General features: G+C 36.3%; 1 protein-coding gene across 1 annotated transcript; it reads left to right on the forward strand.

Moving 5' to 3' along the window:
* The first annotated feature begins 19,526 nt into the window (after positions 1-19,526).
* On the forward strand, positions 19,527-109,678 carry PCDH17 (protocadherin 17). Its single transcript, XM_059839115.1, has 6 exons — positions 19,527-20,049; positions 21,323-24,828; positions 48,706-48,764; positions 48,924-49,096; positions 97,000-97,074; positions 105,098-109,678. Exons 2-6 carry the CDS (start codon positions 22,201-22,203, stop codon positions 105,778-105,780), a joined length of 3,618 nt encoding a protein of 1,205 aa, XP_059695098.1. The 5' UTR covers positions 19,527-20,049; positions 21,323-22,200; the 3' UTR covers positions 105,781-109,678.
* The last annotated feature ends 34,501 nt before the right edge of the window (positions 109,679-144,179 follow it).

A 144,179-nucleotide genomic window follows, 5' to 3' on the forward strand; every position in this document is an offset into this window, starting at 1 on the left:
ATCCCAGGCCTATCACCCAATACACCCCTAGAGTGCAGAGCAAGGATAGCGTCTAATTCTGCAACACTGCAGCAGCAATCAAGGGCTGCAGTATTAATTTGTAAAACTACTGCTCTCATAAAAAGGCTGCCCAGAGTCCTAAAGTGCCTAAAGAAAGATTAACTCCATGGCTACAGAAATTGCTTGAGACACAAATTAGACAAAGCTTAATATTTGAACTTATATGCAGACCAGGGGCTTTTTGTTGCTTTGTTTGCTACCTTGTTTGTGTTTTCAAGTTTAGTTCTGCCAACAGCAGTTACAGCATTGATTTCATAGAGGGAGTTTGAAACCATTGATTTCATATGGGCATTATGTGATCTCATAGGAGCAATGAGGAAAAAGTATTCTATGCAGAAATGTTTATTCATTGGTATTCATCTCTTAAAGCTTTCTGTACTCTGTGATAATATGACCTTTGTATTTTCGATTGATCACCAGACTTGCATTCAATATAATACTTTATTTAAATTATAATGTATTAAGGCAAATAAGTATACCATAAGTTAACTTTCATTCCATTTTTTTCTTAACTTATACTAAAGGGTTTAGATTTGGAAAAAAAAAAAAAAAACTGAAATATGTCCTTGAAAACTTGTAACTAGATCTTTATAAATATTACAAAAACAATAATTTTGCATCAGTATGGTGAACAAGTAGCAAAGTGCCTGAAGAATATAAATTGAATGTTCTCTAGAAGAATTGGTAAAGGTTAAAATTCATCACTTTAACTGATAGGCTTTCTTTGGGAAATAACTGATGCAGTGAATACAAAATGCTATGATAATTTTGTGGTTTTCCTCTGTGTTTTTTTTCCCCTTGAAAAATAATGTCTCTTCAATAATAGAGCACACATTTTTTCATTCATTCTATAGCTAAAATTTCCAACAGTGCTTGTCTTCATACACAACTTATAGTTTTTTTTCACTTTAAATGGAATCTTTTTATCTGAATGGAGTGAATTCTTCTGTCCAGGAAAGGAGAGGTTGCACTCCTACAGGAAATACACAGTGATTTAGATCATTTTAGGAAAAAATTTAACCTAGATGTGGTATGAAGACTGGTTGCTAAATACCACATTTACTACCACAGTTTCCATAGTGATTTTCTGACTGTAGCAGGCTGGAGGCTAAACTAGAAAAATAGGCATAAATACAATTTATGGTAGAAATAACAACAGTATTTAGGAGCATCTGTTTGTCCCAGGCACTGCACCAATGCCAGTAACAGATAACTTTTCAGAGTCCTGCCATCTACTAAGTGAAGCAGAAAGGCATTGCTATCTTTCCATAGTTAGGAAAATGAGTTACAAAGAAATGGAAAGATGTTTCTTTCACAGTCATACAGGAAGACTGTCACAGAAATTAACTCTGGTCTGTTGAGTTTCAGACCAGGTTATAAACTAGACTTCAATTTTCAATTGAGTAAATTTACCCCATTTAACTATTACTCAAACTTCAGATTAACCTCCTGTGATGATGGCCAGAAGGAGCAAACTTGCATGTAAATCCAGTATCAATTTGTGGAGATTAGCTAGTTCAAAGTAATATTATTTCTTTCTATCATGTCAACACTTCTGCCCACAAAAGAGTCTCAGTGCACAGGGCTTTTTAAAATTGGGGTCCGAAAATGACTTTTAATTGCTTTGTCAGTTTAAAACTTCTGAGTATGATTAGACTGTGGCAAAACAGGGACACACAAGTCCAGTGCTGGCAATCAGACTATCACTGGTTCAAATATTTCCAAACTTTCTCTGTGAGATAATAATTGCCCACTATTAGTTTCAGGCAAGCTGTCATCTCCAGGAACAAGCTCTGTTAGACAGACCCTGCAGCTCGGCACTGAGCACCATTTCAGTAGGCTAAGAAAAGAGCTATAGTAACATGCACTCAAGCCCATGTTCAGAAACTGCACTGTGCCACTACAGGTTAATTCACCTTTCTTAATTCACCTTTCTTAATTCACCTTCAAACAGAAAAATCTTTCTAAAAGTTCACCACAAAAGGCACAGTGACTTAGTACGTGTTTGTGTGAAGTTCACCCCTAATCTTTACATGAGCTTAGAATTATTCCTATTCCTTTTATATCTCTCTTTTTCCCCCCCTTCTCTTTCTGCAAACTGTTCAGATAAGGATTTTCTTTGTCATTGTTCCCACTCTACTCTGTATAAGTGGAGTGTATGAAAAAGCCAAAATCACAAAAGGACTCACAAATACTGATGCCACCATTGGACTTGAATTTAAAGTTATCTCACAAGGACACTGCTAACATTTATCTTCCTCTCTGTAGGCCAACAAATTAAAATATTACTTGAAGTCTCAGATCAGCTTCTGCAAGAGCATTTCATTTTGACTGATGTCCTCTATTAATATCAGTGATGCTAGTTAGCTTTAAGACACCCCAAAGGGTAGTCAGCTAGTTAAAACTCCACATGAACCTCATGCCAGCTGTTTAGCCCCTTGAAAGTTTTGCTGAGCATTGACAGAAGACCTTATCAATCATCACACCTAAGTGCCTTCAGACTGTCCCTTCTAAGGGAAGTCAGCTGAAGTACCATCTGCTATTTCGCTTTCAAAACTCATTGGTCTCCTCTAAGCCAGCCGCTTCACCTTTGAAATTACATTTCTTTTTCAGGAGAGTGATGGGCTGATGAAGAAAACGTTTTGTTTTAATAATCAGCAGTTTCTCTGATGTGACATAATTTTTGCAGTGCTCAGGGCCTTTTACAAATCAAAAGGAATCCAACTAAAACAGTAATTAATGTCAAATGACTAGTCACATACGGTCGTATTTAATTAAAAAGTTCTAATCTTTGATTAAAACTCCTCACACGTTCTTGTGACTGCAAACTGTTGTCTAAAAAGAGAAAGTAATTGGGTACATAATCTATTGTGTCTTCTAACTGACACCTGCTAATTGTCTCAGCAGCAAATGGCAATGATTTCATTTAGGAAGTCAAAAAGTTTATCTTACATGTTCAACAGATTTCTTTTTCTGTATTATAGTCCTTTACTGCATTAGAAAGATATCTTCCTGAGTGATCTTTATCCCTCTAAGAATTTTCTGCTCTCTAGCAGCATGATTTCCTATAGTAAATTCAAAAGATATTATTTACTGGACCATTCTTTTGATGTGCAATTAATGTTTTAAATGCTATGAATCTCATTTTTTTCCTAAATATTGATTTATCTGAACAGTGGATGCTGCAAACAGGTTTTTATACTCATAGTTTACAGGGAGAAAACCAGGAGGAGTAACTCTCAGAAATTATCTCCACAGGAATTCAGGAATTCAGAATTTCAGCTGGTGGAAATTGGCAGCTATAGCCACATTCAGCACTGTATTGAAGGACCTTGCCCCTTTCCTCATCCTCTTGAGGTCTTAGCTTCAGTACCAACAGTACAAAGAATACTGTTAAGGCAGAAGTGCCTCAGAGGAAAGAATATTCTTTATCAGCTTCTTCTCTTTTTTGCTTTTATTCATCAGTGAAGAGTCTGTGATTTAGCAAAAATTATAATCACTATTATGTTTGTGTTTACTGCTGAGGTGCTCTTTCTTTCCAGGCTTAAGGTTGATCTGCTAGCTATATTTTTTTTCTTTCTGTCTTCTATGGCATGATCATTTGTTGTCTGCAGTTTTTCTGAGCTAGAATTGTGACACTATAAATATATCAGAGTGAAACTACCAACAAGTATTTTGTCTGCTTTATGTCTTATTTTACCAATATATTAAAAAGCCCTTTGGCATGTTGAATGAAGCATTCTCAGGGAAGAATGCCGTCACTGTCTTTTGACAGCATATGTTTCAAAGCCACATGTAATCCGCAGAGCCAGCTGGTAGGTGAAGTGTGTCTGCAAATATATTTTGGTTCTGATGGCTTCAGACACTGGTGAGCTGTGACATCTCCAGTCAAAACTACCGACTTAGGCACTTTAGTTTTCAACCTTCTTGCAACTCCAAACACGTCTGGACCCACCCTAATATCAGACACTGGGATGCTGCTACTACAAAAGGACCATTGCTACCCAAGTGGTGGTTGTATAGGAGTCCATGTGGAGTGGTCTGATGGCATCTCCTAATTGAGTTGAGTTCTACAGAGAATTTTAAGTCTTCTGAATAGTATCTATTCTTTTTCATCTATAAAGTTACAAAGAAAGGAAAGAACTGCTTTCACTGCTGTACAGACAGAGAAACTGGAGCACAGCAAACAGAAAACACCTATCCAAGATCACAGGCCTAATCAATAGTAGATTCAGCAAAATAAACTTGCATCACCTGATTTCCATATTCCTTCCTACAGTAAAAATAGAAAAATAGCTGTCTATCAATACATATGAATGTATAGAGACAGATAACAATATGGGTGATCTAGAAATCTTTGTGACTTTTTCTACAGTAAGTTGGCTGCAGCATGTCAATAGCATAGTACATAAACACAGCAGGAACATTGAGTACATTTTTTTTTTTACATATTCAACTTTCAAATATCTGAATTTGGGGTCCTTGGCCAAATCATCTTTTCTGACTTATCTACAGTATCTTTAGTTATTCATCTTCTGTTCCCGCCTGCTTCATTACTTCATTTTCTCACCTGCTGTGACCTCTTAGCCGCTGTAACCCTCTTCCCTCTAATCGCTCCTCCAGTCCACTCCAAACACTGCAGCCAAGGTTATCTTTCTTGTTCACAACTTTGATCATGTCAAGTCCTCTCAGTCCCTCAGGTGGCTTTCTGTCTCATTACTCTACAAGGTCAAACTTCTCTTCAATTTTGAGGCTTTGCAAGAATCTGCCTTACTCCACAAGTGGACTGAGTTGTTACCCCTTCCTGGCTCTGATACAGTCCTGCTTACTGTGTGTATCCATATCTCATGCATGACTTCCTTTTTCTATTCCCGAAACTGTTTACAGTGCCTAAAATATCCTCTCTGCTCTAACCTGCCAACCAACTTAACACTCCTCTTTCATGTTTCTTTGTGCAAGCTGTGTAAATTTGTTTATGAGTGCTTTGGAGCAAGAGGCTTGTTTTTGAAAATATGAGGTATTTGTGAAGTTGCAGGTATAACAATGAAGTTGACAAAATAATTATGAAATTTACTTCATTGACTTGCATCACACTGTAAATAAATATAAAAAGTAGCCTTTAAATATATTCATACTAATTAAACAACAAAATGTCTCCAATTCTCTTTTTCTCCAGATTTATAGTGCAGCAAAGGAAAGGAATAGTGGTTACTATGTGTGAGTCAGATATAATTGACAAATTTGATTCCCTTATCAGATTGCCTTTCTTTTGAAGACTGACCACAACCGGCTGGTATGTATTTAAATCACAGCCTGGACTTTATGGTGGAGTAAACTTTTGATTCTCATTAAGATGTGACGCCTGAAAAATTATGAGCTCTGTAACTTTCTCACAACATTCTTGAGCCATCATTAGTTTTGAAATAAATATGCTGCCTTTCAACAAAACAGCTCCTACTGAAAAAAAACAGGTACACCTAAATCTGTAAAGCACAAAAAAAAAAAAAAAAAAAAAAAAAAGAATAAAGTGGATCATGGAAAGAAATCATAGGCAAGGCATATAACAATTAAAAATGCTGGGCAAAAGCTTATGGTATCAGTTTGATTTCTCCTCTCCTTAAAAAAAAAAAAGCCACAGACACAACAGAACCTTTTATTCCTAGGAGTTTCCTCAGGCAAGGGGCATTTCAGCTTGTTTATCACACAAATCTTCCCCATAATTCAGCTATTAAGCAACAAGATTCTATAATCTATTGTCAGTTAAATTAATGTTTGTAAATCTTTACTGTAGATGGTATTGTAATAGCCGAAGCATCTAAGGGTAACTGCTATCAGTTTTATTGATAGAAGCAATGGGAAATTGAAAGAAAAACTTGCAGCAGCAAATCAGTAACTCCTTCTGAAGCAAATGCAGTGTATGTGATAAATTTCTTTTAGTTTAGCTATGAAATGAACTAACAAAAAAAAAAACAACAAACCAAACCCTGCCCACACAAGATTTGAATCTTCATATGTAATTAACTTGATTAATTAAAAGTATGCTTCTTTAAAAGTAATGTGTAGACAAATGAGAAAAAAAAATCTGTATCTGATGCTACCAAATGTGAGAAAACAATCCCCCTTTCCGATTTACCAAAGTAATTTGAACGGCAAAAGAGATAAAAATGTGTCATTATAAAGTGATATAGGAATTAATCTGATTGAGAGCTCAACATACAACACTGGTCACTAGCTGCTTAAACTCAGACATGCTTTCACATTTGTGACACATACTCCACACATCTGGAGACACATGCCAACTTCATCTATTTGCTCTAACAGTGTTGGTAGAAGTTTTTTTATAATTTTTTCTTTGAAATACACCAACAGTGCTAGAAATATTGACACCTATAATGAAAACATGTTTTTAAATTCAACCACACCTGTTAATGTCAGGTGTAATTGCACTGGTTTTAGTAAAAATGTATCAGAGACTCTACTCCCACTTTGTGGTGCTAGTGAGTTAGTGTTGATAATGACCAAATCTAAATATTTTGATTGCAAGTACTGTGTTTGAAAAAGGAAATTAAAAATTCAAATTTTACCGAAACAGACTTATCTTTTCTTTTTCAGTATATCTCTGAACCAAACTGAAGCATAATTTCAGTGTGGCAGCCAAGTATATTTACATACTTAATTTTAAGTAATTTACATTACCTTTTATTAGGATAATTTTTTACTGGCTGGTATGGTAGAAATCTTATAAATTAGTAACCCAAAACTAAAATCATTGTCGTGCTCACCTATACTAAGATTTAAACAATCACCTCTATTTTGAGTACCACAGGGTGTACTTTTGCTGTCTCCATAGTGAATAGCAAAATTCTATAGGCAGGCAGGCAGGCAGGCAGGAAGGAAGGAAGGAAGGAAGGAAGGAAGGAAGGAAGGAAGGAAGGAAGGAAGGAAGGAAGGGTCTTGTTTAGGATATGACAATAGTCAAGCACTGTTGTTTAGCCCATGGGTCTCAGTTTCCTTGTTACTGTGGAACACAGCAGCTTTCCATTTAACATTCCAATTTTCTCCCTGTGTGATTTTCAGTGATGTGACATTTAGAAAGGATGACAAAATCTCAATACTTGTTTATTCCATAGGTCAATATTCCAAATAGTTTTCTTGATGCATTAGAAATGTTAGCTGCATTACTGTTAATATTGACACCTGATATTTACATCACAGAAGTAAAAAAGGTCATGTTTTTATCATCTCTTTCTTCCTAATTAATTGCATAAATATGTTTAAGACTGGAAAATACCCGTTAAACCCAATGAGAATTTGTTCTGTTCAGAAGGGTAAGTGCTAGGCCTTGGTTATACTATAGCCAACTATGAAAAGATTTAATAATTTTAAATTAATGCCATTTATGCACAACAGTAAGTCCCCCAATATATTGGTATTTGCCTAACTCTTTATATTAACCACCTTTGTTCCCTTTATGTGATAAGGTGTGAACGCTAAATATTGTCATTTTTCTTTTTTGGTCCACTGACTGGAAGGATGACATGTATTGGAATCCACCAGAGAGCATCCACAGCTTCAACTCTAAATGAACATATTGAAAAAGAATAATGTCTCCAAACAGAATAAAAAGATTAATATTCAAGTTTACTTTAGTTACTTAGCAAAAGCCCTACACTTTGAGTATGTGGGCATTTAGTGATGTATTGTTTAGAGCCGCCAGGTGCAATTTTGTATTGTATCTTATTTTAAACTCTTTGAGCTAGACAGCATAGACAATAATTCAATCTCTTTGAGGTTTTTCAAAATCCTCCTGTGAATTTTTAACATTTTTCTTTCATGCATTTACTTTATGATAAGTTGCTTTTCAGAGGTTTGGGTCCAATTCTTTCAGGACGGTAGCCAGTTGTTTGAGAAAGTTGATGTTTACTACAGGACAATTAAAAAATGGCCCCTGATCGTGAATTCTTTCTCATAAAGTCTGTAAACCAAAGAACATGCTACATGAAATGCTTTAGAAAAGTCACAAGCAAAACCTTAGAATTCTCCTCACTCACTCGTTAAAAAAACCCAACCAAAAACCCCTGAAAGAAGTTATGATTAAAAGTTCATTAACTGATTGCTTTTCTTTAGAAATTCAATTGCATGGGGACTTCTATGATTTTTGAATCATATGAGCCAAATTATATCAGGATTTTCACACAGGTGAAGGCTGAAATCTGGTTATGCTTTGATGAACTTTTAGTAGGAAAATGCAATAAGCAGCTACTTGGTCTGCAAGAGCAGGATCAGGACTACAATCATAATTACCATAGAGATAATTTATGTCAGCTGAAGAAGTGAATACTATTCTAACATGACTACAGCCTTTAAAAATCAGAGACAATGATCAGGAACACCACATTAGAGAAGAAAACAGCAAAGCAATTGAAAATTAATTTCTTCAATAGTTTTCTATACGAATATGCACTGTAATAGGAGTTCAATAATGTCTGAATTAAGACATTTTTGTGACCTAATACATTTCATACAGTTTGACATGTCATATTAGCAATTATTTTATCTTTCTTGTGGTCGTATGTGATGTTCACCAACACACAGGTTTTTTGATAGACATTCATCACTGTAGGTTGAGGACATCTAATACTAGTGCACCAAGAACTACAAATTAATCTACTTTAATTTTGTTCTGACACTCTTACTTGAAAGAGAAGTGTGTGACCTGCTTCATCTTTATAAATTAAAATTGCCTACATACAAATTTTGCATATATTTTCATTAAAGCAAGCTAAATAAAGAAAAAAGCCTTGCAACTGAAGCAGAAACTTGCTGAGGTGTCAAATGGTCATTGTTTCTCATGAGATTTCATTCCACTGCATCGAGTCAATCCACCAAAGATGTGAGTCCCTCTTCAGATAAGCTGAATTTATGTCAGACTGTTCTAATGAGACAAAACCCAAAAACTGTCAACCAGTCGTCACAAAGGACTCAGTTTTTTTGATCCCCTGAGTCATTAAGCACCTTGAAATAAGGGTGAGATGTTGAACTTGGTTGGTGAGCTCTGAGAGAGGCTTTGTGCCCTCACATGTCAGGTGGCAGCGAGCATTATGCATGCCCTGTAGTACCTTGGCAGACTGAGTTTCCAGGCAATGAGGGTGTGTTTACAGCATTACACAAACAAGGATAAAAGTGATCCTGATCATCATTCACCATAACCCAATGGTGTGTTCTTGTGCCTTAGAGATGCTTACATGAGCTTAGTTTGTCTTTTCAAATACCTTTTTAATTAAAAAAGCAAATTTTACTTCTTCAGTAAAGATTTAAAGAACAATCCTTCAAAAAGCATTTCATTTTGGTTTGATACGAGTTACTGCATGTTAAACAGGAAATACCTATTAAGAAATACAGAGTAAAACAAGGATAAAAAACCTAATTATAAAGTCCCTACATCTAAATAAATGTATTTAAAATAACTATGCTGTTTTAGTAGCATAACTGACTCATTAGCTCTAAATTAAATGCCTGTAGTGTAAAACAAATCTTACCTTAAAACATTACCTCTCCCAATATAGTATACTCTCCTTTATGCACCACAGTGGACACGCTTAGTGAAACAGGCAAATGGCAGAAGTTAGCCCTTTAAATATTTAATGCCTCTGCACATTGAATAAAACTGTCTGCAACATATATTTTGTAGTGATTTATTTGCAATTCAGATGGTATTTCTAGATGTATGTAGAACCGTTAAGTCTGCTAACAATTTTAGAAATTATAATAAAACAGAAAATTGTAGCAATTCATTTATGTTAATTTACTGACACTAAATTCCTCAGGGCAGCAGCCATGAATACACTTTCTTATATAAAACTAAACCTGTTTTGGTACCTAACACATCAACATTAATGACAGAGACACTACCCAAGATTTATATTTACATAGATTTCTTTGGTTGTCTTACTTTATTTTTTGCATAATTTATCCAATATATGCATTTTTTTAAAGAATAAAAAATTGTTTTAGGTACTCATCATTAAGATGCCTTAAAGGACCAAATTTCCAGGACATGGACATGAAACAAATTTTAAAAAATCAAGCCTTTTTAATATATCTTTATTAAAGATAGAAAAATTCACTAAGCGTTTTTAGTGGTCTTAAGGACACGGTATTTCATATTTTAATTTTAGGACCTGTTTTTGTTTTTGCAGCAGGTTTTAGGATTTTTTAAATGTTAATTTTGCACCTTGGTTATTACATTCTGTTCTGACTTTTTTATAGCACTGGCTTCTGACTAATCACTTATGACAAGACTGTAAGACAACAGTTTGCCTGCAGAAAGGAGGATGTATAGCAGAACCATCCCAGGAGCAAACAGAGAAGGGAATTATGACTTTTAGAAACATTATTTCCTCTCTCGCTTACCCCTGGCTCTAAGGGGGGCACAAACCCCTACTGCTTTGTGCTGGCAGCCAACTGTCAGTTCAGCTTATCTCAGATGGCCAATGTGTTGAGGGGATGAAGCCAAAGTCCTGCATGGCCTTGAGCACCAGCTGCCAATGCCCCATCAGGACAGGGACCAGTGGCCCCTCACAGGCTGCTGTCATCACTCTCCAGCTTTTGCTGTGACCTGAAGTCACACTAGCCCATGCCAGGAAGCAAGCCCTCAAGTCTCCCTTATTTTCCTGCACAGTGGGGATAAGAGTATTTGACAATCCTATTTGGTGATTATGCCTCTGAAAACAATATAGAAACCTCAATTTGGTAGTCAAACAAGGCAAAATAGTAATCTCCTACCCTGTTACCCAGTTGTAGATATACTGGACACATCGGACAAGAACCTCATTTTGCAATTCCTGAGAGCAAATTCCTCATAGGTGGGCCCCTCCCTAGATTCTCTCTTGCCATTAAGAGATGAAAGGGACCTGCATACAAATAAATGGCTTGTGTTGCACCTACAGACATGTCAAACTTTGAAAACCTCATGCTCTAGACAGCCTTGCCTTGCTGCTAATTGGTATGTTTTTCTTTAAAAAGTGAAGATTCTAACCTTTCACTTGACAGATATGCGGGCAAAATGCCACACAACATTTTGAAAGCTTATCTATAGTCTGCTGTTTACAAGTCTTGTTTATGTTGGAGCTCACACAGGAGTATACAAATGAAAAGGGTTAGTAGGAACAAAACTGGATGGTTGGTTTCAATAGACGCGTAAGCTGGCAAAGAAACCTTTCTTTGCAAAGAAACCTTTGCATTGAAACCAACAATCCAGTTTTGTTCCTACTACAAAAAGTCTAAAGATGTTGTTCCCTTTTAAAAGGCGTACAAATGTAACACTTGACTCAACACATTTCTTTTTATTATCATAATTTATTCTTAGTTGTGTCCCTGAGCTTTTGGGATAGGGTGCAAAGACAGTTTCATTACTTGTTTTGGGTTCTTTGTTTTTACTTTAGGTTTTGGGTTTTTTCTTCTAATCTTCTGAAATTGCAGCTAGGAGAGAGTAAATAGGATTCCATCTCTCTGAGAGATTTAGCAACAGAATTGTTTACTGAGTTGCAATCAGTCATGTTTAAAGTAGAGCTACTAACTGCATAACTAAATAAGGGAATACTCTGGAAACAAAAGGGTTGCATAACAGGTAAATTTAGCTTGTAGAATCTTTAGTGTCCAATGTATAAGAAATTTCATACACCCTTAGGACAGTTTGAAATTTTGTCAGGCAGTGCAAAATACTAGCTTAGAAAAACTAAAATTAAAAAAAAAAAATGGAAATAACTAATTACCAGAAATCTGGCTTAATTCCTTTGTTGTTGCTATTGTTGTTGTTACTAGTTTTGTTTCCAGTATGAACTTTATCTCCTGCAAATTGATATACACAGGCTACTTGGCACTTAGAGTTCAGGCTTACTCTCATCAGGGAACTGGAACTTGATTTCCAGCTGCACTTGGAATTCAAAAGTTTTAAAGTTTTATCTTCATCCCACCTGGTGAATTTCTGTGGATCAGGATTACCAAGTACTTTAACTGTGAATTATTCTGGCGTCTTCCTCAATCTTCTGCTTTCTACCAATACTGGAAGGTGGCAGCATCAGCTCTGAAGACACTGGTCTTCCTTCACATGAAAATTTTTTATGCTCACATGTCTGACTGATGTTACAGTTTTCAATCTCTAAGCAGTGCTTTGTGAGGAAAAAGTGATGCATTGAACTTTACCACACTTCCTTGGCTACAGCCAGTAAACATTAGCTCCTAAGACATTGTAGTACTGAAATACGAGAAAAGAGATTCAGTGACAAGCTGTATTGAAATTTCAGTGAATTCCAATGTATTAATTACTATTAATAGTATTAATATAATATAATGGTATTCTTACAGACCTTCCTACACAAGAAGCATGAGAAATATCCAGTCGCTTTCTTAGATGCTGTTGGGTCAGTAATTTTGTCTGAGATATTGTTCTTTTTAATGAAGAGAAGGAAAATATTTGTTCCATACCAAATCTCACCGAGAATAACCTTAAAGGTAGGATATCTTTATTAGAGTTCCAGCACATGACTTTGCTCTTAAACAGCTCTCATGAAATATATTTATCAAGAATTTTAGGGTCTTTTATTTATCAAGAATTTAAGGTTAGGATCTCCATTTTCTTTGATTTCCCTGATCTTTCATGTAATCAGATATGTCTAGAAATGTTACTTTGACTACAAAGGCCTAGTGACAGAACAAGGGGGAATGGTGTTAAAACGAAAGAGGGTAGGTTCAGATTAGGTATTAGGAAAAAAATCTTTACTGTAAGGGTTAGGGGAACTGGTACAGGTGGCTCAGAGAACTTGCTGATCCCAATTCATGAAAGCAGTCAAGGCCTGGCTGGATGGGATTTTGAGCAACCTGATCTACTGAAAGGTGTCTGTGCCCATGGAAGGGGTGTTGGAACTACATAATTTTAAGGTCCCTTCCAGCCCAAATCATTCTGTGATTCTATGATTTTGGCTTCTCCAGCTTTGTCCTCTATCAGCACTTCTGTCTGTATAAAATAAATCATTTAGCCAGATCTTTGAGTTTGATCTGCTTCTACCTTTTCCTTAAAGCTAGCACTATCAGCACTCCCAAGAAAGTTTTAAATCTCAAAGATAAGATTCTACCCAAAGCAAAGCTTGATAAAACATCCAAAGTTAAACAGAATATAAAATGTGCAGATGAACATCCACTGGCTCATGCTGATATAAGATGCCAGGTCTTCTTGTCCATGCATGGTCCCAGTCTGGCAGCTCTGCAGGTTTGCAGATTATGCACAGTCCACTCCCCAAGCGAATTTTTTCATTCTTTCCCTTCTGAGACTTATATAGTAGTTCTGTTCCCTGCTTTTCTCACCATTTATTGGAGTTTCTGCTCACTCTTGATTTTGTTTTCTTTCCCCCATCCTCCTTCTCCTTTTTTTATCCTGCATTAAATTTCTTTATTTGACACAAAATTTCTTTATATTCCCACAATATTTCCAGAATGCAGCCTAAGCCGAAGGGGAACAAGACAACAAAAACTTGTCCTGTCCTGCCACATAATCTTTAAAAGACATAGGAGACATTATCATTAGCAATAACCGAAATCAAATTAATTCCATCTACTAAACCAAGTATTAATAAAATTTAATTAAGTTTATAAATGTCTAAACAAATATTTAAATCATTATATTAATGACAGGTCTGTGTGTTCTAATCTCTAACAAACTTGTCACAAAGAATTCACAAAACAGATTTTCATCAGTGAAGTACTTCATTATTCAGTGAAGTAAATCATATTATTCATCTCTATATGGTTTGATGTAATTTACTGTGCAAACAAAAATTGTCAGGTTTGAGAAATATCCATACAATATTTACTTCAGAAAAGTTTTAAAATGCTTTGGAGAATATCCTTTATTTGAAAACACATATATTTCCTTTGCTTTTTCACAAGATCTAGGGTCAGTATTTACAGTATATTCCTATCTCACTGGTACTGGCAGTCATACCAAGTCATATGATAACATACCAAGTCATACGATCATATCACTATGCCATGTTCTAACTCCAGCACTGGCATCATGTTATAATCAAATGGCTGAAGTGCTTTATTTTAAATTATTTTTGTTCTTTTAAGGAGGCTATGTAAGTCAAAACACCAGCCCCTTGACCATTATCTGAGTGTCTCTGTCTCTTCATCATTCTGCCCAGCAGCTCTGTGAGCTACTGAACAATTTCAATCAAATTTGCAAAATGGTTTAAAGGTGGTTTTAGTTTAAATTTCATTTCAGCGAGTGGGTGTGTATGCAATATAAATTGATTCCCTGAGAGAAGTTAAGGTAGCTGTTGTACCTTTCCAGGCAGCTGCTGCCTAGCCCAGCAGCATATCCCTCTCAGCCAGCCACTCATAGCTGCAGGGCAACCATCAGACACAGGAGGAATCTGGTACTAGTGGCAGAGAGAAAATTAAAATACACACCTGTAGGAAACCAGTTTTCAGTATTTCAATTGCTCTTAAAGAAATTGTTTTTAAAAAACTCATTAAGAAAACTTAGTCTGTTTGAAACACGCTGGGTTTTATCTCATTGTGCCCTGTTTTCACTGTAATAAAAAAGCGAAAAATATCTCTGTACATTGTACTAAATAATCATTAAATAATGTGGCTGAAAAGACACATAAGAATACAGATCCTAAGACCTCATGTGTGGCCTAAAACTCACCCTTTCTGTAAGCCAAACAAACGCTTGTGGGTGTATGTTTGTTTGTGTTTCCAAAATGACACAGGTACAACTGTAACCATAATATTCCTGGCTACATAGGAGCCATAGGTATCAACTCTTTCAGTGAGAATTTCACACATAGTTCCTACTCACTAATTCAATTTGCCTGAAGCCTTTTAAATAGTCATGTGCCCTGCTTCAGCAGCCTTTTCCTACTCCTCTTTCTTCTTGGGTCTTATCCTCCCATTAGCCCACTAACATCATTTGCAGACACTTACCCTCTCTTGCCTTTACCTACTGCCCTGTTATTTTGTATTCCCTTTCTCAGCAATTCTCTCTTGAACTTGTCTTGCTGGTGTGGCCTCACAATTAAATTGACATAAAACTGCTTACATACAGAGCAACAGAAGGGGTTTCATCTGTTCTTCTGTTACAACTTTGAAACAATACTAACAAACAGAAAGAATGTCCTTTTAGTCTATGCAAGTTGTACTACTTTGCTACTATGGGATGGATCAGATTGGTGGAATGGTTTCTATTGATTTCATTGAGTTTCTGGACAGTACTTCTCTTACATTTCTCTAGATGCCATATAATTTCTATTTTTAATTGTTATTTTAATCCATTTTGTACTATTGCTACAAAAAATAAATCTTGCCACCAAATTGTGGTTGATCACCACAATTTGATCACCCTTTTAGTCTTTTTAAAAGAGAAACAGATTTTGTACATTTTAATCCTCAAACGTTGTAACTGATCTTAATAACTGCAAATTTTTAACAGTTCATGTACCTCATTTTCAGATTCTGTAAGAACGCTTGATGACAACCATTTAGTTAGATGCTTTCTGCTCCTCAAGAATATCACCACTGACACCTTAAACACACCCACATCTCATCTTCGTTACTAAAAAGAAGCTGACCTAAGGAAATGTCTTCATTTTCTATGAGTATTAGAGTACAGAAATATAACTTCTCTGTAGTACTTTTTGGTTTACAGCTATGGCTAAATAACAGGCCAGACAGTTTTGTCATGGCTTCCTCACACAGGTAAAGCACATGTTTGTTTATTAGCAGGTAATTAATTGTCTTATATATGGATTATTTGTTCCTCAAATTGCTCCTTGGCCTTTCTAATTTTACTTCTTTCTGTTGTCCTCAAGCTGGTTGGATTTGGGCTTTCCCAATGATACATTTTAGGTTCAAATACCTTAAATACTGAACCTTGACATTTAACTATATTGATCTTTTCCTTGCCTTCCTATTTTCTTTTAGTTGTTTAGGGATTATTTGTTCTGAGACTTCTGTGCAATGCTTAAGCACCCTCCACACCAAGACAATAGATTTTTATTTCAACACTTCTGACTAAGGGTATTTCTTGCTCATTTCCTTTTTTTTAAATATTTTGAAAGAATAAAGGTTTACCTGTCTTTGCTAAAGATAGAATAATAAAGTACTGGATTTCATCATGAACACTTCATAAAAAAAGACTGAATACTGCTTATATGTTTTCAATAAATTTTAAAACATGTTTGGAGATGTGTTCTGTTACGACTTGTTATTTAGGTTAACAGAAAACTATAGCTTCCAATAAACAAACAGTTAAAATCACTTTTTGAAAAGTAGCATTCCAAAGCATAATTTAACTCCATACATAGTTAACTGTTAGGGCTGTTATATTGGACTTTGCTCCTCTGTTGAGCTTCTCCTTCACAGAGTATTTAATGTGCTTTTATTGATTTGGCAGGCAGTACAAGTCTTCTGTATGTGTATTTCTATTATTAAGGATTTGTGATTTTTCTATGTATTAGCCTCTCCACAGACCAGCTTTCTCTCCAAGCTGTTAATAAGCACTTTTTTTATTTTGTTTTCTTTTTTGTTTGCTTTTTCAGCAACAAATACAAACTATATATTCCACATACAGTGACATGGCACAACATATAGGTATTATTTGCATTCATGTGCATTACCATCATACATTTCATTTCAAACTCTTCTTTGTGAAAAATACAACAATTTCTGATGAATGAATATGAAATTATGATGCCAGTCTAAGCTATCAAATATGTAAGGTGTGCTAAAAAAATTGACAAAAAAGTATTATAGATATACCATAAAATCATCAAACTAATAAAATATTCATTACTTGCACAGGTGGATTAAAATCAATAAATGCCATTTTGTTGTTATAAACTGTCTGATACAACGAACATCAGCCTGACAGAGGCATATATTCATAAGCAAGCACAATTTTTTAATGTATATTTTTCCAGTTAGGCATCTAAGTCTTTATTGGGTTTAAGAGCCACAATTTGCAAAGATGTAAAGATGGCATGATTTCCAAGAAACCATTACAAATAATTAATAATCAGCCATAAGTGAGAATGAGTATTAACATGCAGCTCTGCTGAACTTAACACCACAAAACCAAAGTGACTTGTAGAGCAAGGAGTTTCATTTATCATTATCACCTGGCACTCAGTCAGAGGTCTGAAGATTCAGTGCTAGTGTTTCAGATTTTATTTTTCCTCTAAGTATTCCATGCATGCCGTTGTTATCAATGGATTGTTGTAAGCTACAAGATGTTTGATAGAAAAGACAGATTTTACAAGCAAAGACTCCAGTTACTTGTATAAAGGGTTATACAGTTTTTCCCTTAATTCAGAGTCCCAAGTACTTGTTTTACAAACTGCAGAGTGCCTTCAAATGTATTGAATTCATTGTGGAGTCAGAGTATTTACTGTGTAATGCTGAGTCATATAAAAAAAAAAAAAAACCTCACCAGGCTGGAGAAAAAAAAAGTGATGAAGACACTAGCTTCCTCCAAAAAAAAAAAAAAAAAAAAAAAAAAAATTCATCCTGGGTTTTGATGCTGTTTTTTAAACTAAACATGAGAAACATTGTCAGAAATATATTACAAGTTTTTTTTTTGTTTTACTCCTGCTAGTGTTTTCATGCTCTGAGAGGAAACTAGTGTTACCACATGTGTACACACTTAGGCACAGGGTATAGTCCACAGTATGTATGCACACAGACACAGACACTCACGCCCCACAGGACGCACGCACACGGGATATACCCCAAATGCAGCAGTACCTCTGGCACGCTAGAGGGAGCCATTACATAATTGCAATGACCTTTTTCCCCCCCGTCAAGTAGCAGAACTGGCGTGGAAAAATCTCTGGACATCCCGAGACATCCTAAAGGTTTGGCATAAGCTGCAGAATAAGGAAAGGAAGGCGGAGGACTCTAGTTGCAGTCAGCCGAGGTCTCCTGATAGCTCAGGGGCTTACGCTGGTGTTTGTTCCACTTTTAATACTGTGCTGCTTTTATACGGAACTTCTCCACATACGTGAGTTAGCCAAGCACGCCAAATTCCCTCAGCCAATCTGAAGCCCTCATGCAGAAAGCAAAGCCCATTTTGTAAACATATCCTTTATTTCATCTGTCCGTCGCTCTCACACAGAAAGTTGGCTCGGCTGAGAGTAGTGGTTTTCTGCTGCCACTAATGTATGTATAGTTTATTTATACACTGCATTTTAACACGGCATTAGTTCTATAACGGTTTCCAGCAGACTAGCTCTGGATGGCAAACTATCTGTTTCACAGCTACAAAGAGGTCCTCAGGACGAGAAGATGGGTCTGGAAAGAACACTCATTTGAATTTATAAATCTGCAAGACTTTTTCCAAGTCATATTATATTTATGGACATAATAACTCAGGGCTGAAGGTTATTCTATTGAGCAAGGCAAATGAGCAGCTGCCTTAACTGACTCTTTTAAGAGACGCTCCTAAAATAATTCAGGAGCGTCTTACAAGTGCTCCAGAGTTTATTTTCTTCCCTTTTTTAAATTTTTTTTTTTTTTTTTTTTTAACTCCTTTCCCCTAAATGATTCTTGCTACTTACACGCTCGTCACAAATGGCAGCTTCATTTCCGTACGCACGGGTCGAGACCGGCCCTCCGGCAATCCGAGTACGCACCTTTCCATCCTCAGTCCTCCCCCCGCCACCGCCGCCCCCGGCCGGGAGCCTCCCTTGCGCGCCGAGGGCGGGGGCGGGCGCTGCTGCGGCCCCCGGCCCCTCACGGCGTGGCTGCCGGCGCCCCGCTCCCGGCCGGCAGGGGATGCGCTCCCGCCCTCGGGAATTGCCCCTCGGGGAGGGCGACACCCGCTCGGGGCGGCTCCGGCAGGGCCGGGGCGGAGGTGGCGGGGGTGTCCCCCCACCCACACGCCCCTTCTCTCGCCGCGCATCCCCGGGCCGGCGGTCACTCGGGGACCGCGCGGCCGAGCCATGTCCTCGCCCTCGCAGTGCTTTGGGCGAGTTCGGGGGCGTCGCGTCCCCCCTGCTTCCCCACCCGTCAACGCAGAGGACTTGTTAACACGTCTCACAAATAAATAAATAAGGGCGGCGGGGAGGCAGGGGTGAGGGGGAGGCCGGGGTCGCGGCGCCGCGGTGCGCGAGCGGCCAGACACCGCAACCCGCGCGAGCCGCTCGCGCGCCCCGCGTCCCCCTCGGAGCCGATCTAATCAATGACACCCAGCGCCCGCCGCGGCCCCGCCCCCCGCCCGCCTCCTCCCATTGGCCGGGACGCGCCGGGGCCGGCCGGCGCCGCCGCCGCCCATTGGCTGGCGGGGAATCCGTATCAATGTTTAAGCCGCGGCGTGAGGTGAATAGAGGCAGTCGGAGAGCGGCGCTGGGCGAGCGCGGCGCGGCGCGGCGGCCCCGCGAGTGCTGCAGTGAGGGAGGCGAGGAGGGGGGAGAGAGAGAGAGGGAGAGCGAGCGAGGCAGAGCGCGGCTCCAACTGTTGAATTTTCACTGAATTCTCCACTTACCTGCGGGCGGCTGGTGAAATGGATCTGGTTTATCGGGGATCGGCGTTCGCTCCGCGTGCTGCCTGGCCAAGACTGGCGACCGTCTGTTTGCAAGGGGCCACCCATCAATGAGGCAGAGAAGAATAATTGTTTTTTCTTTTGCGTTTGAAAGCCTTCCTGCCACACGTTGCAGAATTAACTGTGTACTTTGGGTCCGGACTCAAATAAAGGAGAAAAAACAGTGCAGAACTGAGACTCGGAACTAGATCTGTGAGCTATGTATTGGAAACCTTTGTTTTTATTGCGTTTTTTTTTCTTTTAATGTGAAAGATCTCTGATATATTTCACACATAACACTGAGGAAAGGTGGTTAAAAACACTCAGCAAAGCAGGAGACAGACGCGCCTCTGTGCCAGTGAGTGGATAACAGCCTTGTTTTCCTGATCCTCAGTCTCCCGGAGAAAGAGGTATAGTAAAAGTGTAGCTAAACCCGACACCCCCACCTTCTCTTTTTTTTTTTTTTTTTTTTTCCCTTCTTTCTTCCCTCCTTCCTCTCCAAAATATAAATCTGATTAATTTCTTTCCTGTCTATAGAGTGAGTCAGAGAAGCGTTAGGAAGAAGCTGCAACTAATGTCTGTGAAGGGAGGAACATGAGGCGATAGTGAATGTGATTTGTTCCGCTGGATCTGACTCATCCAAGCAGATTGAAACACCTGCATTTCTGGATTTGCCATTCATTTATTGCAGGTTGTTAAAAGAACCTGAAATAATATTTTGCTCCCCTTCCCCAGTATTTACCTATACACCGTATCACTAGGAAAGGTGTATATCAGAGAGGGGGGACGCATCTGGCATTGCTGCCGCTGTTCTCCCCTGTACCAAGATGCTCAGAGAGACTGTTAAAGCTTTGAAAGGACTGCAAAAAATGCATCACACTGATCGCGGAACTGCATAGGTTTTAATATAAGTGAATTAATCGATTAAAAATCTCCCACTTTATTCATCGCCAGGATTGTTTTTCCTCCTCTTCTCACCTCCCCTAAATGAAGAGGGCTAGGCGGCAGTGTCATTGGAAGGAGACGCTGAATAGAAAGAAAAGAGAGGCACTTGATAGCGCAGCCCTGTGAATACAGAGACTGTTTCCCTTTTAGCGAGACAGAAAAAGAGTGTGTGTGTGTGTGTGTGTGTGTGGTGGCTTTTCTTTCTTCCCCCGCCCTCCTACCCCCTCTCTTGCTGCCTTTTTTTTTTTTTTTTTTTTTTTTTTTTTTTTTTTTTTTTTTTTAAAAAACCTATGCGTCCAGCCATGGGTTGCCTGTTGCTTTCCTCTCGGCTGGCGAGAAAAGCAAACTGGAATTAAACTGCATCGAGAAAAGTGCAGCTCCTCAGACACGCATACGCACAAACGCATACATACACGGAGAGAAAGGATGTGGTGGTGGCGGCGGCTACTGGCCTGTCTTAAAGAAACCCAAGCTTGCTGCTGATTGAGCTTTCTCTCAAAATATATATTTACTGCTAGTGATGAAGGTGAACTGGTGGGTTTCTTAATTTTTTCACCCCAAAAGGACGGGTGGGAGGCTGGTAGTGAAGGAGGAGAAAGGAAGCTATAAATCCGAGCACTAGTTTTTGCTGGCGGGGGCGGAGTGGTTTGGGTTTTGGGCTTTTTTTTTTTTTTTAATGTGTTTTGTTTTCCCCTCTTGCCCTGCAATCCTCATTCCCTCTCCCTCTGATTCGGGAAGGAAACAGTGACCCAGGGTGTACGAGACAGAGAGGGGGGAAATACCGACGGCAGCGAGATGCAGCTCTCCGCCGCAAGCAATGCAAGATTAGATCTCTAAATGCAGCAAAACACTCCCTGAAAACCAACAACCCCGCCGTGCAATCAGACATTTCACTGCCGCTCACTGCACACGAAGAGGGCTTCAACAACAAGCTGAGACTTTTTTTTCCCTTCTGTCTCTCTCCTACCCCTCCACTCCATCAATCGCATCACAAGCGATGAGTAGCAAATAAGCTTTTTTACCTCTGCTACAGACCTGTGACCATCCCCCTCTTCTATGTATATATAAATACACATATTTAAAAAATATTTCTGATCGTTTTTAGGACAACAACCACTGCCGCCGGTTTTTTATTATTGTTATTATTTTTATTATTCTTTGTACATCTGCGGGGATTCAAGGATCGGGAACACATCGCCTACCCGGAGGAGAAGATCTTTTGCCAATTTTTTGATTTTTTGAAACCCTCCCACTGCCGAAGTTGGACAGACGAAGTAACTGCGAGGGGACTGTAAGCACGGCAAGCTCTTGCTGAAACGCTGCCGAAGCTGCTCCCTCCCCTCCCCCCGACCCCCCCTATTGCTCCCTCCCTCTGAGCTACATGGTCTATTTGCTGCCTCTCATCCTGTGTCTCTGCAGATGTTTTAGAGCAACAGGTTCAGGAACTTGAAATATAGGGGTGGGAAAAGAGAAGGGAAAAAAAAAAATCACAACCAAAAAGGAAGGAAAGAAAGAGCCGTTAGAGGAGGAAGAGCAACCCCAGCGCAGGAGGCAAAGAAGACGGGGACAACCCTGGTCGTCGCTGCTGCTCCTGCCGCCCCCACCCCTGCTCGGGGATGTACCTTTCCATTTGTTGCTTCTTCTTCTGCTGGGCTCCTGCCCTGTCGCTGAAGAACCTGAATTACTCGGTGCCGGAGGAGCAGGGAGCGGGCACGGTCATCGGGAACATCGGGCGCGATGCGCGGCTGGCGGCAGGGGCGGCGGGAGGCGGGATGCTGCCAGCGGAGCGTGGCATTCCCGGTGGCGGCCCCGGGGGTGGCCGCGGCTCCAAGTCCACCTTCCGGGTGCTGGAGAATTCAGCCCCGCACCTCCTGGACGTGGACGGGGAAAGCGGGCTGCTCTACACTAAGCAGCGCATTGACCGTGAGGCGCTGTGCCGGCGCAGCGCCAAGTGCCAGCTGTCCCTCGAGGTGTTCGCCAATGACCAGGAGATCTGCATGATCAAAGTGGAGATTCAGGACCTGAACGACAACGCACCATCATTCCCCTCTGACCAAGTGGACATGGACATCTCTGAAAATGCTGCACCAGGCACCCGCTTCCCCCTCACCAGTGCCCACGACCCAGATGCTGGGGACAATGGTCTGCGCACCTACCTGCTCACTCGTGATGACTACGGCCTCTTCTCCCTCGATGTGAAATCCCGTGGTGATGGCACAAAATTTCCGGAGCTGGTCATCCAGAAGCCATTAGACCGTGAGGAGCAGAGTCACCACACCCTGGTGCTGACAGCATTGGACGGTGGTGACCCACCACGCTCAGGCACAGTGCAGATCAATGTGCGCCTCATTGACTCCAATGACAACAGCCCCATCTTTGAGGCAGCCTCCTACGTGGTAGAGCTGCCAGAGAACGCGCCACTAGGCACGGCAGTCATCGACCTCAATGCCACTGATGCCGATGAGGGTACCAATGGGGAGGTGCTCTACTCCTTCAGTGGCTACGCACCTGAGCGCGTCCGTGACCTGTTTAGCATTGACCCACAGAGCGGCCTCATCCGCGTCAAGGGCAACCTGGACTATGAGGAGAGTGGCCTCATTGAGATTGATGTCCAAGCTCGGGACCTGGGGCCAAATCCCATCCCTGCTCATTGCAAGGTCACTGTCCGCCTCATTGACCGCAACGACAATGCTCCCACCATTGGCTTTGTCTCCGTTCGCCAGGGAGCTCTGAGTGAGGCTGCCCCACCAGGCACCGTCATTGCCCTGGTGCGGGTCACCGACCGTGACTCAGGCAAGAACGGGCAGCTCCAGTGTCGGGTGCTGGGCAGTGGCGGCGGGCCTGGTGCCGTTCCTTTCACCCTGGAGGAGAACTATGACAACTTCTACACTGTGGTCACCGACCGACCCCTGGACCGTGAGGCACAGGATGAGTACAATGTGACCATCGTGGCACGTGATGGGGGCAATCCCCCACTTAACTCCACCAAGTCATTTTCTGTCCGGATCCTTGACGAGAATGACAACCCACCCCGCTTCAGCAAGAATCTTTATGTGTTGCAGGTGCCTGAGAACAATATCCCTGGAGAGTACCTGGGGTCAGTCTTGGCCCAGGATCCTGACTTGGGCCAAAATGGGACAGTGTCTTACTCCATTCTGCCTGGGCATGTGGGAGATGTCTCCATCTATACCTATGTCTCTGTCAACCCCACAAATGGTGCTATTTACGCTCTGAGGAGCTTCAATTATGAGCAGACAAAGCACTTTGAGTTCCGCGTGCTGGCCAAAGACTCGGGTTCACCCCACCGTGAAAGCAATGCCACAGTGCGTGTCACCGTGCTCGATGTCAACGATAACGCACCCCTCATCGTCCTGCCTGCCCTCATCAACGACACTGCTGAGCTGCAGGTGCCCCGCAATGCTGGGGTGGGCTACCCCGTGGGCACCGTCCGCGCCCTGGACAGTGACTTTGGGGAGAGTGGGCGCCTCACATATGAGATTGTGGAAGGCAATGAGGAGCACCTCTTTGAGATGGACCCCACCAGTGGTGAGATACGCACCTTGCACCCCTACTGGGAGGAGCTCAGCCCTGTGGCTGAACTAGTGGTAAAAGTCAGTGACCATGGCAAACCCAGCCTCTCCGCTGTGGCCAAGCTCATAGTCAGGGCCTTGGCGGGGCCCCTGCCCGAGGCTGGCGAGCCGCAGGTGAATGGCGAGCAGCATCGGCGGCCACACTGGGACTTGTCGCTGCCGCTGATTGTGACACTGAGCACTGTCTCCATCATCTTGCTGGCTGCCATGATCACTATTGCTGTGAAGTGCAAGCGAGAGAACAAGGAGATCCGCACCTATAATTGTCGCATTGCCGAGTATAGCCACCCCCAGCTGGGAGGAGGGGGAGGCAGTGGCGGGGGAGGAGGAGGCAGTGGCAGTGGAGGGGGCAAGGGCAAGAAGAAGAAGATCAGCAAGAATGACATTATGCTGGTGCCCAGTGAGGGCGAGGACAGCCGGGGTCCCCTCAATGTCATGAACGTGGTGAGCAGCCCATCCCTGGCCACCTCACCCATGTACTTTGACTACCAGACCCGCCTGCCCCTCAGCTCTCCCAGGTCTGAGGTGATGTACCTGAAGCCCGCCTCCAACAACCTGACTGTACCCCAGGGACATGTGGGCTGCCACACCAGCTTCACAGGGCAAGGGACTAACGCCAGCGAGGCTCCCCCGAGCCGGATGTCCATAATTCAGGTAGGAGACTTTTAGAATACCCTGGACCTCACTTTAGACACTGGTTTAACTTTCCCTTTTGTCTACAGTGCAATCTGCTGTAAGGCACCACTGTAGGAACCAACACAAGTCACTAAAGAGAGGTGGACTTAATGGAAGTGGAACCAGACAACATCTGGTGGGTCTGGTTCTGCTGTCTCATTGATGTTTCCCATGTGATTCAAAAAAAATGCCCACTGAAACATAGACAGAGTTATGGCAGTGCCAAAGAGGTGCATGTGAGAGTGTGGGCAGGCATTTAGCTCATTTGAGGCACACTGAGGTATTTTCCCAGGACACTGTCAGACAGAGGTGGGCACTTCCACAGGTTTCACTTCTCTTTGGTTTGGGGTGGAGAAGAGGGAGGGCATTTCTAAAGTGGTCCTACCACCTGCAGTAACTAACAGGACAGGGAAGAAATTGCACACTGAGGACATCTATTGCAGCAGTGTGTTATAGCCCTCCAATCTTGTATATAAATATGAGCTACCCTTCTAAGATGTATGTTTTAATTTTTTTAAAATTTCCTTCTTCAGAATATATATCCATAAATATATATTTTTGACAGTATCATTGGGGCCCCATTGCCTCCTCCTCTCCCCATAAACAACTAATTTTTCAGTGCTGAAAATTCTGCTTAGTTGAATAGAAAGAAAATGTATGTGGTGACTCCCTCCTACCTCCAAATGTTAACAAAACTCACATCCTGTCATAAACCAATAAAACAACTAGTCACGTTTCCAGTAGCCTGAGTTACATCAAAACATTGATGATTGCTTTATAGTTAAAGACTTACACACTCTGTCTTCTACCAAAGCTCATTTAGAAATTGTAGCTGGGCTGCATTGTGCTGCCAATTATATCCACACTGTCCTCTACTGACTTTTGTGAATGTGAGAAATGGCAGAATTTGGGCCATTGGATATAGGATACTAATCAAAGAATGACTTAATTTTTAGCAGGTAGTTTAAAGCTGAAACTCAGAAGATTTATTTCAGAGCAGTGAACTTGCAGAGTGAAGGTGAGGGCAGAAATTGGCTCCAGTTGATTTAATTTAAAGTATTACTTCATGATTAATGCAGCTTAGTGTTCAAACACTACAGGTATGTTCCAAAGTGATTTTTAACGTTCGGATTGAAAGCAGGCTCTGGATAATGACTATTAAATATATTTGAAATGTCATATCTGTTTTATCCTGTGGTTCTCCTGATATGCTGTTCTGAGTCATAGGGGAATGAGCTGAGTGTATCAGAAGTGACACAGACTCATTTTGTGTATGAAGCTAGTGGGAAAGAAGTTGCACTGTAGTCACTTGATGTACCTAAAGAAGATTCATAATACCTTGGAGTTACCATGCCCTGTGATCTGTGAACATCAAATGTTCTACTTGCCAGCTCTATCTAATATTTTAAACTGAATAGAAATGGCCAGTGGCAATTGACAGGTTAAAGAACCAAAATTCAAGTAATTGACGACCTGGAAATAGAACATTTATAACTGGGAAAAAAATAAAAAAAAAAAAAAAAAAAGGAAAAAAACAACCTGCCTGTACAAGGTCACTGTAAGCTAATCCTCAAGCGACTATTGACTTGTGTCACAGAAACAATTTCATTTTATGCCTATCATGAATTTGTGTTGCTATCAATTAGGTGAGTGGAGCAATACTTAAACTCTGAAATTGATTTTAACAAAAAGTGACACTTTAGGAAAGAGTTTAGGTTAGGGCACAACCAGAGATAATTTGATTTATTACTCATGCTTTAAAAAACAAATAACTTTCCATGACACTTGTTTAAGTAATGTCAACTTTTTTTTTACTGTAAAATGGAGTTGTCAGAAAGCTAAAAGAGAAACACTCCACATTTTTTCCTACTGACAAGTGTAACAGTTAGTAAAAGACAGAAAATTATACTTTCCTACAACCATGTAATGTCTATATAAAGCAATTAATTAATGTATTGATGCTACTGAATAGTAAAAATGTAAAATCCCTATGGAAAATATGATTCCTTCTTTTTTACAGTGTTCACTGTATAAGATCAATCATGACTTTTTTTCCCTGAAATCTATATAAAGCTAAGAGAGGAATTTCCTCCCTTAAAAAGTGTGTTGTGGTTTCTATAAGAGTTTCCACTGTAACAACTATGGAAAATGTTAACTGAAACTCCTCATAACATATACTCATATATCTAATGCTGGTCTTGTTTTCCTTCATTATCTACACAGAGTGTTTTGGAGGTTTTCATGGTCCAGTCAGTAGATTAGAAAACATTCAGTTTTACCTCATGTACAACCTGTTCAAACATACTTATTGATACTATATTTTGTAGCTGTATTGGCAAAACAGACACAGTAAGAAACTGTGTAGTTGATTTCTATTTGGAAAAGGCTCAGACTTAAGGTAGCTAGAGGGGAAAATTGATCCTCTTCACTGTACTTTTGCATTACTAAAATACATTTTGTATTCTACATCTCCACATCCCTGGAGTAAATTTTATATAAAATTTGCATTTAGAATGTAGGCAGTACTTTATGTCTGGTCCTGTACTTCTGCCTCATGTAAAATTTATACTGCAGACTTTAGGAGAAATAGTAAAGGATCAGCCCTCTCTCTGGATCTACTGTGTCTTGAATCACTCCAAGTAACCTGTGTCTGCATATGTAACTTACACAGGAGTCAAAGGTGTAGGCAGTGAAAAAAAAATCCAGCTGCTTTATCCTCTCTTTTAATTAATCAATCCAGTTAAGCAGTTTTCTTCAGTACCTCAGTAAAGAAAAGGTAAAAAATTGTGTAAGGGTTCTCTAAAAAATGTTCTGATTAGTTATTACAGATATATTTTTGAAACATGATAGTCCCATACTATGCAATTCATACAATGGTACTGCATTTCTTTATTCTCATTTTCTCAGCAAATGTTTAATGGCACAATTCTCTTTAAAACATTATATACACACATATATATATGTGTGTGTGTGTGTATATATATATATATATATGTGCATACTATATGGAGATGTATATACATGCTGAATATTATATTATTACTTAGTACATCCAATTGATTCTATAAATATTTAATAGTAAATAAATAATTTCTTTATCAGTATTATCAGTAAGATCCAAATTTTCTCACTCTTTTTAGGAGTGCACTTTTTTTTCCTTTCACTTGCTAGCAAGACCTAATGAAGCCAATGGGGCTTATGGTTCCCTTATTTCTCATGAATAGTATTTTACTACACAGATAGACCAATTTATATCAACAAATACCTGTGGAGTAAAGTGTTACTTAGTGATTAGGGGTTTCAGACTGACCCAAAAGGACCAGCAGTTGAATGAAATACTTCCTTATATGGGTGAGTGGTGTAATCTTGCCTCTCTCTAAGTGACTTCTGTTACACACTAATCACACAATTTGACATCTTGTGTGTTTGCTCATTACTTTGCAGCATCCACCTTTGTACCACAGTTGCCTGTGTTACTTATATATGAATCAATGAACTTCTTCAGTACCATAAAAATGGAATAATTTAAACATCCATCCATACATATATGTATAAAATGTTGGATCTAAAGATGAGGATGCTGTATACATTCAGGTTTTATTGGTGCAAGAGACTTCCACCAAGTTCTTAGGCCTTCTGAAAATTGACCATTTGTGTTTTAATGTGCACCTGAGATTGATGTGCATTAAGAACAGTTTGGTAACATACTGGGAAGTTACACATTTACACTTCACCAGCCCATGTTTTATTGTTCTTATCTTCAGCAATCATTTTCTAAAGATAGTTTAGAAACAGTGTTTTCAAGCAAAAGTCTGTTACAAATATTTAAATGTGGGGCAGTGCTGTACAATTCTCATTGCTAGGGTCAAAATTCCATGTGATTTTTGAATCACTTAAGATCCAAACTATTAATTTTTATTGGGAAGAAGGAAAGCAGGAGAAAATGGAAACTCAACATGACTGAAAGAAGATTTCTGTTCACTCTAGACCTTAAAGAAAATTTGGCTCATCTCATTCTGCTGATCTACTCACCTGACTAAAAGAAACAGAATTTTGCTTTATTTTTAAGTGCAGACATCTGAAAAAAAGAAAGTATAAACATATATATGGGTGCATCTCTCCTACCAAAATTTTGAGTTAGTTAGTTTGCTTTTCCCTGTGTGAACAGATCACAACTTCTTGCAGCTTTTCAATAGGTAAGAGTAGATGGATAAAGGAAAACAAATAGTTTCTTTACACAAGTATGTTCCAGAAATAGGTTCCTCAACATAAAATATCAGTAGTGTAGAAAACTGTCTGCAATGTGCAAGAGTAGTGTTGATCATGCTAGAAATTATTTATTGCTGTACTTGTGGTGTATGTGGGGAGTTTTGTAAATGTATCAGGAATAAGGTGAGTGTGAATAAAAAGAAGTGGTCACAGCTTTTGTTAAACCACAGCTAAAAATGAATCTGCAGAAAGAGGCTTTCAAGCTGGGCATCGCTCTATCTGCTGTACCAGGCACTCCCACAGCATTTCAAGATAAAGTACAAATCATTCTTAATACTTGAGGCACCTGATGTTTATGATGTGTCAATAGATTAGTGTCAAGTCCCAGTGCAGCTTCATCTCCAGGTGTCTTGTAATACCTAACGAGATAGAGTCTCCAAGGGAAATAAAAAACCCATGAGCCATATTAGTGCTGCTCTGTCTTTAAATATGCTATTTCCTACTTTGAGAAACTTCTGCTCAGAAATTTCAAGATTACAAAAGGAAATCTGCAGCTGCTGCATATAAGGAGAAGCAGCTTTCATCGGAGAAGTTGCACTCATCCTCAGTGATTTAAATTCCTATCTGAAAACAGAGGTATATATATATATTTTATCTCCTACTTCAACCGAGGAGTACTATTCTCTGTTCTAACTAGAACTAGTACAAGGCAACATTTTTCATCAGGAGGATACTAGAGCACTAAACATTTGCAAGTTTGCAGGTTTGTACTCTATATATTCCAGAGATTCCCATCTGCATATTCTAGGGCTGTATTTAAAATTGTGATGTGCAACTCTTGAACTACCTGCCTAGGTATCATTATTGTGGCTTTAACAGCATTTTGCAAGGCTAGATGTTTTGCAAAATAATTCCTCTGAATGGTTGCATTTTGTTGATACAATCTGCAATTTTGTGTACAGTCTGGTTTTGTACATTGTACATTTGTGAGCAATGTTTTACATTGTTCTTCAGCTATAGTTTCATTCACTCGATGAAGTCCATTCTAGAGTTGACTATGTAAAAATTTCAGGACAAAAGCTTTCCTATGCATCCATGAAGCTTTATTTAATATTTTTTGTCAAGATGCACTGCATAGTATTGTGGCACAAAGCATATACATTTTAGGACCAGATCTGGCAACACACTACTCACTGTGGCATGTGCACTGACTGCTGAAATAGACAGAGGAAGCAGAATTGAACTCATTTTTTGTGTTACATCTGTTCTGGTCTTGATCTGAGTTCCTTGCTGGTGATATTTATAGCACTATTATTTTAAAAGGATCATTCTTGATATACAGATCTATTTGAAATCTAAAGAACTTTCCAAGATGAAGATCTGTAATAAAGAACAATTTAAAAAATAGAGAAAAAAACAATTTGGGAGTCTAAAGTGGAATATACATATTATGAAAAAGAAAACAGTCTTTCCAGAACAGAAATTCTTGTTAGCAAAAAAATGAGAATAATAATATCTCTGTAGAATTTGCTTTTTTATAAAAGACATGAAACAAGTTATGTAAGATTGTCACAGCTCTCAAATGCTCTTAAAGTTGTCTGAGCTTTCTACATCTTTGTGTTCACTGTCACTACCTAAACTTAGCTGGAAAGATCCCTGCAAATTTGTGATTAGCAGTGCAATTTCAATGGCTGATCAATCCTTTTAAAAGTTATCTTTAACAACAAATTTTCTCAAGTTTCTATTATCTTTCCCCATGTTGATGAAAAGGCATAATTTTGACTTCATATATGATTTCGGTGGTTCAAGAGTGAATCATGACTGAGATCTCTGTGGAATGCAGCTAAAAATAGTATGATTGGGCCCTTCATTTTTAGGTTGGAAGGTTTTGTGATTTTTTGTTTCTTATGCCATCTTTGCAAACAATGAGACTGGAATTTAGATGTTTTTGTAACTATGATGTGAAGTGTAACACAGCATCATAGAATGGCTTAGGTTGGGCAATAGTTCTAGGATTCCAATGGTGAACCATCAAGTCAGATGGCTAATCCAGAATAATCACATGTACAGTAGAAAAGAAATCAAATACTCCATTGAACGTATTACTGATCATATGTTACCACATGTTTTCATATATTTCTGAAACTGTGACTAATACAGCATTAATATTAAAATTTAGTAAATATTTTTACATGGAAAATTCACAATAGGTATGTGTGAAATAGTCACAAATATTACTTGGTATTAAGAAAGCATAGATACAGTCTGGTTTCTATGAAAAGACAAAATTGACAAAAAGACAAAATTGTCATTGAAAAAATTCCTCCCAAGTCACAACATCTGGATATAAGCAGCTGTGATTTTATTTAAAAAAAATAGTATTTTTTTGGTCTTTTTTCCCCAGGATTTTTTTTTTTCTTTCTCTTCACTACCTTCCTCCCCAGGAAGTGTTAACATATCAGCTAATATTTACATATATGTTTCTAAGTATCATGCCTAATTTCTTCCTTTTGTTGTTTCTATAAAAGTTAAAAGTGTCAAGTTATATTAGTTTTAGGTTTTGCCAGGCAAGGCACTCATTCTACATACAAAAAGTGGATGTATGTGGGTTGTTTTTTTTGGTTTTGGTTTTTTTTTTTTTCTGAAGAAAACATATATGTTGTGGCAGAATTCTTCAGATACTTCTTCATGCCTGAGGAGCACCTGCATGTATGAAGAAAAGACATTTTTGACATTAGTATTAGTGTTTTCCAATAGGTAAAAAAATTCAGTTATGAGAACTTAAAGAAAAATTTGTTGACCAGAGCAGAAACACGCCTTGGTTTTTATCTTTAAAATATATCAGCAATCCTCAGATGCCAAAAGGTCAGTGAAGAACAGTTGGGACAAATTTTTGCAGCAGACAACCTGAAAGCTTTATGCTTTCAATTGTATGGCTACTTCAGCTGTAAGAGAAGTGGTGAAATTAATGCTGAAGTGTTCAAAAATACAGGAAACAAGTAAAACTCTCAGGGGACTGCAAGCTCTTGCCTTAATAGAAAAAAGAGGAAAAAGAAAAGAAATAGAAAAAAAGTACTAGAAAGAGAGTGGCAAAATTATTGGGGGAAAAAAGTTCCTTGAGTTTAAGTGTTTTATTTGTTAAGTCTTTAATGGCGAATCAAGGATATTAAGAAGTTACTGCTTTTGTTGATGAGATGAAAGAGAGTAAAGTGCAGCTGCCATAATTCTTAGCCAGGGTGCATCTAAGCCCTACTAATCTATTTGTCACAGTGCAACCTCTGTTTTTCAGTCTGCTGTTGCCTTTTTTTTTTTTTTAATAGAAGAAGATTCTGGATTAATTACTGTAAATCCTATGAGAAAGAAAAAAAGTAAATTATTAAGCAGTTTTGATAAAATACTCAGTATTAAGTACTAGATTCAAGAAGAAGCAAATTCTTATGAATGTCCCTGTTAATTAGGATATTAGACAGTGCTTTAAATAACCTCCTTGAGCAGTCATATATTTTCTAGCTAAATCCCAGAGGCTACTGATACATTTCTTTCTTAATAAGGTCACACAAGAACCATCTCTTTCTCCTACTGGCTTGCTTCCACTAGGTAGTGGTATTACCTGTAGGGAAAGGTACCAGATCAATTCATTCACTTGCTTGACACAAAATCTCTTTTTTTTGTCCTGAAAACTGAAGAGTCCCTCTACATACAAAGACAAAACTGCATAGCTTCAGCCAGTTATTGGTGCCATTTGTACAGAGGAACAGCATAAACATCAATTTGAATTTCACTTTGGTTCACTGGGGGTGTATCTCCTTTTCTAACCCTCAAGATAATTAGTCCCATACTGGTCTATTTTCAATAGAATAAGGTATAAGCAATCTGGGCGTGTTAAGTCCTTCAAATTAAGATATTTGATTTTAGCCATGGACCTTTCTACTGGCTTTGTGGCATATGTATCAGATCAGAGTTTCTCACATTCATAAAATTCTCTAACCCATAACAGAAAAGTTCCTAATCTCATCCTGTTCCATGCTGGGTGGCTTTGTGTTGCAGTCCCTGTGGCCTGCCAAAGGAGAACTCCAAAGGGGAAAGGAAAAGTCTTGTCATGGGATGCAAATGTATCATTTCAGCTGTGTGGGTGAGGCCACCAATGGATGCATTGTAGGTTCTTGCAGTGATAGTCATTCAGAGCTATTTTCAGAGAGTGGTGTAGACCATCTACTGATCTGTGTATGACGTGTGTGAATTGCCTGCACTCGTTCTAGTGACACTCTGATTACTCCTATTTCCAGGCCTTTCTCTGGAACACTTCCAGGCACTTTTATTACATTGAAATGGCTCTTACAGTTCATTGACCATCCAGCACAATACTGTTGAATATGATTGGTGCATGTGCATATATTTATTAAAACAAAAAAAAAAAAATCAGGCAGTTAAACCGCATAAATATGGGAAAATGAATCATAACAATAAAAGACCATTTAAGTTAACAAGCTTTGTGATCAAAGAATAAATACAGGTTAGACAAATGAGACTCTAGATGTAACTAATCTACATAAATAAGGTTTGGTCTGATTAGAGGCTAGGACTATATTAAAATAATCTTGAAGTGTTTTAAAAGTGTTTTATTTTAATACTTTTATCATTTTTAGTTTAATTTCATCATAATTTTAACATTTCTATTCTATAAAAAGACCTAAGTGATAAACTACTTTTACATGCTTTTTTTTTTTGATTAACAATGTTTGCAGTGCAAAAAAAAGTCTAAACTAATACAAGTAAACAAAAAGTAACATCATAAGTTTTCATTCTGGTTTGACTGTGTTGTGTGTCAAAAACATAAAGCATTTTTAATGTCTTAATTTTAATTTTTTTATGTGGCAATGTTTTTTGATTGATTTTTAATTAAAGAAAAACATTAAAGGGAACATTTAAAGGACAATTTCTTGTTTACTGTCTTTATCAGCAGAGAGCAGCCTTTGTAGTGTTTGAAAGCTGGTGCATTAAAAATCAATTTCAAGTCTTCAAAGCTGTAAACTCTTGCTTGCTTTGTAGATATATACTGTTTTAAAAATCATTGGAAGCACAGTTGACAATTGAATTAAAACAAAAGGTAAATAATGGTTTCATGAACATTTGAAGGATTTTAATGTATTTTTAATAATAACCACAGGAATTTTTTATAGCAACAGATATGTGAATAACAATTTGTAGCTTTTAAATGCATAATTTGTTCTCAAAGACAGTTTTTGGCATTGTTTTATTAAGAGAATTTTGTTTTAAACTTCTCTTGGTGTTATTCTGTTGTTTTTACTGAATACCATCATTCAAACACAGAACATGTCAGTTTCTTTACTTACTATATTTCTGTCTCGCTCTTCACTGATTGCTAAGCAACCACTTATGATTGTTTAGCTATGAAGCAGTTTAAAAAAAAGGTAAGCTGAAGTGGGCTAAACAAATGTTCATTCATTCTTAATGAAAATATTTAAATTCTATAAAATTTTAAAAGTAACAAAGAAAAGAGCATTGTCATAACGATGTACGTCATATTTAGCACTTGAGTGACTGCCAGCAGAGTCAAAAATGCTCTTTTTGTGCAAATCTAGAAAAAAACATGTCTTCAGTCAGTTCATGAGTAATTTTGAGGCCTGTGGAAATATACATATATATGTATAATTAAAGTAATAATATTTTTTTCACGGCAGGTTCCTTAAAACACATAATCAGTGATCATTTTAATTTAGGTCAATAGAAACATAAAATTAAATAGATCATTTACAGGTGCGGGGTTGCTGATGTGCATAACCATGTGCAGAATTCAGCCCAGAATCTGTTATTCTGTGTTACCTGAACTGCTCCCTGTTGCTTCTCTCCTTTGCTTTGAGAAGACTGCAAAGCTGCAAAAGCTGTTAGTTCACTTAGCCTCCAACTACATTTTCTCGTATTCTGTTGAGATAGTCCTGATGTCTTGCTTTCTTGCAGAGACTTGAGTAATTTGATATGCAGATTTGAAGATCATAAAAACAATCCTGCTTTGATGATCATGAGCCAGATTATCCAGCCACAGCTGTAAAGTACCAAGTGGGTTCTTTTGTGATCTCTTCAACATTTCAGTGGATCAAATGACAATAAGAATATAGTGGAATTTAGAGTGCTTGGGAAATAATGAAATTAAAAGCCTTTTTAAAATGACAATCATGAAGCCTTAGAAATTATTATATTTCTAGGCTATGGGCCAGATATGTAACTGTGTGTATGCATGCATATATGGGTATACACAGAAAAGAGAGCAGAATTGAATCAAAAGAGCCATCTAGATGGATAAAAAGCATTATTAATGAGCAATGTGCAGCTATTTTTTTTAATATTGTGTATGAGCTGTACAGAGCTCTGTAGCAGTATTTTGGAAGATGCTGTCAACCTGCACCTTTTGCTGCAAACTAGAAAGCATTACGTTTAGAGACAAATGATGTTGTCATTTTTTTTCCTGAGGCAAGAGTATTGGTAAAGAAGGACCTCATTTTCCACTTCGTGATAGAATCCTGCTATCAAAGTTCAGGATTGAGAGTGATGATTAAAAGGAAGTATAATTCATGCAACATGTGAAAAGAAGCAGCACTTAACTGATTCCATAGCCTGCATTAGTTATTAAAAAACACATGATAATTTGCATCTCATAGCTCCAAGGCGAGAAATATATCAGTCAGCTTTGTAGCTGTTGAGTGAAAAGGAGGTGAAAACAAGATGCTGTCTGTTATTTCTTTCAATATACAGTCTTCATTTTGTCTAAATCTGTACGTGTATTTTGTCTATTTAAACTACAAGGAGCTTCTTTTCAGGTGTAACAGGCGATAGTATTGCAGAAGCAATTGTATCAGTTTATTTTGTTACGTATTCATTGGCCATCACATACATGATCTTTCCCAAGACTATACCTCTCATTATTGCAACGATGTGATGTAACAAAATAATAATTCCTTCAAGCGTGAAATAACTAATTTTAAGTGTTTTCCTGGGCTCATTTATTTCAAACAACCTTCCAGAATTTTGAAGAGAACTTCAATTTCAGTTCATTTAATATATATATAGACCACAAATAGTCTTTCCTTCATCCCCTGATATTGTCAAAGGAAACTTAGGAATGAGTATCTGGATTTTCAGATTTTGACTTACTTGTAAAGCAAAAGGAAGCTGTTTCTGTTAAACAAATGTAAGCTTCAGGAATTTTGGTTTGCAACGGCAAAAATATTTAGATAAATTACTTGCAATCATACTGGTCTTGCTGATACCTGTGAATAAAGAAATAGGCACACATTCTGAATAGCCATGGGAGGAGGGCACCTTTTTAAGGGAAAGTTTTTGTTCTGATTTAAGTTTTTGGTTTTCTATAGTGTTTTATAATAAAGACAATTACATAGTAATTTGGGTTAGAATGCATGCCCAGTTCCCCATCTCAAAACCCAATTTGTTACTACCTGTGGCTATTTCTATTAAAAAAGAAACATAATTACTATGAGTCTCAGCAGTCTAAGAGTAAATTTTTGCAATTACAATGCTTCCCTTGGGCAGATATATGAAAATGGCAGATTAATTCCTGTCAGTCTATTCCTTGCACATTCTTAAGGTTACTGGCAGCTTGGACTATCATTATATTGGTACTATTTAATATCCTGTGGCTAAGGTTAAAGAAGGAATGCTACTATGAACCCTTAGGACTAGGACTGCAAAGTCTCTGTGCTGAAGTATGATCCACAGCATCCTAGGAGCAAGATACCACTTTTGTTTTCATGGAATGTAGATGATTTTTCAGTTGATTTTAGCATTGTTTAGAAGGGTATTTTGTATTCTATTGCTTTATGCCTCAAAAGATTTAAATAAAAACACCAAACAAACTCAAGTTTAATCATTCTTAGGAATTTATCAAGACATTAATAAAGCTGCAGGTAGTTCCTTAATAGTTTATAGCTTTTGTTTTATTCAAGATAGCACAATGCATGAAAAACCAGTAAACGAAGATGGCCCTGAAATTATATAAATGAACGAATTCCCATGGAAATAATTCATTTTCCAGTGGGTTTTTCTACCTGTAAGCAAGTTTTGAGAGCATAAATGAATTGCATGCAAAAGCAGTGCTCCTGGATATCTCTGCAGTTAAGCACCTAACTCCATGTTGAATTCCAGTGAAGTTGGAAGTTGGTGTGGCTTCTCATGGGCTCATGATCCACCTGCAGGGAGCAGCATTAGCCGGTGTTGCACATAATCTGGTTTGAGTATCCAGGAAGAGCAGTATGAGCAATCCCAAGTTATTTATTTTACAGTTTGCATGAACTTTTGTTTGAAATTTCTTGTACCACACCTGGAGCATTTTCTTTTCTTTTCCCCCTTTGAAAGAGGTTTCCACATATGCACGCTTCTGAATGTCAACTTGGTGGCATCTGTGATGTGGACATTATTTAGAGAAGATTTCATTACTATTTTCTTTGAGAGGTCATAAATAAAATTTTAAAATGTAAAATATATATGCATCCAGTTGATGTTCCATGCATTCCACTTTGGAAAAAAGTGCTCACATACTGGGTAAGCATCCTGCTAATTAGATAGAGAGGAAGTCCATAATTAAATCCCTGTGTTCTAACAAACCCCTCAGTCAAATATTAGCATTCATGTTCAGTCACTCTATCCCCGGTGAAACCTGCAGCAGTGTCCTAGATATTGACAAACCAACACTGCATTGGAACAGAGCGATGGCTTTATCTAATCCTGGAATCTTTGCAGAGAACATATCTTATGTGGATCTTCTCAATTTTACAGAAAGATCTGATTTCAGAGTCTTGATATGGCAAGCCATAATAAAAAGGGCAATCCAGAACATTTTTTTCCCAGTCTTTTAAGAACTTACAGGTCAAATTCGGCTTCAATATGCCTATGAAGTTAGAGATTACCTGTGGTTAAGTGAGTGTTGTTTCCTAGATGAGGTGATCCTATAAAGAAAGGTAGCTAATTTTTCTTTTGCTTGTTTTGAAACAATTAAATATAGAGTACTATCAGAAGACATTGCACTAGGGTAACATTGAAGTGTCAGACTTGTGGATGCATGCACACAGACCTGTATAAGAATAGCCTTATTTTTTTTTCTGTCCAAGTCTATTTGACAACTGTACTATGCTCGTGGTGTAATGGTGTATTCAGTCAAACTTTCCATTTTATGAGGTACCTCATCATAGACACATGACTGTTATGACTTTAAAATATATTTAGGGACAGAACCTCTTGCTAAATTTGTGCAAGCCTAAATTATTTATCTTATGTCACAAATAATAAATCAACTCATCACCATTTTACAGTTGAAAATCTCCTTGCATGGCCGTGTGAGTCTGTAAAGCTTGATGATCTACTATTCTGTCAGAAATTCAGCCATTATTTTGGCAGCATATTTAGTGCTTTCCTAGTGCTTAGAGGAAATAATTATGCGAAGGTATTTGTGTGAAAGTAGGGCTTTGTATCTTGTCACAAAATGTTTAGAGAATACCTTGTTGAGTATTTTTAAGAAAAAAGTTGAAATAAAGAGTTGCATGACATAAATAAGAAATTAGAAAAAAACTTATAATGCAAGTTTCAACATCTGTGATTTTCTTCTGAATTCCTAGGGAATTTAAGGGAATCATTGCTTTTCTGGAGTGAGATTTTAGAAAGAGAAAGGGGATAAGGTGGAGGCTTTAAAGAAAAGGAGGTGATCTAGATTTACCCCTTTTTTTTCTGATTGCCACCTAGGAAGAAAGCTTCAGTGTTCCTCTTTGTGTGTGTTTTCTGTGCAGGCAGTGTGGCTTCAGAACCAAATCCTGCTCCATCTTTGTTGCTAATTTCTTTGACTCTGTAGGGAAGAAACACAGGACTGGAGTTTCGTGCATTTGCTGCCTAGCTAATCACCTTTCCCCGTCACTGCCATTACAAATCTGTTCAAATGCAACTTTCTTCAGCATACAACGTATGTATCTGTGGGAATGTAGCACGCCACGTAAAGGCTCGCTTAACTGGTAATTGAAGTAAGAAGACTGATCCAAGGGCTATTGAAACCAGTTTGAAAACACCCATTGATTTCACTGGACCTCAGGTCATGGCTTGTGGGAGTTTTATTGTTGCCTTTAGTGCGAGTGTGGGTTGGACAGAAAAAGGTAAACATACTGGATAGATGTTAACACAAAGTTAACAGATTTTAAATATCCAGTGTCTCTGTTTACTCCTTACTAAATATGATAAGTACCAAACAGATTAATTGTGTTTAAAGGCCATAATTTGTTCTCCTTCTCCACCATCCAGTACCACAGTGTTTATAAGCTTTTATCTGTTCAGAAAACATTTGGGTTATGTTGCTCTTAGAAACAGGAAATAAGCAGTGGTAGGACTAGGACAAATTTCACTTTACTTACTGGCTTCACTGAGAATTCCTGCTAAGTAAGAACTCTCAGATGTGTCTCAAAATAAAAAAAAAAAAAAAAGAGCCAGGAGATCAACATTGAATGTTAAAGACAGAAAAAGAGAGAGAGAAAGAGAGAAAAAGAGAGAAAAAGAGAAAGAAAGAAAGAAAGAAAGAAAGAAAGAAAGAAAGAAAGAAAGAAAGAAAAGATGCAGTTGTTCTCATGCAGAAAAACAGGTTCTAAACATTTTTAAATTCTAAACAAATACTTTGATCTTATCATTACATTTCAAGGCCCTATTTCAAAAGTTTTCCCTTTAATTTAAAATTTTCCTCTAAATTCTAGACTTCATATTTAACATGAACAATCAAAAAAAAACCCCAACCGATAAATGCTACCAAAGACATACTCCTATGTGTACTGTTATTTTGAGTTCATGGTATGATGCTCTTAGAATAAGATGGATATTGTGATAAGTGCAGATTTCATTCTTGTTAGCTAATTGTAATTGAGTCTGTTATGCAGTAAACATAGTATCTATTAGGAATACTAAGGTAGACTCAACATGGTGGGAGCCATAGATAAAAGGAGCATTAAAGCGTTTCAAATTCAATCATTAGGTTTCATTGCACCCATCTGCTACCAGAAAATATAATGGGCAGCTTGATTCATTGACCCTTAACTGTCATTTTTGAACCATGTTTTCTTAAATCCGTATTTTCAAGTCAGACCTAGAGAGGAAATTTGGTAAGAGAATACCCAGTATATTTTAATGCAATCACTTTTATTTTTTTTAATATAATCAGGTTTAATGGTCGCTTGTATGTTTTGCTAGTCCAGTGAAAGTAGTTATTTCATATTGAATGTGGTTAAAAGCAACTAATGTTCAACTTCATTAAGATTTCTATTAAATAGAAGGTTTGCTGAATTTCTGCTATTTTTTAATTCATGAACTAATACCTTTTAGTAATTATTTCCGGGGGTTTCTGTTACACTAGAATTATACTTGTTTCATTTCCACAAAGATTATGCAGCACAGCACAAGGGCTAAATACAGATTGAAACTGTGGAGTGCTTTGTATTTTGTTTCCAAAATATGTTTTATCTCTTTCCTTTTGTGTTCTGAAGCAGATAATTTCTTTTGCGGGGGGGTTGGAGAGTGGGGTGGATGAAGTGCCTACATCTCTTAGCAGTTCTATATGTGTGGCACACAAGTAGACTGTGTCATAAAAAGCAGTTTTACTTAGTGAAAGCAGGAAACAATGTGATAAATGAGGATAATTTAATGTTTTCTCAGCAATGGCAAACTATTATACTATTCTGTCATCTGAAGTTTTTGTAATGGAAAAAAGTGGTTACATGTATTTCTTTACACAATGGGATATAATTCCTGAAATATTTATGTAATATACAGACAGGTGTATGTACCTAACCTTATAATCCCATTTCACAGCTTTCCCAAATACTGGGAAGCTCGATAAATGGGAAGCCGATTATATTGACACTGTAACTCTATTAATAGGATTCGGATTTGCCTTATTGACAAGGCAGTACTGTTAATATGATCCAGTATATTAAATTGACAGGAAAACTGGAGCGATAGAATGTATCTACATCCTAATTGACAGGGAAGCTCTTTCAAAAGGTTCTTAATGTGGTTTTTATTGACAGAGTAGCTTCAGTAAGTACATATCATTGGTGAGCAGTGTAAATATATTGGATACAGCTGTACTAGCAGTTTCAGGCGCAGTTATTGTTTTGTCTTCCCATACTTCCATCTTTACTTTGCTATAAGTTGTGTATAGCTCTCTTGCAAGACCTTTACAAATGCCTGTTACAACACCTGTCTAACTGCAGCACTCACAGGCATTTGACAAGCTGTGAATTATTTTAAATGTGTTCATCATTTTTAAATGAATAGCAGCAGTGCAGAGCAATGCAATAATGTGTCATGAATTTCATTATGTTTATTTATTGACGCTGTGATAACGTTATTGTACTTTCAGCTTGAGCTCTTTATGTGGCGTGATGTTTGGCACTTCCTCCTACATTCTTATCTTGCATCTTCTCCAAAACATAGTTCAACTTCCGAACTCATATTACAATTCCTTTTTCCCAGTCACAATTGACAACTTTCCACATTCTCTTCTGAGATCATGCTAATTTCATTGCATTTCATATTTCTCCAGTGCAAAATAAAATAAGGCTCAGAAACCTGAATGCATTGTAAAAAATCCAACAATTTCAGTTTGGTCTGGAATATCTTTATTCCCTTTCCCATAGGAGAAAGTTTTGGGTTTGGTTTCCCCAGTTTGTCACATCTTTCTTAGAGAGAGAAGTCTGACCTTATACACACATCCTGAGCTAGTAGAGAAGCTGAAGTTTTCTGTTGAGCTGACTTCCCTGCCGACAAAGAGACAAGCGTGTTCCTGAAATTCTTAAATCTTTTATTTCATATCAGAAAGTCTGATCCGGGTCTCATGTCACCTCATCTTTTGAATGTCACTCAGGTCTACTTTTTTTACCAGGATCACTTAAAATTATGCCATTCTGTAGTGACCTTTTTAGCTTCTTCAGTCTTCTGACTTGGTGCAATCATCAGTGAGATGAGAAGAACCTTGTGTGGGCCTTGTGATTTCTAATCCTTGCACTGTGTTAAATTCCCACAATCTAGGCTTCTGCCATCTTTAGTGTCTTGTGCATTGAAGAATAAACTCTTGGAAAAATTTAACAAATAGTTAGTTTCATTAAACAAATAGTAAAAACAACTGAAATAATCTACAATGCCTTAGTATGACACCTTAACCAATAAAGCAAAAATAATTTATTTTGGTAACAAATATGGTACTTGCTAAGTGAAAACAGTGCATGGATTAGGCATTTATACAGGGAGATCTGCATTCCTTTGCTTATGGGAGAGGATGGTAGTGCCTGTCCTCAGAGCTTCACTTTTCAGAAGTCACTGTGCAATTGACTGAAGAGCTGAGGACCTGTTCCTCTCACAGTTTTGCTTTTCTCATTCAAGAGGAAGAGAAAACAGGAGCCACCAACCAACACTTTAAGAAAGAGTACAGCAGCTTCGTGAATGATATTGCCTTGTGCATTTGACTGTTTTTACTGCCCTGTGTTTTCAATGTGCTTTTGAAGAGCTCTATATATGTCAGAAATTCACATAAACACACTGTAGGACTTTTAACACCAAAATACACATCTTGCAGCAAGTGTGAAATTTCCCAAATATGTACAAGTCATATAAATTATATATCAAAAACATTTTCAAAGGAATGAGAGTAGAAAGCACATAGTATTTTAAAATAGCCTATTAAATTTTGTCCTTGAAAGTAGTAGAATAACCTATGAGAGGTTTATGTCCAGTTTTTGGTTTTGTTGTTAGTTTTAGCTATTGGGTAAGTGAATTTTCTTAATGAAGTAAATCTTGTGGAAGCAAAAACTACTATTTCAGGCTAAGTGTACACACTCACTGGCAGTCTTATACTGAGAAGTCTTTGTGAAAAATTGTACTATGTTGAACCCACACTGTTCCTAACAAAATGAAGACAATTGTCTGTTCTTTCAAAACTCAATTTGGCAGAATACAATTCTTTTGCCTCCAGAAGAGATTGCCGTTATATAAGATCTTTGTTTCATGGGGGAAGGGTGAATACTTGGAATTCAGCTTTTCAAGAAAAGGCACAGAAGATGCTTGAATTAGATATTAAATGGCAGTCTGAAAAAGGTGAGAGGTATTTAATTTCATTTTTGCATTTAATGTTTAATTAAAAAGAAGTTAGAGTCAGCAAAGACATTTTGCTTTATTATAGTTCCAGGTATGAACACCTACATGAAATGGAGATGCATTAAATAATTTCAGAAAATGTGATACTTCTTGTAATTCTGAGAAAAAATTATGAATATTCTAGTCGTCTAATATTCATAAATCTGATTAATGTCTAAGTCTTTTTTTTCATATTTTAGAGTACATCTTTCCCTTATATGACAATTATCTCTAGGCATAATTTGTCAAGAATACTTACATATTGAATTTCTCTCTCTGTCCCTGTCCCTTTCTCTCTCACGTCCTCTTTTTCTTTTAGGCATTGACCTTTTTTTTTTATTAGACAAACTCATTGAGTTGCAAATTCTTTAAAAAAAAAAAAAAAAGTCTAATTTTATTCAAACAGTATGGAATACACCAAATATTGCTAGAATTCTTCAAAATTGTAACATAAAAATGTTTTTTATTAAAAAATAAAGAGAACAAGAAAAATAGAGAGGAACCTCTAATTTTTAAGAAACAGTCTGCTTTTTGCAGCAATTTTTGAAAGCAGAAGACTTGTAAGTTGTCTACTGTTGTCTTATTGAGCAACAGCAGAATTTTTGAAACCTGATTAATATGGTGCTGTAATTCTAATCCTGAATTAAAAAAAAAATGTGTGCAGAGCCACGCTCTTATAGATTTTATGTATGTATATATAAAAATAGCATAATATTTCAACAGAAGTAAACACATATACCTTGTGAATATGAATTTATGAAAAGATAAAAAAAGGAAAAGAAATTAATATAACTCATTGCTAAAAATATTCTCCATAATTCATTGTGTAATGCTTGGCCCAGGCTGGTTCAGTGATGAGGTTTTTGCTGTTTTTTTTCTTATGAGTTTATTTAAGGTTAATGGATCCCATGAAGAATTTGTTTCTCATACTCTGTTCTTGGTTATAATTTTTCATTTTCCTTTCTCTAAATTAAACTTTTGGAAACCATAGCCATTCCAGAATTAATTAGTAGAAACTTAACAGCTGACTTTCAAACTTTTGAATGGCTTTATTTCTGAGTCTATAAAATTTTTATAAAATTATTCCAAATACACCATGTGAGACCTATACTTGGCAACAATTTTAGTTTATCTAGGTCCTCGTGTGGTCATAATATACAAGTCTTGACAGGTGCAATAAACTGAATAGTTTTGTAGACAGTTGATGTACTTGGAAAGATATTCTATATGCTATTCATGAAAACACTGTCCACTTAATGATTTTCGAAGTCCCATTATTGGACTGTAGCAATTATATTGTCGCATTTGAAATTTCAAACCAGTTAATACAACCAGCTCAAGTTGCCTAGGGAAGTTGTGGTTGCCGCATCCCTGGAGCTGTTCAACTCCAAGTTGAATGGTTCTTTGAGCAACCTGAACTGGTGGAAGGTATCCCTACCCATGATGGGGAGAAAACATGTGGAACTAGATGAAATTTAAGGTCTCTTCCAACCCAAACTGTTCTATGATTCTATGAAAAGTATATTTTGCACAGGTTTAATTTGCCTCTTCTTTTATTTTCCTTCTCTTCAATTCACTGTAGCAAAAGGTAACAAATTCAAACTGTACGATATTTTCTGAAAGGAAGTAACCCCTTCTTTTTAAATTTTGGCAGCTTTTGAAAGGTTCCTGTGCATTCTGACCTCTTTTTAAATGGCTTTTTTTAATGAGTTTCAACTTCTAGGAAAGCTGTATCAAATGCTTGTACAGAAATCCTCAGACATTATTCTGCAACATTACACTAATGACAGTGTTCCTAAAATTTCATATTTGATCCAGAGTCACATATTAGAACAGATAGGTAGAATAAAATATTTGTAAAGGTCTGTTATAGCAACCATCAAAAAAGAATATCTGTTGAATGGTTTAACAGCATACTCTCCTCAGAAATTAGCTGGTTCTGCTAATCTGTGAAAATGGGCCAAAAAACCAGGGCCACTTCTCTAAGGTGGCTTTGGACAGTTAGGTTGATATCACAGACTTTAGTTTTCTGGTGGCAGTGGACATTACTGCCTTTATTTTTTTTTTTTTTTTTTTTTAATTTATATAACATTTATCCTTCTACTGGAGAACCTGTGCTGTGGTAGCTGCTGGTGACTTAATTGATACTCCAGCCCTCAGTCTCGAATCACAGAGATAAAAAAATTCACGTTTCTTTACTGTTTAACTTTAGTGACTTTTAGAGACAGATTTTTCCTGGAGATTTCTTTGGAGGGAGGGTGAGAATGAGGGGGTAATTTGTTTTATTTTGTTCTTCAGGAAGTTAATGATGGTGGCATTTGAATAATTTTTGGTTATTTAGCAGCAGACTGCAATTCCAGGCAATTCACTTCTTATCTGATGCATCTTATTTAGCTTTAGCTATTGCACTGGAAATCTTGCTGGTTGTCATGATTCCCCTATGCCAATAATGCTCCCCAGGAGCATTATGAACCTGACACTGGATGACCAAATGTGATAGTTTGTATTTCTCAAAGGCACATTGAGGGATCTTGGTTGATTAGCTAGAGTAGCTGACTAGATTTTGACTGACTAGGTGGTTTTCTGCAGGTGAATTGTAACCTACCTTAAGACTGGAAGTCCAGAGTTTTGGTGATTTTTTTTTCTAGAAAGGGCTGTATATCCAGAGAAGAACAAGGGGTTTTTTAGATTTTTTTAGGTAGTATTTGTTTCTTTGAGTTACAGCTATGCAATTTAAAGAGGTATGATTAATGCATGAGCTGGAATGTGTAATATCACTTCCATAAATGTTAAAGTGTAAAAAATTTAAGTATATGACCTCTCACTTCAACTGGGATTAAGACAGCAAAAAAAAAAAGATTTTGAGGGAGTTAAATGTGTTAAACATTCCTCTCTCTCTCTCATTCATTGTGAAGCAGATACTTTAATTTCTAAGATTCCTCCAAACTTCCAAACCTTAAAATATTTTTTTTTATTTATCACAAATTTAATAGATATTTTCATACATGAAACAGTCCTCCCTTTGCTGCCTGTATCTCAGAGGGCTGTTACAGCTCAACACAAGCATCATACCTTCATAATTCATAGAAGAAGGGCTAATGCTCTTAGTGCAGAAAGAACAGTATTTAACTCTGAGCTCTGTGTCTGTATATGATCAGCAAGTACTTACGTTTGTTCTTTTGTAAAAATGAACTTGCTGTAACATGGCACCCAATTCATTGTATTGAAGCAAAATACAGTATGAAGGTAATTGGTCAAATTATTATCTAGTTAAAGGTCTTTAATGATTACCATAAATGCAGAATTTCTCAGCAGCTAAGATGTGGTCATACCTTCTATTTTAATATCTATTTATTGGCTCATCCCGGATGTCTGAAATGCTTTTTTGCTATGAAAAAGCAGAGACAAAAAGTATGACCAGTTCTTACAGTGGTCCAGTTTACAGTTAAGTTCTTAGAACCATCAAAAAGGAGGAGTTATAATTATTTTCAGGACAAAAGTCTGACTTTTAATGGAAGAGAATTAATGAAAAACCAGTTTATAGCAGGCATTTTGACTGCCAATGTCATGAAAAATGGAAATGTTGATTCTGGTAGCAGCTGTGCTTAGGAGGAGACAGATGTCTTACGTAAGTAAAAGCATAAGGTCACTTTTCCTGGATATCTCTATTTGAGATATTAGCCATGAAAAAGAGACGTGAGTCCTGCAGTAGTAAAGGTTTATTCAGGTTGACAAGTGCTGGGTTTTGTAAGTGCCATAATGATTGTATATGAATATATATATATCTATCTCTTTTTGCTGCACAAAAGAGAGATACTAGCTTAAAACTTGCAAGATTAAAAGAAACAGCAGAATTATAGCTGCTTCCAAAATGTGATGTGCTGCATTTGAGGAATGCACATTAGAATGCTGAAATTGTTGTTTCCAATATTTGTTTTTCTAACTTGATACATACTAAATGTGAAGATGAACTTTTATTCTAATTGCATATACTAAAGCTAGGATAGATGGTAACATAGTATGTGTTATAAACTTATTTTTTGAACAAAAGGATTTAGAAACTAGAAGAAAGTGCAGTGTACATTGACATACCTTCTGAATGGAAGATGGTTCTATATTTTCCATCCCTTCTCTAAAACACAAAAGACATCCATGATATACAAGCACAGCTATTTCACAAATCCCTTGGGAGTAACAGGTGTCTGCCCAATTTCTGTTGCAAACAGCAGTTACTTAAATTTTGGATTAAACTTTTTCCTCTTTTCCAAGCTCAAATTCCAACCATACCAAAACTAGCAAATATTTCTAATTACCTCCTACTGACAAAACCAGAACAAAGATAAAAATGGGGAGTGGGGAGTGGCAGGGAAGTGCAAATACCTAAGATCCCAGTCACCTGTGTAAACACTTGCTGTGTGACACTAAACCTCAGGCTCTCAGCTCCATTAATTGTGTGCTGGCTGTGTTACGGATACTGATCCTCTGGATGCTGCTGCGAAAGCCGGAGCTGCTGCGGAGCAGAGTGGTGTGATGTGAAGTGATGCAGAAAACAGTAGAAGCTCTGTCGCTAGGTCAGCTGCAAGAAGAAGTGACGTGCGTGAATGTACAGTATGCGGAGTTTTCTGAATGATGCAGTCTCTCTTTCTCCCAAAGAACTCCAGCTAATGATACAAGGGGAATTCAGTTCCCTTTGGCAGGACTCCATGTTGGTCTGGATCCTTTTAATACTTCTGCTTCTACAGTTACTTGGCTCATGCTGCTAAAAATATACATGACAGACTCATTAAAAGTATCTTCTTTTAAAAACTACTTGTCAACAGTGATCATTCAATATTCTCGTTTGCATGCGTGGTTCTCATGATTCTGACATAGATATTAATACTGATGAAAATTAAAGAGAGAAAAATCCAAATATTTTCATACTTGTATTTTCCAGTAGTATCTGAGAAACCCCACAGCTAATCAGCCATAAATTTTCTTGATTTTTTGTTTATTTTTTTCAATTCAAGTGTAATATAGCAGCATAAAAAACTCTGTTACAGTAGTAAGAGCTTCAGAATCCCAGTAGATGATGTAATTATGATTAAAAATTATTGTTATTGAATAATTCACTTTTTTAATATGCAAAGTTGTTTTTTCTCTCATTTTCAATAACCATCAGTCTTAATATCTATTTAATGAAAAAACATAAACAGTGTCATCTGTCAGGTTACTAACAGAGAATGCCACTTATTGGAGCTTCATTGTTTACTTTAGCAGGTAATTTGTGGACCGGAATCATTTAATTGTTCTGAGCACATAATTACATGCCAGCATTTTCCAATTTAATTAAAATGTACAAATCTGAAGATTAAGGGAATTTTTGAATTATTAATCATTTCTCCTCTAGGAAATCTTGTTGCTCTGCAGGAGATTTGTCCAGTGTACAACTATACGTATTTTTTTCCTTCTCTTTCACAGACAGACAATTTTCCCGCAGAGCCCAATTACATGGGCAGCAGGCAGCAGTTTGTTCAAAGGTAAGGACTATTAAATAACTTTCTTGGCTTCCCCATTTGCATTCTTGTCAAAATTGCTTTGCCAGAGAGTACAATTCAACTTAGAACAAGTAAATACAACACTCTCTCTCTCTCTTTTTTTTCTTTTTTTTTTCTTTTTTTTTTCAATATGTATTTCAGTAGCTCCACGTTCAAGGATCCAGAAAGAGCCAGCTTGAGGGACAGCGGGCATGGGGACAGTGATCAGGCTGACAGTGACCAAGACACTAACAAAGGCTCCTGCTGTGACATGTCTGTTAGGGAGGCACTCAAGATGAAAACTACTTCAACTAAAAGCCAGCCACTTGAACAAGGTGAGTGAAGCTTACAATGCCTACAAAAGCATAAAGTTTAAAACGTCATTTTCAACCTATTAATATTGCAGCTGTGGTTTATCAGAGAGGAATAGCCCACTGATATTATTATCAGAGAAAACAGTAATTCTTGTCACTAGCCCAGAGCAAAGAACACAGTATCTTTCAGAATGAACATGAAATGAAACCACAAGTGTCCAAAGCAGATTTAAAAAAAAAAAAAAAATTAGTACTTTTGAAAATGATTAGAATATACTCTATCTCCACTGGTTTGCCTGTGATATATTATATACAATCCTTCTGTCAAAGCCTGATTTGGAAATTCAAACTAGACATGACTGCAACAGATAAAAGAACACCAGTCATTTATATTCCTCATGCAGTTTGGAGAGGAGGAAAAGAAAATGCTTCACATAAAAGACAAGAGTAAAAATGAGTCAGAAGACGTTTTCATTTCATGGATGCATTTTCCTGTTTATAATGTTGATTTCACAATTAAGAGTACTGTGAGAGGTGTCAAATACTAATTCAGTCTGATTTTCAGTATACTTTCATTCACATCTGTTAAGGTAGCAAAGATTGAGCCTGTCTGTGAAAGAGCAAAATTACTTAGATCAGGACAATGACAATTTTCTCTGCCAACATTCATTCTGACAAACAAGCATATTTATTTCCTCAAACTGTGTCCAAATCTTTTTTTTTGGATGTGTTTTATCTAATTAGGAGGTCTTTTATTTCAAAATATACACTTTTTTTTTTTTTTAGACAATCAGACAGACAAGCACTCTAGCATTCTCTGCCTTTATGTTTTGCTTCTATGCTGTAAGCAATAAAGAAGTGCATCACTGAATGATTTTTAAATGTTTTGTATGTTTTCCATTATTTTGCTTTGTTGTGGGGAGGGTGTTTCAGTGTTAAAGACAGTTAAGAAACTATTAAATCAGTCAGCCTTAATAAGAAGTTATATTTCTAATTAAGCAGAAATATATGATAAGCTTTTTATTAATTGTTGATTAATTGGACCTGGGTTTTTCACCTCTTAGCTTAGTCTGATCTGTAGTACAGTTGTCAGGAAATACATGTTCAACTTCATTTTTCTGATTGTGTTGAGATTGCAGTATAATTTTTGCAATGCAGAATATTTAGAATGCTGCAGTATAATTTATTGTGTATACATTTGGAGGTTGACCTCATATGTGACCTTATTTTCCAAGTAATAAATGCCGGAAAGATTATTTTTTCCTGACCTTTTGCCACAGCAACTCTCTGCTTATAATTGGACATTGATCTGTATAAACATGCAGTGCAGGATTTTTTTTAAAGAAGCTATTTGAGCATATGTCGTATTCTCTCAATTTTGTGTGACATGAAGACAAAAATTCTGGATTTGCATCTATCAAGTATAGCCATGAAAGATCTTTCAAATTTTCAGATTAAAAATGTGTGTTTTTATAGAAAAGGACTGTATGACCAGTGTTCATAATACTGCATTTTGTCCAGCAGCATCAAATCCAATTCTGGTCAAAATATATGCAATCTAGTAAGCACATTAAGACAACCATTCCCATTGCTTAATTTCATTATAATGCAAAGAGTTATTTGCAGGTTTATGTTTGTCATTATACCTAGTTGAGCTGCCCTATTCATCAAGAAAATTTATTCCAATTGCTCAGATGAATCCCTCATGTTCTTATTAAACATATATTGAATTATGGACGTTAAGTATTGTCAGCCACTGATCTACAGCAGTGACTGTTTATGTGAATTTCTTTGCTGAAGAAAATAAAATAATGGGGATAGAGAGACAAACATTTTTTTCCTTATTTTTTATTTTTTTCTTCCCTCCAAATATAATTACAAATAGTAATGATGTAAATTTGTTTGCTTGAATGAACTCTTCCATCTCTAGTGTGCTATAATAAAATCATTGTTATATTATAAAAGCTGAACCTGCATCAAGCACCTTATGGGATTTCAGGTCATTGCAGTAACAAATGTGGTGCTATGTGGTGTTCCCAATGAAATCAGTGATTACTTGTCATTGAGCTTAGTATGATTGGGGTTCTTAGCCCAACGTAATATTTCTCTTTTAAAAGAAGATAAATAAAATTGTTTTCTCTAGTCATAAGCCAGGTTGAAGGACAGTAAGAAATATGATATATGTGATTACGATAGAAAAATAATTGAATTTTTCTTTAGAGAAAAATTGTTTTCTGGGAAAAGGAGATGGAAAGCTTGCTAGAAACAATTGTCTCCGCAATGCCTTAAGCAATAGCAGAATTTGTGGTTCTGTCATCATTCTGGATTATTTGCAGGGATGGGAATTCACTATTTTGTAGTCATGTTCTAGGTTTGATATTGTCTTTTAAAGTTATTTAAATACTTTAGCTTCTTCTATTAGAACAACACTAATAATTGCATCTTCTGAAATTACTGAAAAATTATCAGGATTAACTATGAAGCCAGGATCTTTATGTGAGAATCCTAATTTAAAAATGAGTTAAGTTTAAGTTTGACATATTCTTCTTGTAATTCCAAACACTACTCTCATGCATTCAATTCTGCCCATGGCAGTAATAAGAATTCTAGTTGTACCAGTGTTTTGACTACAGTTTTGAGCAACTCTAGCCCAGACGGTTGACAATTAAAAGGCCATACTGAGCTAAAAGTGTGTTGGTAGCACTACAGCAATTGTGCTTCTCTCAGTAACAGAGAAGTAGGAAATTTTACAAAAAAAATTTTTGTGGACAAGATGTCTTCTGATTTCAGCATGAGATGGTAAGCAATCAAGCTTACTCTATGATTTTCATTTAATTAATGAAAACAGTGAAAGATAGAGCCCGTCAGTTTACCATTGGAATAGTTGATTTCAAGGAAAATATATCCAGATAGCAAGTTTTATCTGGTAGTGATTTTAAACATTTTCACAAACGAGAAAGACGATGCAAATGAAATATAATTAATTTCATAATTAATGAAAAGTTTATGGAATGTCCTAATGAAAAGAAAGCAGAAACCCCCCCCCAAAACTGTAAAAAATATCATGACAGTAAGTCTTGTGTTACAATAAGCACGTCCCACTTTAGTTATTTCATCCCTATACTCTCTTGCTGTGATATCCAAGCCACTTTCTGCATAAGAATATCTCTTACATTCTCTTAAGCTTACTTGTGCTATCTCAATCAGCTGTCTTACTAAACAGCTTGTTCCATATGCCTGCTACTCCTTTAATAGAATGGTTTTGGATAGATCAGTTTTGTTTACCTGTCTTTTTTTTCCACTTCTGTTGCTGATACTTTAAACCCTATCAGTAGTTTGGACAGTTTGAGATCACCCTACTTAGAAGTCTTACAAGAATTATTAGTTTTGAACACATCTGTCAAGTTGCCCGTTTATTTCACTTGAGGTCGTAGCATGCAATATTCACTTTTTGCATTTAAAAAACAGAGCAACTGTTTTGTTTGGTATTGCTGTTTAAGAATAACAGCAATAGTCTGTATTTGTTTAAAAGGTATCCAAAGCTGAAAATTATATCATAACCCATAAAACATAAACAAGAATATCTACAGGGGAACAGTAAAACAGCAAGATGTTAATTTTATACTTAGTGAATCCTGCATATGCTTACGTTATAACCTTAGCAGAGAATACCAAGTTATGGACTTTTCTGTAGTTACTCATAAATTATTGTCTTTGTTAAATTTCCCCAGGAATTTTTAGTTTCTTTTTCTTTTCTGGGTTTTTTTTTTTGGTCTGTGTTTTCTTGTTCCATTGTAAATCTGCACTTTCATGTGTTTGTCAAAAAAACTTCAAGGGATTAAATATCTCCAAATTCAGTAGCTTTGTTGAGTTTTTGCTTTATCACTGTGCGTTACATCTTACTTTCAACACAGTTTCTTGCCATTCACACCTGCATCCCATAGAAGAGCCATTTCTGCATATGCTGTTGCCTCATTAACAATAGTGTGGATCCTGAGAATAAAGAAAAAAATCAGAGGCAGATGCTTGGAGGAAGGGCAAAATGAAACTCTATAGCATAGTTGTCAGAGTCTCCTCTAGGACCAAGGTTGCCCATCAGGCTTCTCTGTAAAACAGCATCATTTTAGTCTAGGGTATTGTTACCAGTATAAAAGAAATGTAATGTATCTACATGAAAAAAGTGATACTAAGTGTAATTTGAAAATATAATTTTCTCTTTCTTCATCACAAAAAAAATACATTTGCATCACAACTGATGCAGTTCTGCATGTATGTCTTAGGAATGAAAATTATATCAGTTCTGGAGACTCTCTATGAACACTCTTTGTTACCCTTTGTGTTTGCCCATTGAACATGTTCATGTAACAAGTCTGTAGTAACTTGTTCATTTGCAGTCTCCATTTCTAAATAAGACTGATCCTAGAAATCAAGTATCCTGCATTATCCTTCTTCAGCAGAGCAGAAATTACAAAAAATTTTTACCACCATTTTTCTGGGCTATCCATTAATTTTCCTGGCATAATCTTGCTAGAGTCTGTTGGATAATTAAAATCCATTCTGTTTAACTGAGTTAGAATCAGTCTAGACTGATAAGTGCAGAAAGTTCATCAAGCACATTTCTGCTGTCTGACATCATCACCAATGCTTTCCATGCTATTGGGGATGATGAGTTCTTTTATGAATACACCAGCTTAATGAGATAATAGGAAAAGAAGATTGTGGAGAAATATTTCTTTTCAAAGTTTGCAAAACTGGTGATGGTGGCCTTTTCTGAGAAACTGATGAATGCTGGGAGTCTCCAGGAACTGACACAGCATGTGAAATCTTTTGTTCAACAATGCTTCCTCCCATAGGTTTTCTCCTCTGGACAGAACATCTATCACATTCTCTCTGTGCTCAGAGTATCTGTCAGACTGCCCTTCTTGCTCTGACACCACTTAATAGTCTTTATGTCCAGCGCTATCAACCTTTCTAACTTGCTTACTTCTAATATGGTCAGGTAAGATGCTAACTTGCTGCTTACTTGCACACAGTATCCATTTTCCAGTTTCATCTGATGAATTGATTTCCAGGAAAGCTATAAGAGCAACCTAATTGTATTGAGGGTCTCCTTCCTTTGTTCTGGTATGTCTCAGTAGTAGAATCTGTTTCTAGAACTGTAAATTCTGGAAAGTTTTGGGTGAAGCCCACACAAATTGAGGTATTGAGCCTTGCGTTATCTGCTTCTGTTTGTTCTTTTCAATATATTTTTCTCTTCTTTTCTTTTGGTTTTGTATTTTATGCAAGCACATATATGATCCTAGATGAGGACTAACATAGGTCAAAGAAAACTTATCTACACTGTAACTGTTTCTGATTGACCAAATTAGTAATCAATAAGCTGGAGATATTTGATTTTGGCCTTCTTCTAATAATGAGACTTTAAGATTAAAAACGTAGGTAGAAGTGAAGAGCTTTATGAAGAATAATATCATTCTTTGATATCTACTCTGGTGTGTATAGCAAGTTCAATATGACACTGGATCCACTGACATTACTTCTTTCCTTTTTTCTGCTGTGATCACTTGGTTCAGTGAAACAGTACTTCTGAATAGATGAGAATTACCAGCATTATTATTGGTCTCATAATACTTATAAGTCCTTGTGAATGGTGATTTTGAAACTTCGATTTGGATTAATTTTTTAAATTTATATATTTCACTTTTAGTCAGAGGAAACTAATAAAAAGTTTCAAATGTTCGAAGTGTCTTGATCTCAAGCATTTTAAGATGATCTAGGTAATACTTTTGCAAGATTTTGTTACCTGGGCTGATCTAGACTGTGCAATTGTTCAATAGTTCCCTTTTTCTGAGAAATCGGAATGATATTCTCCCTTCTAACCAGAGTTAATGAGCTACAGAGAAAAATGCAGGTCAGTTGCCTTTGCTGTACAGTGATTGTCAGCCTTTCTCATGTTAATACCTGGTAATCTGTGACATGTCTTTTGCTGTATAATGTCTACAGCAAATTATATGATGGATTTAGACAAAATAAAGAAAGACTCTCATGTCTGCCAACTTTTCTTCACTCAGAGTATTATGTTGAATATCTCTCATGGTTTAGGTTCTATTTTTAGACAATCTCTTAGTCTACCAGTCAATTTAAGTTTGTCTTTTAGATTTCAGCTATTTTTATACCAAGTTGAGATTTGTGATTGAAGCTGTGTGACTGCTTCAAAGCAGAATCCAATTTGTTTGGTGCTTCCTCCTTATAGGTGGGAGGGCTCCCAGGCATAGCTTCACGATAGTGTGCCCTTCTCTGAAGTACACAAGCAGCTTTGGTTTCCAAGCAATGCTATCCAAGTAAGGAAGGAGAAGTGTGAGGACGAGAATGTTTGTTCTAAAAGAACAGGAAAGTCAGAAAAGGAAGTGAAGTGGCATCCTAACAGAGAAGGGATATACTCACTTTATGCCTCATGACTTCTCTGCCTCTGTTTTGTTGATACAAAATAGAAGAGTGGTGCAAACATTCCAGCAGCTGAAGTGACAGTGAACACAGTTTGCATCAGATTGCCTTAGCCTATTACTGCTGCCTGTAATTGCCCATTATCCTGCATTTCAACTGGTGCTGTGTTCTGCCAAACTGGGGTTTTAATCAGGTGCATGTTTCATCACCTGGCAGATTATTGCCATCATGTATCCGGTAGCTTTGAAATTTTGTGAGCAGCATATCCCACAATTAATGCATTTAGCCAAAGATTAGGGGGGCAAATTTCTATAACTGACTTTCAAAACATACAGAAAGAGCTTTCTCCATCAGTACACACAAATATGTCACTGTGACAGAGGGATTACAGCCATTCAGCACAACTTCATCTATGCACCATTTGGTGTGTCATGCTACGTTTTTAGGAAACCTTATTTCTTCTCCACATTATTTCTACTTATTTTATAATTAAAAAATACTTCAGTGGTTGAAAATTATACGTATTTTTGACCTGTTTTGTTTTCATTGGATGCTTCACTATTGAATCAATTTAGATTATGCCCTTACTAACATCTGAAAAGTTCATGACTGCACCAATAAAAGTATTCATAAATTTCAGAAGAGTTTTCTTTGATGAGCTTATTTGCAAATTAATTCATACCATGCACTTCAAGATCACAAGTCTATTACCATAAGTCTCATATCTGAGATTCTAATATTTGGGTGCTGTAGCTGTTGGTGCTCATCTCTTTCTGCTTTTCTTCAGAGGCAACAAAGCAGAATATCCCTCCCCTGTCACTAGTGGAAATCTCATTACATCCTTTCTGTACTTTCAGTTTTGACACTGCCTTTCCTGGGGCTGAGCACAGTTATTGTACTGCAGTTTGTTCTTGAAAGGCTTAGAATCCATAAGTTATCTTTTCACTTTATTCCCACCAGAAGAGCAGGGGAAGGATTTGCAGTTCTCAGTAAGATGAGGTCCTTCTATGTCAAAATCATTATCTTCAGCTAACATTTCTTCTTTTCAGATTCTTTTTATAAATTGAAAGAAAAGTGGGGGCATAGAAAGATCAACAACTTTTGAAACAAGGAAATCAGAAAATAAAGAGTTTTCATAGTATCAGGCTTTATGCATTTCCCTGGGTGATAAATGGATATTCACTACTTGTGCTTACTTTTGTTAATGAATATTTTAGGGCATATATTCATATTTTGGATGAATACTTAATATCAAGGAAACTATTGTAGCAGGACTAGAGAGTCTATTCCCGACTGTTGCTCTGTGTCTGAAAATGTCCTTGAATGGTGTACTTACAGGTTTCTTTTAATTAAGCTTACACAGAATTAGAGTATTTAAAAAACCCCATACATGTGAAGGTATGTATCTTTAATCAGTAATATAGAGAAGGCAAAATAAATACATCTTCTCTCTTCATCACTTTAAATCATCATTTTATGATTTAAGTCAGCAGAAAATGCTGATATGATAAACCATAATAGTGGACAAGATTTAACAAAATCCCATTGCACATTGCAGCCACATTCTTTTCACCAAAAAAAGCAATGTTCTGAGGATGGAGTTTCCATAAAGATGACATATATTATTAGATGACACATATTAGTTGGAAATCTGAATGCTTGTATTTGTCAATAGTTCTGTGTCCAGCTGGAGAAGACAAAAGAGAAGTGTCTTAAATAAGACACAGGAGTTAATTATTCCGTTCAGCAATGCTTTAGCTGGAAAACTACTAATCGTATTTTGTTCTTCTGGAACAAAGCATATCTCCTAATGTCTGTGCACACGAATAGAGACTGTCCTTTTCATGGCCCTTTTTCTGTTTACATACTACTTTTCTCCTATGCTGTGGCTTCCAGAGGGGGAAAAGTGGTTTATTCTAATTTGGGCCAGAATTGCAGCATGCTCTAATTAGGGATATATCTACAGTACGCAGTTTGTGGGCATATGTTAGAGATAGATCTGGAAGGATTCAAAATAAAAAAGAGGTATAATAACAGCAGAAAATAAAAGTTTGTGAAACATCGCCTGTAGGTGAAGTTTGAAAGAAGTGTTTGTTTAGAATCTGTGTGTGTTTAAATGAACAAGGACTGGAGTGAAGCATAATAAAGGTCTTTGTGTATATAAAGTTGTTATAAAGAGGATAGTGCCTGCATTTTCTTTTCTTTTAGTTTAATTTTCTGGGAGAAATATTTAAGTTATATTTGAGACAGAACTTTATTATAAAGATATATAGGCACTGAAGTAGGCTACCCCTATAAATTAAAGAATACCCTTTCCTGGAGATTTTAAAAACAGGTTAAATACACATTTGTCAGTGATAATCTACTATTATTTCAAATTGTCCAGGGCCAGAGGATCCACTCTAGTCCTGCTTTTTATGGTGCCAGAATGAAATATGGGGATGTATTGCACTGTCCAATCCTGAGTAAAAAATACTGAAAGACAATACTTTCTCCGATCTGTTCCTCATCTTCTTCTCTATGAACATCTTCGTCTTGAAGAACTCACCACGTTAGAGAATTGCAGGGAATGTGGATTATGTAGTGCTTCCCAACAATAATATACAGCATTTAGCTGGTCTTGGCTGAGAGACAGAGCTGCAGAACGATTAACTAACAGAACTTAGTGAGTCTGTGTCTCTGCAGACAAAGTCTCTGTACTTCAGTGATACACAGTGCCATGTATCAGCCTCTGTGCACCTACTGCCCAGTCGGATCTCCAGAATGGCAGAACAGCTGGTTTCCATTCCCTGCTGCTGCTTTCTCCTATTCCAGCTGCTGCACTCGAATAACCTCCCTTCCCCAAGTGGGCTTCATATGGTTTGAAAGGGACTTAATGTACCTCAGTGCATAGGGAACTTTTGATGCATATTTCATCATGTTTCAGTTCTTTCTACAGGGAGCACTGCATGTATAACAGATGTTCCCTGACTACTACCCTTTCCTGAAGGTGACATGCCCTTTTTTGTGTTTCATCTCTAATGTATATAGAGCTGGTACTGCCTGCATGGTACTAAAAAAATAGTGCTCCATGGCTGCCCCTGTGCTGCATGCCAAGCTATATTTAATTCCATCTGCTCCCCTTTGCAGCGTGAAATGGAGAAGAGCATATGCCCAGTATAACCAAGTCACTCTGTGGCACAGACAATACACCTTTATTTAAGAAAAGTATAGGTATTTTTTAAATTAAGTTCCCTATTCTTCCAGGTTTTTAATATATAAATTGTTTCATATAAATTAGTGAGGATGTTCATGTAATTACACATCAAAAATTCTTAGTCTTTTATTATATATTATTATTATTTATGCAGTATTATTAATATTGTATACATATATGTAGTGTACATGTCTATATATGTCCACATGCATACTCATAAATACAAAAATAAGACATCATTAACTGATATCACTGAAAACCTAATTTTGTAATCTATATAAATATATACCTTAACATTATAGAAAATTTAATGCTTTACAACATTTTATGCTTGCTTGTTTTAAAACTGCAAGTATGAGAACAATTCCCAAATCTGTTTACATAAAACACTCAATTTTCATCATAAAGGTAGTTTTGGAAAGAGTAATAATTCCGAAGAAAAAGCTGTCAGAATAAAATAGAGTATGTAATTGTAAAGCAGTACTTTACAGATAAAGTTTTTAAAATATATATTTAATAATCTATAGCACTATCTCATCCAATTTTTATTTGAACAAATGAATACAGTTCTTATATAAAAAGTGCAGTTTAGGTTGTACATTGACAAGATCTCTAGACAGCTACAGAGCCCAAACAACCCTTCAAAAGGTGCAAATCAAACGTAATAAAGAAAACAGAAACAGAACTGTGTCTGTTCTGACCCTGTGGAGAGACTTGCAGCACATCTGTAATCTTCATGGCCCTGGGAAGTGTATACTGGATCTGTGTGTGCTGCTGAATATGAATATTCCTACACCCTGTGGGGTATTCCAGCACTTTATGGGATATTCCTGCATTTCATTTCTCTGATTAGTTTTAACAAGTCATGTTTTTTTCAACATTGCTAAATTGATTTGAAGCAAAGATTCTGTCCCTTATCCCTTCGGTATTTTGTTGTTGTTAGAAAAGTTCACATAAATTACTTCTTTTTGAGGGGAAGTACATGGAGAAGACAAGGATGATGCAAAAAGCTACAGTGAACATTGAAGCTACTGCTGTAAGGAAAGCTTTAAACTTAGCTTTGCCTTCTGGTGTTCTGCTTTTTTGCTTCTCAGGAGTACCAAAGTACATGAATAACCAGAGCCCATTGCTGAACTGGACCATAAAAATTATTTTAAAATAGCCAACCAAACAAAAACCAAAACCAACCAAACAAACCCCAAAAAAACCAAAAAACCAAAAAAAAACCCCCAAAACCAACCAAAAAATAAGACAACCCAAAAAAAAACCCAACAACAAAACACCCAGATAAAACAAAAAAAAAAAACAAAAATTCTTTTGGTGATTGTGTTTGCAATAAAAAAATAAGTCAAGTAGTTTGGACTTCCAAAATAAAACTGCTCTCAAAATTTTCATTCTTCATTATATTGGTTGTGAAAATAAAATCCCAAAAGGTGTTTAAGACTATGGGATATAATATTATGAATTTTTCCTATGGATACCTTTTGTTTATATAAAAGCATTGATAATATTTATATTTTTGTTACATTTAGAGTCTGTTTATTCATTCTTTATTATGAATGAATATTTTCATTCCTTTATATTTATTTTTATATGTTTAATTTTCTGTACATTCACTTTTTATTCCTATTTTATGGAGAATAGCAGAAATATGTTGCTAAAATATTAGCACAAGAAAAGAGCCTGGACAGTTACTGATTAGTGTGAACTCACCTTCCTTTTGTTATTGAGAAATCTTACCCCAATTACTAATTTACCATTATTTTACAGTGATTTCAGGAGGTATGTAACCTTTATAATTATGGCAAAATAAGCCAGTATTTAAAGCCTGAGAACCTCATTGCTGCTTAGAACCTAAAGATTACTTTAAATTCTTTAAAGGCATAGATTCAGATGTCAGTAAAAGCTCAGATTTATTGTAAACTTAGTAAATATCTTTTTCTGATATGCAGAAGTCTGGAAAGACAGAGTGAGAGTAAGAAGAAGAAAAAGAAAAAAAAATATTAACGTAGAATAACGTGGGAACATAACGAATAACACAGAGGAGAAAAGAAAACCAAACAAGCAATCAAAAGATTCAGATTTCATAAGTAAGAAACTGTTAAAGGTAGTTTTCTTTTGTTAAATTTAATTCTTTGCCAAAAGTGATAAAAATTTGTAATTTTCAGAGTTGAGCTGCATTTAAATATTTCTAAACTAGAAATATTTCATATCAGAAAAGTGCTTGCTTTTTGCAGAAATTCATAATGGTCAGCAGATCTGTACCACCTTACCCATATTGAATCAACACAGTATGCTATTTTTTTTTTTTGTTTTGTTATAAATCTACAAAATATAACTCTGAATTTTTAATTCAATGTCAGGTTATAGAAATTTCTTGCAAAACTTTTTGTATTAAAAAAAAAATTTCAGAAAACTTAGATGATATTTTTCCTTTAGATGTGTGAACATAATACTCTGGAAAATAGAAAAAAAAATTAAGAAAAAATGTTTAAGACAGCTAAAAGTACTCTTCAAAATCTTAATGGTATACAGGATATTCTAGTTAATGGCATCTTCATTTAAACTGAATTTTGCATTTCCAAAATTGATTTGAAAGTAAGGCACAGGTTTTCTTCTAGATTTTCAGTCCTCTATAAATACAACAAGATGAAAAGACCTGAAGGTTTTGTTGGTTACAAAAAAAAAAAAAGGAAGAGAATGCTTCCCAAACCTCTACATTTTCAACCCTGTTGAAGAAAAGAACAGCCACATGTTCTCAGGAACATTGTCCCTATCACTGCACCCACTATCTCACCTACATCTGAGCTAGTTACCTTAATTCTTTATAGTTAATTAGCTGATGAGCTCTTTACAGCTGAGGAGTATGAGGTACTTCCAGAGTATGATTCTTTTGATCTGTTTAAGATGAATCACATCCTCTTTACTGTCAGTAAGAGATGACTAACTGATATAAATAACTGTATATACCTAAACCTATGAAAGAAGTATTCTCAGGCTTTGAGGGAACGAGCTTTTTGCAGACTGACTATTGTTCATTACCAGTTTTGGGCCTCTGTGTTTCTTATTTGGGTTATAGGTGTTAATTGTTCCAGCCCAAGTTTATTCTGGAGACATCATCACAAATTTATTTAGCAAATCTTTCCCATTTCATCAGTCATGCTGTAGAGGTGTTGAATCTCTCTTCCATGGAAGAAATATGATTTCTGTTTGCATGCCTATTATTCCCTCTTCAACGTGTTTGCAGATGGGAACTGTTTTTCTCCCTCACAAAATCAGGCGACTGTGTAAGGTGCATTATTTTTTATGCTTCGCTTAAATATTTATCTACTTGGCTTTTGGTTTGGGCTCTTATGGCCAAATTGGTAGTGCCAGAAGCAATGGAGTATAGTGTGCTAGAGGTTTAAAATTAGAATCTGAGATCAACCTTCTAAAAAGCCCTATGTGCTGAAATGCCTTACTGAAATGACTCACAAGAAAAGAAAGGCATGGTCTTGGATTATATGGACTTCTTAAACTCAAAATAAATTAACCTATTTATCTGACTGCTGGAACTATTTTAATTTAAGTTAATTAAATACCAAGGGATGAAGAAATATATTAATTTAAGGATTAATCTCTGTGTAACTTATCTGTACCTTACATAATGTTAATCTTCAGTAAATTTTTATCACTTGGTGAATGGAAGTAATTCATGAACTTTTTAAGCCTAGCTCCTTAAGAGAGTTCTTGAATGTTCATTAAATAGCAATGGATTCTGGAATAGCTGTTAATCCCCAGCAAATACATTTAAGAATCAACTGGCATTTCATAAACATACAGGAGCAATCCTAATAAATCTAAGTAAATATTTGTTTAAGATAGTTCAATTCTATCTTGTTTTATCACACTCACTGTAGGGTGTGCCACTGTGATGGCAAGGTGAGGTTTATCTGCATGAGTACACCTGCCACTTTCCTCTCAGCTCCATCAGCAGAGTCAGCTGCTGGAGGTGTTGCACATGCTGGCACAAAGAGGTATGCTTCAAACCTTTCTGCACTGTGCCCCTGAAAGAGATAAACTAAACTAAATAGATATTCATATAACTACATGAATGTCAGAGTTTTCTGCCAAATAGCTGTGAGAAACGGGGTTGTCATATATTTTTTCACACTTCTAGATGACATATCTTTGCCAGCAATGCTTCACAATATAGATCTGGTCTCACAAGTTGCTATTCAGCATCAGTGTTATTGATAGAGAGCATAGTCTGCTTTCTTGCAAGGCTCACACAGAGAATGATTGAACTGCATTTTTGGCAAATTGAACGCTGTTGTCAGGAGTATGTTACACACCTTCTCATGTACAGATTAACCCTAATAAAGATTATTTAACTCTGTAAGTGCCTCTCAGAACTGTCTCAGAAAGTAAATCCTCTATATTGCACATCACTCAAATACTCATGACTGTATTCTGCTTTTATGTTTGCTCTTTCAGATTTGTTAATATAAAAACAAGTAGCAGAATAACCATCCGAGCTGGATTATTTTTTCACTCTCTCTCAAGGCAGTCCCTTTACTCTGGGAATTTTAAGTATTTTCTTCTGAGGGTTCAGTTTACTATTTTTTTACCCCCAAAAAAAAATTGTTTGGTTGGTTTATTCAATATTTAACTACTTTTAGAAAGGATGAGAAAATAGGGAAGTAGTTTATAAAATGAACAAACAAATCCCCCCCATTTTAAGATAAAAAAAAATGATTTCTTTGAAAATATTAATTAGACAATTTTAAATGACTACAGATTGCTATTTCAGAAATTATAGGAAATACAATTTAGATTAAGGTCCCTTATGATACTTTATGCTTTTCTATTTACAGCTAAATTTGTAGTTCACAAAATAGTCTTAGTTTATCTATTCTGAAAAACAGGAACACCAATGTGTTTATTATTGAAAACAGTGTAACATTTTCTTCAATTTACATCCTTGCACAGCTTTTAATCTCTCTATACCTTGCCTTGTATCAATAGAGCTAATACAGATCAATTTAACTCTTAATATTCTTTCTGATTTGGTCTTTAGATCCCTCAGCTTTTTAAAAGTTAACTAAGTTTTTTATTTACTACCATCAAAAAATTTCACTCTGAGAAAGATAAGAATTCAATATTATGATTATTGTTTTCCTGGAAAAAATAGAAGCGATTTTCAAAAGGAAGGACTTTGAGCTTAAAGCAGTAACTTAGTAATAATATTGGACATATAAAAGAATTATCGAAAAGGCAGGTAAATTTTCTTTTGGACATATGAAATTTTTAACTGTATTCCTTCTGTGACTTCTCATAATTTATGTCTCATCTTTCTTTTTCTATCTCACCATTCCAGTGTAGATTGTAAAATATAGGTAGTCTGGAACAGTCACGCTGGTAGCTACATATGCATTTGATTTTATGAAACTAAATTCTTAATAAGGAATTCTTTTAATTTTTTGGTACAGATAATTTAATATCTTTTATTAAAGTGAAATAAGCTACTACTTAAAAATAGCCCCCTGACATTCAGAATAATAGATATGAAAGCAAGAGTAATAAAAATTGCTGGGAAGGTGCAGTGCAAGCACTGATTCAGCAACTACCACACTGATTTAAACATTTTCTTTGGTACATAAGATATTAATCTGTAGGGCTTTAAAAGCATATGAAAACAACCCCACCTAAAAAGGGTTGAGATTTGGAAGTTACACATGGAGTAACAGACTCTGACTCATTGTGCAGTCTAGGGCAACAATAGTATGTGTATGTCCTTCATTACAGCAGCTGAAGGTAATTCAATCATCCACCCAAATGCCACATCTGAGTCACCTTGTGGAATTTCCTGTTACTCCAGCGTTTGCACAAAGACTTCAGGACAATTACAATTAAGAGTCTAAAGAAACAAATGCAAGAAAATTAAAAAAAAAAAAAATATATGTATTTTTTGTCAAACCTCGGAGGATTTTTGTTCTGTGATCTTCTGTAATGGTGTTATGGACCCTTAGCTTGTCCTGCACAACAATCTCTACAACTTTGGTGAGTGTACAAGCACACTGCTTTTGATTGAAACCTGCCACCTGATAATTTCACTGCCAGTGCCTACTTCTTGCTTTAGGGGAAACAGTAAATAATTGTTTCCTATTAGTCTTCTCAGTGACAATCAGAATTCAAAAATCTTTTCATATTTTCCTTTTGTTGTGTCTTCTTCAAGCTGAAAAATCTTAGTCTATTTAATCTCTTCTCTTATGAAAGCCTTTTCATAACTTTGATCATCTTTGCTGCTCTTTTTTGTCTTTTCAATTCTATTATATTCTTTTGAACATGGCATGAGCAATCTGAATACAGAAGTCTAGACACAGCAGCTATGGATTAAAAGAATAATGTTTTGTGGTTTAATCTTTATTCTTTTCCAAAATACCTTCTTATTCTAACTGCTCTGCTGATGAATTATGAGCTGACATGTTCATTTAACTGTCCAGACTAATACAGAGATTAGTTTTAGAGTCCCTTGCCCAGGTATTGAGAGTTGTTACTATTTTCCATCATGTATATTACTATTTTCCATCATGTATATTATTGCATTTGTTGACACTGAATCTCATGTGCCATTTTACTAGTTATTCAATTGCATGAAATCTATCTGCAGCTCTTCAGGGTCTCAGATTTTACTACTCACTTCTGTTTGATACCAAAGCTAATTTAAGTGATACTCTTACAATGCTCGAATTTGGTATTTGGATTCCATATGGTCTGCTGATTTGTTAGCAGTTATTTTATTCTATTAATCTTTTAGTTCCAGGCAGTTTTAATGACTCATTTCTATTCCCAAAATATCTGCCTTGTAGGAATCACCCTGGGTTCATTATTTCCAAAACATTTTTTACTTTCTTTTTTTAATTATTTTTTTTAGGAGAGGGTACTTATGACCTTATTTTCTTTCAGCACTCTGTATGTACAGATTCTCTGTTAGCCTCAATTATCCTCTGGCAGAATTGCATTTTTTCTGATTTTTTTGACAAAAATCCTCACTAATTTCTGTGTCATGAACAAATAGTCTTCAAAACCTTTTTTATACTTCCCTACAATATTGTAACATTTTATGTGTTGGACTTAATTCATTTTTCTCATTCTAATTTGCTTTTTTGACAATTTTGACTTTTTTTCAGAGTATCTTTTTACTCTTAATGGCCTTCTTCAGTCTGCTGTTTTCCCATGCTGGCTATTTTTTTGCCCTTTAAAAGCGTTTTTGATAAGTGGTATACAGTTTCTCTGAACTCCTAATATAGTATCTTTAGGCAGTTTGTCATGCTATCTGCAACGATTTAGTCTTTTAGCTGTCCTCCTCAATTTCTTTTCAAAAAGCTTTGTCATGTTCAGGTAGTTCCCATTTTTTTTTTAGTTAAATGATACTGTAGGTTTTTTTTTTCCCTTTCCTTTTTCTCTTTTCTGTAGACGTTAAATTTGAGAGCTTTGTGGCCAGCATTACAGTGTAACTTATAGTTATTTTTTCCACCTGGCCTGTTGAATGCTAAAAAATAAATCAAGTAAGCACTGTTTATCCTCTCCTGAACTCTTTGACTAGTTGTTATAAGTGCATTGTACTTCATCACTCCTATGTAATTTCTATCTTGGAATTCTAATTACGCTGGGTTACACTGGCTGTTTTCTTTCTATTACCTTTGTGAGGCATCTTTTACATCACATTCCTCTCTTACAACTAGCTGCTGGAGTTCTTATCCTTTAGACTTTAAAAAAAATGGGTAGAATCAAGTAAATACTTGATTTTGGTCTGGCTACCAATTTTTATGTTCCTTGTTCAATTAAGATTTTATTTGCTGAAGTTTTTCTTTGTTATTCCCTCTCTGAATATCACCAACTTTTACTCAACCCTATTTTTTTTTCCTTTTTCTCTTTACAGTTTGTAACTTCACTCTACTTGATAAGTCATCTGAGATTACAAGCTTTTCCATACCTGTCACTTGTCTTCAATCTAAAAACTTTATCATAGACTATTCAAATGTCACCAGCCTTTTTCTACTGCTGGTTTGCATAAAGCCTAGTCTTCTTGAATATGTACCATTCATAACAAACATTTCCTTGGTTGCTATTTAAAATATACTCTCATCAATTTTCAACTCAAAAGAGTATATGAGCTTTACCATCTAAAATTCAGAAAGTAGAAGCAGAACCTCTACAGAAATGTGGAAATGTGATGTCATTTTCAGTTCTTTATTAGGCCATTACAGTAAGAGAAAAAAGAAAAAAGAAGACACATTTATTCCAAATCAATTTTAGAGAGATCTTTAGCTGTCTCTTTTTCATTTTGAATTTTATCTCTTGCTTGTGATTCAAGTGACTCAAGTCTGCCTCTTCATAATGAATTTTTATGAGAGAGAGAGAGAGAGAGAGAGAGAGTTGATAGTTATACCTGTAACTAATGTTCAAGTGAAATTCAATGTTGAACTTCCTTTTTTACTGGAAAAAACACCCACACCGTATATTGGTTGTCTCTGATGACTGCCACCATTTTCCCATTTTCAGCTCCTTCTGGTTTTCATTCTCACTCTTCCTGCAAGTTTTGGGAACATGGGTAACCTTTTTTATGTACATATACAGACAATGTCCATTTTTTCCTTGGTATACTAGTAATATCACATATCAAAGGCAACAATGATATTTTTATTGTTCCCTTGTTACACAATTTTCCAAAAGCCTCTTTTAGGCTTGTATATTACCCTCTTGTCATTTTGACTTCCTTCACCCTCGGAAAAATACTTTTAGAGATCTTTCACACTCTATTGTTGCAGAATTCCACTTAGGACTGAAAATATTGTTGTTACCATTTTCCCCTCAATCTAGCACAAATCTTTTTTTTTTTTTTTCTATTTTTCCACAGTGAGGCAGCTGTGAAAACTTGTCCAAATTAACATGGTAGAGCTATTTATTTTCATCTTTATTTAGGCTTAAAATACAGTCAGTCACTTTACCTGAGCTTAAATCCAAAGTGAATCCAAAATGTCAAAGTAAGTAAGAGTAAAGAGAATCAGGACATTTTAGATCTGAATAAGAATTAGAAAAACAAGTAATGAAAAGAGTAAGAGTATAACAAGAAGTGTGTATAAGAAGATCTACTTAGTGGTTTGATGCAATTGAGCAAATCTTCTTTGTCTGTCATCTTTAATGTTTCAGACTGTTTCTGTGTAGCCTCAGACAGAAGTGGGTGTGCTTTTACATGCTCTTGTGTTCACTATGGAGGTCTTTCATCAAAGCAATGCCGTAAGATGCTTTTCCACCTGATGTTCAAACCTCTTTTATGGACTGCAGTGGAATCTGTTTGGGTTGCTGTAGCTCCTGACTCGGCTGCCATAGCTTTGTGGGGATTGCTGCAGCTTCTTGGTTGCGTCTGGTAAACAGAAGGTCATTATACACAAAAGAAGCATGTTGGTAATGCATCCTTATTCACCCATTGCTCAGATCCTATCAGTAGCACCCTCATACTCTTTGTGCAAATAAACCGTGGTACTCTGATGTCAGGGGTTCTCTGACCCTGAAACTGAGCTCAATAGCCTGGCCACAGGCACAGCTTGTTGTCTTTTTTACCCTTCAGTACAGAAAAGTCACCTTCTTGCGGAACCACCAAGAGTCCATTTCACAGAATTTCTGTAAATGTTCAAGGTAAATCCAAAAAGAACATTATGCTAAGAAGAAGGATCACACAGCCATGAATCCTGGCTATGCTGACTTCTGAATCGTGTCTGCAACATGAGAGCTGGATCAGGCCAGAGGTGGGCTCAGCACGATTCCAGCTGTGTGGAGATTATAGGTACAGCTTTTACATTAGACAGTTTTCTGCTGTGGCAGTTTTACACTTATTAAGCCAGATTCAGCTAAAGAATCCATAGAAAAGGAATCAATATTTTGAGCTCCACAGAGTGTCACTCATGTCCTCAGACAAGAATAGGAGTCTCGCAGTTTATCTAAGGGGCTTAACAGTTTTTTCCCTCCGATTCTCATTCAATTGCAATATATTTAAAATTCCTTCATCTGGAACCTTAGGAAAAGATAACTTCTTTCCATTTCAGTTTTACAAAGAGGTTACAGTAACAGCTGAAACTTGTGGAATATTTGACCCAGACGTGTACTGTTAATAGCTTGCTTGCTGATTCAAACGAGCAATGCCATCAATGCTGTATTCAGGATTTCCTTACTGAAAAGAACAAAACAGGTCTGAATGTAAAGTTATGGTACACTGCTCTGTCAGGTTGAACAGCTCAAAGGTAGACAAGGCTACCTGCAACTCTGTTCAGCTGAGCTTGAATTCCACCCTGATGCATGCTGAGAGTTAGCATTATATGCTTTACTCTCAGCGGTCACTGCCAGCCGTGTAACTCTTCAAGTATATCCTGCCATTTGTTCTATCCAGCAGAAATGGGTTTCATTCCAAAGGAGCTCTTCCAAATACTTCAAGGAATAGTGCTCACAAGGAGGAAGAGTTTGGGAGAAAAAAAAAAATACAGTAGTGTTACATGAAGGGAAAAAAAAAAATCCATCCTGTTTCCTTGTGAAAAGCGTTAGGATATATTAAAAAAAAAGAAATTGAAGTCATATTTCTTGTGAAAAGACAAAGAAAGGTACAGGACATTAATTTTGTAAGAACAGTATGCTGACGTGAAGTCCATCGGATTCAGATCTTTCCTAACCCTTAATCACAATTCCAGGTGCCTCTTCTTGCAGCCTGTGAGAGCCAACTGCTGCAGACATTTAGATATCGATGTGAGAGTTGCCTGTGCTCAACTGTTTAATGAGAATTTGTCCTGGATGGGACCCCCCAACTCTGTTGGAATAATTTTATCTCACTGTGCCCTGATTTTTATTAGGATTAGGTATGTGGATGGGGAGCAGGAGGCATGGTGTATCCCAGCAGATCCACACAATGCAAGTTTGATTTAGCCATGGAGGTGTTAATGAGAGGCTTGACTTTCCAACCTGTAGCTAACCTGCAGCTGCTTTTATTTACTGCATTTAAACTTTTGGGTTTGTTTACTTTAGTTATTATTTGATTGTTTCCTCAGTGTAGGAGAATCTGACTGGAGCCCCTGTTTATTTCTTGTGATGTGTCTTTTTCATCAAATGACAGACATGAACTGAGAACATTTTATTTCTAGTCTTGAGAGCTTCACACTCATGAGAGTGGCCTAGAGGGACACAGCTGTCTCATTGTGCAGCGAACAGAGAATTATCCTCGGATACATCCTGCTCAGCAAAGCCGTAAATATTATGGCCAGGTTCTTGAACTGGCATTGAAAATAAATGGAGAACCAATGGAAAATATGAGTTCTTGATATGACAGGTTGAGGTGGCTTGTCCTCTTAAATAATTACCTTTTTTTGTTCTGTGATTTTGTCCTTGGCTGTTTTCTGTATAACGCTAAGTACAATGTATGAGCAAGACAAGATTATCACATTGATGATTGCCATCCAATCCGACATTAAGAAAAATGACAGTGCTTATTGAGGTAAAACCAAAGAATTTCAGTTTCTTTCTCTGATGAGAAGGATGTCTGATGAGATCTTGAGACTTTGAACTACTTGAGTAAGACTAGGGTATATAATTTAAGGAAACAGAAAATATTCCTAACATACAGATATTCAGAATGTTCTTTTTACTTCCAGCACCACATCCTTCTTCCTCTGACTGACCTTAAATAAGTTGTTCTTTACCCTTTAGATTTTGTTCCACCACTCCAGTAGATAAAAGACTGGGGTCCATGAGTTTGTTGCTCATAGCAGCTCCACTTACACCGTCTTTGCAATGCAAGCTTGGGGGCAAGCTTGCAACTTGTAGTCCAGAAAGGATCGTTGGTAGAAGGGCATTAATGTGTTTAAAAGAAGAAGGAAACTTTTAACATTAAAAGGAGCAATAAAAATACAAGTGACTGTCCATAAGTATTAGATCAAGGTTATCAAGGATGGGATCTCTCATAGTCTCTTCAAAATTAGAAACATTCACAATTTTATCTGGTTTAAATCAATTAAACCATCCTGGTTCCATACAGGGCATTCTCCATTCTCTGGATGAGAATTTCAAAGGACAGAGGACTTATGTTCTCTCAGCAAGTTGGTTCAGGAAGGTGAACTACTTTTTTTTTTTTTTTATGTTCTTTTAGGCACTTGAACCTACTCTCTGTAAAATTGAAACTGGGTAGAAACAATGAGTAGATTCCAGGCAGGAATTATCTGGCTTAATTTTACATATTGTAAAACCACAGCCTGAAGAAAGGAGAAGCTTGCCTCAGTAGCAAAGTAGGTCTCACTAGGGATATTTCCTAGCCCAAAAAATTGTGAATCCACACTGCAAAACTGCTTAAAGCAAAACAAAAAGATGACAAATGCCATGGATTTTTTTCCCACATTTGAGTATAAATATTGAGCAGATCATGCTCAAAACATCTGAGCAAATGAAGAAGTGGGCAGTCACTTTAGCCTGTTGCTGGTTAAACAGCTTTCTGAAACTAGGCACGTCTTGACACAGAGATTTTTATGTGTTTTTCCACAGATGCTGCAACAGGAGAAAAAAAAAAGATAAATGTTTCCCTATGTCTTCTAAAATAATCACACCTTTTGAATAATAATTTGTTGTACATATAGGCAAGATGTTGCAAGATAATCTCCAGCTAATTACATTATCTGCAATTTTGGAGTTTTTTATCTTTCTCATGTGAGCTACTTTTTTGGCACACAGAATGAATGAATGAATGTTCATTCTGCATATGCAAAAAGGGTAGGCCTTAAAGTTTAAGCAGTAGGTTAGATTTTCCAGTTACCAAGCCAGATATACAGCAAGATGGAAACTATCATTGTGTAAACAATGAGACATAAAAGTCTTAATATCAATGTGTATGTATTACTTTGTATTTAAAAGTACATATTTTATTTATAAAATGTACTTACAGATAAGATCTTAGAAATTCCACTCTTATTCATTTTGTAGTGATTTGTGTTTGTTTTACAGGCTAACCAGATAGCAAGTCCCATTTTGCTAGCAAATACCCCAAACTTCATCATTCAGGGCTGAGAAGGTAGTGCATATTTCTGCTCAGTTTTCACTTTTTTCAGAGTAATGACTTTCTATTCTACCATTTTAAATTATTAGAGGTATATTAAACAATAATGCATTTTTCTTGCAAACTGTAAATGACTACTGTGAAATAATTTTTTCCCCAGCAGAAAATTCAGACTTGCACTACACACAAACAAATTAAAAGAATTTTAAAGATTGTAGATCTATAAAATTAATTTTTTACAAATGAAATACACATGCCATTGCAATGCACCTAGTCATATGTCTTAAAAATCTGAAGTTGATAATAGCAAAAAAAGTTTTAGTAGCCTAGATAAAGGAAGTATACATTCCACTCCTAAGGCATGAAGTTTCTAAACATCTGTAGTATTAAAAGAGATACATTATGAATGAATTACAAATGCAAATCTATATTAGGAGGAATTTCTAGTTCCAACAGGGTGCAAGACAGAAATTTTCTCCGTAGTATTACAAAAAGAAAAAAAAAATGTCAGTCATGAAGACTGCCAGTACTTACATGTGTTTGAATTCTTACCACATCCTCAGTTGATTGACATCTTCAATAAGCTGCTAATGACCCACTCTGTTTGCTTGAAATGAGCCTTAGATTTTTAGATCTGGTGAGTTTTGTAGAATGCTGAATGAAGTAGATTTAATTGCTTTTTTTTTTTTTTTTATTTTTATTTTCATATTGGTAATTCATCATTCAAAGGAATAGTATGCTTTGCCATCATAATGTAAAATTTCTCAGTAACCTTTCCTTTGATTTGAGTTCTAGATGCAAAAGTGTGTACTAGCCATACTGAAACAATATTCTTCCTTGAGCTAGGCAGTGTGTACTAGGTAGCAGCTATTCATAAAATAAGAGTTTTTCTCATGCTGGCTTTCAGTGTTTTTAAGTAGTAATTTAGCAGCTGTCTTGGAAAGAGCTGTAAGCATGTTGGAAATCAAAGATGACTCCAGTTCTGTTCATGAGGTGGGTTGGTACTGCATTTTTATTAGCATATTTTCTTTCCTTCTACTTTGATACTTTCAGTCCTTGGGGCACAGAGCTGAGAAATATAGATTGTAGCTATCATGCCAGATAAGGAAAACGTAAGTGATGATGCAAAATGTATTTTTTCTGACAGTGAACAAGCAGAGACTGGCTTGTGCAAAACAAATTTTTACTATCTGACTGTGATGGGCTATTCTCACCACAGTGATACCTGCTGTGGAGCAGTGTTATATTTAGTTGCATTGTAATAGCATTTCTTTCAACAAGTGAATTGCATATCATAGAGATGTGGTGGCACAGGAAACCATGGCTATTAGTACACGATCAGAATTTTATATTCAGACATGAAAATCTGTATTGGTGCCAGACACTATCTAACCTGAGATTGTGGTAGAGGAAATTATTGGCGAGAGGGAAGTGGGGAGCTGGATATCGAATTGCCCATGATTGTAAGATTTTGTTGCAGCAAAACAAATAGAACCCTCTCTCTTCCTGTCAGGAATGGATAAACACTTAGAAGACATGATAATTAGTGAGCTGTCTTACTTCCATTCGTGTTGGACATTCATATGGGCTTCACTATACAAAGTCTGACCTCAGTCCTGATGCAGACTTGCACACCAGTCAGCTTTCCACAAATACTTAGCTAGCTCACCTCTGCATAAGGTGGAGTGTGTACAACTGCAGTTCTTAGGTATACATCGTGGAGGATGGAAGTCCATGTGAACCTGAGCAGTGGATACTCCCTGTGCCTCTTTGGATAAATTCTGCCACCTGTACTTCCCTTCAGAAGGAGGATAGCCAAGAACAGCACTTATCTGGTAGCCACTGCACTTTGGAGAAGAGGGAGTATGCCATTAGCTGAGTTAAAATGAAATACAATATCCGGGTTAAAGTAGTCACCGGGCTCTCTGTGACCTCATCCCTGCAAGGCTGCAGCTAATCAGTGTTATCTGGTGGGGTTGTATTATGTCCCCTCTCAGACAATTCCTATCTGATCAACAAATGACATATGATCTTTCATCCATCTTTGTGTCTCCAATAAGCATAAAATCTATTGGGGGAGTGGAGGACAGGCAGAAGGAGAAGCAGACTAACCTTTGCAGCTCGATTACAGAGAGAACAATTTGTTTTTGTAATTAGAGCTCAGCAATGATCTCTGTTTCACTGATACTCTGCTCGGTGTAAACAGAACTCAATTTTGACAACTGTTTAGCTCACGGCACAGTTTTAAAGTATTAAAGGATAATGGAAGACTTATTAGATTAGCTTTTGCCATGATCTTTTAGTGTCCCAGATAATTATTATTTGTGATACAGCTGAATAGTTTAGGCTTGTGTTAGTATTATGCATGCATTTCTGCATAATACTTTATCTGCTATTGATGGGCACTAAAATATGTTTTAGGAAATATACGTTTAGTCAGATTGCACAGATATTAGTGCACAGATATTAGTGGTATTTTCAAGTGGATCAAATTGTTCTTTTTGTGATTTTTATTTTGTTTCCATCATAGCAATTCTTAGTTCCTTACTTGTATTTTTTAAAAAAATCTTTACAGTTATCTTTATCATTATGCTTATTCACACTTGGGTGACTTTTACCACAATCCTTTGATCCAATCATGACATTTCTCCCCCAGCATTTTAACATTCCCTCTGTTTTGTGTGTTTTGGTGTTGTGTAACTTTTTCTTACAGTATCACCTTTTCTATCTTTCTTATTTAGTATTTTAAATCATTCCTGATAGTCACATACTGTTTTTCACCTTGTTATTTGACTTTTCCTCTAATTATGCTTTAATTAGGGTATGTTGTTTCTTCTTCTGATCTTATAATTAGCATATTTCCTTTTGATCACCTTTTGTCTCATTTTGCATAAGATATGTATTTTTAATCTTTACCACTTTCCCCTACACAGTTTTACCTTTCTTATTTTTTATTTTTTCTGGCTAACCTCATTCCATTAGTTTGACTCCCTATCCTGTTTTTGGAAAGAGTTCATTATCCTCCTAGTAGCTGGTGTGATGTTGTGTTTTGTTTTAGTATGAGAATAATGTTGGTAACACACTGATGTTTTTAGTTTTTGCTAAGTTGTGCTTACCCAAAATCAAGGACTTTTCAGCTTCTCACAAAAGAGAAGGCTGAAGGGATACAAGACGCTGGGCAGGGGCATAGCCAGGGCAGGTGACCCAGACTGGCCATAGGGATATTCCATACTGTACAGCAGAATGTGCAGCATACAGACTTTGGGGAAAGCTGCTGGGAGCTGGCTGGACACCAGTCATTGAGTGGTGAGGAGCTGCATTGTGTATCAATTTATTTTCATTTTCTGAACCATTAAACTGCTTTTATCTCAACCCACATATTTTCTCACTTTTTTATTTCAAATTCTCTCCATCATCCTACTGCAGTGGGGAGTGACTGAGCAAAGCTGAGTGGTGCTTAGTTGCCGTGTGGGGTTAAACCATGACACTCCTCTCTGATCAGAAACATTACTTCAAATATTTTTTTAAATTTCCAGTAAGTATTTTGCATACTGTACTGCTCTTGTTTACAACAATGTGATTTTCTTATTTTAAAAGTCTAAGTTTGCAACTTCTTAGCTGTTCTGTATAGATTAGGGCAATACACTTGAACGTGATTACATAATCACCCTGGAAACAGCCTAAATTGCTGGAATACATGAGTTTAAAAAAAAATTCTATAGTTTTTTCACATTTGAATAATTTCACTCTCTCTTTAAGTTTGTCAGGGAAGCAAGTCTATGTCAGTGACTAACTTAGTTATTTAACAAAACATGAGTACTAGTCCATGAGTGAAATGTGGTTGTATTTTCATCTCAATCTCCAAATGAACATTGGTGGCTCATGTTATAAAAGCACAAAGACTGCTTAGGGCAAAGACAGCTCTGTCAAGGTTAATGGCCCCAAATCCTTTCTGCCTTAACCATCTTTTAATGTTTTGGTTTGGTTTGTTTTTTTAGGGTTTTTTTTTCAGATTACTTCTTAAATTTACTCTTCAAAACAAGAGTCCAACAAGAAGAAAGTGTAACAGTGACTGCACTCTGTGATCCACCTCACTCTTTATCTTTTTTATAATAATCTTCATGCTGTGTTCATTCTAGTGTGCTGCCATCCAGCAGGATGGCTGGTTGCTGTTTTTTTTCATATTAGTTATTTCATGCTCAGGATTTGTATTCCTGTTTGTTCTTGCAAAATGCAGTAACGTAAAGGCATCCAGGTCTTTCAACCACATTTTCAATTTGGAAGTGAAAGTCGTGTATCTATTTCTGAAGAAATAATTGTTTATTTCTAGTTCTAGTTCTAGTTCTAGTTCTAGTTCTAGGTATTTATATTTTATTTATATTTACAACTGTATATCTATCTATCTATCTATCTATATATATATATATATATATATATACACCTTGCACACATACTGCCAAGTTATCACAAAAAGAGCAGGTAGTTCTCTGAAAGTCAACCTTTTCCTACACTGCTTTTATTATGTATTAGATATTCTGTTCATTCTGTTGATACTCATCACAGCAGTCTCTGAGTACCTCCCAGTAGTGTATTAAGCTCTTAAGTTCTCTCATTTTCTCTCTAGAAGGAGAAAACAGCTGAGTGCACCATTAAATTAATGCATTCTTGGTAGTCTATGTCCCAAATGACTCCAATTCTAATTAAAATTTGTAGTTCTGGTTGAACTATGGCATGTCATACAAAAAACTGAAGACTGGACCAAGGGCCTAGCACTTTCTCATTGGCTGAGACACTTTTGAGCCAAGGCTGTATAGGCTGTTCTTTGTGACAACTTCTTACTAATAAAGAACATAAAAGTTAAGATACATGATATATGTAGTCAGAGAATCATAGAATGGTGTGGGTAGGATGGGACATTTATAGATGATCTAGTCTGACCTCTCTAACAAAAGCAGGACTCAGCACCCTCAGTGTGAAAAAAATCTTCCTTATATCTAATCTGAACATATCTCCTTTCAGTTTAAAACCATTGGACCACGGTTCTGCCACCAGAGGCCCTTTCTCCATCTCTCTTATAAACCCCCATATGAATACTGATAGATTGCTGTAAGGTGTCACCAGAGCCTTCTGTTCTGCAGGCTGAGCAGAGCCAACTCTCTCAGCCTGTCCTCACAGGAGAGGTGCTCTAGTCCTGTGACTTTTTTTTGGAGTCACCTCTAAACCCTCTCTAACAGGTCCATGTCTTTCTTAATCTGAGAATAACAGAGCTGGACACAGCACTCCAGGTGGGGTGCCATGAGGCTGGAGTAGAGGGACAGAATCCCCTCCCTGGTTCTGCTGGCCACAGGCTACCAGGATGCAGCCCAGGATACCATTGGCTTTCTGGGATGTGAGTGCTCATGGCTGGGTCATGTTCACTTTTCATCCACAAGAAACTCCAAGTCCTTCTCAGCAGGGCTGCTCTCAATCCATGCATCTTCCAGTACTGATGCATTACATTTTGCTTTTTTGAAGTTCATGAGGTTGAAGATTCTTGTTCCTAAGTTTTGGTAGAAAAAGGGGTAAAAAAAAAAAAAAAAAAAAAAAAAAAGAGAGAGAGAGAGTAATCTTAAATAGTGTTTGAATTTCTATATTAAGGATTTATACTGAAATTCTCTCTGACAGAGCCTCTCTTTTTCCACAGACTAGGTAGGGAGCATAAAAAGGGCAACTTCTCAATTTACATACCTAAGTGATGTAGCCCTCCCAGAACACAGATTATCCTATTCTTTATACTGGTAGAATTTCAGCCCAGGAGACTAGAATATAGTTGAGAGAGTTTCACAATACCTTTGTGAGTCTTTTAGGACCATTTGCTCTGCTGAACTAGTAAATATGCCTTCATAAGCTGATGTTTTCCACGTATCTCCCCAGTGAAGGTAGCATCATTTTCCTGAGATAAAGACAGAAAAAGCTGTCATCTAATGCAAGCTGTTCACTTTTTAGTCCATATCATGTGAATTATATTAGGTAATATTGATGATATATTATCAAATGATCATATTTAGGTAAGACTTGAAGGTATACTGATAATTATACTGTTCACCACAGTGTGGGTCTTAGTTAGGTACTATTGCTCATTTCTGACATAAAGGTACAGCACATCCTCTCCCTAAATCAAAGAAGATAGACAGATCTCATTGTTGACAATATTTAACAACACAGAAGTAGAGAAGTCTAAGAATAATTAATGTCTTCTCTTTAGATCAAAACCCAGTGTACTGCCAAGTCTAATCCTTGACCCAAGTCCAGACTGGGTTTCCAGGAATATTAAGCTTGTTTAAGTTTTATTTTTTTTAATTAATTCACATCTTCTTGAGCTTACTCAAGATTTAGATGACTGGATAGAGTTAGTGAATCTTAGCATTTTTTAGAACACTCATTTTGCAAAGAAAAGAGAGATGACTTATTTGGATGTCTGATCCAGCTAGGATTGGAACCAGCCACCTTCCAGTCAACATTATTTGTCTTCCTGAGCTGCAAAGGGCATAATTCAGAATTTTGGATTAACATTTACTTAGGGATAAATTTCTTTTTTCTTTTTTTTTTTTTTTGTGAATAGCTATATTGAAGTTTGAGACTTTTGGTAGACACATACCTTGCATGATTCAATTATAAACAGCATATCAAATTTTTACTATTATTTATTAAAATATTTGTAAATAGGCAGTATTATTTTAAATTACCATACCAGAATAGCTCGTTCTGTATATAAATACATATTTTATAATTTTAAAATTGCAAAAGCAGTGTTGTGCAAAATGTTATATTTACAAGACTAGAGATTCAAGAAGCAGATACCAGATAAAACTTTTTTCCTGAGAACTTTGACAACAGTGTCAGAAAACTCTGAAGGGGTGAAATCTGGAGTTAAGAAAACAAATCAGGTCTCATGAGGAGGAAGACAATTATCAGAATACATAAAACAGCATAAATATTGAAATTTGAAAAGAATTTAAATTAGATATCAGCAAACCTTAACTAAGGCTTGTCAGCTTTATAAAAAAACGTATTTTAAAGTTAGGAAAAATTCCCTCCACAAAGACAGGAAGACGTTAGTCTGAGAAATATCATGTCTTGGTAGAACCTTGCAGTGATCTTGTGTATATGTAGTAATTATATTTTTACTGTTGTACAAGAAACATTACTTTACAGCAATTGCAAAAGCTCTGTTGGTGAATACTAGGTAAAAATCTTGAATTTCATGTATTGAAAGAGAAGGGAAATAAAATAACAGACAAATTAAACCGTGTAAAATATACTTTTCACAATATCATAAAATGGTTTAGGATCGCTCCTAAAAATCATAAAACTTCCAACTCCCGTGCTGTGGACAGGGACACTGCCACTGAACTAGGCTTATCAGAGCCCCATCCAACCTGTTATTGGGCACTTCCAGGGTCGGGACATCCACAACTTCTCAAGGTAACCTGTGCCAGTGCCTCACCACCCTCACAGTGAAGATTTCCTTCCAAATATCTAATCTCCAGCTACTCTCTTTCAGTTTGAAGAAATTCCTCCTTGTCGTGTCATTACATACTTTTGTGAATTGTCTCTCCATCTTTCTTGTAGGCTTCCTTCAGGTACAATGGTGGTGTGCAGAAAAACTCTACCATAAACCATAGCACAGTCCTGTCAATCCCATATAGAAGATTTGTGTTTGTATAGAAAATGCTGCTACGTGGTTTTTATTTTCTCTTTCTCACTTTTCTTCCCTCCCCACCCCCCTATTAATCTAATAAACTTCATTAAATTGCAGTCTGGATGGATTAATTCCAAGAATCCCAATTTTCTAGGCATGCATAAGGGCGCTGTGAGTTTCAACACGCTCCATGGCAGGTAGTTTAAGCAGATTTCCAGGGCAATTTTGGGATTTGCTGGACGCAGGATGTCTTTCAGTTTCTTCCCACATGCTTCTACTTCCAGTCTTCCTCTTCTGCTTTGATTCCTTTGCTGGGGGCAGGTGAGGACGATGTGGAACAACAAGAGTTTTCTGCAACTTCGATAATTTAAAAGTGCAACTATCAAGATAGGCCTTTCAAGTACACTGAAGAACTCCTTCATGAAAATAATATTTTTTCACAAAGTAATATTTTGCATTACAAAAGAATTTTCCTGTTTTGTATGCACATATTTATGGCTAACTTGACTGGGCACATTACAAAAGCTATCCATGTAATCTTTCATTATTAAAGCAGCTTCTAGCATTAGATAGCTGTTAAAAAATATCAAATGTTTTTTCCTACCTTTAGGAAAAGGGACATTTGAAATTGGAGTTTGTCTTTGGTTGAGGTTTTTTTTTTTTTTTTTCTGGGTTTGGTCTTTTGTTCTATGGGGTTTCTTTTTAAGTTGAAAATTATTTTTAAACTTCTGCCTTGGAGACAAACTACCCATCATTCAGAGAAACAAAGGAAAATTAAATAATTTCATAATCTGTAACTTTCCCAAATGTAATTTTGCCCCTCAAAAAGATACTAATGTTTCAGATTTCTTTAAAACTCATATTTAGTTAAGAAACATCCTTTTATTCGTCTTTGTCAAACTTACTTTACCAGGTATGCCATTATTCAATGGCAGAATTTCTCTTTTACTTTAAAACAACAGTTAAGAATCTGCGGGTTTTTGACCTCTTAAAGAATAAGTGTTTCATAGATAAACTAGGAATTTACATGTGTCCTCTGGGCTAATTTTTAACTATTCAACCTGTCTTGTGAGAAAAATGAAAGCAAATAATGTTTTTCCTTCAGCAGCAGCCATCAGATTATGTGGTGTCTCAGTAACAAAGGGTAGTATCTCATCCATATTGTATATAATACATTAAATATGGAGTGCAAATAAATGTAAAAAATTCATGCAGCAGACAGGCTGAAAAATGTTAAAATCAACATTTTACACAAGCATCTAGAATACATGGGAAATATTCAATAGTTTTCTGCCATGCCAAGAATATAGAACTAAATCAGTGACAGTATGAATAAAAACCCCAAGTTGTCCAGTCCTCAGTTTTCAAACAGGAGCAGCTACACACTAATAAACCCATAGGGGAAACTTTTTCCCTTACCAGGCTTGCTAGGATTCATCTCATATAAACTCATTCAACATTGAAGGAATAATTCTAATTACGGTGTTTGTGTGAACCTGAATATAGGATCCTCTAATTACAATTGGTTGTACATTCAATTACAATCACTGTGTTTTGTTTACATGTACCACATAAAATGAAATCCATTCTAATTCTGCATAGTACTGTCTTTTGTAATTTGCATCTTCTTGTTTTTCTTTGTGTGAACTGAAGATTTCCTTGAATTTTAGTATTTTGTCCAAAATTCACCTCAACAGGTTTAAACATATTTTTTTTATTCCAGATTAATTAGAACCCTTTTTTTATCCTAAAATGAATATCCTTTGGAAATTAAGGGGAAAACAGCATCTTTTATCTGTTCCTCTGTGTGGAGGAACCCTTATATTTCAGTGGAAGTTTTGAATATCTGACAGTATAAGATTTTGCCATCTCTTTCAAGCTAGGTGTCAAGTTCTAATTACTGAAATGAAGTGTTTGTAAAATAAGGAATAATTATCATGGAACTATGGCTACTTTTGAGATAACTTTATGTCAACAAAAAAGCAAAGTGAATTTATCCTGGAAAAATAATACGTATGTATAGAGATGTACTGAAAGACATCAAGCCTTTTTACAGAATATCTTTAAAAGGACTGGAAGTCTTTCTTGTTGTGCCAGACTACTGATCTCAGTCAAATTCCTTCAATGTTATTTGGACAAACTCTGCTTTCCAGCTCAATGTGCTGCATATCCAATAAAAGCCTTATAAACACGTGCATTTTCCAGACTTACTTTCAGGTGCTTCCATATGTTATGAGAGCATATTCAAGATCAGGATAGAAATGTATACAAATTAGATGAGAAGCCAAAGGAAAAAAAGAAGTAGAAGGAAACATCTGCAGTGCATCAATGGGGAAAAAAATGTTTAAGCTGCCTGTTATTAACTGCTCAACCTGTTTTATGCTGGATTTCTGCATAATTATGTTACAGAGGAGGGAAGAAAACAGATGTTGAATAAAGATTGAAAATAAGAAAATTAGACTGTTAGAAAAAAGTAGTTGTGGCTGTTCACAGCTAGACATTTTTTGGCAAGACTTTTAGACAGCAATCTATTTCTCAAATTCATTGCCCATTTCTGCAAGATTAATGTAAAACAAAATGTTTCTTTTTAAGTCTGATCAGTCTGAACAATTATACAGCTCCAATAATCCCCAAGTCAGTCTTTCAAGAAAGCAGCTGAATGTTTCCCCAAGCAGTTTCATAAATTAGATTAAATGAATATCATATCGGGTCAGAAACCCTATAAGCTCTTTTCATGGGAAGTTGTTGATAGCTTATGTAATTAGCTGTATTTTTCATCTTTTGCAAGTATTCAGATAATCCATACAAGATATATTTTTCACAATCTTTACAGAATAAATGCCATCAAACTATACTTGAATGCTTTCTATGTTTCTCACACTTGTCTCATGTTTTAAAGCCAACAGATCTATAATTTTTTAAGAATGTCTCAATTTTTTTTCTCCACTTAGTTGATATTTTCTGGTACAGGGTCTGTTTGCATAAAGAAATTTCTGTATAGAGCTATCTAAAAAGGGGGGATGAAACTACACGTAGGCACTACGCTAAATCATTTGCATCACTGCTACACTGTCTGTTCCATTTTACCCTGATTATTATCTGTGAGAGTTTGAGTTACCTGTGAGAGTGAGAATTATTCCCGAATACACTCTTCAGTGGCCCTTGACTGAAAGGATTGTGTGCTTTATTGCAACTGCTACCACACGTTTTCAATTCACAGGATTAAGAATGAATCAGAGACCATTTTGGAAAAGGGTTTCAGATGTGAAATGAATCCTTTCTCCAAAGTTTAATTTTCTTCTTGTTAACTAAAAATATTTTATTTTCAAGCATTCCCAACTTTGCTTTCCTTTGCTATTCTCACCCTACATGCCATCACAAGTAGGCTTCAGTCTGTTGATCTGCTTCTTTCAGGTGAGCAAATACTTCATCTGTTAGCCATCTTCTCTTGAGATCCAAAGTTTACATGTGAGATTATAAAGATGTGTAGGGTTTGTTTTCTTGAAAAGTTGCAGCTTAAAAAATCACATATCAGAGCTTGATAGACAGTTTTTTTGAAGACCTTACAAATAATTTGGTGAAGAAACTGAATATTTGTATTAATTTTTTCATTTAGGAGATTTAGACATAAAAAAACCTGTTCAAAATGATGTCAGTGTCTTCATTTTGGTCCTGATAGAGGTCAAAAGGAAGCATGCTATTTGAAAGAAGTAAAAATGTATAAAAAAGACCGTGTGAACCCATATTACTTTGGGTGTGCTGTGTGCATGTGCTCTCTCTAGATACATTCTTATTACAGATTGCGAGTGAATAACACTAGTTTGATGTTAGCTTTAAAATCCCAGTGACACCATTAGCACCAATCTCTTCAGGAATGCATGGTTCACGGGTACTGGTAGGTTGATGGATCTGTCTGTAGAACCAGAACAAATCTTTCTCATGATTCATTTTTTGCCACAGATAAGCCATAAGACAAAGACAGCAGATTGATGGAGGTTTAGTTTTTCTGCTCTTGTTTTAAATAGTAGATGTAGAACAGGTTCTTCTATTTTATAGCCTGAAGCTGAACTGTCAACATAAAAGATGTACAGACTTAATACCTGAGAGCAGGGCAGAAGAATGACTTCTCAGTTTTTTTAAGAACAGATTAAACCATGAACAATATAGCTCATTACTACCTAGTCTAAATGTATTGAAAAGGCAGTTTTTGCTAAAGCATGAAATATTTTGTCTTATTATTACCTACTTTACTGAAAGACACAAATTTCAGCTGAGAATAGGAAAATTTTTCATTTACAACCTGCCTGTTCATGCTGAGAGAAATTCTATACCTGACCAAAACCATAAAGCTTGAAACAGTATTACTGCTTTTTTGGTTATGTGAGTGAATGTGACTGACTCTCATTTGTTGTCATGTAGCTGCAGTCAGTATACAATTATGAGTTTATTTGATCCGTACTTCGTGAGGGAAACCCCCAGAATTCATTAAAATATTCAAACTAAAATAACTACAGGTGGTAACCATTCAAGTTTTTGTTCATATTTGGAGATTAATTCCATGGTTTATTTTTAGTTTTGTTTTTTTTTTTTTTAATGAAAAAATAAAATTGTGGTGACTTCAGAAAACCATATGCCAGCTCTCTAAATAGCATTGATAGAACATTACACATTTTTCAGAAGGAACAGAATAAGAGAAACATGGTCAGAAAAAACAGAAGATCAAGATGAGAAACAAAAGACTGATTAATAAAAAATAAATAAAATTAGTTATTAATAACATATTTATTTTACATATTTGACAAGAGTTTATATTTCATTAAAACAAACATACTTTCAGAAGGTATTTCTCCTGCTCATCACCACAGATATCCAAATTTATTCCTAAAAGGAGATCCTCTAGACGTGCATAGGATAAAAATTCCTGCTGTTTTTATTTCAGCTCACCTCCTTTTGACTAAAACTCTGGATGTGTGGAACAACTTCAGTTCTGGCTCTCAGCCAGAGCCCACTTGTGGAAAATCCATTAAAATTCACTACAGTTTTTTTTCTTCCCACCCAGAAGAATTACTTCTTTACTAAAGGTTATGGAAGTGATTACACCCGTGTAATTTCACTATGTATTTATGACAGAACCAATGTTGGTTAAACAGTCTTAAAGTTAAAATGTGCTGAAATGCAATCTTGTATAGAGCTTATTAGAGGAATAACATTTTATTTTCTAGTTTTGTTTAATATCAGTTGGGGAAAAAAAATCCAAAACAATCAAACAAAGCCATACCTAACACAGCTGAATTTAACCAGCACAATTTAGACAAACTGAAAGTTTAGTTTAAAATGGTTTATGAGGCAGTCTATAGGATTTTTATGATCAGAGATTCCTTTTTGATTTTATTTTGGTTTTAATAAGATGTTGCCTTTAGACAAAGCAGGTATATACCTCACATTCCCTTTACTTCATGCTTGCCATCATATATTATGTACATACCTATAAATTTTTGCTTGTGCTTTGAATTCATTATATTGACCAATTACAAATTCTCCATTTTAAAATTTTTTTCTACTCATGTTGAAAATGGAATGCTTAATCTTGCTAGGTTTAAAGATTGTTGGCCTGAACGCTTATATTAGTAAATTTTCCTTCCTTAGGTGAACTGATCTTGAATGGTACTTTATTAAAAGTGTATCCAAAAAGTAAAATTTGTTGTTGTCTGGAGGTCTATATTATAGTTCACACTGGAGGATGGAATTGCTTCTTAGAAGAAGCATTTCTTCAGGTTTTGGTTTTTTCTTCTCTCAAACATTTATGTTTTGCTCTGATAGAAATATGTTGGCCTCTTGTGGTTAAGTTTTGTCCTGTTATCTCTCTAAACTTATTTCTTGTCCTTTGCTCCAAGCGTGAGTACAGAAGCTAATCTGCTTCATTTTTTAATGTAGCACTAGTAGACCTTTTTTTCTTATGGAGGAGATAGGAATTTTTAAGTGAATTGAATTAGTTCTTTCTTGACTTGTGTAGGATGGTATGGTTTTCATTAATCATGTGTGAGTGTGTTGTTACGTGATGTAACACAGATGGGCACAACAAGCTGGAGCATGTCTTCCAAGAAATTTCAAGACAGCTTTCTTGAAAAATGCTATTAAAAAAATAGCACATTTTTGTAGCAAGAGTGATTAATCAAAATAGGACTTTGCCTAACACAGAAAGAAAAAGAAACCAATTGGAAGCCACTTCTGCAGCTCTGCTCATAATCACTGACAAAATTCTTTGCAAAGTGTCTTGTTACAGAAGAATGTAAGACTGTATCTAGGGTAGGGAACCAAGTATTTTCAAGTATTTCTGCCAAAAGATAGTAACCTACATCTATATTTAGATATTTGGAGTGCCAGTTTGATCCATATTCATATGCCTAATTAGGGATTTAGATCAACTGTAAATATCTACATTGGCCTGCACATGATGTCAATTCTCCTAAGCAGGACTCCATATGCTATCTCACTCATGGACACCTTTCTCGGAGGCATGCAAGGATCACAATCTGGTGCTATGTCCCTCTGGCATTCCTTGTCAAGGTGTAAATGTTTGTACCTGTAAACAGCACAGAGCAGTACTGCACATCAAGTGGAAGTGTCTGAGTTAGTTCAGAGTCAACCTGGACATTTTGCTGAATTACTTCAGGATAATCTGAAAATTAGTGGGTTTCTTCAGGATAATCAGGATAATCTGCTTCTCCATGAGCAGTCATTCAAACATATTTTACATTGATTTGCTTAGCCATATTTGAAAAACTTGGCTAACAAATAGTTTATGGTACCATTAATGATCTCCTAAGTCTGTTCCAGGTATTCAGGGGGAAAAAAAAATCCTATGTAGGTAAATCAGTCTTTCAACAACAGTTATGGAAAGAATAACCTGATTTTTTTTTTTTAGATATTTTTTCAGGTGTTTTTAGTAATAAATCAATGAAATTACATTCTATGTTTGCACATTTCCCTGATTACCCATAACTTCTGAGCCAGTATCTATCCAAGGGCGTAGGACTCAAAAGTAAGTTTCCACAAATTTTGTGGATATAGACAGCTGTAATGAACTATTAAAGTGTTCAATATCAGTGAAAAACTGATGTCACAGATTATTAGATGCTGAAGCCTCTTGACTGAAAAGAGTCATTAAAAAAGCCTCAGTTACTTAGAAAGCTTCAAGCAGACTGTGTCGTCCAAGACATGTTAGTCAATACAAAAATTTTCGGAAGAGAAGCTTTAATTAGTTCCACTGCTCCTGGCGCTGTGTGATATTGTAACCACGTTATCTTTGTAGGCAGTGCAAGAGAAACCAGTCTAAGGAACAGAGCCAAGTACAGGGACACTAACAGCCCCTTGGAGCAGCTCAAGGTGGACAGAACTCTCACAAATAGGTATATTAGTGGGACAAAGAGCATAGAATCAGGGAATCATAGAATACCTTGTGCTGGAAGGGACCTTGAAGATCCATCTACTTTCAACCCCCCCTGCCATGGACAGAGAAACCTTGCACTAGACCAGGTTGCTCAAAGCCCCACCCAATCTTGCAAAAAATATTCAAAATTTTGAAAAATTTTAATTTCTCTTTGGTGACAGATGGAAAGTCTAAAGATGTGGGCCACTAAGATTTGTGAAGTTGGTCAGAACATGGTGCTAATAATGCAAAGATTTTGGGTTTGGTCCATGGTCAGGCCATTCACTTAAGAGTTGAATTCAAAGATCCTTGTGTGTCCCTTTCAACCCAGAATATTCTGTGAAATCTGTAATTGTCAGTGAAATGACTCTCCAAAAATCAGAGACAAACACACTTACTTCTGAGTCTTTTGGAACTCTGGAAAGGCATTTGATTTGCATTAAATTGAAAGAATACATATGAATTCAATTCAGGGGGCTGTTGTAACTCTCTTTCCCTTCTCATAAAACCAGAATATTTTTGTTTAGAAGAAAAAAATAGGGATATTTTCCTTATCTGCTCCCAGGTCAACTTTACTGAATGATGGATTCTGCACTTCTCTAAGAGGTCTCCTAGAGAGAGTGATAATTAAAAGGGTTTCCAAAAAAGGGAGATAAATAAAAAGGGAGATAAATAAAAAATAAATAATGGTCCCCATAAAAGGGACAATGCAAACAACACAGCATATGTTGGGACTGCTTTTCTTTGTGCATAAAAGATAAGCTGTTGGTTCTTGGTACAATTACTAATTACTCGCAATTATACCAGTTGTATTCATGGGACAGGATGCACTTTTATCATTGAATAAGATTACAGTATATGTTCTTTCTGATGCCTTATAGCATTTTATTAAATTATCCTCTATTTGTGATTCTTTGCCTGCTTTTTTCTCAAATGTCTCTAAAACTGCTTGTTAAGAGAAAGCATTTTAACAAATTCCTTGAACTCTGAAATTAATTTATTGTGTATATAGAATTGTATTCACACTTCTTAGAATCATCTCTTTTCACCTCTTCATGCAGTGATTTCCTTCAGGTTGCTGTAACTGTACTTGATTGAAGCATAGGAGGCTAACAGGTGCTAAATAGTTTTTATATCTTTTGTTCTGCCATGAAAGTATTGAAAGCTTTACTCATTGTTTCAATTTTAACATGGCTTTTTTTCTCCTTTTATAGGTATTTTTATAATTGTTAGTAGGGTATTTAAGTACTTATACATTTTTTGAGAAACATGTGATAAGTTAGGTATTGTAGAAAAAGCTCTGACTTTATGATATAAATCCAACAACATCCTTGTGAACATTACTGTTTATGTATATGAAAGTGATCTCTTGCAAAATGTCAGTGGGATACAATAAATGCCCTTTGGTCCTTAAGTTTTTCAGACTCCCACACTCCCAAGCATTAGTCTCTTTTGCCAGGATCTGTTCCACAATTCCACACCAATATGTATTTGGAAGTGACATAATTAAAAAATAAAAATAAAAATAAATTTTCAGATAATTATCTTGCAAAATTTTAAGCAAGGTTGAATTTTCACAGACAAAATCATTGTCTATGCTAATAACAGCTTTTACATCACTATTGTATGTCCAAGTTCACACAGAAGATGAATTCATCTTTGATTTTAGTCATGTGTGGTCATGTGTCATTTTCATCTCACTGAAAATAAGGACTACTGTATATTCTTTCTGAAAGCCTTTAAAAACTGAAAGATTAAAATTCATGCTGTAAACAGCTGAGCAACAAATTTAACAGACCTTACCCTAGTGACCACCTAGCATACCTGAAGACTTTGATAGGGGACACAGAATAATGTTTTAAAATAATTTCTTCTTTTTTGCCTATTCTAAACACGACTTTTCCCATAATTTTGGTGGGCAGAGAGAGGCTTTAGACAGGCAAAAGAAATCTAAAATTCAGGTGTGTTTTAGCAGCCGGGCTGTTTCTATGTTTTAAGATAATCACATGGCATGAGTTAAGGATTTTATCTATATTACAAATCTGTTCTCAGAAGGCTTTACATTTCCCATTGCAGCCTTTGGTAATTCAATTAGTCTCTCAAAAAGTTGGGAGCAGCTGATAAATTCACTTTAATGTTAAATAAAGTACCCCAGCAGGTTTCTCTTAATATCCTTGCTTCTCAGGGAGCTTAACTCTAGACCTCCCAAACGCAACTTTCTGCAAGGAATATGAGGGACTTTGGAGCAGATTAAAAGAACTGTCTCTACCAACATAGCTTCTCACCATTAATAAAGTTGCTTCAGATCATGGCAGAAATATCACTCACTCAAATGGCTGTCCATCCAGTTTAATTTATTTTAATTGGCAGCCTTTGGTCCCTCCATGGAACAGATTCCTTGAATATGATGAATTATCCCATGAACAGAGAATGGCATTACACAAGCTGAATTTAACCCTTCCCTTTAAACATTGTCTTTTGGGATTCCCAAATCCTATTGGCAGACACTGATTGCTGAACAATAAGTAGGAGGGGATTAGCTAGGTCTGCATTGACTATGTCTTTGGAGACTGCTGACAAAAGAGCCAGTTCTGTTTGTCTGCTTCTAGTAAATGAATAAAGAATATGTTACATGCAAAAGATGATGAACAACTGGATTTAGTGTGGTAAATAGATGCATGTCCCTGCAGAAATCAGATAGCAAAGCCAAGGGCAAAATCCTAACAGAAAAAGGCTGCTTTACTACTCACAAAGAATTGGCCTTAAAAGGCAGGCTGTCATTGACCTTCTGTCCTGGATTACAGTTTTGCTAGGAGGAAGCCTTGAATTTTAGATGTATTCATCCATGTCATCAAAGATGCATGTTGTCATCACAGTTAGAGCGGGCTAACTGGGACACTGAAAGCTTATAGAAAATGCTGTATTTTCCTCTCCAAAACCAGAAAATAAAAAGCGACTGAAATATACAAACCCCTTTTTGTGTGAAATAATTTGTCCTGTATTTTTACCCCTCTTCGATTACCTCTTTGAAATCTAATAGGTAATTACATTCCAGAACAACATTTTCTAGTTGTTTTATAAAACAGATTTTCACAGTAAGCAAAATAAATATATTACTTTAGATATGATTTTTTCAAATAAAGATTTCAAACAAATTAATTTCTAATGAATTAGTCATAGGAAACTTTAGGGAAGATGGTTTACATAAACATTTAAATTTAATCTATTATTTCTTCTCTTTTGTTTTTTGTCTCGAAAATCAGACTTACATAAGACTTTCTTTTTATTCAGAGTGTTTAGCCTAAAAAAGAGTTGCTCTTTGTTTTCCCATACTAGTTCTACTTTTTTCTTAATATAATTATTTCCGTTTTAATAGCCCTTAGCTACCAAAAAAAACATGGTCTAAACCTAAAAATATCTACCCTGGCAGATTCTATCCCAGTGTATCTTGTGAATATTAGCCTTACTTCTCTGTTGAGTAAAGGCTCTGAAAAACCTCTTGAAGTGCAGGTGCAATGAACTGCAAATAAATTTGTTGAAGACAGTTTGTCACATCAAGCTGGAATTGAATGTATTTGTATGTCAAGAAGACCAATAAGCTGCAGTCCCTAAATCTAGCTGTGGCAAAATTTTACAAGATCGTTTGATAACGCAGATAGACTTCCAGGATTACCATCACTGGTTTTCCACTTGATTATGTTTAAAGAAAAAAATAACTGCTAAGTAGAGGTATTAATTTTTCAGTGGTATTTTGACTGGTATTTTTTGAACAAAGTGGTTGGCAGTTGTTTATCATCATAGTCGGCTCTCTGAGAAATACCAAATTAACGTTGTTGGATAAAAAAGTACATGCCAAAAGTTAACTGAAAATTTATCTAAAGAGGGAATACTTGGGCTGACTTTGAAAGCAACAGATTTAATAAATGAAAGAGCTCAGTCCCATTCCGCTTTTAAAATAAAAATTTTGAGATTGGATTTCTGAGAATGGAATCTGCAACTTGTTGGAATTCCAAATATGCTGCTCTATATCAATAGATTTACAAGTCGTCCAGTACACTGCTCTGTTTAGGATTCAGCTAGATGTGTGAGCCAGCAGAGCCTGGGCTGCAGAAAGCAAGGTATGGCTGGACAGAAGATTTGGCTCTGCCCCCATATTCCTTCAGGAGACAGGATGATGTGGTTAAGTTCGCAACACTAAGCTGGCTTGCTAGGAGACAGAGTCAATCATCTCATCTGGATTTCTCTTGCTAAATTTCTGGAATTAAAATAAAATGCCACTTCACACCATGTCAAGTATCTTTTGTAATTGTGAAAGAATCTATACATCAAAGTCACTCCCTGCTATGCTTGTGATATGAACTTAGAGTCAGGGCTGCAACTGCAAGAGGGATCTGGATCAGCTTCAATTTTCCTCAGTGAAGAACATCAGATCCCAATGTATTCCTTCAGGCATTCAAAGTGTAGCAATTTGTCACAAGTCTTAATTCTGTAAAAAAAAAAGTAGTATCTTGTTATAAGCATGCTATCTCAGAACAAGGGAAGAAGGAAATTTGTTTGCTTTTTCCTGAAAATAGCTCAGTAGAAAAATACCATGAAACTTGATCTGAAAAATATTCTGTGGATTTCCCAGATTTATGTGTGCTTGGAATCACTTAGCTATTAGTTTGCAAAGGGACTATTTTCTTACCAATGGTAGGACAATGTTCATTAGGAGCACATTGTGGAAAAGGAGACTCATGTTGCTGAGTTACACCCCTCAATCCCACCTACATTACTTTAGGAAATATTGGGCTCTTAGACTCACAGCAGACAATTTTCTGAGTGATGAAAAGCTTAGCTTATAGGAAAAGGCAGACCAGTTGATATGTATCCCATACAGAGACGAAGAAAACTTCAGGACATCAACTCTATGCATGTGAAGATAGATAGAGCTGCCTATGAAGTGCTCTAAATGCATTTCTCTGGCATTCTAAATGACTCTCTGAATCCATCCCTCTCCATTGTCTCCAGAGATGACAAGATAAGATTTTTAGCCTAATTTGAATTGTCAAAAATTAGATTATGTGACTTTCTGTTTCTTGAATGAAATTATTATGTTTTATATCTGCTGCTGTGTCACTGATGAACCTAATATACAGCATCTGAATCTACATCCTGTGGGCTTTTATTCAGTCCCTTGACTGACAAGAACTCTCACTTAAACAGGAGTTTAAATGGAAGCACTCTCTAGTTTGCTTGTTGAATGATAATAAAATTTTAACAGGAGAGATGAAAAACCTGTGGCCTGTCTTCCTATTCCCTAGGGTTTAATGCACATGCTTGAGGAAGTCAAGATCTTCTTCTTCTCCTCAGCTGCAGGAATAGCTTTACTCTGAGACCTGAATAGACTTGGGCAGGTGCAGCTGCATTAGGAAAATCTATGCCTTACAGTCTTGCTCAAAGAAATAAATCTTAGTAGAAGTAGCACCTTGAGGATATTTCATCTTTGCTATCATGACCAATTTCAGATGCCAAACCAGCAACTTTTTTTTTTTTTTTAAATTTCCCTCTCTTCTTTTACAAGAAAAACTCATTTCTGTGTGTTTTCTCAATTAAAAGCATTTTTTACTTTGCTGGGGGATTTTGAGATGAACATTGACACAAAGGTTAAAGCAACTTCAAAAGGCCTTCAATTTAGTATTAGTTCTATGCAGCTGCCTCCATCTTTTAGAGTATTACTGTTCTGCATGGTCTGTCTAACCAAAGAACAAGATTTTCCATGCTCTTTGATCTTTTAAAAATATATTGAAATCTGAAATCAAGTGCTTTGCCTGAGTCTTGACTCTGCTGGCAACAGTGATCTGAATAATGTAATAGCATGTAGAGTACCCCAATAACACCTAAAAAAAAAAAAAAGGCATATCTTCAGAATCAGTTCAGCTATGTCTAGAAAATGCTTAAAAGCTCTGAAGTCTGATGTGGATAAAAGAGGGGTCATAAACAACCAAGACAAGAAAAAAATAAAAGAAGAATAAATAGGAAAAAACCCAGTTCCAGTTAAAATATCCCTGTTGTTTTAAAAGACTGTTCAAAGTGCAAATGTCATGCTAAGACAAGAACACAATCTCCACCCAAAGTTACACAGACAGCACAGCTAAAATATTTTCATTATTGCCATAGTACATAGTTCATTGGAAATCTTGTCAATAATGCAAAAACAATGGCGCCAAAAAATAAAAATCATCTCAACCCTTTCATTTATTTCTTTCACATTACCCATCTAGGTTAGAGGGTTTCTACACAGCAATAGTGGGCACAATTAAGTCTGTTTAACACGGAGACAGATGCCAGATGTATGCATGTAACAGTTACAGAGGAAGCATATGCATAGTATCAGCTCTACAAATAGTCAGGCTCCCTAGGCACTCAACAGTTTTGAAGCTAAGGGAGGGAATGTTTTTATGTTATAACATTTTCCCTTGGTGGTAGCAAATTAGCTGCCTTGTATCCATCTTCAGCTGGAACTGCAGAGTCACTTGAGAGCTTGCAAATAAGTTTAGAGCTCTGCTAGACTATTTCTTAGGTACCTGAGAAGTAGTATGTATACATACCACGCCTTAGCTCAGGCACCTGTGTAACAGGTGGAAACAAAGCAACAACAAAAAAGTTTGATTCTTTTTCTCATAAGAAAAATTTTTCTTTCCTTAATTCCTTACAGAATTTGTTCAAGGTCAGGCAGAGCCTTACTTTCAGATATGGTGCTTTATTTTTGTCTCCTTGGGAATAAAAGAAATTCTTCTTAAAGAAAAACAAAGCAAAGTTACATTTTTATTAGTGAATCTAGAGGCTGTTTTTGAAGAACCATGCACTAGATGTTGGGGCTCAGATTTCCCTGCTTTCCATTATCTGTGATAATCAGAATTCAAGCTAATAATAACTGTACAGGTCTCTTGCCTTTTTTTCTCCAATAAAACACTAAGCCTGGGAGGAGGGGGACCCATTAAAAGAATGTTGTAAAGCCTACATGAAACCCTAAATGAAGTAAATATTATAGTGATGAGTTCCAGTAAATTAAAAGATTGCTTTAAATACCCTGAGAAAAATATCAATGACCCATACCTATAATAGGTTTTGCTGCATTTTATAGCAGGTTTTCCCCGTTTCTAGGGATGTAGTATCTTTATCATCTCTACAGAGTAAAGATTTTCTTAAAGAATGTCAATAGATTAATGTTAACTGGCTTATTCTGAATCCTTCCATAGCTTTAAATTTAGCAGCTGCATCTTTGACTTGCTTTACCAGAACAGTGTTTAACTTATCTAATGCCTCACTGCTTGCTTCCTTTGTAGGGTGTTTAGATAAGTTAGCTGAGGGCACAGCTAACAGAAATTAGCCTGACTGCATCTTACTTGGTGGTGATATCTGTAATTAGCTTTTAAGTCTATCTCCAAGACTAGAATACACTTTTTGTAAGAACATGGCTCAGATTAGCAGTTGCTAGACACCAGAAAAATAGCTTCCTATAGTTACCAGGCTTAAAAAGTGAAGATATTAGTGAAAACAAAGAACACATAATGACAACATCTTTGGAAATAATTCCCCAAATTGACAATTTTTCTTAAAGCTACCTTTTGTTGCATCAAAGTAGTCTGACATCAGTTCAGAAATTGAAGCTATAACAAATGAAAAGATGACAAGTAAAAAGGTGAGTCTCAGTTGAGCAGCTGAACTGCTGCACAGAAAAGTAACTAGTAGGAGAGATTCTTCTGTATTAGTGGTGTTAATATCTATAATCTCCTCAATCCTTGAAATATAAGAAGGTGAATTGTAACTTAGAGTTCTTGATGAAGGATCTGGGAAAAGGAAGATATCAATATTCTTAAGATATCCTCGGTAAGTGTCTTTCAGAAATTAATCCACTGTTTATGGAGAATCTGAAAATGCAGTCCTGAATCTGTTTACATGTATCATTCTCTTTGCCAAACTGGTTATATTTAGAGAGTCAGATTTGAAAAAGACATCCTTAATTATCCATTCTGATTGATCTAATTGGAGCACTATCCAGGCAGAAAGTTAAGTAGGATAGCATTATGAAACTTAAATTGCTAAGAGAATTTGCGTTCATCATAAAGTGACACAAGGGTAATCCCATTCTGCAAATCTCTTTGGAAAGTGGCAACAACACACCAGAAATCTTCTAAATAATAGTCTAAGGGACCCTCTAATCATATGATAATGAATAAATTACTTAGCATGGGGAGGACTCTACATGAAACTCTTAAAATTTCTTTCTTTTATAAGAAGATATTTCTGCATCTCTATGTCCAAGGGAGAGCTCCTTAAGATGTCTAGACAATGTAAACTTTTTTTCTGAGAGCAGCATCATAAAAAATGTTCTTCCTCCTATTCTGGAAGAAGCATTGTAAACCTTCCATGAAGTCCAAAGTAAATGACCTGCTTACGACATCAACCCTTGAAGCAGAGTATGATACCCAGTAGGGTTTTCCATCTGTCGGTATAAAACCCACATGGTCTCATTATGGCTGTTAAAAGAGATTTTGAATGTAAATCCAGGCATACTGGCAGGAATGGGGAGGAAAAATACTCTCTTTCACCAAAGTGGCCATTCAGATTTTGAATGGTTCAGCATCCATGCAGCTTTTGTAATTATTTTTATGAGACTTTGAAAAGGAAAACAGGTAGCATTTGAGGAGAGTTACTGAATTGATTTTTTTTCGGACAAAACCAGGCTCCTACACAGGGGCTGACAGACTTCCATTAAACTGCATCTACCTACAGTCAGGATGTAAACAGAGCCATCAAAAGAACATAGAGATTTCTTCAGGAACCTGTCATGTCTCTCTCCTCAGTGGCACCCTCCTCAGTCAATATCTGTAAACAAGTTGTCATATCCAAATTTGAGGCAAGCTTGCAAAGCGAAAGCTTGGTACCTTCTAATTAAAGATTTGTACTCTGAGATAATTGGCAACTGGTAAGGAAAGTTCAGTGGTGTAACATACAGCTCATTGCTGGTGGCTTGATGGTCTGACAGATGGAGATAGCTCCTTGAAATTATGGAGCTTTTATATTGGTATTTTTAGGAAATGTCAACAGCATGATTATATTTCCATTAATGCTGTCTTTTCTTCCCATTCATTGCTTTTGTTTGTCATAATCACTTGTTACCTTTTGTCTCTAACTATACAATCTGTTAATATTTGTATAGGCGGGCTCACAATGGTCTTGGTTAATGACTAGATTATAAGCATTGCCACACTACAATATGCAGCATTTACTAAGTGCTGCAAATTAGATATGGAAATCATTGATACTATAATTATGACTAGCTCACAATAAAGTTAGTAAAAAGAATCTGAATATCATGCAAATTGTGCAAATGATAACACAAACTCAGTAAAATTTCAGATTTAAGAACCATTGCTTTTGTAGATGCCAGTGCCAAAACAATCCCACTGTAATATCTTTTGCATTGCCTTGACCAAGACTGAAAATGTGCTATATTAAAAATATGCTTTCTAAAAGATCCACGAGGCTGTCTTCTTCTGTTAATTACTGCAGTTTAGTTTTCCATCTTTCTCAGGAAACAATTTGGGGCTCTATAACGAAGATTTACAGTTTAAAGCTATGAATGTGTCATGTCGCTAAAGTTTCCCAGTAGCTTCTCAGCTAAGGGCTGGCACAGCTAGCCTTTGTACATTTTCTACCTGCAGCCCAGGGCTAGGAAGTCTTTCTTATGTGGGATGGGGAAGAGACCAAAATGACTGTTTCATGACTGTTGTATGGTCTTTTCACTGCAAATTAGAGTTAAGGCCAGTCAACGTGTAGGCAAACAGTGAAAATCAAGACTGGGTGTCCATTTTCTTCTTTCTCCTCTATTAGGAACAAATGAGACATATTTTTTACTAGGTAGACTTTTTAGTTCACTACCAACTATAAAATTGTGTGTTTGTACCATTGAGAAACTTAGTGAAAAGTTTCAAGGGCCATGAGCTGTGTCTGGGTCACACAGAAGCTGTTTTTCTGCTGCAGAAGTTTTGACATTGTTGTGAATTTTGGAAGCAGAGCCTATCCCTGTCTGTGACTCACAGGTCTGATTTGCCTCCAGAACAGCAAGGCAGAGGCCAAAGACCCATTGTTGGGATCTGTGGACCAGCCCGCTGTGAGGATGGAAAATTTTCAGGTAACACAACTATTTTCTTTCTCTTATATTGTTTCTAATAAAAATATGTGATTGTCATTAAATTGTAAGCATTTAACTAAAGCATACTTATGTAAGAAATGTTCTAAATTTTCCATTGTGCTCCCTGTAATCCTGAAATATTCCTCCAATATTTATTGTCTGGGACAAATGTGAACTAGAATTAAATCCATAGGCCAACATGCTTTTATGCTTTTGAAGTGTTTTATGTCATAACAATATGAAATATATAGTCTTTATCCTGTATCTAGAAAACAAGCAAACAAAGCAAACTAAACAAAAACCCAACACCAACTGTGAGAAACTATGTAAGGATTATAGACCTCAGAAACATAAATTTATAATATCAGGAGAAAAACATGAGATCCAAGAGGTTTACAAATGTGGCAGTCCACTCTCATTTTACTGCCAGTTATTTTGCTGATCTAAGCTACATAATTGCTTTGCCTGACTGAAAGGAGCCCTTAAACAGACAAGCCAATATAAATACGCAGATAGGAGACAGCTCTGTTTAATAACAGCAAGAGAAGTATAGAAGTATTTGTTTATCTCTGCTCATTTATGTCAAAATCAATTGTAATTAAACAGAAATCCAACCACAGAGGTAGTGCTTTAGCTGATTGTTCTCAATAGAAATGTCATTTAGACCCGGTGTTTAGGACATGCCAAAGCACACATTATTTGTCTCCTGTAATAAATATCTACTTATAGCCTTTCCAGTTCTTTAGTAAAGGAAATTGCCTTTCTCAATTAAAAAAAAAAAAAAAAAAAAAAAAAGAGTAAGCCACCATTTAATGTAAGTTCTGTGAGGTTTCTGGTCATATTTTAGGAATTACTGAAGTTCTGAAAAGCGGAGTTAATTACATCCTCTGTTAGATATTATGTGGCATTTATTGTCCATCTGCTTACACATATGTACAGAAAATACAGATCTTTCATATCTATTTAAGGTATTAAAAATATGAAGCATAGCATTATTTTATTAGTCTAAAGCACTTACTGGTGTTGGTGGAGGTTTTTAAATAAAATCATAGAATGGTTTGAGTTGTAAAGGATCTTAAAGATCATCTAGCTCCAACTGGCCTGTCATGGGCAGGGACACCATCCACTAAACCAGGTTGCTCAAGGCCCCATCTTGGCCTTGGACACTTCCAGGAATGGGATAACCTGTTCCAGTGCCTCACCACCCTCTGAGTAAAGAATTCTGTGTTTGTGGTTAGACCAGGGAAATATAAGCTGCAGAGAATTTTACACTTTGTTTCATACCTGAGTAAAATCTAAATGGAAATGCTTTCAATAATGAACAAAAAATTCACAACATCAAGGGTGATCTCTGACACAAGTCAGTGTGAACACTTTGTGTGCATTCATAGACAGATCTTTGTCATGTGAAAAAGGATCATCAAAGATATGCTTTACTATTCTCTGCAATGCAATGAAGAATAGAGCATTTAAAGAGTGAAAGTATTGTGAAACTGCCTGCTTTCAAGAAGAAGGCAGCATGTATTTTGAAATGGGTCCTCTAGTTTATTTTTGTTTGGACCTGTTAGTTGATAGTCGTTCCAGTCAATGGAATCAACCTATGAAGCATCCCTGACAATTAAGGCTTATTTTTAGCTTCCACATTCATAGAATGGAATTTAAAAAATAGCCAGTTAGAAGAAGGTGTTTATGCAATAGTAAAAACAAGTCATCCCCCATTGAAAGAGAAAAAAGAATATCTGAAAGATAGGCTTTCCTAGGAGAATAAAAAATAGCAAAAGCTACTAGTATTTTAAAATATTTAGTTTTATGCATGTACTTATCTAGCCATATTCTTATTTAGTCTTTATTGATGAACAAATGGCAAATAAAGCTACATTTTTAAGTATTTTGTGAGTGAGAAGTTCTTTGAAAAGAATGCACTTAAATAACAGTCAGTTCAAATCTTATAAATTATAATGATCTTACTCTGTCTGCCTTGTTTAGCTCCAAGTAAAATTTGATAAAATAGTTTACGAGTTTTTTTGAGGAATTGGATGGCATAGATCTAGCTGTAGGTCTAAGTCTATGCCTATTTATATATCCAGGCTTGTTTATAGGGGTAATCAGAATTTAAATATACATAGATTCATTTATTTACATAAATATATGTAAAAGCATATATGTATATGTGTATATCCATATATTTATAGTCTGATTTCCCATCTATGGAAATCTTGACATTTAGTATTAAATTGCATGGAGTACTTCAATACAGACTATAATGTTCTTCATCTTATAAGTATAGTACATAAAATATTTCTTGGAATTCCTTGCATGCTGATGTTTCCCTTTTTTTTTTTTTTTTTTGCTTTGTATGTATGTATAATTTAAATAATTAGTGACCAGTTAAATTGCAAAAAACGATGTATTTATTGACTTGATTTTTCCATTGAGTTACTGTTTAAAAAAATAATAATTCTTGAGCTTCTTCTTTTTGATCGCTATGCAAATTTCATATAATTAGTGAGCCAAAATAAGATATCTGTTTTATCCATTGAAAAGAGCCAGCTATCTAAGGCATTAATTAATTAACTTCATAGTGAAATATATTTACGGTGAAACCAGTACCCACAATTAATTTTGTTCAATATTTATAAAGAAAGTGTAGGAAATTGTGGATACCACAATAAAAGAATCTTTTTCTCTTAGATTGCTATAGAAGGCAGATATTAAATAGAACTCATCTGCTGATAGAATAAAATATGTAAGATTTGTCTTCTGCTGTGCCAAAATACATACCTTGCATTACATTTTATATGTTTCCAATATAAATTTCATCCTACAGGATCTCTGAATTTCCAACCAGAATACATTTCCTATCTAGGCAACTGTTGTTTACAGATATCTTGTTTCCTTTTCTTTCTACAGCTGATAATTTAGCAGTTCTATTTTAGTGTATGTTCTCCCCTAAGTGCATAAAGCACTTCTGACTGTTTACCCTTAAAGCTCCAGAGAGTTAGGAAAACCTCTAGACTGCTTCTGTTTATTGTACACACATGCACCGTTAAGGGTTTATTTTCAACGGGAGGGAGACAAGCACAGAGATAAAGACTGATGGTGCATATCACTCTACCAGCACATCTTGCTGTACAGCACAGCATATAACCTATTTTACATATATATATTTATATATTTACCTTTAAATTGATTCTATTTTCTCATATGTGCTAATTTGGCCCTTGGTGGTGATAGTTCACTTCGTGTTTGTAGTTTCTGCTACTAGTATAAAAACCCCTGTTTGATTTTCTTCACTGTCTGGTAGCTCTAGCAGTCAAAACTACAGGCTAATGGTGAAACAAGCAGCTTATAATGTATGATAATCAATACTCAAAATCCATTCCCTATGATGTGACATTAAAGCATGAAATGCAAAGGCAGAGATTTTCAGGGCTAGAGGAACAAAGCACATGCAATGCAGGTGGGTTTCAAATCAAGGTCATTCCCTGTATTTTTTTGTTGTCGTTTTGGCTTCATATTTAATTCAGTCACTGCTACTATGTCCAGGGTTGAAGTGGAAAGTCCAGGGAGCAGAAGTGGAAAGTTAGTCAATACAGTGAGTAGGAATGCAAGTAGAAAAATAGCTTTAACAAATACAGGAAGTGAGAAGGGGAAAGAAAATAGAGCATGCAATATGTACATAACATATATATGCTATATGATATATAACACTTACTTAGAGATTGCCAGCAAACTTTGTATTTTTGTTGGCAGTAATGAATAATCTAAACACTGTGAAAGGCCCCTCCCCATACCAATGTATGTGTATGCATGTGTGTGAGAGCTAAAAATATAAATCTTCAAACATAACTTGGTTTTAATACATTAACCTAATGAGTGTTGAAAATCTCAAAGCATAGTTTTTGGCACAGAACAGAATACCTACTGAATAAGTTTGCAGTCCTTATTTCCAGTAACTGAGAACTTCTCTGAACTTTACCTTTCATCTGAGATTGTTTGTTTCAATATTTTTTTTTTACAGAAAGACAGTTCAGTCGAGTTTTAGAAAGAGTCAGTGTGAAAATAGAATTTCCTAGTTCTATATGTCATATCTATATATCTATATCTATCTCTATATATATATATGTATACATATGTATATATGTGTGTGTGTTGTCAATACACAGAGCAGAGGATTACATACATACATACATATATATATATATACATATACACCTATATGTATGTGTGTGAATATTTATTTAATTTATTTAAAGATAATATGACATAGAACTACTACTTAAAAGACAGAAAGAATTTTTCTGCTATGGATGGCTTTTTTGTGGTATGATGAAATAGACTGTAATGTTTGGATTGTTTTTTGTGTGAAAGGAAAGAGCAAAGAGCGATCTTGCTTTGATAGAGTAATTGAAAAGAGAGGAGCAGAGAAAAGTACTGGTCCATTGATTGTGCAATTCTGAGCATTTTATGGTAGCTAACATGCAGCAGGGTTTTATTTTTGTTTTTTGTTACACAGCAACAAAATTGTTTACAAATATCCATACAAAGGATAGTTAAGCTTACAACATAAAAGTTAGTTGGAAAGCTGATTAGTTGTTTAGGTAAATTTTTAAAAGTGCCAGAAAGCATTTACTCAGAATTGTCATGAATTCCATATGTGACAAAAAGTAACTTTAGAGTTTGTTAGAGAAAATCCTGAAGAAAGCACCTATTTCTCCTTTTTTCTGTAAGTCCACTTTTAAAGTTAGAGGCTGAGCTTGCCAAAAGTCTACTCTGAAGGATCAGGAAGATGAAGGTGTTTTTAAAAATACATTGATTCAGTTTGTTTTGTGGATTTTTATGTTTCTGAGTGAGTTTTTTGAAACAGGAGCAGGTAGTTTGGTTTCTTGGGGATATATATATTTTTTTTTTTTTTTTTTTTTTTTTTTTTTTTTTTTTTTTTTTTTTTTTTTTTTTTTTTAGAGAGACACAGAGAGAGAGTGAGAGTAGCAGTTTCCCTTGGCTGATTTAAAGAAGCAGCTATTTAATGCTGTAGAAGCTCCAGAAAACTAGATACAGAGAACTTTAGTGGAGGTGAACTAATGGGTGGAATGAGGTGTATAGCTATGTCCTTCATTTGTATGGCTCCCATTTCATTAAGCAATTGCCACACATATGTTGTCTCTGTGGTTATGCATACCAATGCCATCTCGTTCAAGTGAAGCAAAATCAAACACAACAAACTTAAATTTCTTCCTCAAAATCTTTTCAATTCTGCCACTTTGTTACAGTCCTAAGGTTGGGGTTATTTTACTCCTGCTTTTCATCATGATAATTTTAGTTTTACTTGGATATTAAAAGCAGCATGTGGATTAGTTTTCTTTGGAGATCATAGAATCAATCAATGGTTTGTGTCAGAAAGGACCTTGAAATATCTACCATGGGCAGGAATGTCCCTCACTAGATCACGTTGCTCAAGGTCCTGTCCAACCTGACTTTTAAACCTCCAAGGGATGGGACATCCACAATTTCTCTAGGAAATCTGTTCCAGTGTCTCCCTACCCTCATATCAAAGAGCTTCCACCTCATGTGCAATCTAAATCTGCTTTCTTCTGGTTTATGCAGCCCAGGACGCAATTGGCCATCTGGGCTGTTAGCCCAGGCTGCTGGCTCATGTCCAACTTTTCATCCACCAGTAAACCCAATCCCTCTCAACCGGTCTGCTCTCAATTTGTCCATCCCCCATTACGTTTTGATACTGACTTCTCCAACTCAGGTCCAACTTGGACTTTTTGAACTTTAGGATGTTCACGTGGCCCCCACCTCTCAAGCCTGTCAGTCCTTCTGATGGAATCTTTTCCCTCCAGTGAACCAGATGCACCATTCTGCTTGTGATTCTAGGGTGCACTCAACTCCATTGTCCAGCTCATTAATGCAGATAATAAATAATGTTGGCCCCAGTGTGGACCCTGGAGGGACACCTCTCATTTTGGTTTCCACTTGGACATTGAGCCATTGACTGCAGCTGTTTGCACGTGACCATCCAGCCACTACCTTATTGATCTGACAATCCATCATCAAATCCATCAATCTCCAATTTAGCATCAGGAATATTGTGGCCATTTCAATATTTGTCCATATCAAAGGCCTTACAAAAGACTTTGCTGTGTCCACTGATGCATTCACTCCATCCTAGAAAGCCACCAGATTAGTCAGACACAATCTGTCCTCAATGAAGCCTTGTTGTCTGTGTCTAATCACCTCCCCATCTTCCATATGTTTTGATACATCTTCCAGGAAGATCTTCCAGGTTTTTTCCAGATACACAGCTGAGGCTGACTCACCTCTATGAATTTCATGTTTAAAGCCCCTATGTTACATCCTTTTCCTCAACAATCACTTTGTTCTGTTGTCTCTGTATCTAATTCTTGCTTGCTTTCGGTATTTTTTCAGCGTTTACACCATACTTAGATTTTAACGCCTTTAAGGAAGGGAGGTCATATACAGAATGACACTTTTTCATACTACTGTATCACTAACAACTATCAGTTCTGAGCAAATTATCACAGTTTAACGTCACTGTGACATAATACAATTTTAGTTTAATTAAGTCCTACTTATTCATATCTTTTTAGAAATGTGAAAAACGGTTTATACTCTTGGATTCCCATAGATCATCTTTGGTGATTCTTTTGTCATGTTTCTGCAGTGCAATCATTCATTAATCAGGTAGTGATATTGGATTTCTAATTTAGAAAGATAATGATTGCTTAAATTCTCCCCATCTTTGGGTCAAAATGTTTGTTCTGCTTTTCTGAAGACTTGTTCTGCATGTCTGTATGTGTGTTTCATCCATATATTTAAAGGTATGCTAACAGTTTTTGGTCTAACTGGAATTCCATGCACTTTTAAAATATTAAATTCCTCAAAAAAATGAGTATCCAACCCATACGCCCATTTTGTGAAAGAAAAATTATGAAGATCAATGTATAGTTAACTGAAACCTAGAGATGATAAAAGGATTTATATCATTTATTATTTTTCTTATTTCTGATAGTTGATTAGAGTTGTGAGTAAAATTAAAAGACAGTAAATATTGGCCCAAATGTAACATATTTAATGCAAATGACACACAAGCCAAGGTTTTTAAAACAGAAAGTTTTCTTTTAATTGTAGAATAGGAAGTACCAAAAATTCTGTTCTAAAAGTGTACGAAGGGAATCTCAATAAACTATATTCTTTGAAAGAAACAAGGATATAGAAATCCTATATGAAAACATCATCAGTTCAAATAGTGTGTCACCATTTGTCATTCCTCCAAATTGCATTTATTGAGCAAATGCATTTTCACTTAGTTTCACCAAAAAAACGGAAAACTGATTGCATGATCCATACTCATGTCTAATAAAATTGCAATATATGCTTTTTGACAAGCTTATATTTAATGCATACTGATGGAAGATTCTAGGTCTGTTCTCAGCAGGAAAAGTAGGCTTTTCAAGAAAACCTTTTTATTTTGTGACTGTCACACAACATAACAATTACAAATGAAATGGAGGTGACAAAAAAAGAAAAAACAGCTTGCTGTTTTTTATGAAGTGTTTGTATTTCCAGAAAGGCAGTCACTGCTCAGTTATTTGATTTGAAAAATTAATCCTTATAATTCCTTTTGAGATCCCTAAGTACCGTTCACTCTTTTCTAGTATGAGTTTTACAGAATAAAGCCTAAAAGATTTCTACAGCAGATTAGTTTACAGATGAAGCTCAATTCCACTGAGAATGAGCCTCTAATGACCCCTTTATACTTCCATTGGGCTGTGTGAATGCTTTAATATGTGGAGAACAGAGTTAAATAAATCTATTGTCTCAACTAACAGGTTTATGCAAACCTTCCGAAATATTTTAATTATAGCTTCTTCTTTTTCTCCATAATTAAGAAACCAGATGTCAAGTAAGCCCATCACGTGATGATCATCGCCTATTCATTAGCCTAAATAAATCCACTTATAATTAGAGGTTTTTCTCTTTCTCCTTTGTTTTGCAGAACAAGAAGAATGTGTTAACTGCACAGATGAATGCAGAGTGCTTGGTCATTCTGACAGGTGTTGGATGCCACAGTTCCCTGCAGCCAGTCAGGCTGAGAATGCAGATTATCGCACAAATCTCTTTGTACCCACAGTTGAAACTAACGTTGAGACTGAGACATATGAAACTGTGAATCCCACTGGGAAAAAGACTTTTTGTACATTTGGGAAAGACAAGAGAGAGCACACTATTCTCATTGCCAATGTTAAACCTTACTTAAAAGCCAAACGTGCCCTGAGTCCTCTGCTTCAGGAGGTTCCCTCAGCATCGAGCAGCCCAACCAAGACATGCATTGAGCCTTGCACCTCAACAAAAGGACCACTGGATGGTTGTGAAGTGAAATCAGGAGCCTTGGCTGAACCAAGCAGCCAGTACTTGTCAACTGACAGTCAGTATCTATCGCCCAGTAAACAGTCAAAGGACGCTTCCTTCATTGCATCAGATCAGATGGCTAGGGCCTTTGCAGACGTGCACTCCCGAGTGAGCCGAGACTCGAGTGAGATGGACTCTGTTCTGGAGCAGTTAGACCGTTCAGCCCGGGATCTAGGCAGGGAGTCGGTGGATGCCGAGGAAGTTGTGAGAGAAATAGACAAGCTCTTGCAGGACTGTCGGGGAAGCGACCCTGTGGCCATCAGAAAGTGAGGGGGAAAATAAGGACAGGCTGGCAGTTGCATTCCTCTTCTGCTGATTGAAAGTAAATCAATAAATAAATTCCCTGGTTATAACAGAATTACAGGAATGAAGGAAGACCAATGCTGCTTTAAGGCTTTTAGTGAACATCTGAAGTGCCCACAAGTATGTTCTTTTCACTGCTCTTTCTTTTTGACAGATAACACTGGTTTCATTTTGACCAAACTTTCATTAGGACAGAGTCAAGTACACCAAGAACAAAATGAAAGAAGGAAAGACAGTGCCATTTTGACAATCTGATAGGAAGGTGTGAGAAAGATGGAATGGAAATACGTCTGATACTTTAAGACTGTCCTCAATAGCTGATGCTGACTTTACTGTTTACGTATAAACCCCAAGAAAAACAGGGTTGAATAATGCTGATCTGTGGTGAATTTCCAGCAGCCACCACAGGCTTCTACTGAAAGTCCTATAAAGAGTTCTTGTAGTAGTCCAAGCGACACCAAACATTAACATTCATTTGTGGTAAACATTTATGTACAAAGTTATCTGCCACAAATATGAAATATGAAAAAAAGAAAAAAAGAACAATAAAACAAAAAAGAACCATTCCAGATCATTATTCAAGAAAACATATCCTCATCATTAAAGAAACACTACATATCATATTAAGGTTAAATGTAAAATTATATAGTCCATCTTGTCCTGCACACACATAAGCTAATTCACTTGATAAAATGAAAAAAAGATTTTAATATCTATTTAGCATTTTAGTGTCCAACAAAGCTATAAATAGTTAGTGATAAGCTAAAAAAAATAAAGGAAAAGAAGTGAAATAAAGTTTGGGAAAAAAAGAGTTACCTTAAAGGTAATGCAGAAAAGAAATTAACATTATTAACACTTTTTTATTCATTTTTGGACACTAAAATAGCTCAGGAAAGTGAAAATGTCAGACATCCACAAAAATCACATGGTCATTTAAATGTGCAAATGTAAGAAGATTCAGTGTGTTTACATCAAATGACATATTTTTATTGATTTATTGCAGATTCAGTGCATATGAGCCAAATTGTTGAGTGTATAAGAGCTATATTGTGTATTTTATTAAATTAATATATAGTTGTGTTGCAAAAATATTTGGGCTTATATTGTAAATGGCAAGTGTTGCCTCAGTAGCTGTCGAACTCTATGAGTTTTGTTTTTTCCTGCTTCCTTTTCCCCATGGAATATGGGAAGCAGCGCCTCAGAGCAAAGTCTCTTGTTTAATGTATGGTCTACGAAGTACTGCAGTACATAATCTGTTCAAAATATGTTTGAGTGAGCTGATGGAGCTAACTGAACAGCCTACAAATACATCCATCAGTCATGGTTATGTGCAAGTCCTTGTAGAAGCTTCTATTGCAAGCCCACGCTTAATAACAAAAATTACACTTGAACCAACATCTGGAACCTCCTTGGGTTTGTTTTTTTTCCCCAACACATGCAGCCAGCCTGTTCAATGTAGGATATTTGATTGAATTCTTCAGAGATGCCACCATTTTAAAAGTTTTGATATTAAGTTTATAGAGCTGAAAATTATGTCAGTGCCAATGTGGCAGGAGTAGTATTTTATCTTATTCTGTAGACTGTGCAATATCTTACTGCAGTTCTAGATAAATACTGCTTGCTCTGGGGGGTGTTTTTAGTCAGGTTTTCACTTGATCTGAATAATATTTGCAGAATAACTTAAAATAACTTGGGATATAATTTCTACTTTTTATTATTGTTTCTTAAAAATGTTTTTATTGCATTTGAAAAATTCAAAATTGAAAGAAACTTGGAAAAGAGCAAATGAACTTCCACAGTACAAGAAGAAGCAGAAGAATAAAATGTTTAGCTCAGGATTTGTCCCTTATATACTTTAGATACTCTGCTGCAAATACCACTGGCACATTGCTTAAAAACTATGATTTTGGTTTCTTAAATTTAATCTGTACTATAAAAACATTTTTAAAAGGGGTTGGCAATCTGAAATACCACAAGCCATAGTTTTTTTTTGTCTGTTCAAAATCAAAAGTTTACCCAACAGCCTATTTTGGTCTAGGGATTGCATTTAAATGGTGATTTTATCTAGTCAGTCCTACAATGAATTGTCTTTGGGAGACACCAATTCTGACAGTTTGCTTTTAGCTCCTGTTAAAAAATGTCTACAATTACATGCAAAAGGAAGGATCTTGTACATGTCTTATCAAGCTACTCTCCATGTTTTGGACAATTTATGTATCTAAAACGTGGTGTTGTCTGTGTTATATATTTTTTTTTTTTTTTTTTTTTGGCCAGGAGACCCGAGATTGGTTTTGCTTGATAGCTTGATAGCTTGAAATTCCATAGTGAAGAGGATTCTTATTGTTTGATCAGTCTTTTCTACGTATTTCTGTGGTGCCCATCACTTCAGTGTCTGTGCACCAAGTCTTTAGCTCTGCCAGTGAGATCCATTATTCAGCAAAACCTACGCCAGTATGTAAATGCAGTCAAGTGATGGAGATTTGTGTATTTTATAAATGATTTTAACACTGAGTAACCAATTGTACAATTCATTGTATGTTTCTGAAGACATAAAAACCACAACATTCTGAGAAAGGGCTGTGCCAATGTAAGAGGAATTTACCTTAAGGCTCTCTGTCACTAGTGATTTACTAGCTTTAGCTGTTTAACACATTATCTGTATTTAGTAGTGATTATTTATTTACCACTCTGATTTAATTCAGAATTCATGACTCACAGCTTTATAGAAGAGTTTAGAAAATCTTGCTTTTATTTAATTTGTCTTTCAACTGCCTTGTTTTGTAGAACTCTGGCATACTGCTCCCCAGCATAAGATTATCCCAGGTTAAAAAATTTATTTCACTATTTAGAATGGATACATAATGAACCAGTAAACCAGCAGAGCTTACAGAATGTGAGTTTTGCTGGTTCGCTCAAAATTAACATGATTGTGTGTGAAGGACATACTGCACACAAAAGATTTTAAAGTGGGTTTTTTCTCCATGATATCTCTACTATCACCACTGGAGAAAGAGGCAGGAATGAAAGATAAAGTTTATGAGTTATTTCTCTCATTTTTTACACACACGCTTTATAAGACTGAAAGGAAATATCTGTCACAGGAGTATGAAAGGAAAGTTGGAGCTAAGGGAGGCAAGTAAAGCAACTAATAAATTTGTATTGTACACTGTGAATAATGAATAAGGTATTCTGTATCTTTTTTAATTATAAAAAAGCCAGCAATTGGGAGTTCCTTATACAATTGGCCAATCAAATGAGAACTCAGAATCAGACCTTTCTTTTTTCCCTTTTTTTCTTTAATTGGCATGTTTATCAGGAAACAGATTCTCCTGAACTGTGCTTTGCCACTTAAGAATAGATGTTTCCCAATTCAAGTTACCCCTAGAAGTCAAACTGTGTTCATAGTGGAGCAAGATACACCATTCAAACAAGCTTTCATGTTGCTTGCTGTCAAAAATGGAAGGGAAATTGCTGAGGTCAAGGAGGAGTCTGAAGCCTAGCATAACATACACCCACTCATTATTGTTTAATTGCTTTCTTTTGACATCAGGCAGCAGTTATTATTGCATTAATTTAAATGGGAGTTTTGGCTATCAAGATTTGTTGACTTGAAGTGTAATTGAATGAAATCTGATTAAGGTTTTGACTTCTCTGGCCCAATTGTGATACAGGTTGGCATTCTCATTTATCAGCCCCTGTCTCCCCATATGGCTCAAAGTTGCACCAATGACTGGTGAATGACACAAAAAAAACCAAACAAAAGCAGCATACATTGTATGGATTTTCTCAACCGCTATTGTTTAATGGCTGTGTTTAATGTGACCTATCTGGAAAATGAGGACTACGAATAAAAAGCGATTACTAATAGTGGTGTTGCCTGCTTTTGCATTCATTAACACAGAAGAAATGTGTTAAACACTGCATACCACAGGGAGCCTGATGGTAATTACTTTGGAAAAGCAACTTGTGGCAATGCGGCTGTTACAGCTAGTTATCAGTTTGCCAAAAAAATGACAGTTCCTGCTTCATTTTTTAGAAATGTGTAACCGTTTTCTCTCAACAGGAAAGTGGAGAAGAGTTTTCATCAAGCTGGGTAGGTTTATCTTTTAAGCAGCTGATGCACTGAATCCCTACAGGCTGTTATTTGCTCATAGAAACATGGAGCTGAATAAAGGATATTTTGGTTTGATACACTGGTGTGAGTTCACCAGAAACATTAATGGGGTGGGGCTGTAAGTTCTTAAAGATTGTCAGCCTAGCAGGAGAGATCAAAACACGGCTTGAGTATACGAGTGGAGAACAACCTGAAGAATGCAAGGAATTGGTTTTTGCTTTTTAACTTTTTAAAATATGTCTTTCTTAAGAGTGTGAGTAATTTTCTTCGTGTTGCTGTAAACAATATGACAAATTGTTGGGAAAAAATATTACTTAGTCCTATGTCTGGTTTTTTTGAGTTTGTTGTTATAATTTAACTCTTTCATTAACCTCTTTTATTTGGTTGGGTTTTGATGTATTTGAGCATTATGATCAATCCCTCAGAATGTGTGGTCCTCTCTGTCTGCTCCTGTGTGATTGTAGCAATGACATACCAAATAGTGTAAAGCCTGTAAACCAGAATTTTTAGTTTTCTTTTTTTTTTTTTTTTTTTTTTTTTTTTAAGTGGGGAGTTTTTTGAGTTTTGTTTGTTTGGGTGTTTTTTTAAAGTAGTTAAGTATATAGGCATTGCTTTTGACATCTAAGTAGAGTTTCAGTTTGTTCAGAGCACCAGTACTATAAAGGTGCGTGCTATTCCTGCAGACAGAATCACCTCTTACCCATTTCAATTTTTCTGCAAGTCTCTATGCCAGAAACAAAACTAGCCTGCATCTAGTTAGCTGCCCATCTTAGGAACTGAAACCCAACAATGTTATTTCCCCTTTTTCTGACTACATATATCTGTCTTTCTACAGGCTAATTTCTAAAGTCTAGCAAGTCACTGTCTGTGCAGAGTCCTGACAGAATGTACTTTCTGCTGCTAATGACCTCACTGGACATGGGATGTTACTTTTACTGTCTTCAACTGTGTGTGATTCAGAGCTTGGCTGGATCCACAGTAGATGTAGAACAAGTCATAAACCATCCTGGCTTTTCTTTACCCAGAATACGGTCATTGATTTCTCATTTGGAAAGTGCCCAGTCCGTCAAACACAGATTCTTAGATCTCCTTTAAGCCAACCACGTATTACTGCTTCAGGGTGTTCACTCATGGGATAAATACCCTATCCTTATCCTTTATTGAGTCTAAGACATGAAGGCAGCTGAAAGCTTATTTCTTAAGTTAGTAATGTTTCCCTAAAAATGAAATTTCTCCAGTCGAAAGGACAACTGTCTGCTGTACGCATAGTTTGATTTGTGAAAGGTCACCTTAGTTTCAGTAGTGCATGAAGAAATGGATCAGGGAATTAATGAGCCATCTAAGAATTTTCCAAGATGTGCACTCCATAATGCATATGTTATGATTCAGGGAAAAGAGCACAGCATCTTGGTTTATTTATTGTTGATTGTTCCTGATAATGCCTGGATAATGAAAATATTTAGTTCTAATTTTGGGGATTTTTTTTTTTTCTCTGCCTGAGACACAAATTATTTTTAATATTTTTTAAGAATTTTTTTTCCTAAATATAGTCTAGTCATATGTTGGGCCCTTTGTTGCTTTGTGAAAATGGTGTTCTGACATAGTTTCCCCCTTTAGATTCTTTGCATTAGAGATAATACCTTTGATTTGGGCAAGACTCTGTAAACATTCTGAAATTTTTCTTGGTAAGAGTTAATAGTATAGGACTAGCTTGAAACATAGATGATTGGACAGCAGATTCAGATGTTGACCAATGGAGGAAAGGAATAATGAAAATTCCATTTCTGTAAACATATTTTATTTAATAACTTGAAGACTAACTCTATGGAAATTTTATTATAGTGCACCTACTGAACTGCTACCAGAGAACTAGCAGAACAACTGGCGAGTAATCCTCAGTGTTTTCCAAATTAAAAGTTGTATCTGGAAATCAACTGATTCCTGTAGCAGTATAGAAAGTCAGCAACAAGAAATACTCCTTAACAAATTTACAATTACTTTGCAATACTTGTAAATGCTCCATCTTTGTGAGGGCAATCACATACAGTCACACTGTCTTTTCAATGGTTTGATTTGAGACCTATTAAAATGGATCACTAGACTGGCATCAGCATTGAAATAAAAATACCATAGGTCTCTGACCATCAGGAAATGACATCTATTTCTGTTTTTAGTGTCTATAGGAAAATTTTTCATGCATATATTTTTTAAGCATTTTACAACAGGCATCAATTATGATGCTGCATGCGGTAATGATTTCTACAAGTGACCCTATTAGTCACCACTGCTTTCTTTTTATTTGTCAATTTAAAATTCTTTGCACTGGAAATTTATCTAATGTAGAGAATTTAGAGTAGATTTCTTATTTGTCTTCACACTTCTTACCTTATAATAAAAAATATTCATCATAATATTTGTAGATAAGACCTCAATTTATTTCTTTAAATTCTTTGATTTAAAAATTGATTAAAGCTGCTGAACTATATTAAACATTTTTTTTATTTTCTGAATAAAATACTTAGATTTTTATTAACATATTCTTCATTCACTATTGTGAGTTCTATGGCGAATCTCATTAGGAGTATTGCAATGAACTAGTCAGCTCTAAATAAGAATCTTTTCTTGATAACTAAACATATAGCCTTTATATCTGAAGTGAAAAATCATTTGTTTTGGGAGTTTTTATACTGAAATTATGAGAAAAAAAATCTGATATGCGTATTCTGGATAACCAATACATTTTACAACCTCTAGCTACAATGCAGTTCAAAGTAGTTGTATTTCGTTATGAGTATATGTTTAGGGACTTATCTCATCTTAGACCAGATGAGAAATAGTATTTACGCTGAATGCCCTTTGAGTCTCTATGCTTGAGGATGCATTGGCTACATGAATGATTCTGTATTCCCTTGTGCCTCGTTTTAAATTGAGAACAAAAGTAGTATAAACACTCCTATATAATTTAATAAGTATTTGTAGAATACCATGTGAATATAGTAAATACAGCAGTGCAGAATCCATGTGAAACTATTTTACCACCATTATAGTACCGTTGCATTATTAGAGATTTAGGACAGAGATTAGCAACTGTTAATAAGCCTTTATCTTTGACCACAAGATAAGCTTCTTAACTGTGGCTTTGCCTCAGTTTAAGGGCTGTACTACTAGTGGAGAGTACCAAAATAAGGGTTCTGTCCAGACTCTAGCTTTCTTTTGTGCTGTCTTCTTCTAGAAGAGATGTCAGAGGCTGGTAATTATGCTTCCATAATAATTTTTTGCACCTCCATCAGCCAGTGTGAGTGAAACAAGCTCCCTGGTATATACCAGCTTACTGCTACTCAGTGGTCAGATGTTACCTTAGCAGAGTCTGTTTGGGTGACTTATTTAGGGATCCAATATGGACAGAAGGTCGATTTTGTTAGTATATCTTTTTGGATATGTCAAAGTAAGACAAACAATCCTTCTAAAGGAAAAGAACACCCACTTTTTGGAAAAAAAAAAAAAAAAAGCCTGTATAGCAATAGCAAGCACAGTCAGTCCTTTAATTTGCAAATGAATCATCTCTTTTAAAAGGTATTACTTCTGCACTTATTAATAACCTTCTGTGCACTCCTAAATTGTAAAACCATTGCAGCGGCAGCATTAATGTGGCTGGCAGTAGAAATCAAGATAGAGAAGGAAAAGGAATACTATGCTTTAGGCAGACATCCAGTTCCTATTACATCTTATCCCTTTAGCAGAGGTGAAATGTCAGGGGCCCATCATATTATGGCAACAGGAGGAGAAGTACAAACAATTGGAGGACGTCTGATTCAAGCACTCTTGTTCAAAAAGCTTTCATGGAGATTTGCCAAGCTTACTGTGGGATCAAGAATGTAAACCTGAGACAGCTCTGCTGATAACCAGTAATACCTGTAGTCTAAGGTGATGTTCACATCACCTCCTGCCTGGAAAAATTTCAAGCTTCCATGGGCAATGACAACACGCAACTACAAAGAGCCACCAGGTGCAGCTGCCAAATCTTGAATCCCATAGTTTCTTGTAAGTGCATGCCAGCTCTCCTCATTCACTTTATTTTCTTCATCCTGAGTGTTTATAAGGCATACTAGTAAATGCTAGTTGACACTTCCAAGCCTTGAAGGGTGGTCTGGAGAAAGACCAATCCTGGTCCAATGCCTGTGTGTGTTAGCAGAGAATGCTTTCTTGCAGACAGATAAAAAAATCAGAGCTCTATTTGAAGAACCACTTGTTTCCTAAGTTTGGGATTTTCTTTAGTTATTATTTTTGTTGCATTTTATAAATAACCTAGAAAATCTTCGGCATCGGTGAAGCTAAAAACATGCTCATTTTTAAAAGCAGCATAAATATTAATCACAATCACTAGTCAAGACTGAGGATTTTATTTGGCATAACATGTACAACCATTCAACAATTATGTAAAAATGGAAGATATTATGAGCTGTAATTAATATACTGTGTTACCAGCTGACTCAAAGCACTTTGCTCAGCATCCTTGGTTTTAGAGACTGCATCTGAGTTGTGGTAAAATGTATGCTAAATTCAGTAAAGCACATCAACAGCCCTAGGCTTTCTCCTCTAGTGGTGACTACCACTGAATTTTATTTCTGCTGAAATCTTGCTATGAAAAAAAAAAAAAAAAGCAGCATAATTGCTGATTTACCACCACTGCTTAATCTAATTCAGTTCTTAGTGGTCCATTAGCATAACAGAATTTGCATTTTATTTCACAGAAAATGTTATGACTCCACCTGCCTTAGTTCAGAAAACGTATCAGAAACAGGAAAAATGGCACAAGCAGAGAAATGACAAACCACTTACATTTACTAAAACAAATATAAAAGAGGAAGGTGTAGTGGTACGTGTAGAGTTTATCATCTTGGCAAGTGAACCCCCTCACATCCTTCAGTTTCATCACTCAGTTTCCATTTTATTGGGTTTCCAAAACTCAGAAGTAATTTTCAAATGTGCTGCTATCACATGCCATTATCCTTGTAAAATTTTATTCATTGTGAAGACTGTGACAGAAAATGTGCAAAGACATATGCAGGGATAGGGCGCTTTATCAAACTATAACATTGCTAAACATAACTGCTTTCCTATTGACTTGGACCTAATCCAGACACTAGAGATCATAGAAAAATTACAAGTTATCACACCCTGCCCAGAGTGAGGTGATAGAAATAATAACAAATTAAGGATATTTTGATTGACAGTTTATATGTATTTCTTTATATTTTTCCACTTCCTTTGGGGCTCAAATCCTAAGGGTGACAGCTGTCATTTTAAAGGTGACTCATTACAATCCTTTACAGAGTCCCCTAACAGATGGAAAGGTCTTTGTTTTCCAGAGAACACTGATAGGTTAGGATTTCCAGAGCTTTTAATCATTTTAGCAACACTTATACACATCTGTCAATTACTCTATTCGGTGATGTTAATAATACAGCAATCTGAGAATGACAAAGAACACTCTTCTTTTCTTGGAAACACAACTTTTCCATCAAGACTGGAAACACCGAGCAAAAACACTTTTGAAGAGCTCTTTTCTCCCAGACAGATCAGTGTAAGTTCCAGGGTATTTGGTCTGGCTGAGATGGAGTTCATTTTCCCCACAGCAGCCCTCACAGTGCTGTGCTCTGCACTGGTAGCTGGAAAGGTGTTGGTAACACACCAGTGTTTTGGCTCCTGCTGAGCAGGGCTGGCACAGCATCAGTGCTGCCTGCCCAACAATCCACGCACACTCCCGCCCCCAGCAGTACTCTGGGGATGGGAAAGACCTTGGCACAGGACATAGCCAGGACAGATGACCAGAGGGGTAGTCTATATGGTATCTTCTCAGACATGAGAGCTGAGAGAAAGGAGGAGGCAGGAGGGAGGGATTCATTATTTATGACATTTGTCTTCTGGAGCAACTACTGCATGTACTGAAGTCGTACTTCCCAGAAAAGGACTGGACATTACCTGCTGATGAGAAATAAAAAATAAATCTTTTGTTTTCTTTTGCTAATGCACACAGTCTTGCTTTTGCTATTTTAAACTGCCCTTATCTTTTCCCATGAGGGTTTTTTGCATCTTATTTTCTCCTTCTCCTGCCCTCCTGGAGAGGGGACTGATAGGGCAGTTTTGTGGGCACCTGGACTCCAGCCAAGGTCAACCCACCACAACCAGCATTTATAGTAACAGGAAAATTTTATTTTCATAATACATGTCCACAGAGCTTTTCTTCTCCACTCCTGAGCTGCAGGGAAGCTATAAATCATTAAAACATACAACCGATAAAACATGACAGGCTGACATCACACAAATAATTAAAATCAAAGTCACTGTGCAGAAGTGATAATTTTGGTCAGGTACAGAGTAATGGCCTTCACTGTGGTGCTTTTTCTGGTTGTGATACCAAGCATTTGAAGCTCCCAGGGCTTCAGAATATAGGCAGCAGATGTGTGTGTAGCAGTAGATGCGGTAGCTCTACCTCACGACTAATATGCAGTTCATTCATTCATTATAGAACTGAGGCTGCAGTCCCCTTATGTAAACCAGGTATGTTTTTGCAGTGATGTTACAAGGTATCCACATAGAAGTTACATAGCTTTTACAGAGCAATGGCAGGGGTATGTTTTGGAGAGGTTTTTGGACATCTGTAATATGTTCAATATGGACAGAAACCTGAGCATCTAGGTGTAAACTATTTGTAATAATACAGAAAACGTTTTCAGAATAAAAAGCGTTTACAGCATCTTATATTTTTTTTTATTTAGAGGAAATTTTATTCTGATACCTATTACAAAGAGTAAGTATAGCCCCAATGTTCTGCAGTGTAAGAACAACTTAACTGTACCTTAATAACAGAACCCTTTCAGCTTTCAAACTGTATTTTTAAGAAGTCTCAATTGAAAATTTTTGTGTCATCAGGCAGTACTGAGTACTATTTAATATCATCACAATAGCATTGGATGACCCTAGAGAAGGAGTTACAGCTTCTTTTTAAGCACTACTGATAAGTAGTGAAATGTTTCATACTGAAAAAGTATTACAGAAGTGAAGCAAAGCAAAACAAAACAATATTTCAGATAGGGAAAATCCTATTATCTCCAGACCAGTCACAACTGGAGTAATATGACAGAATTTATAGGTTATGGTCTGCACAGACAATGTGTACTGGAACCAGGAATTTGACTTGCATTTCCCTATAATTCTAATCCAGACCTTGAACTATTGCAACTACCTTTTTATCTTCTTCAGGAAGATCAGATAGGGTATGGATCAGAAAGGCAGTTCCTAGAATTTAAACCTGTTCCACAGCAGTTTAACCCCAGCCTTCAACCTCTTCTCTGTACATACTGTATAAACGCTGCTATTCTTCCAGCAACAAAATTGTCAGGAAGGGTGTTTCCCATCATTTTCTCAGGGGCCTTAGACCCCTAGGGTCCTTGACATCTCTGTATATATTCTCTTGAAAAAGATATGGACTATTCAAATGCTCTTCTGTAAAGTAAAATAAGTGGCAGCTGGCACCATACAGTTCTGTTATAATGAAAACATGAGGTGGTTGCCATTACACAGTCCTGCACTAATGAGAACAGTAGGAGTCTAGCATTACAATGGTCTAATGAAAACAGGAAATGGCTGGCATTAGATTGGTATAATGAAAACAGGAGGTGGCTGGCATTATGCTTGTACAATAAATAAATTAAGATTTCTGGCCCGACCAATCTCATCTAGATTATATATGATTCCAGTATGCAAGAGAGAAATTTCTGTAAATCAGGGACAATATCAGAAAAGATCATTCTTTGTTACATCACCTCAGAAGCAGAGTTGTGTCCTTTTCCTTTCAACTGTTTATTTCTTTTTTGGTGCTTATAAATGAGCAAAACAGGCACATGTTTTTAAAAATTGGCATGCAACCTGTACAAAATCTCATTTAAAGTAGCCAAAAGTAGCTTGTTTTCTGGTGCCTGTCATGATTTAATGTGAAAGGTTAAAAATAACTTATCAAAAAGTGAAAATTGATATGACTCGACTTTTTAAGATGAGTCTCACACTTAGTTCTCCTAATCTGGGCTAAGTATGCGATTGATAATACTTTGGGGTGTTTAATGCAATACAGAGAATGAGATCAATACTTGCTTAGAAATAAGGGGGAAAAAAAGAAGAAAAAATTTAAGCACAAAATCAATCATTTAGCTAAAGTGCTTTCTACTAGGAACAGAAGGGTCGGTAGTTTTCTTCCTTGTTTTTCAAACTAACCCTTCTAGTTGAGTCTTTTTAATTATTATTACACAAGAGGGTCAGCCACGTAGGTCTTAGACAATGAATGGACCACCACCTTCCCTTTTATTGCAACTTTTAGAGCCATCTGAAACTGATTGATTCGCACTCTCCTCAATCTGGCTGAATTCACCATGAAGTTTGTACAGTTCAAGGCCAGTGCATTAAGGCACTGCATCAGTCCACTCATACGGTACCTTTCAGCCACTCAGTCTCCCATTTCTCATCTTCAAGCTCAACTGCATTGTTTCTGGACACTTTCCACTGGAAACCAAGAGATTAAATGAAGCAAGAAAATGTTTGGAGTACGATTGTCAAAGCAGCAATTAGTGTGCTGGAATGTTCCAGCATAAAACACTGTGCTTCCTGCAGCCTGTTATTCTGCTGATAGCTTTGGTTTCCACACTCAGATTGCAGTGAAAATATTCCAGTCAGGTAGCTCGGAGTGAAACAGCAGTGTGATGCAAATAAGGAACAGATAATCAAATCAAACTTTCTAATAGAGTTTTGCTATGCTGACTCTCTTATTTCTCTCTGGCCTGCAGTTTGCATGTTTTACAACACTGCAGAATTAGCTTAAAGAGTAAATACTTGTGAGTTTATCGAATCCTGTCATGTCTCACATATACAGAAGAACAAATGAAGGAAAATAATCTTCCTGTGCTGCTTCTATTATTACTTTAATTTCTTTGCATCTTTGGTGTGGTTCTGATTGAATCCTCTTGAAGGAGGGGAATAGAAGATGAAGACGTCAGAGGGGTAAATCAAGGGTGAGTGCTGTTGATAAATTTTTGCTTTCTTTTTCTTTTGTTTTTATTTCTTCATCAAACAACTGAAGGAAAAAAAAAAAACAATAAAATACTCATACCTTATGGACCAGATTTTAAACTAAAACGTATGGCGCTGGAAGCAGCATATGCCTTGGACAATCTGCTGTTATGCACTGCGTGTGCAAGTCGCAGACGTGGCTTAACCAAGATAGGAGGCGACACGTGCCGTGCATCTGAGATTAGTGTCTGGACCTCAGCCATTAATGCTGGCATCCCAGGAACTGGCTCATTCCTCTGCCAAACTTCTGCTGGGATTTGGGTTCACTGAATCCGACTCACAGTCTTTAATCCCCCCAAGCAGTATCTTTTTGAATTGTGGAGCTTGCAAAACATCCAGGTGGTGGCCCAGCTATGACAGCATCTGTGTAAGCTCAAGAAAGAGCCTGCTCTCTTTAAGAGCTCTATTCAGAAAGTTTCTAGCCCACTATCATGCAAGTCTGAATGTCAAAGCTCCATTTTATTTGGTTCATTATACTGAGTAGACAATAGTCATATTGCCCTTCCAATCTCTTTGGAATATTTGAGGTCTTACAAATGTCGTATGCTATAAATCTACTTGATGGGTCTCATCATTCTCTAAGCAATATTTTTCATTAGCTTTGCAATAAAATGGCATTTTGCCCTATTTTCAAACTAACAAGTTTTGTCAGGGTTGGCATCTCTATTACATTACCAAATATATCAGTCAATACCACCTGGTGTAATTGAGTCTTGTTATATGATTCAGATAGTTGCTTAAACTATGGATTTTTCAAAGTCAAATTTTCTGGCAGGAAGAATGTTGTTTTAATAGAATTTTAGATAAATAGGTAGTATATCATTGTAACTGCTGTAATTGACCTCTGTGTACAATATTCAAGATCATTTATAATTTTGTTGCACACAAAAATCTGTATAAAACCATTTGATTATGCTTGATTTCTATCTCAAGATACATATCAAAACTAGCATCTGACACTCACAGTAGAACATGAATGAGTGTGGCAGTAAAATCCCTATATGAGCCAAGGTTTTTGTTTTAAATAATATTAGGAAATATATTCTCCTTTGGCTTTCTGAGTAACTAAGAAAACTGGCATCATGAAAAAGGTGCCTATCTTTTAATGGAATGTGAAAATTAAAATTTAAAATCTAGCAACATGCACGCACTCAAGGAGAAGAACCACAGGAAGGTAAAAGATTTAAAACTGAGTTGCACAGATTCAGCTCAACTACTTTCTGAGCGAAACCTTTTTCATAGATGTATTTACCTATAATAAGGGAGAAATTTTATACTACTACATGGTTAGCTAATCAGAAGTTTGTCATTCTTATCTAGGGATCTTTAATCACATTTTTGAGCATCCATTAAATTAGAAATATTGAAATGGCTTCTAGACATTATTTATTTCCCTGTGAATGTTTTTTGCTTGTGTTTTCATAATGGAGAAATATTTTTGAAATATAGATAAATATTTAAAATGCCCTTTTTTTACCACAATAAAAATTCTGGATTATAATCAGCATTTCAGTATGAAAGAGCTATTTGTTTCTGTCCACATTACTAATCCAAATTATTTTGCAAATTTTTCTCACACATTATATTTTTATTGCTTCTTTAAGGCACTATAATTTTTTTGATGACAGACACTGAGATTTTTTAGAGTATATATGACCGTGGGAGATTTATATTTTAGCTGCAGTCTGAATTTTCAGTGTACATAAAAAATATTTTACTACATGATATAGTTGTGCCAGATCCAATCAACTAAGTGGAGCTCACCCTAACCAATTCTTGGGACATCTCCAAGAAAAACAGTACTAAGCAAAACTCTGCTAAGTAAACTATACTGTTTACCAGGTGATACTGTCCTTTTCTTCCATGTCAACATTAAATTAATCAATATTAGTCAAAACTATTCCTCTCAATAAGTTCCCTGCCTTTTCAGAGCTTATAGTGGAACATCTCATTCTCCTCCTTCTTGTACTAAGATGAATTGAAAATTATTTTCTAAGTTTATATGGACTCTTTCCAAATGTTCTGTCAACTGTGGTATTCCGCAGCCTTGAGCATCTATTACATGGCTGCCAGAAGTAGAAGAAACTGTTACTGCTGCTCCAAGTGGGTTCATCCAAAGCCACATTTCTACTGCCATCCTGGTTTGGGAAAGAATGGAGAGCTTGTCTTGCCTTGAGCTGCTTCTTTTTGGATTGCAAGTAAAACAACATGTCATTGATTATTAATGGCTCAGAGGCAGTTTTTGTAGATAAACTATATTTACTTCTGTGGATTTTTGGAGCAGATTTCAATTTGAATTATTATATTAGCCAAAAAAGATTTTCTATCTTCAGGAATAGGTTGAAGCTCATCAGGAAAATTACTGTTTCTGTTCATGCAGGTAGATTCATTATAACAAGTGTTTGTACAGTTACTATGTGAATGAAAATTATTTACAGAATATTAGAAAGCAAACACACAAAATAGCTGTACTGCACACACTGCCCTGTGTGACCACACTGCTCTGTGTGAGATGTAATTAATAGGTAAAAAATCTTCTTTGCACTTGGCCATGAAATGCATCTTTTGGAACTCTGGTGATAGAGAAGAACGGTAGTTCATAACCGTGTAAAATTCTGTCTCTCATTAACCATGCATTCTTATTACATGCAATGTAATTATGCTAGCCAGGAAGAGATTTCTTATCCTCGGGGAAAAGTTAAAGCTCTCCAGGAATGGTGTATTTATACTTCTAGCATATCTCCTAATGCAAGTGTTGGCTGGGATGACCAGGGATAGTGCTCTACTCACAAATAGGAAAGACCTGCTGGCAGTCTTAGATCTGGCTTGAATTGCTGCATCTCCAAAATGATTAAGTTAAGGACTTGGAGGTGAAATGGGAAGGCAAGCAGCACATTTTGGACTCTGAACTTTACAATTGCATATTTCTTCTAATTCAGGATGTTGCTTGGGAATTCTTTGGGTAGCTGCCATGAAGAACAAGGATGTCAAGGAAAGCTAGGTAATTTTTAAGGAGAGACTAAAGACAGCTCAGAAGTTAATCATAGAATCAAAGAAACTTTGGCTGGTCTCAGTCCCTGGGAAGATCAAGAAACACATGCTCTTGGAATTCATATCCACATCCAAGTAAGTGAAAAACAAGAAGAGTAATCAGGAATACCCAACATTGATTTTTCAAGAGTAAATTGTGCATAAAAAAATCTTTTATCAGTATGCAATTTAATGATTTGGTATAGGAAAAGACAAAATGGAGTATGACGTTTCTTGACTTTAGTGAGTTTTTTGTCATTCTCCACAGATGAAGAAGTATATGCTGAGAAAATAGTTAAGTGGATTTGTTTTGAGGGTTGAATGTTAACTGGACTCAGCCACAGAAATGACCAATGGTTAAATGTCCTTCTGGAGATCAGAGAGAAGTTCAGTACCATAGAATGCCATGGTCAGACCTGTTAAGTTTAACATTTTCAGCGACCTTGATAGTAACACAAACTGCACTTAGAACATCTGCAGATGAAATAAACTGAAAAGTAACTGTGGCCATGAAAAATGTCATAACTCTACCCAAAGAGATCACAATAAACTTCGGTAACAGAGAAAAAGAAAGCTCTTGAGGTTCCATAAAAACAAGCAAAATTATCTGAACCAAGGGAGAAAGGATACCACACATTAACAAAGATTAGGAAGGGACTAGGTGAGTTGAAGCCCTTCTAAAGAGATCTTGAGGGTTATGGCGTACATGAGGTTGGAGAAAATTCCACAGCACTCTTTCTTTCTGAATAAGACAAACTACATACTGAGTATGCAACTGTTATATACTATATGTACTGATAAGAAACTCTGGCCACAAGATCAACAGAAGTTATTCTTCCCTTCTACTTAGCACCAGTGAGCTGCATATAAAGTACTACATTCAGTTTAGGACCACTCAGTTTAAGAGAGGTAAAAATGGAATTGGGGAGGATCTAATGGAGGGGTGAGCTGTAGCCCATAGGAAGAATTCCCATTGGAGAAGCTTGCGGAGGACTGTCTCCCATGAGAGGAATGCCATGCTTGAGAAGGGGGAAGGACTTCTAGAGGACAAAGCAGCAGCAGCAGAAACAGCATGTCATGAATTGATTACAATCCCCATTGCCCATCTCAGGGGCAATGAAAGGAGCTGAGGGGAAGGACATAGAGAGTCAGGAATAAAGCTAAGTCTGGGAAGGCACTTAAGTCTGGTTTTATTCCTCATTATCGTACACTGATTTTGATTGGTAACCAATTCAATTAATTTCTCAAAGTTGAATCTGTTTTGACCCTGATGGTAATTGTGAATGATCTCTCCCTGTCCTTATCTTCTAACAGGAGCCTTTCATTGTTTTCTCTCCCCTGTCCAATTGAGGAGTGGTAGAGCATCTTTCTTGGGCACCCAGCATTTAGCCATATCAAATTGCTGCAACTGGGCACAACAGCATTTAAGACTCATTGTCAACAAGGAAGGAGAGAGAATAGCTGATAGCAGAAACTTCCTGAACTTTCCAGTTCCTCATCAAAATCAAACTCAGAAAAAAATTAGGCAAAGATTTATTCTAAACCTGAAATGACTAAACAAGCTATTTCTGCTTTATATTCAGTCATTGCTTTCAAGGATTTCTTCATTAAACCAAGTATATGCTTAGCATGTCTGAATTTAATTTTTTTCTCACTTGACTGTAGTTTTCAGGAAATCAAAAGTGCTTTTGTTAAGTCAGAACTCTGAGCATACAGTCCAGTTTCTGCTAATAGGTCTCACTGAATGCAGTTAACATCTGGAAACCTGTGATTTTCCTTAAATACATATGGATATCCAGAACTATGCATATTCTGGGTATCCAGAATCTCAGATTTCTATCATCTCATGGTAACTTTTTCTCTGTTTTTTCTCACAGCATGGCATTAGTCACTGTTTTAAGACAAGAGGAAGAATGACAGGAAGATCCAGGGAGAGACAATACCAGATTTCCTTATAGAAAACCATGTTGTGGTAATATTTCTGCCTGATAGTTTGTTTCAATAGCTTCAGAATTTAGCCAACTTAATAATTTACCAAATCATGTCACCTGCAAAGAGAAGAAACAAGATATGTAGGAGGCCTTGGATTGTGAGAGGCCTTTATCTTTATAGGACAAAACCTTTCAAAAATTTTTCTAAAGCCGTTTGTCTTCTTTGCTAAGAGAATAAAAGAGGAGGCAATTTCCACTCAGAATATCTCAAAGTGGATCTCAGTGTCTATTATGCTTTCTCAAGGTTTATCTGAGTCACCTAATAATATATGACCACACTCTAGAAGGACTTGTGCATCTTAGAAATGCAATTTGCATTCAGTGTAGTGTAGCATTCGCATTTTAAAAATATAATTTCATTCTAATGCTTCCTGTGTAATGTCTTCAATAATTATTGCTATCTGCTTCTTAGCCCACTCAGCTGGAGCCACCTACAGTAGTACAGTTAGAGAGAAGAGCCATCAAAAGACAAAAATTCACCCCAAATCTTTGTATAAGAACAAGAATTTTTAGAGACAGGATACATCCTTTTCATTCTTAATGTTCCATGGGCAATAAAGAAGGAACTGGAGGCTCTTCATGGCCTCCATGATCTGGAAGGAGGATGAAGGGTGGTGATAGTCTTTTGTCACTCTCATTCCCAGAGTGAGCTGAACCCCCACATGCCCAGAGTACCCTTTAGGAAGACAAGTGGGCAGTGCTGCCTGAGGCACTGGATTTGGTCAAACCCATGGAAAGTAGATAAAGGGGCAAGACTGGGAAAGCAAAGATGAGTCCCCACCAGGTCCTGGGTCTCCTGTTGTCATCCCCTGGCATGAGTGATCAAGTCCTTCCCATCTTGGTTACTACACAGGTAAGATGTACCTTTGATCCCTTGGAACTTTTCTGGTCAAAATCATCTGGTTCCAGGCACAGTGGAACACTAGCAAAGCTAACACAAGGGAGCAACACACAATTTATCATGTGATTAAACTTTATTATCTGATTTATCTTTATAATGGCAAGAGAAGATCAGGTAGGTTGTACAAATTGAATTTTTCAAGACCAAGTGATGGAATTTCCAGCTAGAGGATATTCCAAAAGATGTGTGTTGCTAATATGCTCTGTTAAAGCCAAAGGTAAACTTTTTCAGCCTCTTGAATTGCATTGCATAAGGGTGGAACTGTAAAAAAAAAATGTATGAAAAGAAGACAATTGTTCTATAATGTTTTTTCTACCAGCTCTATAGCATATGTGTATGTTGATAAACCAAGCAACAGCTGCTTTATTTGCAATATTCAATGTCAAGTTATTGATGCTGTGCCCTGCTGCAGGAAGTTTTTTTGTAGGAAGATGCAGCTAAATGCAGGATTTCATCCTGCCTGAACCCCAAAGTAAATGAAGCAACTGTCCAGGCCACCTTTTAAATTATCAAATTGGAATACAAGTGCATCATATATTAGAGGCTTTAGCACGAATCTCTATCCAAGGAAGTCTATTTTCACTTTCGTCTTTTGTTTGTTTGTTTAAAAAATCTAAGAGAGGTGTCCCTAAAAAAAACCACTGGGTTCCTCCTGCACAAATACACTCATAGCACCTTCTATATCAACCTGTGCATTCTTCCAGCTTGGCAACATTCCTAACAAGGGTGTATGAAGAGTCATGAAGTGCCTTGTTCTCACCTTGTGAGCACTTAAAATGTAATTTATTGTTGCTCTCAATTATTGTAGATTCCACAAGTGTTTACTATTTCTGGAATCCTGGAACCTCACAGCCACAGGATAATGAGTTAATGTGATGATCTGATCTATTTTAACAGGAATATGGTGGCAAGGCAAAATAAGATATTTAGGCTAATTTGCATGACTACTTCTTGAAACTTTAATGAACTGTCCGAAAGATGTGCTAATATTATGGTGAAAAAGATACTTCAGAAACACAACATTTTTTTCACCCTGGGAATAAACAATTTCTTAAAAAAAAACAAAAGAGTTTGCGAGAGAGAAAGATAAAGTAACACGTGTTATTTGTATTAATTATGTAGAAGGTCCTTTTTAATCATGCAATTACATTCCCTTCTAGCACCCAAAGAAGGGGTTCAAGTACTTAGAAATTTGTCAGCAACTGTTTGCCTTACACACTACATCAAATTTCTTTCTTCTGTAGACAAAAACTGAAAAACCTTCAGCAACTTTCAGATGTTTTATCAATTTTTTTCCTTCCTCTTCTTCCATCCACCTGTGGTTTGCTTTTTGGTCATAAAAGCAAGCAGTTTCTTCCTTCCCTTAGTCCCTTTCCTGCATATCAAATTATTTCCAGGCTAGAATTAGATGTAGAATGTGGGTAAAATTGCGTGTCAGAAGTTTTTGCTGGCAATATTTGATCCTGATGCAAATACATCCTTTGTATGGAACAATATGGGCTCTAACATGCCACATGGGATGAACGGAACACTTATTTCCTTTAACACTGTACTACAGAAAGAAATGGACTGTGAACAAAATAAATTTATTACTCAACAACACAAGGTGCATTTTGATTTTGTATAAAGCTTTCAGAGCTATCCTGTCTGCAAATGAAGAATGATTTTTCAGCATTGGCTTTATCAGAAACAGACTGCCTTTTGGCCTTTCTTTTCAGACTTCTGACACAACTCTTAGAGCCATATAGGATTTTTTCACCTTATTTCAGGAAGGAATCTTTATTTCTGGCAGATGGCATTGTAGATTGCCAGAATAAGGTCCTTTGAAATAATTTTGGGGAGATGAATTAGCTTCTAGAAATTTTCTGTGCAGAAATGTAAATGAGAGAGATTTCCCTAAATAAATAACTTCCAGTCTTGCAAAATAATCAGTCACTTTTGAAAATTTTGTTCATCATGTGCATTCAGCGGGAACAATCAGTGAACATTAAGCAGACAACATTGAAATTATAATTTAAAATAATAATGACATGATTACTCAACCATACCAACCAATGTTCCTTAAAAACAAAATAATAATAATAAAAAGAAACTACAGTCAACTCCAACAAAAGAGTTTAACTAATTTACTGAGATAAAGAACATTTTCCTTTCTACTAAATAGGATCAAATATACGAAAAATCTGGTGATTTGGTTATGCTATTTATTGTCTTGACAGAAAGATTAGAGAAGACTTTGCAACATACAGGTCAAACTAGATGGTTTACGCTAATACTTTCCAGTATCAGCTCTGATGAATGTATGATACCCTCATACGTTGGAACATGCTGCTATTTCCAAATTATAAGAAGCAGGAGGAAAACTCTTTAATGAGCATCTTATTCAGTAACTTTTTACTCTAGGGAACTACTGCTACTTCAACTGAAGCATTTGGCACTGGACATGTCAGAATAGAGCATCATGTTAAACAGACTTCTGCTCTGATCCAGAAGGTCAGGAGATCTACAGATTCATATAATTAGAGTGCTACAGGGAAAGATTCTTGACACTTTTCCTTTTTGTTTTAAACAAATTTTCTGTATGGGCTTATTTACTCTGTTCACAAATATTTGACCACTATATTTGCTTATGCAACACAAATACATAATTATTTAAACTAATCCTTAGGGATAATTAGGCTTTTTTTCAGTTATGCTTTTTATAGTACACTGCTCTTTGTATAATTTAGGTATTGCATGTCTGTTATCACCAGCAGTTTAAGCCTGTACAAAGAGTACATAAACACACAGATGTCAAAGAAAATGTTTAAGCATTTTGTGGGTGTTTTGTTTTTTTTGCATTCATTCAGTTTTAAAATTACCTTGAAAAGAAATAATCTTTCATTATGTGGTAGGGCATGGTATCATACAGTAGCTAAAGGATTGCATTTGAGGCTACCGCCATCCAGTATTACAGAAAACTTGTTCCTCTCTAAATTCACTTATCTATATTTCTCTAACACACATCATGTGCCCTATGTCAATATTGCTAAAAAGGATGAGATTGAAGCCAGTCCTGCACCGTAAGGGACAGGCTCACATTTGTTTTTTCGCAGCTAGCTATGTCCTTCAAAAATGTACTGGTCTCATGGGACACAAATCCCTCAGCTTCAGGCATCTTCTGCAATCTGTGTGATGCCCTTTGGATCCCACAACACTGCTAATAAGTCTTTGCCTGTGAAAGGGGGGCGTGGGGGGGTAGATGGAAGAAGAATGTCTTAAAGCAAAATACTTGAAGTAATATCTTCAGCAGATACCCCATCCTAGAAGTTCAAGAACAGCATTTTTGAATCCAGGCTGAGAAGGAGTAAGAGGATCAGGAGGACAAGATACTTCACAGAAACCAGAAGGAACACTATTTATAGAACAAACACCTTTAGTATTTCAAAGGTGTATTTGTTAAGGATTGTACAAAATCCTTTCAAGCTACTATGCTCCATTTCACCTTGTGAATAGTCTTATGCCTAATGGTACCTGCAGTGGTCATGCTGCCAGTCCGGTTGCTCTTCTTAAGCAATACTGACAGCAAATGCTTCTCCTTGCCTTGACCAGTCATGACAAAACTTATCAAAGGGGTTCTTTTCGGGAGATTTGAGAGAAGACATTCTTCATCTCTACTTCATGGAAGTCTTTGATCTGTCTACTAAAAGTGTACATGTAGTGATGATGGACATGGATTTACAAGAAACCCGACCATCATTTCTTTCCTTTCATAATGGAAGAAGGTATAGATAACTATTTTTATTTTATGAAAGTTCATTTCTGTAAAATATTTATCTTTTCCTTTAACAGCCACAAAGTTCTTGAAGAACAGTATTTCAGGATACCCAGAAGACTCCGGGAAAAACTCCGAAACCACAAAATCTATGAGAGCTGCAAGCTGCAGCACAGCTGCATTAACTGAGTCTCAGAAGAAAGCCTGGAAATGAGAACTGCAGCCTTGAGTGTGTGTGCAGTGGTCTGAAAAGAGAACTAGTGCCCAAATTCTTCAGGGTCAGAGAGGTGATGGGAAACTGATCCTCTGAGTTCCTGTGATTGTTATGCTATGCTGTCTCAAGATAGCAAGCAGCTGTCTTGAGAGAGGTAGTTCAGACCAGATCAAAGTTCAGCTCCTATAGATACCTGTTGAAGGATATCTCCCTCAGATTTTGAAATTTAAGGTCCATAATTGCCCCTCTAAAAGAGAGTGGGGAAAACGTAATCTACAGCAATTGTAAATTAATGGGTATCTAGAAAAGCTGATTTAGGAAAAGAAGACAAACGGTCCAACACACATACACAAAGAATATGATAAAAAATTTAATAAATATAGTAAATTATAAGGGAATTTTATTTGTAATTGTTCATAACTCAAGATCTAACAAGCACCTCAGCAGATAAAAAACAGTAGCTTTATAAATGTCAAAAAGAAGTATTTTTTCATACAGTGTGTACTCAAAAAGTGATTTTTATTTTCATAAGAACTTGATAAATTTCGTAAAGTGTCAATAGTGTTCAGAAAGTGAAGTTCCTTCTGTACTTACTAAAGAAAAAGGTCTGGATGAAACTTCCAATTCTAGAAGCCCTAGACAGTTGATGCCTGGAACAGGAAAGCAAGACCAGAGAAAATGTCTCTTATCCTTGTCTTGTTCATCATCTTCCTCTAATCATTCACTGCAGCCTATGGGATATTGGTCTAAATGAGTCATCTCTTTTTTTCTGCTATGGGGACACTAATCTTCTTGGGAGACCTGTAGGATTTTCTCATATGCCACCTTATAGACTGAATTCAGTACTGAACTTAGTTATCTCCCATTTGAGATGGATTCATTCATTCAAGAAATACAAACTAATAAACTGTGTATTCTCCCAGAGTGCCCATGCAAATTGCTTGAATGAAAAATACCTTTTCTGATGGTGTGAGAAACTGGTTTTATATAAATAAATATGTACAGATTTACATTTATGATGCATACTTCTTTCCATATAAAACTCAAGCCTTTTTCTATCCTAAGTTGAACACTATGAATGTTCTAATATTTTTTTCATTGGACATAATGCCTTAAATTTGATTCAGGTTGATTTCTATCAGCCTAGCTGATATGATATTAAGACAGCAGTAGCTACACACTGCAAGGGAGGGATCCCTCTTCTCCAGGGCCAAGTACAGTGACTTGCGTCCAAACTGTTCAGAGTTAGTCCCTTCTACATATTATTTGCCTTATCCTTGTGTAAAGCCCCCCAAAAAGTCATTCAAAGAGCCTCTTAAAAGGGCTTTTGTGGGTTTTGTGTATTCTGAATTAGCTTCATGGAGGAAATACCAACAAGATATTCTCAAGGAGTCAAAATAACCAGAAACTTTACTGGCAACTTCAGAAAATCAGACAACTTTGACAAAAACCTTAAAGTAGCATTCAGTCAATGTAAAACACATCTGAAAGCATTCTCTCGACCCATTCATCTTAGCAAACTCCAAGCCTGCCCGATTTTCAGTTACTCAAAATTCTGCAAAGAGGGAATTAGGAGAAGGAGAAAGAGAGTAAGACAGAAAAGATATGGAAAGAACAAGCATAGCTATCATTCCAGGTTCCAGCAGCATTCAACTGACATAACTTCCAAGAGGAGGCTGGGTCAAGACCTGCACTTGTCTCATGCTTCCATTTAAGTAGCCTTTGGCCTTCCTGGGACCTTCCCCCAGGTGGGACTTCCTCTCTGGTGGCTACTCTGGGGTTGGATTGGGGTTTCAGAGGGGAGTGTGGAGCACTGCCTCCAGTGTGGCAGTGAATCTGAGGATACGTGTCTGGTGAGTAGGTTCATTTTCAGATGTTGGGATTGGTGAGATTTTGAAGGACTGGGATAGGAACTCTGACTAGTTCAGTATTATCTGTATCACATTATGAAAGAGGGTTTTGCCCAACCCCAATTTGAGTTTTTGGATAAGGTAAACTGATTCAGCACTCAGAAAGACTTTAAAATAAATGAAAGATTTTTGACAGATAAAGTAAGGAAATAATTTGTCTTTCTCTATGAGTTAAAGTATGCACCTTGTTGTTTGTAATGCCTTGTTGTTTTTCCCAACTAATTTCAGCCAAAAAGCAAGTGTACTGTAGTCAACATAGTAAAGCTAAGGTGAGTGGTTGAATCCTGCCAGTCTGTTGATAACTGGAGGGATACCCAAAGAGGTTTGTTGCTCACTCTGCATGGTAATGAGCACTCAAAGATGCAGTTTTTAAAAGCAGGAACTTAACCTTAAAACCTGCAATTAAGATTTCCACAGAGACAGCTGTGAAAGATGCAATGGTGTTGCAAAACAAACAAGTTGAAGAGTGTGAGATGCATAAAGTTGCATGAAAGTAAAAGAAAAAGCCAGGAGTAAACAAGATATGAATTGTTTTCTGCACTGTAACTCCTCACATGACCTTAATGTTTTGCTATAAATGTGAGCGATTCAAAAAAAGAGACCATGGAGGGTCATATTTACAAGAAATGTTACATTTCATCAAGAGATAAGCATATGAAGCCAGAAAAGAAAAGAGTATATAATGCATTATGTGATGGATATTAGCAATGGCTGGGATTCTTCCTTACTGTACAATAATAGGAAGAGGAAATCTGTTTCACATTTTAGAATACAATTCAGGATGTTAACAGATAATGTTTCATCTGCATATTGAATATGTTGTAGGAAAAAAAAATTCTGAAAGATAATCATAAAGGATGCAAAAATCAAACAATATAAAGTTGCAAAATGACAGTAATATGATTGCTTTAAATCAGTTTTATGTTTAGAGGTCTACACATAGGTGGAATCAATCTATCCCTGACTGTTCTCAAGGACACTCAATTTATCCATTTAAAAACCACTCATTTCAAGAGAACAGAATCACTAAACACCCAAAGCTAAGGCACAATCTGTATCTATAATTTACAGCAACTGGAACTCCTCCTGTGGCACTGTCCTCATTGACATAATCAACTGTCTCACTCATTTAATGCAAAGTTGGGGATGATGTTCATTGACTATTGTCATTATTCAAAATGAGTGATGTAAAACCTTGTTTAGCACACACTTTTCTGACCCTGCTCTGAACACTGAATTATTAATTTTACCAGAAGCTCTTTCTTCTCTAGAGTCTCAAACGCTAGCCAACCAACAAGTCTTCACCCCTGCCAGCCTATGTTACTGCAGCGCTGGTTTACAAGTGAAGTCCAGCAGAACAAATGGGTTTAGGTGAGCAGTATCTAGATGCTCAGGTCAGCCAAGACAGTGTCAGTTCCAGAGGTTTTCCATAACAGGACTAATGTGAATAAGGTTATTTTGTAGACTAAACAGGCGGTCTCAGACTAATTTACTGGTTTAGAAATAGACATCTAAAAATTCACTTCCCAGCTGAATAAGGAATGGCAGCAGCAACCTGCTTCCTGAAGTAACAGGAGCCCAGAAGGGAGCCATGGTGACCCTAGAGCAGGTAGAGCTCTCACTTTGGGATGCAGTCCTACAGGGCTGGAGCACAGTGGGCAGAGCTACAGGCTCTACAATGTCCATCATTAGCTCTCAACATGGCAATTAATCCATCAGCTCCAGAATACAACCACAGGTTCCCATCATGAGCAGCAAGGCACGGGACAGAGACAGCCCCTGAGGTAAGACAGAGAGTACATCTAAGGGATCCATCCATGAGACATCCATGAGAATGAGGTCAATCCAGGCAGCAGGGCTGGAGACAGGAACCCCTATAATGTAGCCCAGACAGTGTTTGGAGGCCCAAGACTGAGATGGAATTTGGCTTCTGGGTGTGTGGTCAAAGTGGCAGTGGAGCAGCCAGGTGAGATTCTCCAGAGCATTAAAACCTATTAGTGCACTGATGACAGAAACTTAATATGCAAGCTAATTCTCTGTTCATTTTTGGTATTACCCTTCCTCTTACAAACTTAACTATTTTTTTTCTTTTTTTTTTTTTTTCTGAAGTCTGGTTATTGCTGCTTCTTCTATACACTTTAATTCCCAAATAGTATTTCTGATGAATGCTAATTTGTACAACACTTGCTGGAATTAAGACCACACTACTGATTTATGAAAAGACTTCTTAGCTTTTACCACATTAATTGTTATCATGCTATTCCTCCAAATAACTTGGTGACATTTTTGATGCAAGTATTTCATTGACTTGTTTACAGACTTTCCTAGGTCTGCAGAGTTCCTGTTTTCCAGCTGGGACAAAAACAAATCCCAAGCCATGGAAATGAACTGCAGCACATTCTTCTTACTTTCTCCAGTGTAGGCAATGGATTTAGGTAGTTTTGAAGCAATTATCATCTGTGAAACCAGGAAGCCTAAAATGGAATATCAGGTGTTTTTCCATTGCTAATGATTTTTGCAATACCTTCTGGTCTTGGCTGCCAATTTTGTGTCATCTTTCTACCTCACTGCACAACCTTCTCTTTCAGATCATTAATAAAATTTATTAAAAACCATAGAGTTTAATGTGAAACCTTGGAACACCTCTCTGTTAATGTGCTGGCATTTTTTTTTAATCCTCACGTTTTCTATTTATTAACCAGTTCTGTCAGTTTTATCTCCCTTAGTCTATCTTTAATATTAAAAATAATTTGTGCTGTACCTATCACCAACAATTTTCAAATTTCTTCCTTTTTTTCTCTTTAAAACATCTCTCACCTGGTTTAACAGAGTCTACAATAGTCTAGATGCTGGATATTGATCTAATCAATGAAAAGATGCTAAGCAGCCTCATATTACTGGTGCCTTGTGTTGGAAAAAATTGTATGAAAAGATGTGGTGTAAGTGTAAGTGACATATAATAAATACTGTCGGTGCCAATGAATCCTGAATTTCTTCCCAATCAGTGTCGACAGTAAGAATGTCTGTACCAATATTTCAGAAAGACTATATCCCATTAGTTAAGGACCTTGGGTTGGGTCATGACTGAATTGTGATAGAAAATTACCAGACTTGAAAGAATTTCTGCTCATGTGTCCTGCTTTATAGGGAAAGGATGGATACTACCGATACTACTATTAAGCACATTATAAACTAAGGATGAAGCTCTGGCTCTATCTTTTGGGATGAAACCAATCTGAATAGGATATGTTACACATGCTCTGTGGAAAGCTTCTGAATTGAACCATTAATGTGAACACAGTAGGAAACACTATAGTAGGAAAGACAAACATCTGAATACCAGTTCTGAGGTGTGATAAATTTTCCAGCCACATTAAAACTGATCTGTTCTAGAACACAGAAAATCTAAAGCTTAGGATTCTGTCTTGTTTTCTATGGATATCTATATGCCATCAGTTTTTAAAGAGGATAACTAAGGTAGTTAGGTGCCTAATTTTCATGTTGATGTAGGGAGGATGAACCTGTCCCTAGACAAATAGAAGAGTTGATAATCTAACAGAGGAATATCTGTGGATGTTGGATCACCTCTGAGATCAGATGAACTGTGATTGCATTTTTAGTATGTAAACTTTGTTGACATTCCACTTTAAGAGTTTAGGTTCTCATTTGTATATGGCCAGTTGAGAGTGTAGAATAAAACCTCAGCTGACATCAATGGTACAACTGTAGTGGATAATCCCACTGGTAGTCCCAGTTCTTTCAGCAAATAAAAGCTCAAGATATCCCCCTCACAAACAGCTGCACACCAAAAACATCCTAGATATTGACAGGCACATTTAGTTTTCATGTTGACCTTGGTGTAGTGAGGGATGCTTACAGAGGCTCTCACTGTTCTTCTGCTTCCGTTCCCTTCAGCTCCTTCAATTATCCTCCAAGGTCTCCCTCCAATAGTGATTTGCAAATTACCTCCTTTTCTGACATGGAAATTATGTAATTGAGGACATAACTGAATACATTTCTAACAAATCTTAAAAGGCATTTTTAGCAAAATTCTAAAGCATAGGAATCCCATTTCCTTGTCTGTGGTATGCTCCATTCGTTGTGACCTATGAGGTGTTCCCCGACCGCTTGGTGCCTTCAAGACAATGAGTTTGTTTCCCTTGATTATATCATTCTTCATTAACAAAAGGCTCAGAAGTTCACTGGCACATCAGTATATCCTAAACAGTTTATTAAAAAAGCAATATTAGTATAGATTAATCACTATGAGGCTGTCTATATTACAAAGTTCTGAATTAATAAAAAGTTATTATTTTTGTGTAAATTCAAATGTGCAATCTTTATTTATTAACAGTTTTGACTATCTGTAATGTGTGTCACTTTTTGTCTTTTTTATCCCTGACTTATTCATAGCCTTACACACTTGGTTTTATCTCAGTATGAGAGTGACTTAACATTAAGTGACCCAGCCTCGGGCTAAAGTTGCATTGTCTCCTCCAGTCCTTGCCAGCTGCATATCTGGCCAAAAGTATTTAAGAAGGGGAAAAAAAGCCAAACCTTAAAAAAAAAAATAAAAAAAAAGAGAGAAAAAAGAACAACATAGTATGATCTAATCTTATTTATTTATTCTCAATAGAAGAAGCTAACTGAAATGAGAAGTTAAATTAATTTAGTTGTCTCAAAACATTGTATTTTTTTAACTTGATTGTACAGATTATGTTGTAGTATCTGTAATGGTCCTCAGAATCTGTTTGTATTAGATTAAGAAGCCTGTATGTTTTTGACACTTGAGCATAATCTTTTCTAGCACATCTTTTTTCCTTTAGTTCAACAAAACCAGTAAAAGTTGTAAATTGCATTTTTTAATGTCTTTAGACTTCTACACTTTTTTTTTTTTTTTTTTTTTTTTTTTCTCCACAGAAATGCTTTTATCTCTGCCTAGGCACACGAAGACTACTTACAGGATTTAGCATGCTCAAAAGTTGTTAGCAGTTTATCAATGTAATAGGTTAAGGTGAAAATGCTTTAGGTAGAAATATGCATATCAACATAGCAGAAATGGATGACAGCAACTGATTTGCCTACATATTATGGAATACTAAAGGTCCTATTGCTGCTTGTTCATGGTTTTCCTTTCATAATGGTGTTATAAATATTTCATCACTGAGATAATTTTTTTCTCCTTTGTAAAAAACAATTTCACATTCACTGAATCTCTAGAACATTCATTTCCCATCTTTCTACCTCACAAATAAAACCAAACCAAATCCTATCATTTTTAAAAGTTATGTAACTTATGAATATTGCTTTCTGGTGTCATAATTGCCATGTCTTCTTGTTGCCCAGGTTATTTAAATCAGGAGGGTGGGAAAAAGAATACATACAGTTGTGTCCAGTGAAGGACTACTTGCTGTGAAAGGTACATGCTCAAACCCAGCCTCTCAGTTATGTCATCTTCTCATTTGTAGCCTTAGCTTAGAGAGTCTTAATGGCCTCTGTTGTTGAAGACACAGATGCTTCTCATCAGGAAATATCCATACCTACACTCAAACAGAAAAAAGGAAATCAGATTACTTTCAAAAGTGATTTTGATTTTGATGCTGTATTATATAAATTGAGGGGTTTTTTTGGGTGGATTTTTATAGTGAACATAACTGTTTCTTTAACTATCTTTGTTCAGTATTATGATTTACCCTGACAGCTGTTTTACTGATAACTTTGCAGTATTAATTATTAATATATTTTACTTTATTTTTGTCATGCAAGTGTCTGAAATTCTGCACCAGTCATTTGGTCAAAGTTTAAACACTAGAAAAAATCTGCTCTGAATTAAGGAAAGTTTACAGTAAACAATCTGTTTGTGTGTTTCCTTTTAGCTAAATCTAGAATTCAAAGCAGGTAAAGACATCAGCCCAACTCATAATTCTCTAAAAGATTCACTCAAATTCTTTTTTGTTCTGTGAGGATTTGAGATTGTGGTTTTGAAATACAAAGTTGGAAAAAAAGATTATGTCAAGTGCTCAAAGGCCATAAACTGTAAAGAAAAAGGCTTGTATCTAATTTATGAAGTTTGGCAAATGTTGTATTTTTATGGTCATTGTCTGTCCTTTTTTTACAAAAAGTTTAAATGTCAAATGGAGTTCTGTAAAGCATAACACATGTTCTTTCCATTCTCTGGTGTGGATATATTTGGCTTTTTGGGCATTCTCTCACTGTCAATACTTACATCTGCTGTTTAAAATGCTATTCTTGGTACAATTGTTTTTTAAATGCAAACCCATATGCGTGATCTCCAGAGAAACTGGTAAATTTTACCAAACGGGCATCCCTAAATTGCATGCCATCTGCAGCTAGTGATGAGAGGACTAAACCCAGTCAGCTGTGATCTTCCACCACTGCATCTATCATTTTGATTGGCTCTAGGGAAATCAACAGCTTTTGGCTTGAACTTTTCTCACCCCAACAGGTTATTATGGACTGGTTGAGATGTACTGGCGAAAGAAAGATTTCTTTTATCCACAGCTGGGCCTCAAACTGTTTTCTTGTGGAAACCAGCAGAAAAACTCCAAATTTCAGAAAAGCAAAAGCAGGCACATACTCTAGCTCTGATTCAGATTTTATGAGGTATAAGTGTGCAGGCTATCTAACTCAGAAAGGCTGTTAAAATATGTAAAGCATGGAAGAAATTAAGAAACATTATTATTGCCTATGTAATTGTAAATTAATATTATTAGGAAAAAACCAATGAACTCAGAACAGCATGTTCACATTCTGAAGGCATAATTGGCAAAGTGGGAATTAATGTGTAATAGCATGTGGGACTTTAGGATCATCAGAGAGAAAGAGAGAGAGAGAGAGAGAGAAAAATTGGGAAACTAATACATAGATGCCACTTCACTGGGGAAAAAGGCCTCTGAAATCCCATTGATCTTCCACTACCCCCTGTGGTAGTCCCTCTGCCCTCACCATTCATTTTTACCTCATGACATATTCCTTTAAAATAACAAAAAGTTATTGTGAGTTAATTAATACTGCAGTTTAAAAAATTGACTGGAAATATAGTGAGGTACACTTTGTTCTAACTGACAAAAGGCCTGGCTAATAGAGATTCCTAAACTTCATGAGCCTAACTATACACTTCGTAATTGGTACTTATTTATTCCCTAACTAGATGAACTAATAAAGTCAGAAATCAAGAACTGAGAGCCAGCTCTGAAAAAAAACCAAAAAACCCAATCACAAAACTGACCATATCAGTGTTAAAAGTTAATCTTTGGTCTTCCAGATATGTTTGTTTTCAAGTTCTATCCTCTGTACTAGAAGCCTAATATGCACATTGGTCTTGGTCCTAAAGCATCTGTAAGATCAAATTACACCTGGAATTAAAGGGAAAGAATGACTGGTGTCTCTAAATAGCTTTATTTAATGTCTAGGTGCTGTGTTGCTCAAAAATGTTATAGTTTGAGCGCCTAAAATACATGTGTTACAATTCACCTTCAGTTGCCTAGGAAGATGTTTTTAAAGGTCACAAAGTAAAGAATCATTGAAATTTGGGAATGTCTAAGATATTCTGAGGGGGAGTCTTAAGGAAAACCACGTGGGGATGGTGATTTCTAAACTACATGTGTATTTGATGTTAGATGCCTGAAATATGTTTTTGGTCCATTAATTTGCAGCAGGGCATGTCAGGCCCCACCAAGAGCTTATTGATTGCTTGCTAACCGGGGAGATAACTCAAACAGCACAACCTGTCTTACAGTGAGTGATTTGGGTGCCATGGGGTTAACACTGGTCTGGCATCTCCCTACTGCCAATAAACATCTCACAGCTGAAGTGAGATCTGGAAAGATAAGCTAGATTTCTGACCAACAGACACCTCACTTAAAGACTATGGAAGCAGCACCAAACTTCAGAGAGCAGAAATCTTCCACACCTTCCCTGAAAATGTGTGGAGTTTCTCCTGTGGGTAGGGATACCTGCTTTGTGGTTACTGCCCAGGGTTTAAGTGAAAGGGCTCTGTGTACGTTATTGTGGTTTTGGTGGTAAGCTGCATTTGACTCCTAATCAATACAGTTTCTTTCACTGGCTTTAATATTGGTACCTCAGGGTCGTGCACTCTTTTATGTTGGGCTGTAATCCGCTCGTAGCTCCTCTAGTTTTATACTATGTAGTGAGTAATTCTGATTAAAGTCTTTCATCTGTTATCTCTAGATAGTTTATTGCAAATTCATTTTTATAAATAGTCCTGATTTGCCATCCTAAGAACCTGCAGGCCAGAGTGATTTTTTAAAATTTAAGCTGTTGCCAAAATCTGAGGCTAAGTCTTAGGGCTTGTCTGAAGCTCCCCCTCCTCCCACAATATCATTAGATTCTCAGTGCTGTAGTTTTCCATGTGTGAAATGCAAAATACATCTTTCTCCCACAACAGAATGCTGTGAGAGAATATAATTTAAGGATTGTTGAAATCTCAAATCCTACAGGAGTCAATTTGGTGGGATCCTTATTGAATACTTTGAGTTTGACATAAGTCTTTGAGGATTATAAGATACGTCATGAAAGAAAAGAGGAAAAAAATCTAGAAGATGGAAAAACCAGGACAAATTAACTGGGAGATAAAGCACTGTAAAAATATTTTTACTAGCTTTTTATGGTCCTCTCGTTCACTGATTTTTCTTAAAATCTTCTGCACAAAGATTTAAAGGTATTTCAACACTAATCTTTCCATTCCACTTGATTTCCTAGGATGCCTAAGCCCCTTTAATTTTTTTTCTGCCATAAGTGGCTAAAAATTCAAAATTTAGATTTTCTGAACTTGCATTTGTAAAACATTTTGCATAACATTTTCCCACTGAGGCTAAGATTTACTGTGAATTGTCTCACTTCACCTCAGTGCTCAGTGGTGCAGCATCAATCCTAGTCTCACCAATATGTTTGAAAAAATGTGTAAATTTGGATGACAGGGAAAAATCAATTACAACTAAAATGATAAAGAATTCAAATAAACTTGCTTATTATATAGGCTAAATTGCTGTGCATACTTGTCACATTATTATTGTTACAAGTAAAGCCAGAAAAAAACACAAAAAATAATATTGTGAGGCATAGAGAGCAGTCACTCTCAGAGAGCAGTAAATTCCATTGTAATAGTTTATCCATAGTTTGCTATCACCTGTATATTTTGCTAAAAATATATGAACTGACGGCAGGCTCTGACTGCAAAATCCATTGGAAATTTGCTGTAAGTGCTTCAACACGACTCTGCAAGCAGCAGAAAATAGGAAAAGGCCTCTGCATTTTGAAAACTTTACTCAGAATAAGTTATATTATTTTATATCCCCACTTGAAAGAACCACAGGACCATCACAGTGACTTTTCCAAATTATGTTCTTTCCCTTCAAAGAATTGCTCACTTAGATGTCTGAAGAAAGGTGAGACCTTTCTATTGATTTTTCAAGTGTTTTTTTGCTGGTGTGCATTCCTCAAGACTAATGTTAGAGCCCTCTCACAGCTTTGCACCATTACCTTTATTTATTACATTTACCAGAAACATTTCCTCTTTGATTTCCAGTACCCAAATTGTGAATAGCTGCAACAGCTGTAAAAAGATCAACACTCTAGTGCTACCAACTAAAGCCTGCAAAAGCTAACATGAAATTATTCTCTAAGTCAATGCTAAGAAATATTTATTAGTATCTATTTTTATACAACGAGAGATGAATAGTAGAAATATAAAGTGAGTTTCATGAACTTTTGTATTTTCAAAGGGCAAAACCATACCCCTGTGATGTCAACAAGGACTTTTGTTATTGACTTAGGTTAAGATAGGATACTTTTGGCTTCATAAGGAGAGATGTAGGAAAAAGGATGAGGATGCAGGCTTTCAGTTACATTTTATTTGAACTCTCTGCAGTTGTAGAATCCACAAAACTTTTCTTCACATGCAAAAGGTGAAGACTGATTTCTAACTAAAGAGGAAATGACATCCAGTCTATGAGAGAAGATGGGTAGGATAGCAAATTTTAGCAAACTGAAAATCTTTTGCTTGTGATAAAGCCCCCTTGTTTCCCCAGGGTTCATGAGCAGAAGCCATGAGCTGTTGGGGTTTCCTGTCGAAGTTCTGTAACTCCATGATACATGAAACTCAGCTATACTTGAGAGGGATAATGGATGAATTGACACTGCAAGTACTTGAACAATTATCTTGAAGGAATCTGAGTATTTTAAACTCTCATTTATTGCATCATTTTTCTGCCTTACAAGACTGACTATATTTTGGGTAAGTATTTACCTCTCAGCTTCTATTTGAATGCAATTCAACAAACTTACTTTTTCTTTTAATTTATTTTGGAGGTAAATGCTAGCAACAACATGGAAAATTGTACTTGCAAGATTCTATGGAGATGTACTTCTTGGCGGTACTACCCTTCCTATCAATATGGATATCCTGTTTCTGAGCTCTTTGTGGCGTTTTATTGTGACAGTTTAGAGTGAAATCTTTCTTTTATCTGTATTTCCGCAAAGAGGTATTGAAGAAAAACAATAGTTTCTCTATATATCTGTTCCCTTTCCCTTCTAATTGTGAGTCTGTTAGAGAAAGTTTTAAATACAGAAAAGAAAGATGACAGCTTTCACAAAAGTAAAAACTACAATTTTGTTTTCTTAAATTTCTGAAACAACAGAGGATGGAAGTATATGATTCTATAAAAAACATGACTGTGATTTTTTTTGTCTGTCTCTGAAGTTTTTTCTCTTTCCTTTAGTGACACTTCAGGTAAAATCTAATTTGCATATTTTATTTTGTGTACATGAAAAATACATACACAACCTGCAGTTGTCTCCATGCTTGTGGTGTTCTGCACTCAAGCTGCTCCTCTGAGAAAAGGAAAGCCTGCCTTGTCTCCCTAACCTACCTTTAGAGAGGACAAAATTATGCAGATTCTGTGGTACATTGATCTTTGTTTGGGGCACACACAGAAGTGATGCAGTTGGAGCTACAGAGCATGGAAATCCTTTTTTTACTCACTTCCATACAGAAGATGAACAATGGAGGACCTTTTAATAGAGTGGCTGAAGTGAAAAGCCATCAGGGTGAATACACAACTCAGAAAACATAATAAAGAAAACTGCAGGAGGGGGCAACAAAAAGAGACACTGGCTGCTGACTCCCACTGCTTTGTCTTCACTCCCCCAACTTTGTCCACTATAATCTGGATTTTGCCTTTGTTCTTGTCATTGAATATGCCCTTTGGAGTGACCCAATAACAGTGACCCTTCTGGAGTTCACAAGCACAGCAGATGCCAGCTTGTGCTGCATAATAAAAGGGGATGCTCTCATTGTTGAGTTCCAAAGACACTGCACAAGCTGGTTCATATAAAATGAGAAGCAAACATAGTCTTCACCAATGCCTCTATCCAAATGAAATAATACTGTCACTGTTGGTTTAAAATGTAATTTTCCATAATGTATCCTGTAGTCTGATTTTTCTGGCTATCCATACATAGGAATTCAGGGGCATTTGTAAACATTGAAGGTAAATAAACTGTGAATTGTTCCCAAGAGCTGCTAGAGGGAGAAGACCAAACTCATGCCAGAGAATGTTCTAAAATTTAGTACCACAGATGACAATGACCACCACCCAAACATGTTACCAGGCAGGCACAAAATGGCTGAAATAAACAGTGACCTATTCCCCTTCTAACAGTCTGATCTGTGATGAGAACTTGCTTCAATAGAATAATATTTTCTTACATGCTAGTATCATTTTTAAGTATGAAATTTATGATTTTTCACAGCCTAGATAGAATAAGATGAGGAACCACATCAGCAAAATCTAAGAATAGAGGAATAGCTTTTGGCTCAATTAACATTTGCCCGTGAAACTCTTTATAGCTTCAAAATTTTTTGCAGCATGAATTATCTTACCCACCTTCTGACATCAATAATGTGAATATGTACATGTGAGCTACTATTTGCAAATTTATTCAGTTGCAAATGAGAGAACTAGACACGCTCATCAGGTGTGCTCCAACTGGCCAATTTTAGCTGTCTGCTCCAGGCTGACTGGACCAAAGCCCTAGAAGTACCTGCTTTTTTTTCACTGACTGTAGACTATTTCAGACACAGCAGCAAGCTAAGATGCAATTTACTGATTGAAGAGACAGATACAGGGAAAACACATTCTGATTAACACTCTCTGCCTTCATGTTTGAACAAAAGATTTACTGAGAGGTAAAAAACTAGCGCAAGTGAAAAAATCTCCCTTTGGTCAGTTGAATTCTATGCTCAGTAAGTCTTACTGACTTGGAATGTATAACTCCTCCCAAACACAAAGAAATAAAAAACTCTAAAAAAATTCAAATGGTTTTTGTATTCTGAGTGAGTAAATTCCTTTCTACAGTGGTTTCACTGAGTTTATGCTGTGGGAATACCATGCTGATTTAGCTGTGATTGCACTTTCCACACTCACTGGAGCAGAATGAAGCAGGTTTTGTCCTTATTTCGTCCAAATTGTATTTGTTCATATAGTCTAGTCGTGTTGTCCTTGTTTTCAAAAAGGTTTCAGCTCCGTCTGGAAATGTTTCTCCCATTATTTTGCAACTCTCTTTAGAAATATCTAGGGAATATTTCCAGGTCTTGGAGATCTGTTATGCTTCAGATGTTCTAATTCCTTGATCACCTGTTCTGGCTGAATGTTACCTCCTTCGATATTTTTTTGTTCCTCTCCTGGGAAATTTATGTCTGTTTCTGACAGCCATGCCAAAACCTTATGTGTGAACACAGAGGCAAAGAATTCATTTGATTGTGCCTTAGTTATGTCTGTCTCTTCAGTCAGTAAATTACCCAGGCTGGCTCTTAGAATTCTTCCAATGACCTCTTGTTCAATATGCTCTTGTAGAAAAAAACCCATTGTTATTTATCTTAACCTCTTCTGCAATTTTCCTTTCATTTCTCATCTTTGCTACTCCTAGCAGATCAGTGTTTTCTACTGTGTTAGATCATCTCTTCAGTTATGCTCATTCTTTTAATACCTTTCATCAGCCTCTTTGTGGTCTTTGAATAACTTTTGTACTGATTGCTTCAATTTTGTTGTTGGTTTTTTTTTTTTTTTTTTTCAGATTCTAGATAGTTTTGGTGATGTCAGATACTAGGTAATTCTGGTAATGTTAATGTGAACACTGTGTGCAGTTCTGGGTCCCACAATTTAAGAAAGCTGTGAAGGTCCTTGAATGTGTCCAGAGAAGGGCAACAAGGCAAGTGAAATGACTGGAAGAAATGTTCTATGAGGAGCAGCTGAAAATTTTGGGTTGTCTCATCTGGGGAAAGGAGGCTGT

Source organism: Haemorhous mexicanus, chromosome 2 (assembly GCF_027477595.1).
Source record: "Haemorhous mexicanus isolate bHaeMex1 chromosome 2, bHaeMex1.pri, whole genome shotgun sequence".
NCBI lineage: Eukaryota > Metazoa > Chordata > Aves > Passeriformes > Fringillidae > Haemorhous > Haemorhous mexicanus.

Coding starts and splice junctions, on each gene's coding strand:
- PCDH17 (XM_059839115.1), top strand. CDS start 22,201: ATGTACCTTTCCATTTGTTGCTTCTTCTTCTGCTGGGCTCCTGCCCTG. Junction 24,829..48,705: donor GCCGGATGTCCATAATTCAG/GTAGGAGACTTT, acceptor TCTCTTTCACAG/ACAGACAATTTTCCCGCAGA. Junction 49,097..96,999: donor AAGCCAGCCACTTGAACAAG/GTGAGTGAAGCT, acceptor ATTTGCCTCCAG/AACAGCAAGGCAGAGGCCAA.